The following is a 144,179-nucleotide window of genomic DNA, read 5'->3' as shown; positions in this document are numbered from 1 at the left end:
AGCAGTATACCAGTGGTAAGTTATTTTCTACAAGATTCTTTTCCAGCTTTAATTATAATTTTACGATTACACAATAAGTATAAGATATCATGGTCTTTTGTCTAAAACTGATAGCATCTTTCTCATCTCAAAATAAGTGTTCATTGTTTCAACTTCCTCGAGGGAAATGGCATTTTCTTACCCTGACATGTCATATTAGAAGATGTAACATTACAGCTCATCCAAATTACTACAAGTTATCTAATTTTCCTCATCAACTTCCTCATCAACTTCAGCTCATCAACTGAAGGTAGCCTAAAGATGTGAGTTTAAAAAAAAAAAAAAAAAAAAAAAATGCATATGCATCACGATTTGTTCTCTGCAGGTGGGCAGATCTAGTGAGGTTACATGCCTAACTAAAGAAAAGGAATCCCCTCTGCAGCACAACTGAACTCCTGCCAGTGAGGAGCTGCTGCTGCCATTGCCTTCAGCACGGCAGTGGCTCTGGCACACCAAGAGTGGGGTTGAAAGCATCAGAGTCATCACACCGTGCAGTTACAAAAATTGTCCATAGAGAGCAATTTTATAGAGGACTGGAAAAAAAAAATCTCAAGAAGCTGGAGGAAAGATTTCCTGATATTTGCACCTTTTGTATCAAAGCTAACTTAAAGTTCATATACAGTCAGTGCTGATAGCATGCTTTTAAAAGGATTCTATTCCTTGTTCAACACTGTTAGACTTAATTTATTGTTAATTTCTGCAATATATGTCTATATAAAGCAGAGAATTCTTTCTGACGTGACAGTAAACATATGATGAAACCTTACTTGTCAGTGAATATCGGCTTGTAATTACAGTTTAATATGGGACATTGGATAAGAGAAAAACAATATTTAAACAATCTAAAAATTTGTTGTAGTAAAATAGTATCTAATTAGTGTAAAACTAATAAAAAGTCTAGTAGTTTTGATTTGCTTCAAGGGTATAGATTCAAACTCTGTAACAAATGTTGATTTAAACGTTTGACTGGAATGTTCTCACATCTCCCCACACCATTTCCCATTCATGTCCCGAGGAGTATTTTCAGCTGTTACTAGCTTAACAAGAACACTGTGAATGCATACTACTCTGTAATCGATGCATAAAAAAAAAAAAAATAAAAATACATGTAATATTTCCAAGATAATTTCATTTACCCCTGCAACGACCTTTGCTTTGAAGATTATACTCTCTCTTATTTTTACTTGTCAAGAAATTGTCTTAAGGTATGATGGTGGTACAATACTAATATTGCCTTAAAGTGGACATACTAAAAGAGCAGCAAGAAAGCGCTATGAAAGAATTATTAAACATTGCATCTTGAAACCTATACGGTATATATAAAGTCCTACACATCCTACTCCTTCAAATGTTTTGTCTCCTTTCCCCTCCTTGTGCAATGATCCCCAAGAGGGGTAAGTATAACATAGAGTTGTTAATGTTTTGGAGATCTTACTGTTGCATTATGGCCTATGCTGACAATCACTTTGCTGATTGTTATCTCCTCCAGGAGAAGTGTAACAGTGAAGTTCTCTTTCTCCTTTCTAAGATCTTTGTACATTTCTGATGTATTTTCTAACACAGCTCTCATCACTGGTTTACAATTCCACGTCACTACCAATTTATTGTATATAGTACATTTCAGGTAGCTCTCTGTTATTCTCTTTGCAGTCCCCAGCAGTGGTCTTGCCCAGCTTCCAGGTCTGTTGTGACCATGGGAACACTTTGTAGGACTGGGGCCTCTAGTATAGTTTTTAAGATTACCACTGCTAATCCCTGCCCATTCTCTGCTTCACATTTTATTACAGGGTAAAAGATAGTCCATGCTACATAGAAGAACGTCATGATATTAGTACCAATTATTAAACTACATACACCCATAATGCAACACAGAAGACAAACTCATGTCCAAAATCTGGATCCTAAGTACAAAGAGAATCAAAATCTATTGGCCATGATTTCATTGACCAAAAAATTAAAATTTGACAAATGAAAGCATGCGACGCTCTTCCTAACAAATAAAAGATCAGTAACAGCATCTCAAAATGCTCACAAAGTATTTCAGTATTCAGTAAAATTTCAGAAGTATTTGTGAAACCATAAAAAGCTAACTGCAACAAGTTCTATCTTGACAGTAGGAAAGCACAACAAATGCATATTCAACAATTGCTATTAGGACTACAGCACCACCTAGCGTGTTCTGGTACAGCTCCTTCAAGAATACTTTTAACTTGTGTTTCACCTTAGAAATTGAAATCCAGATTTTCTGGATTTCTTTTTTCTTTTTTTCCACAATTCTTTTGATTTGTATTGTACAATTACAGTTGGAATTTCATTACTTTCATGGATTTTGACTCCATAAGAATGTCATCAGAGGAAGTGTTGCATATTGCTACGCTATTGTGTGCTCAGCTGCAAATTGAGGACTTACCCTGTTACATAATGAAAAGAGCCAATAGAACTTTTTCTCCTCCAAATCTCTTTTAAGTCAGTAAACATAATTTCCTCTACACTCTTTGAAGGAGGAACTGTGTAGGAACACAGCAGTATGACCAGCTGCCCTCATAACCCCTAAATTTGGGCTTTTCTCATTCCCAAATTTTTCATAAAGTAGATTAACACCTACTTTATATTTACCTTGAGCATGCTGAGAAACTATGGAATAAACCCAGTATTTGAGCAATAAAGTATATGTTGGGGTTTTTTTTGTGTTTATCCCAGCTAATCTTAGGCATAGCTTGATAATGATACCTGATATGCTCCCTTTTATATCTCTTTCTCTGATAGCAATGCTTATACAAGAGGGGACAGTGGCTAATTTCAACAGGTAAGTTAGGTTATTTATTTACTTACTTATCAATAAGGAAGAACAGAACTAAAATTTAAGAGGAAGAAGAAACAACGAATTAAACAGGACTGAGTTTTTACTTGTGAAGTCACAGTTCAGTTGTATCATTCAGCTACTTAGAGATCTGAAATGGATGCATTGGTATGTGTTTCTTATTTGTTTTCCATGAGAAAGAATGACCAGGAGGACTGGGAAACTGCAATCTTATGAAGTATTCCACAACATATTTGTAGATTTAAATATAATTAAATATATTTAACAATTTACAAGTTGTAACAATTGAAATCCAGCTTGTAAATTCCAGTTTCAAATTGTGTAAGCTCATCCTTGTCACTGCAAAAGCGGAGTTTGCATAATTACACACAATTTTCTTTTCACTGCATTCCTGTCTCATACAGTGAACTTACTGATGAACATAAATGCTTCTCAGAAATAATTGTTTCTTCTTCTGTTCTTTAGATACAACTTTTCTGTATGTTATTTAAACTCAATGCTGAAGATAAAGATAGTCAGGTTTCTCAGCTATGATTTCAGCCATGGAGAAAGGAGGAGAAAAAAAAAAAAAAAAAAAAAAAAGGCAGTTGTAGCAGCTACCTATCTTTCTACAATCTTAGCACGATCAGCTGGTCCAGGAATTAACAACCCTTCCCAACTGATAAGCTATGAGTGGGCTGTAATGACTGTAAGAGTCTGCTTTCCCTCAGTAGTAAATTGTTCCCTATGATAAAAGGTTTCAAATATTTAACTCACATGAGACAACCTGATTGAGTAGCCCAACAAAGACGACATTTCCCATGGGAAGCAATGCAGTCTTCTTTCAGTTTACTGCATCACTTCTGCACTTATCTTCAATGCCTCTGAACAAATTTCTCCAGGGATAACCTACAAAGGAATCAAAGATTCCATTTCCTCTGTCTACTGTAATTTACTTCATCACAAAAATTCAAAGCTGAAGTTCTACAGCTTTCTCAAGAATGAACACATCATTTACTAAATATTAAACTAATAAAACCCAAGGATAGTCCAAGTATGTAAGAGCAAAACTGCAGACCTGACCATAATTACATTTATCACAATCTGTTCTACCTTACTAATATCTTTATTTGCACTGCTTGTTCATTTTTTTTTTTAATTTTTCATGACCACACGTCATGATTAATTTTTCATAAAAGTCATTCAGGATGATTATTCCACCAGCACTTTTTTTCCCTCTTTTTTTAATACATTGGCAAACTTATGCAAACATCAGACAAACCAGAATATTCTTAACAACAGGAATGCAGAATGAGAACCCCATCTCTGGAAGTGCTTAAAACCAAGCTAAATGGGGCTTTGTGCAACCTGATCTAGTAGGAGGCATCTGTCTTGGGGGGGGGGGAAAAATGTTGAACCTGGATGGTCTTACTACACAAACTTTATATTATTCTATAATAGTTCAAAGAATTCAGATTTTAAAGTGTTCAATGTAGAAGTGATCAATTAACAATCACAGTCTATCTGTACAGAATATGAGAGTCTCCAAAATCTATTTGGACTAATATGTTAAAATACAAGGGAATGCACTTCCAAAGATTTCTGTTTCTTAAATAAATAAATTAAATTGGTGGGGGAGGGGAAGACTGGAATTCACTTGTTATTTTAAGAAAATAAGGGCATCTATGCTGTTATAAAATATAGCAGTACTTTTTCAAAAAAATAGTATCAGAGACATTAATAGTATTAAGTATATAAAAACATATTTTATTTCATTTCTATCAAGATTCTAATCAAATTAAGGGCTTAGAGTAAGGAATTGACTGAAGTGAATACTAAGGTTAAAGAAGGCTCAGAAGCTGATGATCTGTAACTTAGAAATCAAGAGAACATATTTTGTTGGATTATGCAAAGCAGAAGTTGTTGAGGGCTATGGAGGGTGAATGGACAAAAAAAAGCCAGTTACGTTCACTTGTAAATCTTCATTTAAATTATTGTATCTTTAGATATGTGTTGGTATAAAAGAGTTGAACAAGACCTTATCCATATCATACACTAGCACATTTTTATACTGATTACAGAAATATCTGACTTGTGACAAGGCAACAAGTAAAGGAGAGAAATGAATAAGCCAAAGTAAACCAAAGTAAAGGCAGAAAAAATTTACAGTCAGAATTAAAACTAGCACTGTTTTTTATCTTGAATAAATGAGATATATACACACACAATAACCTCTCAGGAACATAATCACCAACAAAAAGACACAAGACAAATACAAACAGACATGAAGTGCAAGATAACATTTAGAGCAATCTGTGATATTGTGAGGATGAAATATTCTCTTCAGATAAAACAAAATCATATCCTCCAAGGAAACAGGCCTTCCTATTTATATGTCTTCATCTGGCATGAAATCAATTTTTTTTTTCCCCATGGAATTGTGAGTACAAAGACTGCTTGACAGCTCAGAAACTTGGCAATACTTAACGGTAGTATGTTACAGTGGCATATTTTAAGAACAGCTAAAGCCCCAATTTTTCTTCAGTTGTATTCAGTAAAGATAAATTAACCATGAAGTGTAAAAATTTTTTGTGAGCCTCTTTTTGTTGAAAGATGTGTCTGGTCTTTGAATTTCAACCTAACAATCCAAGAAAAACAAAGAGAAACTGTATACCATTCTGGTATACTACTGAAAATATTCAAATAAAAATGAATATAAACGAACTTTTCTGCCCTAAAAATTCTTCAGTTCTTCACAATTTTAAGGGTCATCTTCTGGAAAGACGATAAGTCTGTTCTGCACTGCAATACAATTACCACATTGCAGAAATTTACACTCAAAGACTACTATGTTTGTCCAGTAATTATTCAATATAATATTTTCTGTTCATTACTTTTAGTTATTAATATGATTTTCTCATTTTCTATAAGAATTTATGTATATGAATCTCCCAGATAAATTTAACAGACATGCAATAACATGCGTATTTTCCTTCTGCACAAAAATTCCATCAAGACCAATTCACCTATAAGTTCACCAACCCCAAATTTACCACCATCTGAGATGAGAGGAAAGCTTTTTGAGGATGACATAAATAAAAAAAACTCTTAGAATTTCTGTTGTCAGAGAAAAGTTGTCAGAGGAAGTCGCCTGAAGTAAATACCTATTATAAATGCTATGGGCCTTATTTTCTTTTCACATGTGAGATGAAGCAAAGCAAGAAAAGGAAAACTAGAAGTAAAAGGTAGAAGTAAAATTCTGTCATACATTTCCTTATAATAACAAACTGTTCCGTCTAGAGGCCTTAAAATGACACTACACGATTTTTTTTATCCTAAGCATTTTCCTTTTCAGAACCAGGATCTTGTTGATGTCTTCGTTTAATAAAATTTGAGTTTTCACTTATATTACTAGTTGATCTAACACAGATGAATATACGAGACTGTCTCCTATGTACAGGCAAGGAGAACAAGATGGTAGGAGAGGAATGAATAGCTTGTGGGTAGTATTTGAATTCCTTCCTTACAGATGTCTATCCTTCTCGCATATTCATATGCATGTCTTATGATTTTCCTTCTTGGAAGTTGAAAGTGTGCCTAGTTGCCTTAGAGACAAGTTAGCTGCACCATCAACTAAAATATAACTTGCTACAGGGAATTTACAGGAAAAATGCACTTAATAAAAGAGTTCAGAACTACTTGTGCCAAAAGCCCACCAAGTATAAACGTAAGCTGGCAACCAAAAATGTTATTGTTTCTCTGCCCTTACAATACAACTTACGCTCTTCCTCTGAAGATGGTGTTTTTGGTTTTTGTTTTTACCCAAACTGGCTGACTGCATTGGTAAAATCTGGATCATCACTTGTTAAGTACTTGTTTAAAGATTTTTTCCACACTCACATCATGATCGTTATCATGTAAAGAAGCTAAGTATGAATTTGGGAATAAAACAAAATTTATCAGTGGAATGTGTATTTGGCATTCCAGGCATGTAAACAATGTTGTGGAAAGTTTCTCTAGGGCTGATCAGAGTTTCATAGAAAAACAAGTTTTTTAAAAAATGCAATATAAAAAGCAATATGACAATCGTGTACTACATGGATAATGATTAAATCAAGCACACTAAAGCTAATATTAACCAAGGAGCACCACCATAACCACAAGCAACAAAATCAATCAGTGAAAAAAAAAAAAAAATACTACTACAAACAAGAATGAAAACTAAGTTGATTCCTAAGAAATGCCTCAGATTCAGCCTTCTTCCCAAGACCTTGAGTTAATTCCTTAAAGGATGGTATGAAATGAATGACTCATTCTTTATTTATCTTTGACAAAATCCTAGTTTTCTCTCATGGTTCGTTAAGATTCTGATAAAGTCAATATGTCCTCGGGTTGTAAAAGAATTCAAGAGCCGTACCAGGAAAGGTTCAGGCTGGACATCAGGAAAAAATTCTTGATTATGAGTATGGTCAAACACTGGAATAGGATTTGTAGTGAGGTTGTTGATACCTTGTGCCTGCCAGTGTTCGAAGAGGCCTTTGGATAATGCCTTAATAATATGCTTTAATTTTTGGCTAGTCCTGAAGGGGCCATCTTAGACAAGATGGTTTTTGAAGGTTCCTTCTAGCTATCCTATTTATAAATACTTATCTAAATAACTCAGAAATAACTCATTGTTGTGATGTAGAGAAAGATTTACTTGTATAAATGCAAAAAGAGAACAGAAAATTGATTAGTCAAATGCATCATTAGGCATTAAAATTGAGATTGCGCAATGCAGAGAAAAAATGAAGCTTTTGCAGGATTTCACTTTTATACCAACAAAATGTGAATATCTTGTCTACAGTTAATTTTTTCTGCCATAGAATGTGAATATTTTCAGGGGCGTGTTAGTGAAGCCAGTTTTGAGACAGTTATTATCACTGTGTAATAGAATAAAGATTAACATCAGATTAGTAGAGCAGAGCAGTCAACTTGAGGACAGTTATGCTGTAAGTCATTCACAGCCTTGCCACTGCTGATGTAGAACAATGTAATCCTACCTGTGAGTGAAGGTGAGAAGAATGAGGCTTTTATCTTAATTTTTCACATTTTTAAGTCAAGTTTAGGTTAGAACATTACAGACAAATCTAGCTAATCCATCACTTCCCACTCTAAGCAAGAACACGTCAAGCCCTTTCACAAAACCTGCAATTCAAACCTGCTTTTTAGATAAGCAGAAACTGGTGTCGCATTCATAAACAGAAACTAAATGTTTCTTGTTTGCCCTTGAAGTAACAGCAATGTCATTGCACTGAATGCTGAAGCTCAGGATATCTATATAGCTCTCTATTCCCACAAGTAACACCAACTGAAGATTCCAATTGTATTTCACACTACTAATTTGGGTTCTTCATAGATCCCCCAGAAAATCTTTTTCGTACTCTGAACTTGTATCTTATGCCCTAAAGACTCTATCAGCAACTCTTCTATGCCAAAAATAGCTTCATAAACCAGCACAAACTTTCTCGTTGTCTGTATGCTGATGAATAAGATAACTACTTGTTCTCTTCAATGTCATCTTCCTTTGTTCAAAGTAAGATCAGTCTAGTCTCTTTCTAGAGGTACATTACCCACAGAAAGTCATCAGAGAACTGACCTAAGGTTTAAATCTCCCTTTCAGCAACATATTAACGAGGAAGTAAAAGTCCTCACGTATTAAAAAGAAAAATCTCAAGTAAGAGGAAAATGATGACAGCAAAAATGTTTAAACCATTGTAAGCCAGTTTGACAGCTTGCAGGCAGGCATTATTGACTGAGGGAGCAGCTACAGATTTTGACATTTGCTCAGAAGATTCTTCCTTGCCAACCTTATCTAGATTGCAACCAAGCCAGATGGCCTTAGTCCAGGACTTGTAATCAGCCAAATGCAAAGGAAGGCAACTGCTCTAGCTGAAAAGGAAATAAAACAAAACAAAACTTCAGAAATACTAATGACAACCCATGGTAATGGTAATATGCATCCACTCATAGATCTGCTGCAGAAAATCCATTTATTGAAAAATAAAAAGATGCTACGTCTGTTGCTCTTAGTATTTCTGAGGCTGTGGCTTTACACGGAAAGGTAGTTGTCTCTGTACCACATCCTGTGATGTCTCAAATAAGAATGAATGGAACTACGTCATAATCTTTCCTTCTACATCAAAACACTCAAAATCAACAATAGCTCCTGCCAGCTAAGGTTGAAATTCGGTGAATAATAACATGCTTCAGTTCTCAAAATGTTATGTTTATAAGGGGCAGGGAGGAAAGGTCTGTTTTAATCTACCTGAAATATTTTGCTTAACTTTCCTTCAATTTACACTGATTTCTAAATTGGAAATAGTATTTCAAAATGAGAGTTAAGTTTCTCCAAATAACAAGTTAAATATTTACATGTTTATTATTATTATTATTAAAATGAAAAAAATAAAAATAATCAAGAAAAGCAAAGCCTTGAGGAAAAAAAAAAAAAAGAATAATGACTTTGGAAAATGCCATAAGAACACATGATTTTGGCCAATGAAAATAAAATACCATTATTGAATTTAATTCATTTAAATCTGTTCTAAATATGCAGCATTCTTTTTTCCATTATATTTCTCATTAGGTCTTCTTATTCAGTAATATCTGATAGTTATCAACAAGTCAGCTATATTTAAAGGAGTTTTGCTTTTCAGTCTTCCCCCAAGAAACCATACATATCTTGATGGAGTATAGGCCTAGCAGCTACTTTTTCATCATTTGTTAGCAGACAAAGGGATTGGAGCTAATTTATAATTTTTACAGAGATCATCTCAAACATTCAACATTTAAAGAAGTTCTCAGCTGTTTCCTTCTACTCTGACAAACAACCACAGGTTTATTTCCGGATATCCACATGCCTATCTGTCAAGAAGAGTAAGACATGCTACTTACTAAAAATAAAAAAGAAATGAATTTTTACTGCATAGTCTTATTGCTGAAAAAATAGGAAAGATACTAAAAGTCTTGTAGATCACTTTTCATTACTTCTAATCCCATACAAATCAATGAACCAGATGTTTTCCAAAAGTTTCATCCTACTGAATGCTGCTACTTGGTAAGCTCAGACTTGCAGTCACATGTATTTCTGACATTTCAACTACAATGAAAAACAAATGTGAACAGCACAGCAGGCTGTTAATCTCACAAAAACTTTCTTAAGTCAATATACATTTTTTAAATAACTTGAAAGAAAACTAAAAAAAAAAAAAAAAATTATATCAGGTTTTTGTCTTCATAGAATAGGAAAAGAAACGTGAGAAGATTTACCTTAGCACTCATCATCAGATAGATAATTTCAAAATCTTTCGTTTACTAAGAAAATAATCTCACTACCAGATCTGACATCTACTTTGAACCACAGACTTTAATCTTTACCCTTAATGAGCTAAAATATTTACTGAAGTTACACAGACTTTAACCAAGTAAGAAGATCAATCTTTAAAATATTTTACAATTATTTCCAAACAGGCAAATATTTTATGCTGGTCATCACAGAATTACTTTGACAAAGTTGATTCACTTTAATAACATCACTCTACTTTGTATTGATTTTCCCTTTTTGGATATGTAATTATTTGTTGTATTTGGATGCCAAAAGCCTCTCTAATGAGCTGTAGGTATGCATGAAGAATGCTGTCCTCTTCTCTTCTTTAAGAAACAATATTCAGTGGCCTGCCTGTACTCCAGAACTTAAATGCAAGCTCCATATATTTGTCCAGTAACTACTGGAAATAATTATTTAAATAACAAAGATAATAATCCAAAAAAGAAAATAATCATTCTTATCTTTACAGAAAGTTGAAGCACAACCTTCATAATACAAAATTTTTGAGATAGAGTCCTCTTGGTGAAAAATTGAAAAACTCCATAAATTTATAATCACAGTCACCTGTTGGCACTTATGAAGAGCTAGAACTAAACTTGCTAGTGCAGACTTATCCCCTATCACAAGCCATAATCTTTCTCACAACTGTCTCACAAATTACTAGGTTCTGTAACTTCTGTTGGCATATCATGCCAATTTTAATTTCTTCCAGTAAATATGAACTTACTTTTCTTTCTAATCTAGTTCATCAGTTTCCTAGTTCTTCTGCTACAGTTTACCATGATGGTTTTTCTCGGTTTGTAACTGTATTTCTATTATGATCCTGACAATCGGTCTTGTCCTTACCCACCCTTCTTTATCTTCTCGGTCATCATTTGCTTTTTGTCTACTCATGAAATGATTTTCAGTGACAGACTCACCAGCAAAACAATCTGAGTTTCCAGTACAGACTTGCTCTAGTAAGCGTAAACAGAAAGTATCACTGTCTACCAAGCAGTTCTTAAATTTCTTGTTTGTGCACTTTTCCAAAAGGTAAATATCTGGTTGTAGGTGTTCGTTAGAAAGGTTAACTGAAGTTCACCTCTTTCTTTTAATGCTGCATATAGAATTTATCAGGGACTCTTCCAAATGTGCTGGTTGTTCTTACCACTGGTATACATCTTTTTGAGAGGAAGGCAGATTACACCTTGGAAGATCAATATCTTTGGAGAAAATATACAGACAAGCATTATGTATTTAGCATTTCCCCCTACTCTAATCAGCCAGTTGATCCATTATAAAAGCCCATGTCAATAAGTGCATAAAACTCTCATCTTACCAAATAGGCCTTGAAATTGATCAAGCAAGAAAACACGCCCTTTCCTTTCCTTATTATTGAAACACTAAACACTCCACCCTCTAATTAGTGGAATAAGACTTTCAAACAATGTACAAGCTCTACAGATACATAGAGCCAACTGTATTTATTATTACCTATAATTCCTAATTTATTTATGGATTAAGTTAATTAATACCCTACTAGGGATTGAGCTGCTCAATTCAAGAATCACAATAGCTAGAGAGAGCTGCCAAGTTTCAGTAAAATATTTTAGAGCCAGGATTATTTTGAAATGATTTGCTGCTGCAATGCAAGCTTGTTAAAAGGAGAGGTATGCTAACTAGATTCAATTTTGACATCAAAACCGGCACAGCATTTTCTGAATATGAAGCTTTTAAATTGATGACATGAGCTAAGTCAGTGTATTTTTCCTATTATTATCATGTATTTTTCCTATTATCAAGGAAAAATCTGGTAACATAAAATAAGTTGTGCTCAATTGTTTTTTTTTTTTTTTGCTCATTCATGAGGGTGTGCAGGAGAAAAGTAGAAATTTTTAAATAAGATATTGTAAGTCAGCAACTTTTCTTGCTTTTCTTGTATTGCAGCTCTTCATACATTTCATAAACACTACATGAAATCACTAGTCATTTTCATTGTTAAGACAAGGATGATTAAGAAATTCATGATGAAACTACATATTAATACAAGCTTGTATTTTTAGATTCGGGATTTCTGCTTCCACACACCTGATATTGAGATGTGTGTACACGTCTTTAAAATACTGAGAGGGAAAAAGACCAACCCTTCAACCTTAGCTTGACAGCCCCTCAAGCCCTTAGGGACATCCAAGTAACCTTTTTATCAGTACATCTGAAAGTGAACAGGAAGTACCAGCCCAATGGACCTCCACCTATTACTTGTTTGACAGCTATGAGGTAATATATGAGCAAGTGGACAATGGGCAAACATGATGGGGTCATCCTTAATGGTGATAAATGAAATCTGATAAAGCACAGGATTTTACAGGGTTGCTAATGAAGGCACTCCGGAAGCAATGAAAGGAAGACAAGAACTATACAACATTTTTTCCATCTTCAAATGTCTTGCAAGAGGAATCAAAATTTTAGACTGAACAATTTGCAGATGAGCTCCCTTCAAGCACTAATGGACAGGAGTATACGACATCCTGTTTCCTTCTACTCACAGAAGTAAAAACCCACAGCTCGGTTCCTGAGGGTAAAGGTCTACCTGAATACAAAGGAAATGAAATCAGATCTCAGCCCATTTTGTTGTCAAAACTTAGTTTTCCTAATAATGATGTTTAGTAAAGTTAGTTAACAAATGCAGTATTATTGTGAACTGCCTCATTTAGAAACAAAGCCTTAAAGTATAAAATCCTCAAAACCCTAATTATTTTAACTCTTCCAAGTGCCATGAAGTGACCAGAGTAGCTCCAATATTACACTAAGGGGCAAAGATGGCAAAAAATACCCAGAAAAATATTTAGCCTTCAATAAATTATTTATGCTATCCTAGCAAGACAAAGGAAAGACACTGTGTATGTGTTAATCATACATAGATTTGCATAGCAGTTAAACTGCTATGTAACTTGGAAATAGACCATATGCCACTGAAATGCAGTTGATAGGTTCCAATGATACAAAAATATTCTACAGCAATACCAATTATTAAAATTTCTTTTTTCAAGTATGAGAAGATGTACAGAACTTAAGACAAAATAACAGAAGACAAAGTAGTTTAAAATCTAACAGATCACATAAGAGCAGTGCAAATCTTGAGAATGAAAACAAAATGTATAGAAATCTTTTAAATATGACATTACATATATTATTACACATTGTGTACTGTGTATAGATAATTGTGGTTAATTATGCCACAAATACCCAATGAATTTTGATGTTTTTGATAGAATATCAATCTTGTTTTCTACACTTGCGAAATTAAAGAATCCAGGGAAAACAAATTTTACCATCAACTACTTGGTAGCAATTCACACGAAAAATCCTAGTATAACATAGAAAACATCTAGTGAAACTGAATTGAATTTACCTTGCTGTGGTTAACTTCTATTTATTAGATACTGTCTAGCCTACAAAAAGCTACAGGATACAAAAATACTAACAGTAAAGTTAGGAACTTATATAAATATATATATATATATATATATATATGTTGTATCTGTACATATATATATACACACATGATGGTATAGTTTCAGAAAATGTTCATAAATGTAGTAGAGAGAATGTATGCATAAAGGCCCTTAGCTATTTTAAGAAGTGTTAAATTTTTCTTCCTAAAAATCAAGTTAGACTTCAAAACACAACAAAATGCACCCTTCTTATTTATTTGTTCAACAGAAATGAATTTGTAAATCAGATTAATGACCAATTATCTCCATCAATATTTTGGGGGTTCAGTCTTCCTCTGAATGTAGCAGAGCTAATTTAGTTAATTAGATAATTTGCCTTTTTGCTTTGAAAGGCCATGAGACTAAGTAGGCCAATTATATTGTTAGTGTTGACTCATTTTACCATCACCAAAATTGATTTTTCCCTCTGCTCATTCCATGCCAGAGGACAAGCTTTCAAAACTCCTCCTCCTGTCCTCCCTAAAATTTATCATTTCCGGAACTCCTCTATCTGATGTAACCCCATCTTTGTACACAAGCAGTTTTGTGCTCTGCTGTGATCCATCCACAAATATGTCTAAACACAGGCAAAAAACTCCCTTCAAACTAGCTAGTTCTTCGCAGTAAATCCAAAAGTCACTTGTTTAGCTGTAACCACTACAGGATTTTAGAATGCAGAAAGAGTACTATCAACTTTGCCAGGTGTTTGCACATAGGAAAAGAAAAGTGTGCACAAAATGTTGATAGGGGCTCATAATTATATGGGAAAAAACTTTGATGGCTAGGAAATCCTGCCTCCACCCTATCACATAACTTTCACTGCCTACCTAAACAAATAAAGCGTTGTATGACTTATGCTCCTTAATTAGTTTTCTTTTCTTGTTTCCTTTCAAAAATCAAATAAATGTTTTTAGGCATTTAAAAATGTTTGTTTTGTTTTCTTAAGAACTGTAAGGAAAACAACTTGTAAATTAAATTTTGACATTAGAAAAATATGTCAAGGATCTATAATGTTACAGTAGTCAAAATATTGTTAGATATTTAAGAAGTATTTTAAGGATATGGAATAATACTCTGTATAAAGTTTGCAGTAATATCCACTAGTGACATCTTATCTAAAAAACACAATTAAAAAATGTATATAGATGTGTGTGACAAAGAGACTAGAGTTCAATATAAAAAAATGCAGCTCTTAAATTATAAGCTGTTCTGCATGGTCAGCAAGGTGAGGGGGGTGACTCACACCCTCTGCTCTGCCCTGGTGACGCCACATTTAGACTACTGGGTCAGTTCTAGGCTCCCCAGTTCAAGAAAGACAAGGATCTCCTAAAAAAAGTCCAGTGATGAGCCACAAAGTTGATTAGGCATCTGAAGCATCTCCTGTTTGAAGAAAGGCTGAGACACCTGGGATTCTTCAGTTTGGATAAGAGAAGTCGAAGAGGGATCTCATCACAACTATAAATATCTCAAGTGTGGGAATCAAGTCCTTGTTTGTAGACTCTTTTCATCAAGAGAACAAGACACAGAAAGTAGAACACAGGAAGTTCTGAACTAAAATGAGGAAGAATTTCTTCACTGTCAGAGTGACAGAGCACTGGAACAGGTTGCCCAGAGAGGTGGAATAGTTCATCTCTGGAGATGAACAAGATCTGTCTAGATGCTTATCTGTACAACCTATTGTAGGGAACCTGATTTAGCATGAGGTGGACTGTATCTCCCCAGAGGTCCCTTCCAACTCCTGCAACCCTCCAACCCCGTGGTTGGAAACAACGAAACCCTGACTAGAGATTTTCATATTCTCTTCACATTTCTCTTTGTATTTGTTGCATTGGCTGTCAGTGAGTAACGAGAATTTATCAGGTTCAGCTCTCCCCACCATATACTTCAGAGAACCATGGTTCCCCAACGGCAGTTTGGATGTAAAATAAAGGCAATCTTTTTCAGCATCTATTCAAGTATAAGATATTGCACATTCCACTGCTAGGTAGATGAATGTCACAAGATAGTCATTAGGAGTATCCTGACATCCTGCCCAAAAAGATAATCCTTAATTCAGTCCTTCCTAGCCTTATCACGAACAAAAACATTTTCTAATAAACATTTCAAATCAAAACGATAATAGTCCTTTTACATACAGCAGGTAAAGATTTTAAACTTTACAAGTTCCAGAGAAATTTCAAGCTGTAAGAGACCATCCATCTGTAACTTCTGTAAAGATTTCACATTACATTATTCTCAAATGCCAAAAAAAAGTCTAGCTCGCCTACAGATTATTGTTTCAGGAATAGAGAAAGCATCTGAGAACTAAAGCATTTTTGATAAACTATCATACTAGCTTAATTTTTAGACTTGGAGACAGTTGAAGTTGCTGTTGAGAGGCTCTTAAATTTAGATAAAATTTCTGCAAATTGAAGTCCTATATTTTTCACCTAATAGAAACGGTTTGGATCCCCCCCCCCCCCCCCCCGAGGTATTCAGAAATTCCAGGTCTTTATCTCATCTGATAAAAAGAAAAACATACTCTTTGAAATCCACGCAAGTTCCCCATAGAATCATAGAATGGCTTGGGATGGAAGGGACCTCAAGGTTGTCAAGCTCCAACCTTTTTATACCTCCATTTAATACTAGACCAGGCTGCCCAGGGCCCCATCCAACCTGACCTTCAACACCTCCAGGGACCCAGTTCCACCCAGGGGGAATCCAAACAATTTTCCATATGTCAAGAAATAGTTGCTTTAATTGAATTCGGAACAGGACAGCAGTTACTTTCCAAGCATGACATAAGAATCAATCTCCCTACACTTCCATACAGCATCTGCAGAATTACTATCCGCAGTTGTGAAATAAATAATAACCTTTGTAGCACTGTGCAAAATATCTTTTACTTATACTTTTTTGGTTTACTATCCAAACAAAAGAGAGAATAGCTGGACATCAAAACATAGCAAGTACTTCACAGTCTGCAACAATGTCTGATTACAATCATCTTGTACATACAACAAAACTAATTGCTAGACTGAAAATTTAAGGAAGTAACTACTGTATGTTGTTCAAGTAGGAGTAAGATTTAGCTGTTCCTGTGTTTTGATCTTTATTAGTATTCAAGTTGTCATTTAATCAGAACACTGCCAAAGCATTTAATATTGCTAATGCTGCCTAATTACATGCAGAGAGTCAACAGAACATTGAAGGAGATTAAAATAAACTCATCGGTGAAATTAAGCTTTCCAACAAAGGAATATAGTGGTTTAAGGTTTTCATTTTCTTTCCAGCCTCGCTTAAACAATTTATTGTTACTATTTCAGCTGAAATAAATCTGAAAAGGAATTGACATCTGCTTTCACTTTGTTTTGGCATAGCATTCAAAAAAAGACTTTGATATAATTTGATAAAATGGGTTGCAACTACTGCACAGAATATGCCATCATTATCACTCATTAAATCTAGCCAATAATTTTTCTTCATAGAAAATTCACAAAAATTCTTTTCCACCCTTTTGAATTTTCTTCTCAATCATTTATTCACTAATGAAAATACAATTACTACAGAAATCAGTTTCTGTAAGCCTCCAATTTAGAGCACGTTAGGTATTTTATTATTTAAAAAATGGAGAAAAAAAATACTGCACCTCAGATTGATTTTAGAGAATAAAATTAAAAACTGTTACAGAACAATTGCATTTTACCACACTGTAACGCAGGTAGCCAATTAGCACTATGGGGAAAGGAAAAAAAAAGCAAAAACCCACGCAACAAAACAACCTATTTCAGAACAAACACATTTAGTTTAGATATAATCTTGGTGAGCTAATCAGCTAAATATTGTTTTAAGGCCAAGGTGCTAAAGACTACAGTGACACTTAGACCATGTTTAGCACGATCCAATAAAACAAATATTTGACAGCATGGTTTTCTAAAACTTTCCTAATAGAACAGGTGCAAAATGAAGTTAAAGGAAGTCTTACTGTGAAGTACACAAAAAACACCTTCTCACATGCCTATCTGTTGTTGTAAAGGAACAGGATTACTTATTTGGATCGTTCAATTCAAACAATGAATTTTGATCACTTCCCTCTTTGGAAAACAAATTCTTAGCAAATGCAGCTAAGTCTTTTAAAAAATACCAGCCTTTAGAAAAGCTGCCCAGTAGTATTAACTGTATTCATGAAAATTCACATAGAATTATGTTGCTGAATACAATCAATTTGAACCCAGAAGATACTCAAACATTGCTATCTTGCTAAGAAGCATTAATGCCAGTACTCATCAAATTACTATTTTGTTTTACATCCACAATTACTACTGATAACATATTGCATGAATTTGTATTTTCCCTAATATTTCACTTCTGCTGAACAACTTAGAGCAAGAAAAAAAAAAGAACAGCAAAACAGTCACACAATTTATTCAGGGCTGCTGGAGATGCATGCACAGTTGGATCTTAAATACTTTATAGGAGCCACAAATATACAAATATTACTCCTTTGGGAGTAAGAGAATAATCTACACAATCTCCCTCCACTGAAGACAATTTCTACAGCTTTCTATGATTTCTGATTCAGAAAAAATAAAATAAAAATATATATAAAAAAAAAGTGCTTTCAACAAAGTTGCAAGAAAGACATAAGTTGTACAGCCCACCAGAGCACTGAATGAATTTCACTGCTGTGACTGTAACCTGGCTTCACTCCTCTATTTCACAGACAGCTCTTCCTGTTATATATATCATGTCCCTGTGTGCATCATTTCTAACACAGAAGCCCCAAAGAACAAGCCAATTTCCTGAGAGGAGCTCCAAGTTGCTGGCAAAATTAAAAGATACCTTCTTTGTAAAGAGGTGCGAAATATGTATCAATACAAAAACATGTCTACACACATATGTATACAGATTTCCCCTCCTGTAAGTAGTCATACTAAGTTTGAGACTTTTTACCTAATCGAAATGTACCAACAGTCATCTACTTCCATGAATCTCAAATAAATTTGCAGTGACTGAAATTACATAATTTGATTCAAATTATTTATTTTCTTCTATTAGTTCCTGAATAGAAACTTAAACACTATTAAAAATATCTAAGAACATCATTATTTCAGTATTCTAAGGTAGATTTCCTGTGATAATTGCATTGTATTTAACCATGTTTCAGTGTTTTTAAGAGAAAAGAAACTTGAGGAGGATTAATAATTACCTACAAATCAAATGTTTTTCAACAAGAAAATGTAAAGTAAAATTTACACAGAAAAAAAAAAATATCTGAATACATAAAGGAAGCAAATACACAATAAGATGCTCACATAGCTTCTAGATTACCATCATGTAGCTGTTATAAAATGCACTTACGCTACAACATTAATTCATTTCAGCTGTTTTATTGCTGGTTACACGTAACTATTTTCTTATTTTTGTTTTATTTTATTAAATTGATTTGTGATGTATTTTGCTAAATATATGGTATGTTAGGATCTTTCATTTGAACAAAGTCAAAATGAAGCTGAAAATAGTATTTTGATTGCATACAAAACCATATCCAATAGGAGTGTGAATATATTTATCACTATAAAAACATATATTTTTAAAAGAGTAAGTGACTACGTATTATGGAACAGGAGCCAGAGCTGTACAGAAACTGAATGACTTATCTGTGGCAGAACACACAAACTCACTCTCCCTTCAAAATAGAACGTGGCGCTGTTTACATCTAGTTTACTTGCACAGTGGTACCCACCAACTCTGAAAATGACTAACCTCTTTGTTTTATAGGAAGTTTAGCAATGAAGAATCCTTATTATCAGTAAGCCATTAAAATTAATGTAACCCAAAAGAAAATACACTGCAGTGTACTATCTAATTATTTCAGCATGTTTATACAAGATCAGAAAACTCAGATAAGGACATTGTTACACTAGACCAACAAGAGCAGGCTTCTGTGCTGGCTTCTCCTACTTGCTGTATCATTCAATATCATGTTAGATTAAAAAGAAAAATTAACTGAAATAGCACCTTAACTCCGGAGTTTACGAAGCATTACATCTCTCAATTTCCCATAAACTTCTGGTGTTAACAAAGTGAGGTTTGGATGCACTGACTAGAGGCTAAGTTTTCAGTCAGGACTTGTTAAACATAATGGCAAGCGGTTCTTGGATCACTAACACAGATATCAGGATTAGTTTCAAAATCCTTTTCCAAAAATTTTATATGAAGTCTTAAATTTTCTGTCTCTTCAGCTCTTACAGCAGCACAGACAGCTTTAAAGTATTGCCTACAAGATAAAACATGGAATGTCTGTTGAAAACAACCTGGGGACACCAGATTGAAAGAAGTTTCATCATTTTCCTTCTTTTTGGTGTAGAACAGGTTACCCAGAAAAAAAGACCTCAGTGATTTTCATAGGACCAAACTATACATTTTTCCCATGTTCAAGACATGTTTTTTGCATTAAATCTGTTTGGTATTGTAATTTGCCTTTCAGTAGTGCATACAGAGATAACATTAAAAGTTGCCAAGTAACAAATGAAATTTCCTCTTATTGTGAGGAAGAAAACACTCCTCCTTAGTCACGTTTAGTGGAGAAGAAGGGGGAATAAAGTTGCAAGGCTGTTTCGTTATATAGTTATGGATGCCAAATTGGACCATATTCACATCCATCAAGTATTTTAAGCAAGTTCCTTTCTTAAATTGTCTACAGTACCTTATTTTTGTATATAGTTCAATTATAAGAGAGGCAGATTAATGCTAAAATCTAATTGCAGCATTGAATTCAAAACTCTGCTTTGTCAGAATACTTTTTTTTTTTTTAAATGAACACAGCTTTCTGACAAAGAACATTAAAATATCCAATAATTCAAAAATATTTTATATTAACTTTTGAATAAATTCATTAAACTGTAAGCAGTCTTAAAAGTTCACTTAGAAAAGATATCTTTTTTTAAAAAAAGTATACTCTCTATATAGATGTTCCCTACAGTAGCTGGTACTGTAGCTTGTGTTACCAATACTAGAATAGAGTGTTTAATTTGATGAAAGCAACTGCCAAATAATATTGGCTTAATTTACAAATGACAGCAGCTTCAACTTCCTCTCTGATTTCAGCATGGGAATTTGATCTTTCATAAGGATAAGAGAAGAACCTAACGTACACTTAACAACTCTTAACTGCAACTATCCTGTTAAAAATAAAATACTTGACAGAATAGGTCATTCATGCTAACAAGGCCTTGGGAAACACAATTTCTCAGAAGTTACACCTTTGTTATGAGTTTCAGTAATTTCATATAAAGTTCCATCGTAGTTCAAGTGAGAAACATTGATATCTTCATTCTGAATTGTCTCATCATCATATTGAACCACTAAGGACTCCACAAGGAAAATGCTTAGTGTCTAATACAAATACCCTCTCTATTTCCTCCTTTATCTAACCACTAACCTACCTGTGTATGATTTCATGGGTTAATAACTTGTCCCCCCTTCCTCTAAATGAGACTCACACATACTAAACGTTATTTCCATTCTGCTTGGCTGTCATTAAGCTACAAAGGCCCAGAATGTAGCTCATTAAATCTTCCAATAATTTTGAAAGAAATGCAGATAATACTGCATTTATGCAAGTGCAGCAGTTCAAGTTTTAGTTATATTTTGTAATGTGTCTCACTGAAAAAGAATAAGATTGCATCAAATCTAAATCTGTTGCTTTTAAACAAACTAAAGGAAATATTTTTTTTCACAGAATGCTAATAAATTTTGTGAAAGGTGCCAAGAGTAAAAAGCAAAATGTATATTTACAAAAACATCCAGACTGTTAGACATAGTAGTTCTCATTTTCAACTTCTTGTGATGTTTTGCCCTGTTTATTTAATTGGAAGAATTTGATTACTAATTTAGGTAGTTTGCCCTAAATATACAAGTTACATTGCTTTTCCAGCACTTTTCCATGTAAGGTAAATAAACAGCTCTTCTTTAAATGAGCTTGCTTGGCTATCAGAAATACTTATATACTGATACCAGGAACTTTGTGGATTTATGTGAGACCAGACCATTCCTTACTACTCATCCCTTAACATTTCCACAGTCCACCAATACAACCATCTTCTTTAGTTCTTTACTCCGCAAGGTTTTCTTTTTCTCCCCCCCCTCCCCTCCATCTCCCCAAGAACAGGAACAAGTTCAAAAAGACCAAAATAAAGAATTCAGGTTCAAAATATTAATCCCAGAGCTTTCACGTAATTCTCATTAGAAGAAATGTAAATTCTAACCCCCATACATATGACACAAACAAGCTGTGAATGCAACACACAACTCCTTGTATAACAAAGCATTAACAAAAAGAAAGAAAATCTTCCAAATCTACCTCAAGTACCTATGAAGAACGTGGTTGTGCTGTTCATTTGTTTTTCAAAAGAAATTTTAATATCTCTAGAGAACACTTTTCTAACAGAGATCAAGAGATCATATTAAGCACATTCCACAAAATTTGTAAACTACAGAGACAACAACAGCATGCACGTTTTTCTGTGCCTGACTTTCTCACTCATCTATTATTTCTAACAGCTAGAAAGAATCCCCATAAGGCTTTCACTGATTGGAAAGCCAGTTGTTTTCTTTAGAGTCCAGTACAAAAGACATCACTCAGCACATAACCCATGACAAGGATTGGCTTGATAGCTATTCAGTCAACGTGACAACACAAAAGAAACTGAAGCCCTACTGTCCTCACCACTTCAGAATGAAACCTTCAGCTTAGGACCAGACGATGTCCCATTACACCTCCTGTGCATTCAGTTAAACAGAAAATCAAAGAACGTTTCCAAAATTTGAGAAGTAGCATTTATATCACACACAAGAGGATGCACAGGTACACCATAATCAAATTTTATATGGTCAAGTTTTGGATTACTTAGAACAAATCTTCTTCTACTTGGTGTCTGCTTTTCATGAGACTGAATCACCCACAACAAAAACAAACCACCGCAGAACTTTGTCTTAAATTTGTAAAAGTAATTTGTATCATGCCACTTGTAATTATTCTTCATGATATACATTTTTGCATGTTTCTAGACATTCATATAAGGAGATCTCATTAAAAAAAAAGAAAAAATACAACTGTAATTGGGAAAAAAAAAATCAGCTATTATATCTAGAGGCCAAGTCAACCTCTAGTTAAGAAAACAATCCACACACAATGAAAGGAACAAAATGATCAACCAAAAGAAATCAGTGCACAAAACAAGTGTACAAACAGATGAGTTTGTCTTCAGATTTTAGTTAGTTTTGTTCTTCAAGAATTACTTAAATATAGGCATATCATTCCTGTTACTTAGTTTTTCCCCAGCTGAAAACCAAAAAAGGTTTTTTTTCCTAGATAAATTCACTGTGACCAGAGTTCCATAATCTGTTAAAAGCAAAAACAAACAACACACCCTGATTCTGCTATATGGATGGTCTAAACTGAATATAGATACACACATACTAGTGTACACACATACGGGTCTCTAACACGTAATCATTAATTGATCTGGTTAAAAAGACCTACAAGAAAGCAGTACAGGCTGAAGAGCAAGCAGAAAGAAGCATAAACTGAGACAGCAGAAAGCATACACGAACTCATCCTCTGGTGGGACACTCAATTACACCTCACAGTTCTTAAGTACTATGAACTTGATGCTAAATCACATAATATCTATGAAGTGCTTGGACTTAAGTGCTTTCTGTGTTACCAGAAAAAAATAGCCTGATATGCATGAAAACTGTCTTCTGGGGGAAGGTATAAATGTTTGGAGTCAAATATTTTTCTTCCTTATTTATTACACTTAGTAAGGAAATTCTTATATGTATATTAGAATAAATAATTCATATTTATTATTTCTATTTTAATCAAGTGACCAAAACAATGCTGGAAAGAAATAGTAGCAAAGGCACAGCCTGGAACAACTTGACACTGCTCAGATTGGCATAAAAACTACCAGCATCAGAAAGCAGAAGAACAGAAACACTCTATTTATTTGTTTACTAAGACACTGAAACTCCAAAGTTTGTAACCCAGCGCTTAACATTTTTTTCAAACTACAGAGCCCCATGTCTAACACATAAGGAGTTCAGTTTCATAGCCTGAGATCAAGTCAGAAAAGAAACCACTATATTTGACATAGATATCCTGTAGCTCGTTAGGCTTTGAAGAGAGCACTTCACACTTTAACGTAATGAGAAAATAATTAACCAGAAACATCCTCTTTGCAGTCACTGAAAATGAAAGACGTTTTACAGTTTATTCTTTAGGTAATTCAAGTATCGGGTCTGAAAAGCCTGAGTAAAGTCCAATACAAATTTCTCACAGATTAAATTATTCCATAGATTACAAATTTCTCACAGATTAAATTATTCCATAGATTACAAATTTCTCACAGATTAAATTATTCCATAGATTACAACTTTTTTTTTTTTTTTTTTTTTTGGTACACAGCAGCAGAAGGCTGGCAGAAAGTCTCCTATGCCTCTGCTTTTTGGGACTTTATGTTTACAGATATTTTTCTTCTTTCCTTGTTACAAGCTTATTTTTTTTATAAGAGCCTCTGTAAGTTATGGAACCGTAGTCCAAGCCACATGCACTAGTTCTAGGTTTGGAGACCACTGTTGCGTTTTACTTATTTTTAATACTTCTGCCAGACCAATTTGCCATTTAATTTGCCCAGCAACTTATGCTGAAGGGATATTGTAGTTTTGTTTTATTTTTCAAGTCAAGAGTTGGCAAAACTCATCCAGCAGTAGCAGCAAGAGCTACATTTGCAACAACTACCATTACGAGAAGTTAACACCCTTAACTCTGTACCTTGCCCTACACTTCAAGATGATTACATTTAGCTAGGGATACACATGCTGCAGCTTAGAAAGTTCTGCTCTAACATGAATTCCCTGGAGGCTTCCCCAAATTTCCTACTTCTGCTAACTGCTACAACGGCTCTTTTTTCTTACTAAGCTATATTTTCCTCCAAGATCTGAAGCAGAGAGATCAGGAACCAAGAATTAATTTGGATTATTATTTCCAACACCTCTCGTTTATGATTACTTTGATCTAAAGTTTGAAAATATTTGGCTGACTTAATACAGTGTGAAAGCACAGGCTCTGTGAATAGTTTCCATGCCCATGTTTGTTTTACACTAAATCCAAACCAACTGACTAGTGGCTTAATCTTGATTTAGGTGAATGCATGCATATTCATTAATGAAGAGTATATCCTATGGATAGTTCAGATCACAAGCAACAGTTTTCCCCTAAAACTATTGAGGTTTTCTGGGAGAGGTCCCCAGTCTGTTGAAAAGTTTCATTGTTTTATAGCTGACACTATTTCTGTCTATGCATTTAAAGAAACTTCCCACATCAACAGATTTCAGATTTGGCACAAGAAAAGGGGGTTTGCATTAGTTTCTATATTTGGGCTGTCTCACCATCTGTACAAAGCTCATAAACCTAAACATTAAGTTGCAGTATCAAAATTAAAGAGGCCTTAGAAGAGGACTGTCCTGGACAGCAGCTAAGCTCCCTCCCAGGAGGAAAGTAAAACTAACTCGTGGGTCAATACAAAGACAGTTTAGTAAGTGAAGTCAAAGAAAAACATTTTAAAAAAGCAACAACAAAAAAGCAAAACACAGGTGATGCAGAGGTAATAACTCACCACCTCCCACCAGCAGACTGATGCCCACCTCCAACCAACAGCTATCTCTGAAAAGCCTACTCCCACCTTTTATTGCCAGGCATGACTCTACATGGGCTATCCCTTTGGTCAGCTGGGGCCAGCTGTCTCAGCTGCATCCCCTCCTAGCTTCTTGCCCTCTCCACGATCCCAGGGATGGGAGGCCTTCAGGTTGTGCTAGCAGTGCTCAAACAGAGATAAATCATAGCTTTATCAACACCCTTCTGCTCAAAAACCTAAAATGCAAAACATCAGGCTGCTAAGAAGAAAATTAACTTAATCTACCACACCTAGGACAAATACTAAGTGTGAGTGAAACATATTTTAATGGCAAGAAAAAATAACAAAATCCAAACTTAGAAAATAAATTGACAGCATTTGTCTCAATAATGTTCAAAGCCACAACACCCATCAAGAAGTGTCTCTCTATTGATATACCTACAACTCTGGGTTCTGTTGATAGCCAGGTAAGAAATCAAGCCCTTCAAACTGTAACAAGTTCTATGAGCTCAACTCCTACAAACTAGCTATTATCATTTGGGTTTTATTAGCAGGAGAAAGAAAAAAAAAAAAAAAAAAATCAGAGTAGCAGCCATATCTGAGATGCAAATGTGTCTAAATCAGTTATAGAATTAGTTCACTTTGTTTTAAATGGCATTTGTATACTTCATCAAAGGAAGTGCTTATAATGTACAATTATTTTTATTTTAATAGTTAATGCCTATAAAAAGTAAATGACTGGCAGCAGGAAAAGGGGAGACAAAGGACAAACCTCCTGTCCCACCAGTGACCTCTACCATGAGTTACAGCTACTGCATTCTGCAGATGTCAGAGGCGATTTATTGTTTGTGCCCCTTCACTCCAAAGCAGCTCCCAAATACAGAATGAAAGCAACAAACACCTGTGGCAAAGACACAGCATAGAGCTAAAAAGACCCCTGCACCAGCTGAAGCTAGCCACAGTTCTTCTGATGCTGAGATCCTGTTATACTAAGATTTAAACTACTATTCACTTAGACTTAAAAACATTTTGGGGGGCAAACAGTTTGACTTTGCAAAAGGAAGAATAGCATAGCTGCATCACAGTCGGTACAAGAGAAATCTAGATTTTCTCGAAGGAAATGAAAAAAGATAAAAAATTAAATCTGTTATATGTAGATACTGGAGCTCATTCTCTAAACAAATCTGCTACAGTCTTCCATGAGAAGGTTAAAATGGACATACTTAAAGGTGTCAAAGAAAACAACAAATCTGTACAACACAATACAAGCTGCAAAAAATTGCCAGATCTTTCAGAGGCCAGTTGGTTGACATGAGAAGAAAAATAATCTTGAAAGAAAAACTGTACGCAATCCAACAAACCTGCTTTAATATTTTACCCTGAGCAGCAAAGTTCACTACCGAAGCATACACTGGAACAAGCTTACAAAGATTTCCCTTCAATCTCCTATAAATACAGGGATGTAACTCCTAGAACTTCAAGCCAGAGGTGCAAGCAGACCTCTTTTCCTAGCTCAACACAAAGTCTTTAACTATCCTTAACCTCTCTTTGTCCTTAAGCAACTGCAATCTGCTCACATAATTGACAGGCATCAAAAATATTAAGATTTAAAATCCTCCCGATAAATGGCTTCAGGTTGCCTCCTATCACACAGTGCAGCCCAGAGGAAATGGGACTGAGAATCCACTAAGGTCAGCAGCAGAATGCCAATGACCTGAAACAAAATGAGAATTTCATCATTTCATCCTTTTTTGTATCCAAATTTGAGGATGAAAACGATAATTGTCCCTTTGTCAGTTTTTCATGCAAATATCAAAATAAAAATTGAATAAAATATAATTATCTTACACTATTTAAGCATTTCCTGTAATTTTTTCATTGTTTTTATTTGTTTGGGGGATTAGACTGTCCTAGCTCCCTTTTAACATTGGAAACATCAGACTACTTAAAAGATACAAATTCATATTATTTACTGCAATGTGCTCCTGTGAGTAATACCAAAATGAATATTTGTGTTGTAAAAATATAGTCAAAATACAGCAACAAGTTGCTCATCCTATAGAAAACCACTGACCCAATACCAGAAGACTTACACAGAAGTCAGTGTCATAATTCATACTTAAGCTAACGCTAATAATTAAATAAACTAATAAATGAACAACAGAACTACATCCAAACAGAAATCAATAACGTGCTAGGGATAGAATAGGCATACTATATAAACTAAGCATTTTATTTTCTCATTGGATTGTTTATTAAACTTGGATGGGAAAAGCTAAGTTTCAGCTGTTCTTATAGCACATTTTTTATGCAGCCTTCTCGTTTAACTAACTGATCCTGTGGCAGCAAAAATCATTAATTCATCTTCTGCTAGCAGTGGCCAAACCTCTTATTCCTCTCTATTCTCTTCTTGCTGGAAAGGAGGAGATGAACTTCTCAGCCTCCTTTTCCTTTACATTGGCTTTCTTCCACGTCTCTCATATTATGATTTTACTTATCACTCAACCTCTTATCAGAAGCAGCTTAGCCATTCCTAAGACAAGACTGATTATTTTGTGCTGTTCTGCATAGGCTGTTGTTTATGGAACTTCAGCGTAGACATTACATATATATTATTATTGAGTATCTCTGGAAAGGACATTAGAATATAATTACTGTAACATAACTGAGTTTTATTTGATGCTGCTAGCAAGTCAAGTTATGTTGAGTTTGTTTTATCCCTAGTCCATAGTAGTTTGCAGACTACTTCACCACTTTCAAAGGTCAGACAGCCGTACCCAGCACCGTGCCATTCAAACTCCTAATCACACAAATGATAACTTCCTGCAGTCATTGGGATCAGTACGGAGCAACAAATCACAAACATTTGGTCTGAATGGTGTTATCCATTTGAAGTATATCAGATTAGTGAATGATTCCCAGATAGGCAACAACTTTCTGAAAGAAGCTATTAGCAAACAACAGTAACAGCTATGGAACACAATAGCTTACAATTTTCATATAATAATAGTTCTGCCCCCAGCATGGCTTTGCTGGTATCAACGGGAAAAGGAAAGTATTCCTTAATGTCAGGATATCCCAGTGCAACACAGTGATACGCAACACAGTTGTTCTGAATACAACCAGTGCCAAGAGGTGAAAAATAAACTTTTAAGGGGTTGCTATCAAAAAACACAATAGGGATATTTTTTTAGACTGAAGAAAAAAACTATTCTGTTTTTCCATTGAAATAAGGTTTACATTTTGTTTTTAACTATCTACCTCTGCAGCACTGTTTAAGTGGCCCAAAAACACTGTTCCCATCCTCCTGAATAAAAAAGGGCTTTGTTAGGAAAAAAGACTCTTTACTTAAATAAGCTGAGACATATGCTATAATAGCATACATCCAACTATTCTAGTTTGGAACTATGCATCACTCTCAGCACTGATTTATTGGGGTTATATTTGCTGTAAGCACCAATCTGAGACTGTACTATGCTTTCCACTTCACATACTGCCCCAAACGTTTACAAGAACACAGCGCCTGTAACAATGTTTATTCATCCACTTTTTAAAACATGCCATAATAAAAGCGTCCCCTTGCAGTTCCCAGACTCATAATATTTTCTATTAGACTTTCTAAAACAAAGTCAGTCTGTAGCCTTGAAAAACAAAATGTATTAGAATAAAATGAAAACAAAAATTAGCCATCCGACTAGACAGATTTCTCCATTGGTTGTACAATCAGAACAGTTTCTTGTTGACGTACATGATGCTTCTATTTTGGTTCTAGAGACAAAAGGGTGCAGGCTCAGAGTAAAGGATCATCAGGACAAGTATCCTCTCTCTCAAAGATTGGCCAACACGACTGGAAAGAGTAATTGTATAATAATACAATACAAGGGTATAACAATACTTTCCTTGAGCGCTCTTCCAGCATCCAACCGAATAATGATGTAGTGACTTCCTGATGTCATATCAGTCTTTTCTTGAGTGAACTTAGCCAGCCTATCCTTCTGCCTATGAGGATTTTAATCATTAAAAAGGAAGTGTAGCAGCTGCAGATATATCATCATCTTTCAAACTATGTACATAAATAACACAATGCAGGTATGACACTGGTTTTACTCCAGTGCTTCCAACTCTTACTCATCAAGGCCAGCTGTGGTAATGGTTCAGGCACATGCAGCTTTTAAGTATATTGAATGTACAGAAAACCGCAAAAATAAAATACTAAGGTTTGCATTTAAAATATGCCTTATTGCACAAGTGAAAAAGACAGCCTGAGCTGAAGCCTGCAGCAGGCTCGTATAGAGTGCTTTTACTAGTCAGACAACGAAGCACTGCTGTCAGTGAAAATGTGATCCTTCTTGAAAGCCTTCCCTTTTTCAATCCCTCTCTCTCCCCATCAGAGGAGAGGTACAAGAAGATTCTGTTCCACCACTTTCGGAAATGAAAGTGCGGATGGAGGCAGAACTATTGGCGTCATCAAGCCAGGCCTCACAGCTAGTCTTGAGGACAAAAAAGAAACAGGAAAAAACCAACATTCTTATCCTGTAAACTGGACAACATTTATTTTTAAGAACAAAGCTTATCTATTGTGAGTAGGAGAAAGAAAGGGGTTGCTTTCACCATCAAAACTGCACCTGCAAGCTTTCTCCTACAGTGAAAGCATTTCCCAAAGCTTTCTTAAGGAGTGCCTGGAAGCTAAAGGTGCAAAATAAACTGAAATCTTGTCCATGAGAAAACAAAATCCTCTCTTTATTCTTCCATTACAATTTATTTTGCTTTTTTGTAATTGATGTGGAGGAATTTTGGATGAGAATGCAGCTGCCACCTCCAATTATTTTGTTTCAGACAGGCAGAAAAAGAAAAAATAGGACATTTGTAACACGCCTTGAAGCAGCAGAAAAAGATCCACATTAAAGTGAGCTGTTTAGATATTATAATCAAGGAACTATCACAGGGGAGCATGCTGTAGTCCTGCTCCCTCTGCCCTCATATCATATTCATGCCCCCCCCCCAGTCTGTAGCTAAATGCTAAATGCTGTACGCTGTCTAATAGTTTCCTGGCAAACCACTTAAAGTTGTTTTAGCTCTGCAGTCTCTGCAGCCACATGGGTAAAACGATCCAAAGGGCTCAAAACTCTGCCTAAGAAAAGGAAGACTCCGAAAGAGCATCAAACGAGAACTGATACAAATCCTAACTGAAAATGTTAATGTCCAAATATATCGGATTCAGTATTTAAGAAGCAGGTCAATCCAGAAAATACTTTGTAGATCCCCAATAAGTGTTCATGAATATAAGCTGTAAGGTAATGCCATTCCCTGTTGGCAGAATCCTTGAAAGAAAGAAGTAACCCAGCAGGGATATGCAGGTCTGAGCTCTCCTACATCAGGTTAACTGTACAGATTAACTGCGCCCAATAAATGTCATGTAAATCTGAACCCAATAAATGCTATGTGAATGAGATCAACAGATATAAATACAGCTGACAGGATGCATTTTAAGTCTGGACAAGGTGAAGTTTATACCTGCACTGAAGGCTAGTTAACACTTCTTGCTGCAGCTGTTCTGTGGGACCCTGCATTCGGAAGAAGGCAGAATTCCAAGCTAAGGTTAGGATCACTTGTCCTCCCCATGGGTGGTCCTCCTCCTCTCAGCCTGAGACCCACAGCTTACATTCAGTATGTTCTGCAGTTTCATTCTCCCTTCTCTCTCGCTCTATGGACTTTCTTATTTCCTCCCCCTGCCCCAGTCGACTTTCTCCTCCTCCTTTCCCTTCATTCTCTCCTGAGAATTACCCTCGGATTAGCTGTATGTGGCTACAAACATTAATTCTTACCAACAATGTTTGTTGGGCAGTAAGCTCTTTGTGTTCTCACTGGCTGTTATTCCAAATGCTAGCCACATCGCTTAAGTTGAGAATTACAACATCTGCATTTGTATACTGAAGGACTTTCTGAAAAGAAAGCAGGAGACCAAATTCTGATCTCACTTATGTCACTGAATAATTTCACTGACGGTAAAAAGAGTTGCTACAGACTTTCCACCAGGATAGCTGAGGTCAGCATTCGACCATTTGCTTTAATAACGTGCTGATATTTTCTTCAAATAAATAATAAGAAAAGAAAAATTATTGATGCTGGCATTCCAAATATTTGCTCCCTGTTAATATTTCTATGAAAAACTGCATTTTATTGTTTCTCCATTCTCAAATCTACATCTTCAATAGATGGGAAATTGCATGAGTATCTCCCCACGCTGGCCTTTCAATTTAGAAGAATAGTATTTACAATTCAAAAGAATAGCAGGAAATGTTTAATAGACTTAGCACTTGGTCTCTAGGAAACAAGAAATACCACGCTAATCACTGAAGGCTGCACCTTAGCTATATTAAAAGCGTTTAAGAGAGCATGAGAAAGCCTTTACCTTTCCATATTATGAACAGACTGTATAGATATTAAAAGTGAAAGATCCAAAATCTGTTATATGAGAAAATTATATTCTTTCATTGCAGATTTAAAAGGCAATAGAATTAACTGAATAGGCACAAACATTCTGAAAAGTATCTTGGATATCTTAAAGATGTTTATGATCTTAAAAAAAAAAAACACAAACAAACCAAACCAATCCACCAATGTTTTCCATATCATATATGTAGTTTGCAGGTAGAAACAAAACAAAACATGTTAAAAGTTCAACACTGCAAACCATAGTAAAAAGTGGTACTTTAGCAGTTTTACTTAGACAAGTTGTATTCCACTGTTGTTTATTTTTAAGATTAGTAATATTTTTACGTTAACTTGCGGCACAAAGTTGCTGAAAATTCATTTTACTAATCTTAAAAATCTCCAATATATTTTAAAAAGTTTTTAACATTGCACGTATAGTTTACAATGAATGTAGCAAAGAACATTAATATTCAACCCTACAAATCCAAGTAAAATGTAAAATCCAGCTTAGATGCTGTAGTTCTTATGCACATTTAATGTTACTAGCATGTATTAGACAAAATGCAGCCCAGAAATACGGCTGTGCAGTTTTATTTTCCTCTGCTTGCCCAAAACAGCACACAACTTTATGGCAGCATTAGCCTTTCTCAGGTGTAATGATCAGTATAAACAGAAAAAGTAATCCTCAGTCTATGTGAGAAACACCGTTACTTGCCTTGGCAAAACAAAGCAACTTGCACATATCTTATTTTTAACTTCAAGACTAATTCACCGTTTAACACGTGCATGGAGAAAATCCACCTGGCACAAGCACATCAAACTACACCTAGAATACAGTGGAAAATTACACAGATAACATGTTACAAAATCAAAGCAATTAGGCGCTGAAGATAACAAGAGGGACAAGAACTTTTTGTCACTGTCTTTTCTGGAAGTTTTTTAGGAAATAACTTCCCAGTCTCATATGTTCAAGCATGAATGATGCACTTGTTACTCTTATCACAGAGACTATTAACACAAGTGTCAGTAGTATGTTGAATGGTTCTACAGACCAAAACTACCTCTTCCACCCTGTGTGGACTCACGGCTGTATGAAGTTAAACTTACTGGGAAGTTAAAATCCACAGCAGGAAAACGAATCTCCTCGAGTAAATATACATTTCTCAATTTGGTCACAAATCCTGACCCCACTATAAGGGGGGAAGGGGGTTGGTACTCACTATAGCAACACATTAAAGTCTTAGATATCTTTAATTTGGACTGTAATACTTTCAGCCAGTCAGAGATAGGATGTATAGCACATATAATTACAATTTCTGTAATTTTAGCATAAACAGATTTCACCCATAGACTTATATCAGTTTCAAGAAAACCAGCTCAAATACAGGCAAGTCAGAACCACAAATTCTTTTTAAGGTGAAGACTTGGGATTTTGACATCAACTGAACTTGTTTATTAGCTCACAGTATCATGTCAAATAGCATCTTCAGGATAGACAGCTACTGTACTTACAGTTCAGCAATACCTTGCAGCATAAAGACCTGACTATGTAAAGAGACCTTTGAGAAGTATCACCTCTGAAAATAAGCCAGTAGCACAGAGATATAGAGTGCAACCATTGTGGAGTTCCCTTGGATGTACCAGGAAATGGGCAAACTGGGCAAGACCATCACAAAGGCCCTGTGCACCTCACCCTGGCTGCCAACACGGAGTGCACAGCTAAGCACAGCTAAGGCAAAGCTGCAGCTAGCAATCCCTTGGCTTTTGTCAGCCACTCTGGGCCAGGGCCTGCCCAAATGCCTGCTGTCAGCAAACCATGCCAGCCTCTGGCCCTGACCCCATGGCCCAGTGCCACAATTACGGGGCAATGTCTAACACTGGCTCTCCTCAGAGGACTTGATCCTCACCCTTACCTGCAGGCTGACAGGTGTCTCTTCCCAGTAAGGTGACCAATAGCCAGTGCTATCCCTTGTCACCTTGCTCCCTGGCTAGGGGGTGAGATATCCCTGCCCAGACGTGGGACACCATGAATCACCCAACCTAATGCTAAAAATGGTGCTTCTTAGATAGGAAGTTTGGACCACTGTCACCACTGCTGAAATGCACCTCCCACTGCCTTACTGTGTTCATATCCACTGTTCAGATGTTTCCTAGAAACACTCAGCAAGTATCAATGAATGTCAGTGGGTGCCATTTTTTTCTGCATGGAGGAATTCAGTGACACACTTTTTATTCATATGTGCTTCCGTGTCAGATACTGCTGTGTCAGACTGCCCCTCTGCTGCCATCTGTCACACAGCAACAACACATAATGGAATATTGCTGTACCAGCAACATCTGCATCTGACATCTGGTAGGCAAACACCATAAAATAGGAGGCATTACTTTTTGGAGCAGCCCTCACATTATTCCACCAAGTTCCTAAGTTACAGAAATCACAGAATCACAAGATCACTTAGGACCCTCTTGAGGTCATCTTGTCCAGCTGCCAAGGAACTTCTTTCTTTTTTTTTTTTATTTGTAGTTATTTAATGAGCCCAGATATTTGTAGAAATCTTCAATTTATAGAAAGCTTACAAAAGAAATAGCAAAAACACATTTTCTACCCCTTTCATAAACACATGGACTGTTTTTAAAACAAAGTTACTGCATTTCTGGCCTTAATCAGTGTATTTTTGAAATTGTCTTGTGATAGCTGCATTACATCACTTAATCCTCCTAATTAAGACCATCTAAAAGTACTTATTCTATTAGTACATTAGATTCAAGTTTACACTCAGAATGTTAGTCCCAATTAACATAGGTCAAAGCAATTATGCAAGCATATTTACATCTTGAATTAATTGTACAAACAATAATTTCCTAAATAAGTAGACCCTTAGCATGTTGTTATCTGCTGTATTCCTATTCACCTTTAAAGGGAAGAAAACAGTGTCCAGCACAAAACCTTCTCTTCAGAAAATATTGTGTTTCAGCATTACAGCTATGAATTATCACACGTTCTGGATAGAAAGAAACTTGACTCATAGTAGATTACATTTATAATAGCCCTTTAAATGTTGGCATTTACAGCCTTGAATTTTGGTAGAATATTACAGTTAACCCACAGGCTTGTACTTATTTCATTACGAAGGGAACATTCTGAGCAGTTACTTATAAAACAAAAACATCAGATTTTTTGTTATGTCTTGTTTATCTACTGCAATGAGATTTTAAAGCCAATAAAAGTTAAGCAAATTATAATTCTGGATAAGGTTTTAGTAACTTGTAACACTACTATTTTATTCTTATACAATACTTTTCATCAAGATCTCAAAGGTTGTTGTTTTTTTTTAAGGAAGGAAATGTCACTGAACCATTTTACAGGTAGATAAATTTTACAGATTTCAGTTTTTCTCTGCCTATTTCACATCCTCCTATGCAAGGAGAAACAATGGATACTATATTTAGTAATGGTTTCCAAACTGGTCTGAGGCTGTATTCAGCAATCCTCACAGCTGTACACAAAGAGAGTTTTTGGTTGCCCCTTACAAAGTCTGTATTCATCCAGAAATCCTGAAATTCCACGGCTGATAACTGGCCTCCAAAATTTCCAATATTGCTGTCCATCTATAAGCCTTCCCAATACCAGCCCCAGCAGTGAAAACCATCTCAGCCATAGAAGTCTTTAGAAGTATCTTTTGGGGATTAAGAAAAGGAAGTCTTTCAATAGCACATTTGCATTCTCCCCTTCTAAATTTGATACTTTGCATTATTACAGCATACTCCAGGCAAATCATAACCTAATAACGATCTTTTCGTTATTAGTAAGAAAATCTGAAGGTAATTTAAGTCCTATTAAATTTATTCACTTGATAACAAAAAACTAATAAGCAAGAATGCTTTTCTTTTTCTACACACCTAACACTTAAACACAGTTGGTTTTATATCTAATTTCCAGTTCAACTAAATCAGATTGAATCAGAAATAATAAAAAATAAATAAGAAAAATTTGAAAATATTTAACTGCTAAACCATGTGAGACAAATCCCAACAGCAGTAACACCCAAACAGCATTGTATGTGCAAATGCTTGACTTGCAACAGGAGAGTATTTATTTCTAATTGATACTGTAAAACATATTCAGCAACACATATTTTTAACGAATGCCTTCTCTTCGAAGAATTGGAAGAGATGTTTAAGTCAAAAGAATAGTTTTCATATTTTTAATGCAATTGCACTGAAGATTTCATAAAGCAATTGAAATCCATATGAAATATTTTCAATAAGTTGTATATGCATATGTATACACACCTTTACACGTATGAGAAGTGCATAAATTTTAGACAATAAATAGCAGAATACGCACTCACTTGAAAGCCCTATATCTACAGATTTTGCAATAGTTTTATGAATGTTTCTGGTTTCTTCAAGTCATCGTTTAGTCTGGAGAAGGCTCACGGGAGAAACCTTATGGCTCTCTACAACCGCCTGAACGCAGACCGTGGTTAACTTCTGCTCCCATGTGACAGTATTGGACAAGAGGGAATGGCTTCAAGTATCAGCAGGGGAGATTCAGCTTTGATATTAGGACAAACTTCTTCTCATAAAGAGCTGTGAGGCACTGGAACGGGCTGCCCAGGGAGTGGTGGAGTCACTGTCCCTGGAAGTGTTCAAGAACTGTGGGAATGTGGCACCGAAGAACATGGTTAGTGAGCATGGTGGGGATGGTTTGACAGTTGGACTTGATGATCTTAGAGGTTTTTCTCCAACTGAAATGACTTTGTGATTCTATGATTAAATTCTCAATTACACAAGTAAACATAAGTGAAATGTGATAACAAATTCATGTTCTGTAATGTAACAAGCAAAACATAGAAGGAGTACTTGGTGAGACCAAGAGTCCACATAGATAAGTGCCTTAATCTTCCATGGTTGAAAAGAAATGAGAACAAAAGAAATGAGCTTGTTCACAAAAAAGCCCTCTCAATTATTTTAATCTCAAAGTTTACCCCAAGTTTGGTGTATTTTTTTTTGTTTGTTTAACAACGGTATGTACAAATTTTTTTTCAACTACTTATCCGTTACCCCTTGAGCTCAAGCAGATACTTCTTCATGAGCATAGTCCTTGTTCTGCAAATAGTTCTGGAAACAGCTTCCAGCTGAGACTTCTCTAAAGCATCAGGCTATGAAATTACAGAGAATTTATCTCTGTGTAAACAAAGGATTCAGTGTTCTAAAAATAGTAAGGAGTGAGAGAATGACTTCTAAAAGCCATAGTATTAGGTGAGAATAACTCTAAAATATGTCTATGAAAATCCTGAAAGTATAACTTGCATACAAAGGCACGAGGAGGCCAAAATTTGCTCTTAGAGAGAAGAGAAATATCCATGAACAACCGTTGAACCAAATTCACGATTCATGAACCAAACTGATACTGATCACCTTTCAACCTGAAGATTTTTATTATTTCAAATATGCACACTGTTACTAAACTTTCATGCACCGCAAATGGCTGACAAAATCCTAAGCCTATTCCATTCAGAAGTGGCAGTCAAAAACTTGTGGTACTGTAGAAGTTGCTCAAAATATACAAACACACTGCCAGTAGAAACCTCTGTGTCACTGCCAGGAACATAAAATATCGTTTAAATATTTTTTTTACTTGTCTTTCTCTTCCTATTACAGCTGTCAAGGGTATTCAAATATACTCAGAATACTTCAGATCAAGGTCAAGAATGACAAGAGTTGATCCAAAAGCCCAATTCTGTTTGCCTATTTTTGAAGTAATACTAAGAACTTAAAATGCAAATGGATAGAAGAGCAGGGAAGAATAGGGCCTTATGTCAATTTACCTCAGCCAATTTTCTTAAAGAATACAGAAGAAAAAGATAATATTTGTTTTAACCAACACATAAAAAATAATAGAAGAACTTCCAGCTATGAGAATCTGTGGTGCTATCTCACCAGTTTCCCGTATCTGAAAGAATCTGAGGACAACTTTTATGGAACCAGAGTAAATACAAAAATCAATCGCTGCTCCTTTTATACTAATGTTTCAGCAAATTATTTGTAAACCACAGCTATTTCATTAGATAATCTGAAGTGTGGGACAAGCAAACATCTGGTGTATTACATCAGCAAAAAGTAGCAATTTCCTTTTTTGTGTGTGTGTTTTTAATATTTATCTCAAATCAACTTGACTTGGATACCACAGTTTAATCAATACTGCATTTTCACCTTATCTTATGACTTTTAGAGATCATCAATTACTGCCTATTTTTCCATATACAGATTTGTTTAATTCCTTGAGGCAAATTTTCAAAATTGACTATCAAAAGTAAAGCAAATTTGTGGGGAAAAAAATAAAAAGTTTCCTGGCATGGTTGACTTTTTTTTTTTTTTTTTTTTTTAATAATAGGACCAAATAATTTAAAAAATCTTTCATTTGTACCCTGAAGTCCCATTTGTAAAAGGAGAAAAAGAAAACAAACAAATAGCAAATATTAAAAAAATATACAAAGATGTATTTAAGATGTATATCATATTTTTCTGTTTCAGGCTTGCATATTTTAAGATATAATCCATTTCCTCATTTGATAAGCAAAGGTAAATTTGTCAAGCTGACAGATCAGGAGTAGGTTTTTGTGGTACTATTTCTATTCACTCATAACAGAGAATGATGCTACTATTTACATTCTGTTAACTTTACTACTCCAATGATATTCCTGTTTACCTTCCTTCTACTATTACTGACAGCTAGTCCCTCCCTGCAAGCAGATCAAACTGTCACGTTTCTACTACAAAACTTGAATCATAAGCCTTTTGAAAACCCCAGTTCTTTAGTGGCTTTAAAAGTCATTTACACACAACCATTTTCCTATGGCAATCTGTTCAATTCAGTTAGGTTTTTGGGGAACACTCACAGAGGACACCACAGAGCAGGTTCTGTAGGAAAACATAGATATGAAAATCTAACATGTCCATGGGGGAAAGAAAAAAAAAGAAAAAAAAAAGAAATAAAAGGCATCCAGCTCAAAGCCAGCTTTAGCTTTCTTGCAGAAGGGGAGACAGCTGGCTGGGCAAGGATCAGCATAACTGAGCTGCCAGGCCCCAGCCATGGGACATTTCTGTCTATGTGTGCTGGTCAGCCTCAGCTGTCAAGAAGCTCTTGGGAAACAAGCTAATGAACCATCATAACTTCAAATGCGGTAAATAATTATCATCCTTCTTTCACAAATGAGTAAATAAAGATAGTGGATAAATTACTAGTCTGAAGACACAAAGAGACTTCTGCAGTTCCAGAAACAGAATACCAGATTCCATGTTTACGTGTTCCCTTCTAAGGGCTTCTATCTCACTCTGTTTCTTGGTAGAAATTATAGACCAGTCAGTCTCTTACTGCTTCCAGCTAGCACATTTAGCACAGATTCACAGACAATGGGAAATTCGCATTCACAAGGGAACAGAATAATGTATGCATCACAGAATATAATGCAGTGCAGAAATCCCTGAGCTGAGTCCAGGACAGGTACCTTAGAACAAAATAATTTATCAATAACGTGGAGATTTACTGCGGTAAGTTTCTAGGTTGTGACAACACCAGCCTTCACACCTGCAACATATCTTCCGACCACACTCTACTACTTGTTACAGCTAAGAAGTCATTTTGCTAGGAGTTGGACACCTAAATACATAACAAAATTTCAGCCTAAGTGATTTGGACTCTAGTAGTATATTGCCTGGTAGATAACCTTTGATGCTATCAAATTGCATGCAGAAGCACAGCAGAGGCTGCAGATCAACTGTACGTTTAATCTTGTTAAAGACAGTTGCGGTATGTGAGGAGCTAGGAAGAGACACTAACTGAGCTGCTCTAACAGGGTTTACACAGTGTGCTACTATGTAGGAACTGAAACCTTAGTACAACCTCTGCTTCTTTAAGAGTTAAAGCTGAAAGCTTTGTACTTCAGATTATTAAAGACCAGCACCACAAAAGATGGTGGCATAAAACAACACATTTGGGAAAGATATCTCTCAGCAGCAAATTGTGACCAAGCAGAAAACAAACATCAAGTTATTTACTTAAAGTAGTCAGCAGTAAAGAAATGATCAGTTAAAAGAGCGTGATGGAATCACAAGACACTGCACAATACCACGTGTGGCAAATGGAGACGGAAATGAAGCTCTCTCTTCTTCAAACGCAAAAATTGGGCGACACTTAGTCCTGAAAAGCGAAACCTAGATGACACTTGGTTCTCTTACCATTGCTTTTGTTTCTGAATGAAGTGTTAACGTCGTCATTTCAAAGTTGTTTTTTTGTTTTGTTTTGTTTTTGTTTTGTTTTTTGTTTTAAATGGCAGCACACCAGGAATCAGGAGAAGGTAACTGAAAGCTAACTGAAAGTTAGTATTTTGGTAATCATTTTTTTTTCCTTAATTCTGCATTCAGAAAAAAATAATAAATCCTTCATTCCTTCTGTGATCACACACAGCACTTGTACTTTCATGCCTTAAATGATACAAAGCCTCATTTCAAGAGTCACTACAATTTCTGTATTTAACATTGCAGTGCTTTAATGCATTAGAATCTGAATAGTCCTACAGTATCAAGGATGCATTTTAAGACATTTTCTTTCCAAAAACATTTCCTTAAAATTAGCATCTGAAGAGTGCTTTGTGTTTTCTACTTAATTCCTCTATGTTCAGCAGCTTAACTAAGAACGATGAAGCACTTTGACACAGTTATAAGTATCCATTTGAAAGTTCACATAGAGTTTATTTATTAAAAAAATATGTACGATCTGAAGCTGTATTTTTATTGTTATTCATGTCACAGCATATTTAATGATTTTAAATAGACAAGAAATGGAAATATCTGGTAACTTGGTAACATTAATATGCCTATATAAAAGAAAAGGCTCAATTATGGCTTTTATTGTAAAAATAAAAAGAACGCATACACTTTAGGAGTAACTCATCCACATGGCAGTTTCAAGAGTTTGCCAGATACAGTTAAAGAGCACTGATAAATTAACATGAAAATGAGCGTGTGCAACATGGTATGTTTTCTGTTTAGAGGATTAACAGATAACTTTAACCTATTAGCGTTCTCTGTGCTATATACACATCAAGTCACCACTAAAAATACAACTTCTGTAATTCTAACTTCAACTCTCAGATAAACAAACGTCTCCTTTAACATGACAGCTAGAAGCACTCATGAGAAAATACGTCCTCCAAGCAGTCAAGTAACAGGAGCCATATGCAGAGGCACATACCAACAGCAGATAAAAATCTTGCTACAGTGAACTTGATTTCCCCAAGATACGACACCATCTCATTTTCCAAAACAAAGAAGAGCAATTACTCATTTGAGTACATTCGTCACTAGCTTAACAAAATGTGCAACTTACTTTGTTCCCAAATGTGGCCACAGTTATAGGGAAACTCCAGTGGAACTGTGCAGACTAGCTAGGAAAAATACTTTTTACAGAAGAACGTGTAGGAAGAAGGAGTCGGGGGGGGGGGAAATCACCTAAGAAACAAAAATGGAGAATGGTGTATGAATACCTCTCCTTTGTCACAAATGTTCTAGTTGTCATGCACTTTACCCACAGAAATCCATCACCATCTACTGCTTATATTGAGATGCATATTATTTCTTTACTACACTGTGTTCATATTTTAGCCTTTTTGTAATGTTGTGCAGAATGTGACAATTTAAAGATCTCAGCCTTTGAAGTATTAAACATATTCTCCTATACACTTCAAAAGGCAACTGCAAAGAGTGGAGAAATTCAACCTCAGAAAAAGCAGCCTGCTATTTGTAGAACTCAGCTCCTGTAAGTCTTCAAAGGAAGATTGTCTCTGAAGACAATGTAGCAGGCAAACAATTTTTAGCATTCCGTCAACCTAAAAAAAAGTTCAAAAGAAAAGAGGCAAGCAGATTGGTTTGCCTCTTTGAAAACAATGCTTTGCATGCCATAGCATTTCTTCAATATCATTTTGACTTTGCTGGAACACTGCTTTGAGTTTTCCTTAGCAGACCTTCTTTGAAAGGTGGGAATTTCTAAAGCACAGGCTTCAGTTGTGAGTCATTACTATTGTTTCCTCTAAATTTTCTCACCAGCTCATCCTGCATCATTTCCCTTGTTCTCATGAATGAGCAATAGTAATGGAAACAAATCTATTGATAATAAGGACTGAGAAAACTACTGCAGTAGATTTTCAAACGTCCTGTCAAAGCATACGTTTAATGTTAGTTGCTAATGTTGTGGATTGCAAACAGGAATTAAGAACTTTGTTTCCTTGTTTGATACAAGCTTATTTAAAACTGAGAACTGACCTTATAGCAGCAGATAAAATGCACCCATCCCGTGCAACATTGTTTTATGACCCATTACAACAAAAAGGAAAAGGAATACGATTTTATCTTAAAAGAATATGGCATTTACACAAAGTGAATGCACCATCAAGGCTTCATTTCCCCATTGTGTGTCTATGTTTCAGCATTAGAGGAAAAAAAACATCCTTACACACTATGAAAACTTAATTCCCTTCAAGATTAATGGATATTGGTTTGTATGTGCATTTCAGGTCACTCGACCCATCTGTTGTGCAACAGAGTGTAACACTGGGATAAATGAAGGAGACTGCAGCTCAATTTCCTCTCTATTATTCATTACATACAGTCTTTGCCTTGTGGACCCTTCATGTGCTTTGTCTGTGAAGCTCTCTTTGATGCCAGTGGAATTTCTGAGCACGACACTTGTGCTATACCCTCACATCAAGCTCTGCCAAGTGCTGCTTTCTTACTGTTTCAGTGATCCTCTTATAAGTTAGTCTGGAAGTTTGATAAGAAAACCTCAACAAACAAACGAACAGTGGTAACAAAATGGCCTTACGTGCTTTAACATGTCATGAGTGCTGGACTCAGTGTTCTCAGCTACTAGAAGCACCAGTTGCCGATATCTTTCAATTCACCTTTTAATGAAGGAACACTATAATGTCAGCTCTTCTTAGACACCTAGTGTAATTTCCATTTCACACTGACAGTCCTCAAACACAACTGACCACAAACATCACTAACACTTGTCCATTTTCAGGATCTTAAATGCACAGTTTTTAGGGAACGCTGAGATAAGATTAACCCTCCTCTTGTTTGCTGCACTCTATCTGCGAAAACTGTCCTAAAAAGCCAATTTCTCCACAAATTAAAAACTAGCTTTAACTTCCAGGAGCGCTATGTAAGAGTGCCATCTAGCGATGCTCTGCTGAGGGTGTTTTCTGCTGAAAACAAATTCTCAGTCACTTTTAAAAACAAATTTTGCTCAGTATATTAGTAGAGGGCCTTAATAAAAGATTATTCGAATCATTAATGTAACTTAGTAACATAGGAAATTTTATTACTTGATCCATTTTCCACTGTGAGATTGTGTTTTCATGGTTAGTTCTTCTGTAGTCCCATTAGTATGCTGCAGTATTAATAATGAAAAATATCTTTGTATTAGTGGGAAGCAGGAGCTGGTACATTTGGTCTATTTGCGTGGCTGCAGATCATGCTGATAGTGCTCCATACAGCTGCAGGCATTTCTACACACATTCCATTTAAAAGGGAACAATCTGATGCATCTCTCCACATGCCACAACCGCGATCAATACAAGATACTCTTAAAATAATAAACATAAGACCTGAGAGGATGTGGATCAGCACCGCAGCTGAGTCACAGCCTTGCTCCAAGGCAGAAGCCAGCCCCATTCTGCCACCAGGCCCTGTGCGACTCAGGCAGCACTTCTGAACTGCACAGGTGATGGGGCACAGGCTGCCCAGGGAGCCCATGGTGTCTGCTCCTTGGAGGCTCTGCAGGAAAATGGGGGGTGGGACAAGATGTTTTCCAGAGGTCCCATCAACCTTAACTGTGGTCCTGTGATGTACAGTTTTAAGAAGGTGTTAATTGCTTCTCTTTGCATGACTGAAGAGGAGCTATATTCTTAATAGAGAGGGATAGATAAAGGGTTGCTGTACAATGTGACAGATCTGGCTTTTATTCACAATTAGTTAGATTTCAAGGTGTTCACAAGGTAATGGAACCAGTGCCCCTCTCTGTAAAAGACTGTTAGGAAAGCCAGCAACTACTGGGATATTATATCCCAGGGTTTTGGTTGGTTGGTTGTTTTTGCTTTTCCTTCCCTAAACCCCAAGCATGGACTTTAACTGTAGAGATTCTACCATTTAATAACAAATCAAACAGATCACTTTAACTATCATTATTAAACTCTCTCAGCTAACAAGTAAGAAGATGCACACTGCTGTAATGAGCCTAAATTGAAAATGAAATCTTCCTATATCCTTCTGTGAATATGGGCATTTTTCAAGCTAGGTAATTTTGTAAAGAATCCCTGGCATCTGCTAGTAATTACGTAAACTGGATTGCTGAATTAAACCATCTTTAGGTCAGCTTTCAGATTAAGGGACATGCTTCAGAAGACAAATTATTCAAATTAGGAGATGTTTAAATTATAGTCATGATGTAATGTGGTTTCAAAAGTGAACTGCACCAAAACTACTTTTAAGTATTAAACATGAGAATATTTTCAAGAATATTGGGATGACTCATTTTTAAAATATCCAAGCCCCTGTGGATTTCATGAAGCAACTGTATAACACCATGTCTTGGTAAAATGTAATTTATAAACTGATTTTGTGCATGAAGGAGCCCATAGCTAGAAAACAGGAGAAACAGGAAGAATACACACATGAAAAAGCATGGTAGAGTGTTGCTTTGCCAGTGTTTTTGATTTGGCAAGGTTTTTTTACTCATTAGTTACACATTTCTAAATGGTAAATAGGATGAGGTTGTTTAATTACATAGAAGGAAATTCATGAAAAATAAACTTGACGGAGAAAATATTAAAATCTAAGGTACAGAAAATGTTTGTAACTATGTTATTTTCCGTTCTAAATCTAAGAGGCACCGTGTTCTTAAAGCAGCACAGACTTCTGATTTTAGACTTTTCAACCAAGTATAAAAAACATCCTTTTCTTTCATGCAAAATTGGCATTACCCTGTCATACACTAAGTATAGGATGATTATAGACTTTTCATAGTGTCGTAGGTCCAAGTTAGTTTCTAGATCTGAGATACTCACATTTATATTTTAACAGAAAAGGAGGCAGTTCTCGATGCCAGAGCCACTGACTACTATGTCCCTTTTCCAAGAGACGGAGCTGTTTCTCTTGAAGCTGCTCAGAACCATTCTCCCAGCTGCCTTTGTGGACTCCTATCATAAGCAGTACGCTTCTTAGATCCAACCCCAATATTGAAATACCGCAATCATGAAAGGTGTGAAATATTCAATGGACTTATTTATGTGAATTCCTGCCTGTAGTGAACAAACTGTTTTGGTGACATGCTATAAATCATACAGAACAAACTCTCCCAACACTTTCAGCTTGAGAGCAGAAAGTTCCCTTTGAAAATATTTATTGGCAACAAGCATTTGAACACTTTTCAAAAGCAGTATTTGTAGCACTTCCTACTCAGTCCAGGCCAACTACCTCACCAAGTTATTCAATAGAAATCCAGTTTCTGATCTGTACTTTAGATTACGCAGATACAATTCTTCATGTACTTAATTGCATGAGCTCATGCAACAAGATACCTACAGGCAACTAAAATAAATACAATAAAAGAACATTGAAGTAACTTCAATAAATAAATATCAAAATCCTACTGCACAATAAATTATCAATTTATCATAAAGCATCAGAAAGGCTATAAAAACAGCCAGAGCCATCTTTAACTCACTCAAGATATTAGTGCTTAGATTAATAATAAAGATTAATTGGATAGGATGGGGGAAATTAAGGATCAATTCTCAATCACAAGTACTTCATAAAATGTACTTTTATTATCTGATATTACATTCTGTTTTCAAAAGCGTATGCAATTTTTGAATCTAGAAAGCAATAAAAAAAATAATACTAAAAGTGTTCCCTTGGCAATAATCCCTCCACCTATCCTTCTCCCCTCGCTATCCCAAAACTAAAAAAAAAAAAAACAACAATGCTTTGGTTAGAAATGTTTTTCTCAGATTATTTTCTCAGAGTCTAGAGCTGTTGCTACCAGTACTATATTCTTAACATTTTAGGTAAAGTACAGCTATGTTCCTGAAGCATCTTACAAAGTCATACCAGCTATAGGTATCTGAAGAATTTGTAGCATCGCTAAAGTTGGAAAGACCACTGAGATCATTTAGTCCAACCACCAGCCCATGCCTGTGACAATTCTAGACCAGTGCCATATCTACACTTTCCTTGAACACATCCAGGGATGGTGAACTGCTTTCTTACCTTTCATGATGGCCTGCCATTTTGAAACAGAGACACCTGGAATCCCTACTGTGTGAACATGAATTCACGAGCTGGTGGATTGATTCTGGTCAAGAGGGATAGCTTCATTTACAATAGTAAGATCGCATAAACACCAACTTGTAACCACAAAGTCTTTTCCACCTCATCCCCTAGCTGCATAAACCAGTCGTCCCCCCTCCTTCACAACAAGGAAAACACAGCTTCATCTGACCTTCCATCTCTGCACACCCGTGTTTTTCACTATGCTGATTCCAAAAACAAACAAAACAAAACACTGAAGTACTGAAGGAGAGATGGGAGGTGAGAGACAATGACACTAAGTCTCCCGTCCTTCCCAATTAGGAGCGTCCTTCCCAATTAGGAGAGCCAAAGAGATTAAAAAAAAAAAGGAAGGAAATTACCTCTTAGAGATAAAGGTAGAATAGAAAAGAAATACAAGAGAGACTTAAGCAGTGTACAGGAACTGTCGAGTCACTGCCTGAACCACTGATTGATCGGTCAGCCCTGTAGCACAGATGAAGGCCAACTCTTAGACCCCATTTTAGGACTGACTGCCACTGGGAAAGGATCTTTTTCTGGAGAATCCCTCCTTTGTGGAGTTTTTCCCCATGAGCCCAGATCTTTGGATACAGATGAGCATTGTTTTCCTGTTTGTCTCTTTTGCCATCCCACCACAGTAATCTTTTCAACTGTAACAAGCAGCCACAATCAATCTCATCACTGCCAGTTCCCACTGTTAGCCTAGTTTCATTTTAACCTTTCATTACCACCTTAGACAAAAGAAGCTTCTTACAAAGAGGATTAAGAATTTTATTACTAGATAATTAGATATCAGAAATGCAACAGTGTTGGAGTTTGAAGTAAACAACAACAAAAAGAGATTCTAATTACCCTTCAGGTAAATAAAAGCAAATTAAGAATAATTATTACAGGATACTAATTTTGTATAAGAGGAAAATGTCTTCCAAAATAAAGAAGCCAAATAAACTACAGTAACATCCCTTAAATTCACGATTTTCGAAGGTTTTTTTTTTTTTTAAATGTATTTTTGACACAAATCTGGAGTAATTTTTCCTTCAACTCTTGAGCTTTCAATTTAAATTGATTTCATTTTGTAGAAATGCCAGACATATTTTCAAATTCTTTGCAGAAAAAAAAAACCAACATTTTTAATCTACAATCCAAAAAGAACACAGGAATCTTCCACAATATAACCACCAACTTTAGCTTAATTGTTCAGAAAGAGCTTATAATAAAAAATACACAAGAAACAATAATACGTATTCTACATGACCTTCTGTGTTCAGTATCTCTTGTACTAATGCATAGAGTAAGGCTGAATATGCAGGGGGAGCAGAAGTTTAAATAGAAATTTTAAATAGTTACTTTTCTTTCCTGCCCATACTTTCAATTTTGTGCTGCATGCTCTGATCAGAAAGTGGAAAACTGAGCTGCTTTAAGGGTGCATTTCTTTTCCTTTTGTCCTCTGACAAGAACTCCCACCTCCAGCACCTCAGTGAGCTGCTATCTGAAATGTATCAGAAGCGTTTTTGGCTCAGATGTCCTATGCAATTTTTTTTAAGCCCCTTCCCATGAAGTGAATCAGTTGCCAAGGAATACATCTTCTGTACACATCATAACACAAAACAGCATTAGCTAGTGATACGTCTAAGAGAACAACCAGCTGCCAGCAACACTGATTTTTATAAGATGCACCAGAAGAGACAAGATGAGCTACATAACTGAAAGAGTGGTATTGGTTTTCTGTTTTTTTTTTTTTTTTCCCCCCCCCACAAGAAAATATAGCAGTAATTTTACTTTTTGAAAGATTTTCAAGGGATCAGCCAACAAATTTACCTCCCTGGATCAAGAGAACAGAGATCCTGTTCCTCTTTGTAGCTGAGAAGTAATTACAGTACTATTTAAGTACTCATCTAGGGTGACCTTTCCCTCAGGATAAACCCAATTTCCTCCAAGAACTTGAGCATAAACTCAGGAATGGCAATTTGTCCTTCATTCCCCTACAGCACTTACTTTGATTTCTTATCAAGGCATGGAGAAAAAAAAAAAAAAAAAAAAATAGGGTGCATTACAGAGTGCTGATTACGTAAACCTGTGGGAAACAGCACAGACTCAGAGAAGTGAAACTCATATGAGCATGCAGGGGACTAAAAATGTGATACTTTCAGTACAAAAACAACTTTCTCAGAAAGGTGTAATAGAACACATTACAGATCACTTTTCCTTATATGAAGGATTATCTGTAGCTCCTCTAAGAAGGAAGGCATGAGACCATGCTTCTGGCTCCACTCTAGTTAGGAATTACCCAGGACATGATGCTTGTACTGCATTATACCCAACTCTAACCTTCTCTCCTTTGTACGTCACATTGATACTCAAAACACCATTTTCTGCAGGAATTACCCTTGTAGTAATCACACGCCAAGTGTCTTAATGCCAGCAGGTGCAAGCAGCTGGCTTGTAATTGCAACAATATAGCTCTCACAGTGTTACCTTGAAGGCATAGTCACAGAAGCACACATCCAACCCCTCTGCTAGATTTTAAAGTTTACACTAGATACGATGCAAGCTCATCCAGCCACAAACTGAAGCCACTCCAAACTGACAGTGCCACAGCCATCCTAGGGTCCCCCTTTCACAGCACTACTACTAAGCAACAGCATTTGTACCCCAAATCAACAATACCACATGATCTCCATATGCCAGAGGGACACAGCTCCTCTTAGTTTCTTTTGGTATTACTCCCCCTTGGGGGTAAAGCATTACACATGGAAAAGAGGAAAGAGGCCTTATTAGTACACTTTAATGGTTAAAGATGAACCATATCTTCCTACTCTGTTACCTTCTTGAGGATGGAAATTGTATCTTTCAGAATAAAATCAAAGCAATAGAACAGCGGATTATGAACAATTAACTCTCCCATGGAATGTTTCTCATTACTTGCAGCTGTCCCATCACAGATCAGTCTATCATTAAAAGCCAGCCTACATGCAGTTTTAAACCTACACAGCTCATACATAAATTGCAAAAGCTACAACTGTGTTTTGAATTAAGTCTTTCAACTTCAGTGTTTAAAACAAAAGCAAATCAAAGTCAACATTAAGTTTTCTACCTATTTACATTCACCTTTTTCATTATCTACTGGTTTTCCTTTCTTTTGCTTCCTTTGCTTCCAACGTTTTGCACTTTCTCCTTTCAGAAGTTTGTCATACTACCACCCTCAACATTTTCTCCTGTTATTTCTCATGATTTAAAAAAAGAAATAATAAAGAAGTCCTGCACTTCATTCTCTGCTTGCTCTTTTTGAAAACTCCCAGCACACTCAAAAGATTCAGTGTTTCACAATGCATTCATTTCCACCATACTTTCAATACATACATTAATAACTACATCAGAAAAGCAATAACAGCACACGCTCCTCCTACACACAATAAGCAAGAAATACCCTTTGATTAGCATTCTGGACAAAAAAGCAAAATCATTTCTGACAGATCCTCGGCGACACCAAGCAAAGTATTCACAAATAGGCTAATAGCTTTACACAAAAAGAAGAGTTAAACTCACCCAACTGGTGAAGGGGCTCTCCAGCTATGCAGCACTTCTCCTCAGCAAACAGCCCAGGTCCAAGTAATGCTCTCCTTTCTGTTGCTAGCCCTTATATGAGGGTGGTTCCACACTGGGTCCACCCCTTCTGATCACCTGTGCAACACAGGTGCAAATAATTTGCCTGTTCTCCCTCAGCCAGCTACACCCCTTCACCAGCTGTTCAATCACCAGCTCAAGCCACGACCTAACCGCTCCCCTACAACTGGCATAAATCACTCTTGTTGCGGAGAGATAATCCCAACACAGTTTTTTTCTTTCATTTTTTACAGTTAGAATCATTTGTGCCTGTAGCCGAGAAAGGGAAAAGCAGAACACGTAACCACAACAGTTCTGGCAGAGGTGTCAAAACTGCTACTTTTCCCTGGTTGGTGTAACATCAGGAAAACTTTCAGACATGCTTACGTTAATACCAGCTGGTACATCTGCTCTGAATTCCTCTGCTCCTACTGGAGATCGTATTTCTTAGATGTAATCACAGGTGTTTTGCAGAGCACCTGCCTCATTCCTTGTGATGAAGGGCACCTCAATACCCTGCTTGTTGCCCCTCTGAAACCAGCATGTTTTTCTTGTTGAGCAGGTAGCAAAAGAAAATAAATGATCTTTCTAAAATGAAAGCTTCTACTTTCCTCACAGACCTAAATTTAACACACTGAATTCTTTTTAGTGATCTAATTAGCAATTACTAAAATGTTTTATAATACAGAAACATGGACATGCCATACATCAGTGACACGCAAAGGGAGATCTATGGGATGACTGCAGCAGATTATGAATGGCTGTTGGCAGTATTAGAAAGGGTCAGTTACCTTACTGCAACACAAATTTTTGCAGTCAGCAAAAAACACTATTACACAGAGTACACCCTTCTTTCAGGTACTCACAGAAATTTCATTTAGATCTGAGAGTTATGTGCATAGAATGCAAATGCAGAACTCAGAGTACCTTAAAAAAAACACAACAGTAAGACCAGTTTCTGGTGTAAAAATGTTTATTTCAAAGAAAGGTAGATCTATACCCAGATGGCCAAGAAAAGAAAATAAACAAAAAAAAAAAAAATACCCCACAACAAACAACTGTTTCCCACCCCAACACCAAAAGACAGTACTCCACAATTTACCTTTACTTTAGGTTTCAGTTTCAACATTTTATTTAAAAAAATTCAATTTTTTTCCTTTTTCCATGATGCTGAACCTGAGGAAATTAAGTACCTTTCATAGGAGGGTTGTGTGGGATGTGTGAAGAAACCGCAATAAAATTTATTCACAATATACAAGTATAAAAATATGTTGCTTCAGTATTATAATTTAATAACTTTTTGTCGTTTCATAGGTATCTGGGAAAGGTACAGACATATGTCCTGATCCTGTCACAAGAGGTAGAAGGCCGGCATTTGGTACAACATTCCAGGAGAGCGTCAAAGTGACATTCCTGTTTCCCCTGCAAAAAAAAAAAAAAAAAAAAAAAAAGAAAGAAAAATCAGCATAAGTACCAAGATTTACCAATTTACCTAATCAATACTAACATTATCTAATGTAGGATAAGAATAATTTTCATGATCCAGGAAAGAAAAAAAAAAAAGAAAGATTTCAAGTTTTACGTAGTCACTTCATGAAACATTCCCTGTTTTACAGTTAAGAATTTATTTATTTTTTAATTATTCTACTCTTTTGGAGTTGAGTACAGCACAAAACCAATTCTGTAGAACAAGGATGTTAGAAGCATGACCTTGGGATACAAGTACAAAGACAACAGACTGATGGAATACACATACCTTATCATAGCAATACAAATACTTGTAAAATGAGAAGCATGCAAGTAAATGATGATGTCAGGATTAAAAAAAAAACAACACAAAAGCTACAAAGTGATTTACTTACTTGAGACCATTTCCATCATCAAAGAAAAAGTACTTCGACTTCATGTCTTTTAAGAACAGCCTTGGATTATCTCCTCTCAAAATGATCTTGTCCCAAAGGACCACTTGGTTCAGAGCCTAAAAACATAATTACAATTAAATTAGCAAGATCATGTCTCAGAGCATGTCTGGTCACTGAAATTAGAAAGCATATCCACTAAAAATCTGAAGTACGTGTTTGTAACACACATAAGCAGTTTAACAAAAATAATGCTGTACACAGGAAAACTGATACTACTATACACTGAAGTGTGGCACGATACATGGGACAACAGAACAGCTCAGTGCAACACCACAAACACGATTTTAACAAGTCAGATGATTGTCAGACTTAAAAAGTATGATAGGTGTTCCTTTAGAATTGCAAAAGTTAGTTTTTAAGAGAAGAATTTAGACTTTCTTTCAAAAGACAAATTCAGCTGCATTGCTCAGGTATTTAATTTTTTTTTTTCCAACTCCAATGGGGGAAAAAACATCTCTACTTCAATTGCAAGTATAATTCCAAGAGTTGTATGAGCACATCAAAAAGATGGATCCCAAAATCTTAAGTAACTGTACACTGATCTAAGTAGAGATATAGTAAGAATGGCACGCAGTTAAAGTCTCATACAGTATGGTACAGCACAAATTGCCCAGAGTAGTTGGCTAAAGTAAGAACTGGAGATATATGAAGAAACAAACCGATAAGGTGAAATAAGACAACGAATTCCCAGTTTCTAACAAAGAAATCTAAAAACTGTTCTTATGCAAATGCAGCATCCATAGCATTTGTAAAATAACTTTAAAAAAAAAATCTAGAAAGTTTTATGTAGCAAATGGAAAAAAAAAAAAAAAAAAAAAAAAGCCTTCACTACATCCTTGCTGATATCAGCAATTAATGAACCGAAAACCCACAACACGTGGCCAAGCCAAAGTCTGCTACATCCATCTGTAACAGTAATCAACTGGAAAAAGTTGGGGAAAAGTACATCAGACAGCACAAACAGGTGAAAATAGTTCAATTTTAAGGTACGCATTACTTTTCTTTCTGTCTACAAGGCACATATCAAGTTCAAAGCCTTCCCACCTCGCAGTTAAACTGCCAAGAAAATAACCATAAAAGCCAGTGAAAATGGTCCAAGGCAGTAGGAAACTCTAGCACCTTAACCCTTCCCATCAGAATTTCAAAGTGTTAAAAATCAATGCGGTACAAAATGGGCAATCACTTCAACTTTCTCTTTTGTACTTACATTGTTTTTTGTTGAGTATTCTGCAGACAAATATAGAAACAATTGTTTAACATTCCAGTCAAATATACTCTGCAAATGTATGCACATTAAGGAAAAGGTTATCATATTGTAAACTTTATATTTTCACTAGATCTGTCCAGACCATGATGATTACAGCAAGTTCTTACATTTCAATATACCTTATTTTATTTATAAATCAGAGCTTTTCCAAGACCTCCAGCACATTCTTCAATCACTTTCAAGCCACAGATTTCATAAATCAGATTAAAAAAATGAATAGCTATTTCATGTAATGATTTAGGAGTTCTATATTTGACATTACAAGTCAGTAACTTTGATCCATTGCTAGTCAATCTATTAGAAAATCTTAAATGTAAAGCAAGACAGAGTTTTTCAGCAACTCTTTAAAGCTATCATTTATACTATCAAGGAACGCTAGCATCCAAATGAGGATGAAGATATAATAGCAATAATCAATATATAATACAAAACTTACAGAATGCAGAGAGCTCAAAGAGCCTATAATATCTGCATTAGAAAAGTCAGTAGACTAGAAGTCTATCACACTGGAAGGGACACCTGAAATTATCACATATAATAATCTACTTTCTACAAGAACATTAGCTTAGTTAACTGACAGATCTCTGCCTAAAATTTCTGATCAATGGTAAAATACTGATAACTTCCATTTGAGACAATCAGTGTAATAAAGGTGATATTTTAAATGTCTGCTGTTCATTTAGCAATGAAATGCAATGTGATCGCTAAGGAAAATACCTCTTTAATAATAATAAAGATTAAAGATGATGTTCTACTCCTCCAGCCTACAAGAATGTCATCCCTTTTTATTCTATTCTTCTCTATCTTGGAACAAAAATGAAATAGAACAGATTTTGATGCTGGTTGGAGAATCTATCTTGTCCCACTCATCCCAAGTCTGAATCAGATTTTGAAGACCCGAGTTCAAAAGCAAAGGAAGGAAAGAATTAAATAATCATAGCTGCTATTACAAGAATAGGTGACTAAAATATTCAGGTAAAGCAGCTCCAGCTAACTCAAAACAACAAAGTTAAGAAATCCCACAAAAACACACTTCCAAAATGATTTCTAAAGGCAGTCATTAAGTACAGACAAGAGAGCTTTTGAATCTAAAGGAAGGAGAGGGGAGTTATCTTCTAACAGTCAGTGTATTTAATTCTCATTGGGACTAACAAATCACGTCCATTAGTTGAGAGCCATATCTTTTTACAGATTTTATCAAAAAAACCACCAACTATCAGAAAGTTATATATTACAACCCTACATACTGCGAGATTTGTTTATGCCAAGCATCAAAGATTAAGCCAAAATTTTCTTAAGCAAGTTTACAACTACTGCTAGTATAAAAAACCTCAATAGAACATGGAGTCTTTTACACCCACACACTGCAGATATTGTATGAGAACATCTACAGGGGTTCTGTCCTGCGCCCTCCCCATATGCAATTCAATTAATCAACTTCAGAAGCATTTTAGTTTCTAGTTTGAATAAATACCAGCATTTCAGAGATACAAAATAGTCTCAGGAGCTTACTTCTGCTTTCAGCTGATTGATAAAACAAAACCTTCTCACTACCATGCAAGAAACACAAGCAAAAATTCAGTTCAAGGGTTCATCCAGCTTTTACATCCACTCAAGAACCGTATTTGATTTGCTCACTCCATGTATCAATCTCCTCTGAAGCAAAGAGGAAATCTGTGCCTTGTCTAACACAGTGACAAAAAACAGCTAACGGGGAAAAATTACAGGAATTTGAACCCAGCTGCAAAGCAGAGCTTTGTGTAGTCACTTCAGCTAAAACATGCTACCTTATATTTGGTACTGATTTCTTCTGAAAAATAGGATTTTTGTATCTTAATCCCAAGAATGATTTCCTTTCATCAACAAAACTAACAATACCCACAACCCACCCCCTTTCTCAAAAAAAAAAAAAAACCAAAAAACCAAAAACCAGACTAACAAGAATGGCACACAAAAAGAGAAGCACACAAAAAAGCTGAATGAAGTTATCAGCAGGGCAAAAATAAATACAGCAGATTTTGCAGTACCATGTATGCTTACGAATGAACTGAATGGTACTAAGTCTTAGAGATTTGATAGTTCAGCATCTAAGAAAGTAAACAAACACCATTTCTTTTTCAAAGAGGACAGATACCTGTATACAAATATTATGCAGCTGGAACTTTAAAAACCTCATTGCAGAAAAGCTTCAAAGTTGCATCAGAGTTCCTAGATTCATTATGACAGTCTGAACACTGGTTATATAAACACTGCAACTAGTTCATACTTCAAAACACAAATACCATCTTCACTTAACACTCACACTGCCCTGGCAGTGTTAAAATGCACTTCTCTTAGATTAGTTGCACTGCACTTCTCTACAGAGAACAGAGCTTTATTTTAAGAGCAGGCATAGAAAAAGCAAAGGAAACAGCTCACCCAGCGCCATTTACAGATCAACTACTCCAGGTTCTATTTTCATGCCCTAGATATGCAAAATACCATTTTTGTCACTGCTTTAAACTTAGATTTTAAGACAAATTTCTGCCTTTTTTCCAATTCCCAAGTATCAAGATTATAAGTTAACAAAAATAAAAGTCAAGATCTTATTTCAAAGTGTTTTCAAACCATTTTTTTTCCATTAAGGATATCTGCAGTAATGTCAAACGTGACGAACGCCAGATCACTTCTTTCTCTAGGTCCAGTGAAATCTTCTACATTTCTTCTAAGATAAAACAAAACACAAGATTATCTTCTCCTTATTTCTCTCTCACACTTCAAGCAAATTATTATTATTACTGCATACTTTCCCCATGCATTCCCTGTACTTTCTTGCAAAAGCATTTGGCTAAAATATTACCACATTATACAATAAAGCCTGCCTTCCAGAAGGCTTAGAGCCTGAGTTTTAAATGATGGGTTTTACCCCCACAGAAGTCTATGTAAATTATATAGAAACCCTGAAATTATTTTCCAGTTAACAAACATTTGCTGTTTCTTTTGTACCTAAACTGCATTTCATTTCACCTTTAGCAAAGTGTGTGTTAACTATCCCCATCTTCAAATTTGTAAGCTGATTGGAAGGCTGGCTCAACAGCTGGCAATCATTTTAAATAATATTTATTTAGAAAACCTTTAGTGCTTAGTCTCGTACAAGACACTCCAACCATTCTGATTAACTGTCATTCATTTTGTAGTTTAAACAACTTAGAGAATTTCTCCTTGGCATGTTCAGTCATTAAGGAGAAGAAAACACTTAAATCCTTCTACACAGTAGAAATCATAGACAAGTTTTGGAAGACTGCTACAAATCCACTTTTTGAGAAATTAATTATCTGACATCGCCATAAAACACTGTTAAAAAAAACAGAAAGTGGAAAATAACACAGGTATTTACATACGTATGTAGTTAAAACTTAGCCTACCAAACTTACTGCTACAAGCTTACGCTGCAACAGAAAGCAAACTGGCAATGAACCATGAGCCCTAATTCCTCACGTAACAAAGACCTTGGGAATTATGAACTTACCAGTTACATTTATTCTGCTGTTAAAATTAGTCTGTGAAAATGTAATTTCATATAAACTAGATTCAGTAATCTCAGAGGAAAAAAGTATTAACCAGTGAAAAACACACTCTTGGATACAGTAATTAAGAAAAACACCACCCAAACTCACCAATGTAAGACTCGTTAAGAACTTCCATTCCTACGCAAACACCTTTTTAAGTAATAATTCTTGTCAAGCACTTGACATAATTTCCAAATAACTGCCTGTCAATCTACTGGGGTAAAGGGCCTGAAGCTGGGGGCCTGTGGAACTTATTAGAAGTTCAACAGAAATATCTCAGGTATAATGCCTCTTCTTTCATTACTAGCAGATCCATGCATCACTGAAGGGACAGGTTGCATACATTTCATCTACGTCAGGCATTAGCATGAAATTAATGCTGTGAAGTTCAGCAAAACACTCTATATTTCTCCTTGTGCCAGTTCTAAGCTTTTCTTTTTTTTTTTTCTTTTGCAATCCTCCACACAGTATACACACAGGGCTAATGAAGGTGTTAAAGCAATCAAAAAGGTGACTGCAGATCCCACTCTATTTGGGACCATTTCACCTTCCAAAGGCTGCTGCCAGCCACCCACATGCCTTGGGGTAGCTGAGCAGCTCCAAGAGCTGCTTTAACTCACTGACCAGGCCCAAAACAAGCCCAGCAAGGAGAATAAATAAATAAAGATAAAAGACACATTTCAGGTAAGCTAAAGCAGATCAGAACTGTCCCATTCTCAGATGTAACTCCGGTAAAGAGCCACGCCACCAGAAACAGGAGTCAGGGCCTCGGGCTCTTTGTGGCAGGAACCTGGCTGCTGGCAGAACCGCAGCCATCTGCGTTGGCCATCGTGAACTTGATGCAAGCTTCCTGTGACAAACTCTCAAGGAAAAAAAACAAAAGCCAAAATGCTGAAAAAAGAGGTTACATCAGCCCGCTGTGTCCTGTGGGCATGGGGCTTTCCGCAGGGTCCAACGGAAAACAAAACCTCCAAGCTGGTCTAAGGAGAACGCATTACCAGCTCGCTCGGATCTAGTTCGGTCACAGCACGGCTCGAGTCGGAAAAGGCCCGTGACGCCCACCCAGCCGCAGCCCCCGGCGGCGGGCCGGCCGCCACCCACCCGACCACGCCGCCGGGGTCCCATCCAACCTGCCCTCGGACAGCCCCAAAGCACGGAGCCTCCGAGCTCGCACCGACCGCCCGGCACAAGCCGCCGCTGCGCGGCACAGCCGCCCGCCCCTGCGGGGCACAGCCCGGCCCCCGGCCCTCCCGGAACCCCGCCCGGCCGGGCGGGAGGCGGCGAAGCGCCGTCGTGGGGCTCCCTCATTGGCCCCGCCGGGGGAAGCGGAGCGCCCCGTGGCCGCGGCCGCTTCAGCCGCCGGGCGGAAAAAGGGGATTAACGGGGAGGAGCGGAGCGGAAGGGCCCGCCCGCGGGGGTCCCGGTGCCGGACGTTACCCGGCCCGGCCCGGCCCGGCCCGGCCCGCCCCGCCGCCCGACCCCCACTCACAGCGTGACCCGGGACACGGCGATGCTGACGGGCACGCTGCGCTCCTTGAAGGCGGTGGTGATGAAGCAGCCGAAGGTGAGCGCCGCCATCACGCTCAGCGAGAAGGCGAAGAGCGAGTTGGCCCGGGACAGCACCGTGTTCATCTCCCCCCCCGCTCTGCCCGCCGTGCGGGCTCCCGGGCTGCAGCCGCTGCTCGGGGCGGGGTCGGGGAGCCGCTCCGCCGGTCCTGAGCCGCGGCAGACACGGGCGGCGGCGGCGCCGTCGCTTGGGCCGCGGAGGAAGGGGCGCGCGGCCGGCAGGGAGAGGCGCGGCCCCGCCGAGAGCACGCCCTGCGCCTGCACTGCGCCTGCGCGCGAGGCCGCCGCGCTTCCCTCGGGCGCCGGCAGCGAGTTGGCGTAGCGCCTGTCTCCGCCTCTCGGTCAGTGCCGTGTGTCGGAGGGAAGGATGCCGAAAGAAAAGCCCCTCCCGCTCGGTGTGGCTGTGGGTGAGGCTTTTTGTGTGTGTTTGCTTTCTGTGTCGAGCAGACATCCTGACAGCTTGTCTGCCTGGCTCGAGAGGGCCGGCAGAGCTCAGGCACGTCGCCCGCGTCTTGAGCTGCGTGTGATGGAGGCGTTCCCCCAGGAGGGCTTCGTTGGCATTCCCGTTTTGTTGTCCGTACCCTTAGCGTACATCATCTTGTCATTACAATGCTTTTCTTTACTAAAGGACTCTGTGATCCCACGCCATTTGCAGCACAAGGCAGTCCTTCGCCCCAGTGAGTAGGTCGGAATTTCACTGCGGGTGGGTGCCAGCACGATGCGGTTTATGCAGTGCGATGGTTCATTCGCCATCATTGCAGACCCCTCCTCAGGGCTTGTTCCTGCCCCATGGAGCTGAAGCGTTATGAGTTGCAGGAGAGGGACAGTTTATATCGTTTTCTTTCCATTTCCTTCTAAATCACTAAGCCTGAGTGATAAAAGTGCTTTTGTTTTTATAGAGTCTGTACAATGGTATTTGCATGTTTAACTGTATTTATGCTAGGCCTGATTAATACCAATTCCTCAGGGTGGACAACAGGTGTCAGCAGTGGTTCGCTTATATTTAACTTCCCAACACTACTATTCCAGCATAATGAATGCTAGGAGTTGGCACAGGAGTTAACACAGAGGGGTCTGAAAAGATAGAAGGCCTTATAGAATCATAGAATCTCTCAGCTTGGAAAAGACCTTAAAGATCACTGAGTCCAACCACAACCTAACCATACTACCCTAACTCTAACAACCCTCCGCTAAATCACGTCCCTGTGCACCACGTCCAAATGGTTTTTAAACACATTCAGGGATGGTGACTCAACCACCTCCCTGAGGAGCCCTATTCCAGTGCTTCACAACCCTTTCTATAAAGAAGATTTTCCTGATATCCAACCTAAACTTACCCCGGCACAACTTAGGGCCATTTCCCCTTGTGACAACCTGTCACCAGTGAGAAGAGACCAACCCTGCTCTCGCTGTAAGCACCTTTCAGATATTGGAAGAGAGCAATAAGGTCTCCCCTCAACTTCCTTTTCCCCACTCTGAACAGCCCCAGTTCCTTCAGTCTAGTACTAATTCTCTCTCCATACAGAGCTTAAATACAGTGATAAACAGATTTGTGCTACAGATTGTTAACTTTAGGGTGTGAAGGTATCCATGGGGATGTGCTGTTGTTTTCCGTGTGTCTGTGCATCTCCCATACTGAAATAAGTTGCAGACCCAAACAGGATTGTCTCTTTATCAGTGTGTTGTTGTTAAATTCTTTGCCAGTTTGCATGTGATAATTCTGTGTTTTCTTCATGTTCCAAAATAATTCCAGAAATATGGAGCTCAGACCTTCTTTTGTAAAGGTGGCCATCAACTTGTTGTTTGATGTTTTGATTTGCTATTCAAAACATCAGTTGCTGGGAGGTAGAGGTTTTATGATTTATGGTTTAGAACTGAATGCTACTGAAACCTTGGATAACTGTTACTGCAAAGTGGATATATTCCACCAAAATATTTGAAGATTTAGCAGCAAAAAGGAAACTTGCTGCAAACCAGGGAAATTAAACATTTCAGAAGTAATAAAATCTCTGCTAGAATGGAAAAGATAGTTCCAAATAATAACAGTATTATTTTCTTGTATCTGTAGTTGCTGTTTGGAGTTCTTGTCATTAGATATTAGAGAACTCCACTGCTGGGAAAACAGAAATTTTAGGAATAAAGTAGTAAAATTTACAAAGCAGCAGTCGAGTACATGCAGAAAGTTGAAATCAAAAGGTCTAGGCAGGCTTCATGTTAGATCTGTGTTCTTAACAGAAATGAGTAATTATGGCTGTTACTTATGTAGTTGTGAATTTATTTTAAGAGAATCTTTAATTAAATGTCACTTAAAAGAGACAGTATTTGCTCTCTGATGTTCTAATCATGTGCTCTTTTTGTGTAGTATCAGCACTTCAGCAGGATTGATCCCACTGAGCAGCTCATGCCGATGGTGGTCTTCTGAGAGAAAACTGCTTTGAACTTTGGATGAGGTGTTCTACTTCGATGCTCAGCTTTGTGAGTTGTTCCTTTAAGTATCTGTATAAAGAATGTGGCAAGTATTGACACTGAACATCAACAAGGATTGCTCAGAGTACTTTTTCTGCTGAAGTCTGGATGGTTCTAATGCACTGTGCTTGGGGTATGCTGAGATAGATCTCTCACAGTGACTGGCAATTTTGGATGTATTCTTTGTGAACTCCAGGTGAAGAGGGAGAGCTCGCTTTGCTTCAACTCAGGTAGTAGAACCTTCAGATTTTTCAGTCCTTAAGGTTTCTAATTGGTCATACAGATGAAAGCTTAAGGGCCTATGGCATCTTTGGCATCTAGATAGTTAAATGAAGGCTTTATAGGTAACTTATTTTGGTTTAAGGCCATGCATATACTTCCTAAATTTTACCATAAATGTCTAAATCCTTTATTGAATTTATCTCCTACTGATTCTTGAAATGTTAGCTCTTCAATGGGCAACAGGAACACACAGAAGCAATTGGATATGCAGATGAAAATTAAAATGGATTTTGTCAAATATTACAGCAAATGTGGCCGCGAGCTGCTTGGGCAATTTTTGTCACTGATGCAACAACCCCCTTTCAGTTAGCACTTCTTCTGACTTGGCCAGTTTTACAACTGGTGTGGACAGACCATTGCCATAAGTAGTCATGTTTCTGGACTTCTTCAAAGAGTTTTTGTTTCTAACCTTCTTTTCACATCCATTTTTTCATTATGGACCTACAAATTACAGAGAATACTACGGTAGCTGAACATAAACTTTCACTTGCATCTATATTCCTGTTTCTAATGCTTCAGCAAGAAAATGTCAGGGAACTTAAAATGAGTGAACTTGATTTATTAAACAGTGTTTCATTGAACCGCATAAGTATGTTGTATTGGAGATGGGACCAGATAGACTTAGCTCCAAAACCAGCTGTTTGTTTCAGCACTCAGTGTAGTTCATTTATGGTTCTTAGCAGACCTGCTATCACCCATTCTATGACATAAAAAGCCATGTAAGGTAAAGTCCTCTGATGTATCGCTGGTTTAGCTGAAGCTTTCCCTGTGCCGTGTGCTTTGCATTCTGTGGTGTGAAGCATGTGTGCTACTGATCCACCTCACCCTACTTTTACTTCATTCTCTAAGTCATTCACAAGTTCTTCATCACAAAGTATTTTTACATCTCTTGTAAAAGCATCAAGCAGAGACTGTCATGCCTCAGCTTGAGGAAAAGAATGTTTTGCCAGCTCTGTCATGATATCATTTAACTGATACCAATTTTAGTGGATGGAAAAACCTTTCTGATGTTATCACTAGCCATGAGAGTCAGGATATAGTGACTCCTGGATATCTGCTTGCTGTATAATCTTTTTACTCTCAGCGCTTCCAAGTCATGAAATTGTCTTAGCAGTTTCGTTATATTAAGACCATTTATAGGCACCAGAAATATGCTTTACACAAAAAGGAGACAAATTAAGCCACTTCTACTTGGTCTAGAATAAACTGTGGCCAAAAAACAAAAATAAGAACATTTTAAAAAATGAGGAAAGAGAGTATAAAGACAAAGGAAAGAGATGATGTCACCCCTTTTAGAAGAAATTTATGATAAAGAATTAGTTAAAAGGTTAAAGCAAAATTAAAAGATAGGCCATAATGTAGAATATAAACTAGTAATTATGAAAGGATTTCAAATTGGTGACAAGAAACATTCACCACTCAGATAGATTATTTCAGTCAAGTTTTTGACTTTTGAATAATCAATGCTCGTTATCTTGACAACATAATTTGAAGCCCTTGTAGATAAATAAATAATGATTTTCTGTAGATCTGAGATAGTTTATTAACTCCAAGGAATATTAATTCAAACAGCTAAGGACTATATAGGTTACAAAATGGCAGAGAGGCATTAGTTACAGCTGCAAACATGGTAATTTGAAAACTGTCCTCTGAACCAAAATTTCCATTGGTCCTACTTTTCAGATACATACTAACTCTTATTTGTGATGAAAAACAAATCTTCACATCAGGGGTTTTCTGGAATTTCAATGTTGCTGACTTGTTTATTTATTTTTAAGTAGAGATAGCTATTTAATAAGAATATGTCATTGTGCTGTTATTACAGAAAAGATTGACTGTAAAAACTGCAGAATGCCAGAATAAATTGTATGAATTCAGATTACTGAGCTGTCTGCTAGAGAAACAGCAAAGTTAGTTCTGTCAAGGCAGTTCAAATATCAAGTATCTTTTTGGGGACCCAAAAAAGGTACTATGGAAAAGGGAATGATGTACAAAATGAGGAGACTCTTCAAAGATTAATTAATACAGCTATATCACTAAGTTCAGCTGTCAAAAATTACAGCCAAACTTCTTTATTAATAGGCAGTTTGTACATGAGCAAGTGGAGGTTGCTATCTCTGTAGCAGAATGGATGATAAGGTGTGCAAATGCTTTTTAGTGTAATGTCCAGCAAGCTAGTTTATTAAGAAGTTAAAATTAAATTGCCAGATTCTGAACTAAAGTGGCTAAATGCCAATATACATTCCTCTCTGCTAATTTCCAGGAAGGGAGAGAGAGGGGCAAGAACTCAGAGTAGAGGAATGGAATGAGCAGCTGGATGTGCTAACTTTTAAAATTTCTATGGGGCAAGACTTTTATCTGTCAACAGTCTGTGTGTGTCTGCTGTCTGACATGTTTCTGGTTTTAGTAATGTCTCCAAGTAGATACGTGACTTCTATTGGAATCTTCTGCTGTAGTACTCTTAATAACTCAGTTGTCCAAATGGACTGAAATAAATATTGTAGGACAAATGTAAAGCACTTCTTAGCAGAATACAGATTGAATTTATTTGTAAGCAGGTCAGTTATACATGCTTCGCTTCTGTAGTGTAGGTATCAGCTTTACTGTCAGTGAGTAGATGGAGTGATTAAGCACATCAAACATGCTCATAGGATAATTATAGAATTACAGAATATCTTGAGTTGGAATGGACCCAGAGGGATAATGGAGTCCAACCCCTGGCTGCACACAGCACCATCCAGAATTCAAACCCTACGTCTGAGTGCGTTGTCCAAATGCTCCTGAATCTCTGGCTGCTCAGGGCTGTGCCCACTGCCCTCAGGAGCCTGTTCCATGCCATCACCACGTAGAAGAACATTTTTCTGACACCCAACCTGATCCTTCAGAGTTCCTTTCCATTCCCTTGGGTCCTGTCACTGTCATCAGAGAGCAGAGATCAGCAACTGCCCCTTTGCTCGCCTCATGAAGAAGCCATAGGCTACCATGATGCCTCCTCTCTGTCTCCTCTTTGGATTGATCAAGCCAAGTGACCTCGGCTATCCCTTATGTGTCTTGCCCTACAGGTCCCACAGCATCTTTGTAGCTGTCCTTTCCTCTAATAGTTTCATGTTCTTCTTGTATTGTGGTGCTCAAAATAATGTTGCTGATAGCAGAGATTGTTTGATATTAGACTCATAGTTGAAGTGGAATCTATCACCATTGTGACAAGCAGCTGTACACTGGGTGTGTAACAAAGTGATATGGCCTTAAAATTTATGTATGTTCTTTTAAAGGATTGAGAGAGTTAGAAAACTGGAATTTCATAGTCATTTTAATATCTGAAATACTTTTTATGGTTTTAAATATATGTTATGCAAAGAGTGTCTGGAGTGTCAAAAGGTATCGATTGATATTTAAATCCTGGGACAGTAATTCCATCCTCTGTAAATCCAGATTTGCATGTCTGTATGTTGGAACTATTTTCCAAAGACCAAACACTAGAATAGAATCAATTTAAATTTGTTAAAATTTAGCAATTGATTAAATAAAATTTTCATGATGTTACAAATGCAAAGTTGTATCATTCCTGTGGTTCAGTAATGGAAGAGCTAGATTTATATTGAATTTAAGTTCCATTGGAGTACTGATTTTTTTTATACAGTGGGAGGAGTAAAAATATGTACCTGAATGCATGGATTTGGAGTTTCTTGAGCAATTCAAGAACTGGTCAAAATAAGGTACAATAGCAAAATATAGAGAGAAACTGGATATCTAACAAAACTGTGCATTAAAGGTTTTTAAATAAACTGATGTCTTTCAAAGTCTTACAAGAAAGGAGGAATGGTGTCTAAATACAAAGCCCTAGAGTGGAATGAATGTCAGAAATCAGAGCATGTCTACTGAGAGGAGGAAGATAACATGTTTTATGGTGTTTATTTTGATTTCCTCTTGTGCATGAAATATCATTGCATTGCACTGTTTGGACAAGAAAGATAGTAACAGAAACTATTGTAACTGTAAAATTCTTAGAGAAGTGTAACTTTGGATACCAGTTACATCGTAGCACTGCATTGTTTGTGTAGATTCTTGATAGACTTGACCTTAAGGCATTTGAGGATGAAAACTAGATGTGAAAAAAGAGGTGGGCCTTTAATTCGTTTATTTTAACAATGTTGCATTTGCCTCCATTTGCAACACAACTCTTAGATTTCTATTTAGAGAATCAAGCTTTGGCATAAGTTGAATAAATTGTAGAATTTTTAAGAATAGCCAACAGGTAGCAGCCAAAAAGCAGTAGATCTGAGACAGTTTGTTGCACTTCTCTGGACCAAAGTTTGTGCTCTCCCACTTTTTTTTTTTTTCATTCCTCCAAAACAGCATCACCACATCTGTACCATCTCTTCCTATTTTACAAAGAAGAGTGATGTCTGGGTTGCTCTACTGGGCTTGAGTTCCCGTTTGGACCCAGCAGCTGTTTCATGCCCCCCAATTTCAGAACTCCTAGGTATCAGAGAAACATGGTTTGCTTGTTTTTCTGTGCTTACACTGGGAGGTGTAACTTGTTAAGGATACAGCTCAAAAGAGCATTTGGTATTTTTAAAGGTTTTATTGACTGTGTTTATTGTATGTTGTGGTGTGGTAAGCCCTTTAAATCTTAGAATAATTTTTTTTTGAACCATTAAATGAATTATCATTCAGTATTTCATTTTATTAACGTTATCCAAATTTTGCATTAGAAGAAAAATTATGTACCTGGTTAGTTTTCACTACTCACTTACTGAATATTTCAATATTCACCTATTTTCACTATGCACCTATTGTTTTCACTCTGAGTATTTCGTTTACAGCAGTGAGGTCATCTGCAGAATACTGCTACTGAGTGGTGTTATTAAGCTCCTTTTTGAAGTGACAAAGTGAGGCATGGAGGAATTTCTTTCTCAGATGTCAAAATTATTGAAGAAATCAGAATGTCCAGATTGAGTCCATGCTGTTTTAAGGGCTTTCATATTTTTATAATGTTGCACATTGATTTCTGTTTGGAAGCCATCACTGTTCTGCACTGCTGCGGATCAGCCTCCAGTTGCTTCACATTGCCATGCATTACAAGATTTGGAACATTTACTATTGCCATTTTTTTATGTTCAGACACATTGACAGTCACAGCAATTGTCAATTCCTTGTTTTATTTACTCAGACCTACACTTTCTGATTTCATTTCCAACGTCTGTAGCTTTTGTTTTCTATTTTCCCAGTCTTGCTCTCAGTTATTTTGTGTTCAAGTCTCGTTCTTTATATTGTTGATTCTTCCAAAATACCACATGAACATTAACATTTAAACAATTATATCTGTTTTCACGTGAGAGAGTTATGGGGCTAGAAAGAAATAACAGAAATATTACTAGGACAGTAATTTTGCTAAATTTGCTAAAATAGCTTCTTCCTATGTGTGAACCAAAACTCTCAAAGCTTATAATTCATTTCTTTAGCATACTGTTTATAGCCATGGAGAGAAAATTAAGAGAGCGTGGAAGACAAGCTTTGATAGAGGAATAATTCTGCTCTTTCTTTTCCTTTTCGCTATTTCTAAATGCAAAAGATTCACAGGTCAGTGAGATTTTTTATTTTTTTTTTTTTTGAGAAATCACTTACAAAAATTACATGCATCTATGACCTTATTTTTGTAAAGGCACTCATTATTTTTTTGCTCTTTACTGAAAAATTCAACCTGAAGAAGGCACCTAAGGACTGAGAAATTTCTCTGTTCAGTGATTTATCTACTGCAGTTAAAAGAAGCATGAAAACAGTATTGTAAGTGGATGATTAACTCTGAATGCTGCTGTTAACTCTGTTATTTATAGTAATTGCTATTTGGATTTTTGCCTCTACAAAGAAAGGCTTTTCTCTTTTGTTATTTAACAAAACATGGGAGAAGTCCAGATGAGAAAGAACACCCATTAGATTAAACAATATGCAGTCAGGTTGAAAAAAAAAAGGGGAGCAGGGAGTTGTTCCCATTAGATAATTGATTCTTCTTTATTCTGCATGGCTAATTTGTAAGAACAGGTACTTCAGGTGGTTTGGGAATTGTGAGAAATATGGAAGAAGTAGAAATATGGAAGACAAATGTAATTCATATGCTGAATATGTTATTAAGGGAAATAGCATTTCTGCTAATGCTTAGAACGGAAATTGGCAGTGCTTGCTCAGAACATAATGCCTATTTATCCTTATGGAAAACATGACACCTCAATTCAGTGTCAGATAACAATGTGCCAAATATAAAAAAGGATTTTCATTTGGCATTTTAAGTACTCACTTCTACTTCTAACTATGGTACAAGGAGAGCAGTTCCTATTCTAGCTGGATGAGAAAATGTCTATAAACAAAATTTAGGAGAAAATTGATACTTTTTTTTTTTTTTTTTTTTTTTCACAGATCAATACAGTTTACACTGTAAACTACTTTGTTATTGCCTCTTGTAGTTACTGTTTTCTATGCAGTTTGTTCTTTTTTCCCAAGAATAACAACTGAATGTCTGCTTCTTTCAAGATAAGCACAATTTAGATCTTGTTTGTTAATAAATCATTATTTTTTTTCTAAGCATATTTTATTTTTTTTTATCATTGTCTTTTCTTCATTTATAAATGTTTATTGAGTGTAGTTTTTAGAAAATATTAGTTCTTACTATAATAAATCACTCCTGGAGCCAGGTGATAAGAGGATTTTTATTTTGCCACTTTTTCTTTAGAAATATGTTTTTGTACTGTATCTGCTATGCTGTTCATTAAAGTCAGGGGATCTTTGGATGCAGTGACATTTGGATGATACCCATGGACAGTTGCCAACATTCTAAAATGTTTTGTTTGGACAATCAAACATGAGAATCCAAAGAAGAAGAGAAAGGGTGTTTTAGTTTAGGATTACTATGTGTAGAATATTTAAAATTATAAGTAAATATACTATTTCTTTTTTAATTAAAAGGAAGCGCAATGGAATTAGAACAGGACCCTGACTTATGCTGCCACAATCCTTTATTTTAGGGATGTGGCTTACTGAGGAATCTGGTTCTGTCCTGCAGCTCCTCCATTTGAGTCACGTTGTGACACCAGCATTTACTCATTACTCACTAGTGGAACAATTTGTGTGTAACTTCTGATAACTGTGAGTAATAAGCTTCTGGTATATAAGCTAATTAATTCATAAAGAATCTGAGGAACTTTGATTCCCTTCTCTAAAACTGGTCAAGAAATAAAGCCTGTTACGTCATTGGTTTAAAATAATATAAAACTGCACAATGCAATGTGTATCACAACCATTAAAAACATTCCATGCTATATATTTAATGGTGCCTTTATGGGTTAATTTTGTATGTTTTTTTTTGATTTTGTATAATTATGGATAGTGATCATATTTATAAAAATATATCAGTGTTGGATTCCAGTCATCTGCTCCGAATGCCATTTTTGTATAATGCTAAAAGCCATGTATACTAGCTATTTTCACTCAGCCTGAACAAAGTAACAGGAGGTGGTCTATTTTAAATCTATTTTTCTTTATTAGAGTATATTTCAAATATTTAGTGATGTGGTCTGTTTTTGTAAGAAAGATATTGTTCTGCCAAAAAATGGATACACATAAAAGAGCAGTTGTACTTAAGCAGGATAACTTATTTTAGTAAGAACTGATTTATTTACCTGAATTACTGTTTCAGAATATGAAACTGTAGTTTAAAATAATATTTTTGGCAGAATCTTTTAAAGCATCTATAAATAGGATAAATAAATGGATTAGAAATGCATGATTTGGAACAAAACACACCTTATAAGAGGAAAAAGTACAATCCAGGGTCTTGGAACCTCTCTCTGTTATATTCTGCCCTACTTGCAATCGCTGGGCTAGCTGGAGTGTTAGTGAACTCAATACTATGTACAGTATAAATAATCCTCATATTTTGAGCAGCAAGCATCATGACCAGCTGATATTTTCTTTCCTACGGAACAGTTGTTCCCAAGAGTGCGTGGCTGAAGCCATATGATCTTATCAACACATTTGAGAGCCCTACCCAAACACTGAGAGAGATTTTCGTGCAGCAATGACTGTCATAGAGGAAAGTCGCCCTTTTGCCCAGCAGCTATCCAATGTCTATTTTACTATACTTTCTCTTTTTTGTTTTAAACTCTTTGTGAAGATCAGCCTTGCTATACTTAGTCATTTCTACATTGTAAAAGGGAACCGTAAGGAAGCAGCAAGGATAGCTGCTGAATTTTATGGAGTTCCTCAAGGACAAGGTATGTTTATATTTACAGTCTAATCACTACTGTTTGGGCTTTTTGTTGCTGTGTATTTTTTGTTTTTTTTCAGGCACTTGCTTGTCTGCAGGAGATTTTTCTGTAGTTCTCTGTTCTTTTTAACAAAAATCTGAAGCAACATTGTTAGATGTTTTTAAGCAAATTATTATTAGTAGTATTTTTTGCAGGAAAACATTATGTTCAGAATGTATTATAGTCAGTATCTTGTTAAGAGAAAGGCCTATACTTAAGAAGGCTGTACTTAAGATTGACATATATTACCACTCTAGTACACTTTTTTTATTCCTAATTGCTTTAAAAATTGATCCCACTTTAGCCATATGTGGGTGAAATTTTCCACATTTGTATGTTATTATTTTGCAGTACTCCAGTGAAACTAATCCATATATTAATGAGAATTATTTCTTGATTAGGGGTTTCCTGTGATTTATTTGAGATTATTTGAGAAGTCCTTCTGCTTCCTCTGAATTTACATGTTGGCAGGTATCAGGAAGCTACATACTTGTCAACTTGAGCTTTTGGGTGTCTGTGTGACCCACTACATTTTATTGAGTTGAAAGGTCTTTCAAAATTCTTTTTTCTGTTTGCTCAAGCAGAATTTTGGCAGAGCTGTGTACTGCTGTTTCCACAAGCTCACCTCTGCTGAGACAATGCCATTTTCATTTAATTCTTCTTCTGGGTCACAGAACACACAAACTCTTTTCTTGATTATGCTATCCTATTGCACAACTGAGCCATGCTTTTTCTCAATATGGGGTCCTTGCTGCCTTGCTTGTGTCTTGTGGTTCCTTATGTTCTGAGATGACAGAAACTTTAAGTTAGACAGCATAACAGGAAGGGTTGTCTCATCTCTCAACACATTCACCACTCATCTTTAGGCACCATAAAAAAAACAAGAAATAACCTGAGTTAAATGCAAAGTGGGAAACAGTAGAAATATGCCAGAAACAGCTACAGATCTGAAGATCTTTTCATTCTTCTATACTGGGACAAAGCAGAGATTAGTTTGTGTTACACGTTTACTTGAGGTGGATTTATATTGTGTCTTCTCTGCATGATTTAGAAAATTCTGGCTTGTGGCTTCTCCATCTGAGTATGTTAATGAGAACATTTGAACTATTGCATTACTGTGCGTGTGTGTTTTTGTGTTAATAATTGTATAGATGTATGTGTGGGTGTATGCATGTACATGTATTCACTAGAGTGGGATGGCAAGGAATGACCATCTGTCCCACTGGCAGAAACACTCAGAGGGAACATGTTAGTCTTTGATTGAAATTGGGACGAACTTTTTGTTAGAAACTTCAGGCTCACTGTGAGGCAGATCAGTCTGGGAAGACTGACAGAAAATCTGAGTAAGGAAGGAGAAGGACAGGGAGAAAAGTAGAGGGAAAAGAATAAAATGCATCAAGTTGGAAGGCATTTGGTCTTCCCTTATCTTGCAGTCTGCACCTTTGCTTGTGTTTATAGAAGGGGTCATATACTGCCTCAGTTCACAGCATACTGTGGCATCAGGTTTGTTTATGTTTTTGAAGTACAGTTTGGGGATGCCTCAGTAGAGACTGTACAGTACCATGTAACTTTGGTTCTCAACTTCTCAAATGTCTAGAAGATGTTCAGTAAGTTATGTGAAGCCACAACTTCTATTAAATGATAAAATTAAATATTGAATATCCACCTAATGAGTGATCTTGAATATGCGTTTTTATTAAGCACACAAAAGCCTCAGCAGGAAACCTCCCCACAAAACAAAAAAAAAATAGCCTATTATTGCCTAATTGAAATTTATAGAATCTTAAAAGTAACTCCTATTAGAGGAAATATTAGTTTTCATTTTCTAGTTTAAACTTGATTATATACTCCTAAAATCCTGTTCATGCTGGTATTTTCAGTTTCCTTGCAATACTACAGAATTACTTTTTGCTATTAAAATGATTTGGCCACAATAGAGTGCTATAGTGTTGAAGAAGGAAAGATCTTTTGAAAATGAAACAGGCATTATTGCAGTTTTACCAACCTGAGTTCTTGAATGAAAATAAACCTTTCTTTTTGCAAAGCCTGTGTAACCGAGGACATTTTATGTAGTTGTACTTGATGGAACTTACTTTATCATACTGAAGGTGTACAGGATAGGTCAGTACAGGATTTGAGGCCTGTGTAGTCCTGTTGCTAGGCAGAAGTAGTGAAACAGATGATATTTTCTTCCTTAATAATTCAGAAATATTTTCTCTCTGGTTTGGATAGTCACCAGACTATTGTGTTAAATTTATTCTTTCAATCTCAGTGCCCATAGTTAATCAGTAATGCATATGTGGCATTGAAATATATGAATTAGATCAGTGTTCAGCAATAGGTAAGTCCAGAAATGTGCATATAAAATCTCTACTAATTATAAGTCATAAAATTTGTTGAAGATGAAGTCTGAGTAACACTTTCTAAAGCTGAAAGGCACCTTGAGAGGTAATTTGGACTCTCTAGTACCAAATATACATGGATTGTCAAATATTTGTCTAACCTGTTTCTAAAATGCTCTGTAATAGTGATTTCTGTGATTTCTGTATTTTGATGCAACCAGTGCTGTTTTTTACTGTTCTTATCAGTAGAATGCTTCCCACTTATCCCAAGATCTACTTAGTTTTTTATTTACATGAACCAAACATATACAATATAATTAAAGTACTTAGGAATTTTTCTCCGAATAGGAAAAGTGATCAGTTTAAAGACTATTAGCATGCATCTCCTCTCCTCACCTCTATGCTTTTCTGGAGTAAAGAGGACAGGATTTAACTTGGTCTGTGCTCCTAAGCTTTGTTTTCTAGACCTGGAATTGCTGTTGCCATTTTTGGACTTGTGCTAGTTCAAATAAAGTTCACAGACATTTTTACTGATGTATGGTTTCCCATGTTCAATAGAGTGCTCCAGCTGAGACTTTATTAGTGGAACCGGTGAAAATATCAATTGTATAAAAGTGGGGCAGTTAGGTCGTGTGCCATGTATGTGATATGCATCACCTATGCATCACCTTCTGGAGTGAGGCTTCTTTTTTTTCTTTTTCCTCAACAGTCTAGTGTTATGGATTCAGTCTGTAGCCAACTATAAACCTGATGTTATAACAGTGTCATCTGCATTTGCCTTTTTCCTTATACTTGCCTTTAGCTAACTTCATGCAGACAATTTCTCCATTGCACTGAAATCTATTTTGAACTGTTTCCTTCTGAGCAGTTGGAACACCTGCAGTTCAGTGTCATATACTGACTTCAGAAAAAAACAAATGCAGTAGTCTATCATCTACAGTATTAGAACACTAAATAGCACCAAATGCAGGAGATAACTCCGCAGTCTTTTGTATTTTTTTAAAGTGCATTAAAGACTATGTCTTAATAAGCTATTAGAATTTATTTTTTTCAGTGAAATTGTAGTATTACTACTAGAAAATAATCAAATGAAAAAGGAAAATCCATTCTATTGTAAAGGTTTCATTTACTGGATCACTTTTAACTTTGGCACTCATCTTGTAAGCACTTACTCATATACACATTCTTGCCCCATTGAATTGAAAGGGACTGATTTGTTATTCAGAACTAAGTGCTTTGTAGTCAGGGTCTTACAGCCAAGTTATAAATAATTATGATATCTAGCTTTTCTTTTTTATTGTGCTGAAGTGAAGACATATTTATTTATTATTCTATGAAAATCATGACAGTTGACACATTATTTATTTATTTTATGGAAGAAGTCACAGCACATACATATTTATTCACTTCTATAGTTTTGTACCCTATAAACTGACCTACACAAATGAACTTGCTTGCAGATTAATTTGGGGTATAATTAGCTTCTTAATAGGCTATCTGCAGTGACAGTGACCTGCACAGTAAGATTAATTCTCTTCCTGTATTTCCAGACCTGTGGAGAGTTAATAACTCAGGCTTTTGTGCAGCTGCTGCTTGATAGAAACTGAAAGATGAAAAGCAACCTTCAGCCTATTCCTACTATTCCAACCAGCTGGCCATAGCATTAAAGTAGTCTACAAGAGCTGAATTGAAGGTTCAGCTGATATTTGTATTTTCTTTGCATTAAGATGAGGTAGGTGGATGACAGTAGAGATAATTTAATAGAAGCTGGAGTTACAGTTCCCATAAATGCATACTGGGCAAAATATTTTATCAGAATTAAAACTGACACTCAGTAACTATCAGAATGTTTGTAGCTACAAGCACATAGTGTTGCAGGGGAACTTTCTTCTGAAGGAATCATTTGGTAGAAGTTATTATATGCAGCAAACAACTGGTCATGCACTGATACAGGCACGTGGTGTCTGTACAGAAGCTAAGCACTTTTGGCAGTGTGAAATGTTTCATTTTTAATATCCTAATTTTAATTATGTGAAACTCTGCAAAAATCTTCATAGAATATCACCTTATGCATAACTAAAAATTAAGTACACTAGGTGAATGAGGTAATCTTTTAAGGTCTTTGCCATCCTAAGCCATTCTCTAATTCTATGGTGTTTTTTTTTTCCAGAAATGGAGATTGTAGAATCATAGAATAGTTTGTGGAAGGTCATTTAAGATCATTTAGTTCCACCCCCCCTGCTTATTTTTTAGGGCATCTTTATATTTGAGTGAACACAGCAACCTTTTTTTGCTTTATCTGCCTTAGCCATGCATGGTAGAAATGACCAGTACTTCAGTTATTCCTGGTTACCCTAAATGAAGCCATTCATGGCTCATGAACGCATGCTGCTTAAGACTGGAGTCTCTCATCTTTTGGTATTATGAGACTGGCAAACAGTCTAGGTCTACTGTTCCCCCTTTTTTCCTCTACACCGATTACTGCTTGGGCAGACTCAAGAAACCAGGTTCACTGAATGCAACTCAAAAATTGGAAGTAATGCTATGTTACACTGCTGAAGAAAGCTTGACTACATTTTTAAGTGCAGTGAGTGATTACAGAGACTTTTCCTATTATTCTGTTGTAACAAGTTGCAATTGATAATGTCACTCAGCAACAGTTGTTAGGTAGGGAAGAAAGGCATGAGGCATTTTCTCAACTTGCATTCCACAGAGATCACAGTTCTATTAATAAAAGCCATATAAGACCTCTACTTGCTTCCTGGATACGATAGAGATTCATTTAGTAATGATAGGAATATTGTATGGCATACCTATTCTCCATACCACTCAGTGTAAGGCGCCACATTTAGCATTTGTTTTTCATACGCAGCACGTAAGCTAATGGTGTAAAAATGCTTAAGATAGTGTGAATGTTCTTTTTGAAAAGTTCAAGGGAGTTTTTTATGATGGAGGTTGTCACTCTCTCTGATATGCTGAATAACTGCTTCATGTGAAAAATACTAAGGGAGAGCCAGATTTAAAAATCCATCTCAAGATTTTAGGTATTTGCATAGAATGGAGCAAATCACACTGAGTATCAACAGGATACCAGAACTGTTCTCCCCTGAAGAATATAAGATACCTTAAGGGCATTTTGGTGAAGGCTACATGATAGAATTAGACTGGCATGGAAATTCGTGAAGCCAGAGTCCTGACCTATCTGCAGCAGCAAAAACCAAGCACATCTCTTGGAGAGCACTGACTCTTCCTTCACCTTAAAGACAATCTCTGAGGCTTACAGAAACTGCCAGTGTAGATGTCTGCTGGGGACTGTGCATGCTTGCTTTCCTGACAGGAACTGAGTTACCCTGTCGTGTAGATTCCTTTTTATTACTGTACACTGAAACTTCCTTGAGAGGACTACAGGTTCTATATTACGATCAATATCATTCATCTGTGTCATCTTAATATGTATCTTTTCTGAAGCTGGACATTAAGTTGTCACAAACACTAATCCTATTGGCATGCTTGATTTGTGTACTCTGATTTAACTCTTGGAAATTCCCTTCATCAGTCTATTTTTTAGAGTGGAATGAATAACAAGCTTTCAAACCACAAACGAAATATTGTGAACATTGATGTAGCTTGCTTGAAACCTGAGTCTTAAAAGTGCATAACAGTAAGACTGAAAGATAATGCTGGAGTAAAGAAAGCATAGAGCAGCCTACCTTACAGACAACTGTTAAAAAAAAAATAAATAAAAATTAATTAAAAATAAAAAGTCATCAGGAAGCCCCAGTAATGGATTGAGATAGACCCAAATGTACCATTTGCAGTGGTCATTTATGCAGCTGTGTGGCATAAGGCACCAGGGGAATATCAAAATAGCATAGCTCCCTAAAGGTGATGTTCCTTCCCTTGCCAATAGACTTGCTATAGCCAGTGTTCTGCTATTCACACTCTTCTCTTGTAGGAGATGTTCTCAAACATTTGCAATGCAAGCAAACAGCGAGTGAACTTCTGCCAGGGTTTGATGATGATGATGGCTTTAGGGGAATGCATTACGTGCCTAAGTGCTGAGCTTTATTTGTGATTGCAGCAATGCTGCCTGGCTGGCCATAAATCCATTATGGCATGCTCCATCTGTTGCACTGGTGGTTGTTACTTTTTCCTATGTCTGGAGCCTTTCTGGCAATAGATCTGATCTCTTTCTTTATGGCTGTGTTCTCTCATTGTACTTGGCTGAAGATTAACTCTGTGGTACTCTGTACCATTCCCATGTAGACTGTTGGTCTTCTGGCCACGTCTCTGTCAATATCTGAAGCCCAGCCTTGTTTGGTATCTGATTTGGCTAGCTTAATCAGCACTGTTACTTTGATTTGCTTTAACTTGACCCATGTTAGAAAATATTCTGAGCTATGACTGCCTGTCTGCATGAAGAGATCTGGCAGGTGCACAGGAAATCCACAAGGCAAGAAATGTAATAAATGGATCAGTGTTCCATGCTGAAATTCTATGATGACGGAGCATTTACGACATCACAATTGTAATCCTTTTCTAAACCTTCTGCTATGCTTCCTAGCATCCAGGCATGTAAGGCCTAACAAATGGTAACAACTTCAGCAGAAGAGGTAGAACAAAGAGCTATCTATACGCTGTTGATATTTTAATAATAATAGCTTGAATTTCCAATTAAGAGATATGAAGATGTGTGTAATGAACAAGAGTCTGGAGTAGGATTTTTTGGTGTTAGCTTTTTTTTTTTTTTTTAATAATCTCATAGACAAACAGCATTTCCTGCTTAAATAATTAATGACCATTTAAATATTATCTACGTATGTGTGGGCATTTGTCGAGATGTGGGGTGGGCAGAAGACTGATGATGCCTGGGTAATGCCTGCATTTCTACTTGACCGCTATTTATATTATTGAATTGGACACAGATATGCAAGTACATGCAAATAAAAAGAGCTTCAGTACAAAACAGTTTGGGAGGCTAGGTGGTACATCAGTTGGCTACTTTGCTGAGGGTTGCATACACACACAAAGAATACTGATCTAGGCTGTTTGAAAGTAGTGCAGTTTTGTTCTATTCTTCTTAAGATAAATTAGTGTTATTGGAGTTCAGATTGTATTGCATTGAGCTTCATCATATCTTGATTGTTTTTTTTTTTCTTCTTTTTGTCGTTATTTCCATTAAAGACTTTTTGTCAGTGCAGTTGCATCTCTGTGGCCTGAAAAACAGCCTCAAAATTAGAACGGGTTCCCCATGGAAAGAGAGGAATAAAAATGTCTTTCATTTTCATTCCCAGTTATTAGAACAGTTGCCCCTATAGAGTAAACTTGGAGCTATTTGCTGGCATAGAAATACTGAAATTGTACTTCTTGTTGTTTTGTTTTTAAATAAAGATCTGGATAAAATCCAGGTCCTCTTGTCGGCTGGTTGTTTTTTTTTGTTTGTTTGTTTGGTTGGTTGGTTGGTTTTAGGCTGATTATCTGCAATGCTTCCAAGGGTATCTGAATATATGTCTATAGTACATATATATATATATCTATAGTGTGAATATTGTCTGTAATTGCTTGCAACCAGGACAGCAAAATATTGGTCTACCATATTTACCATGTTCTTAAGTATCTACTTAGATTTCTGTGACGGGTTTTTTGTGGGATTTTGGAAGTGATTGTCTTCTATTAAAAAAAAGTAAATCTGAAGCACAGAATCTGAGTACCAAGACTGAGCAGTTTCAAATGCTAAAACTGTTATTACCTAACGAGATAGAGAAGTACTGGTTTTTATTTTGAAGTTCATGTTACACCATGCATGGATGACTGACTTGAGCAAGACCAGATGGCAACTCAATGTCATAGATGGAAATGGAAATAATGCATTCTTCACTCTTACTACACCTTTTTAACTGTATGTCCATTAGCATCTCAGTTATATTTTAATACATTTTAGTTAATTTATGGTGATAGTCTAGCTCTCACTTTAAATAGAAAAAGATTAATGGCTCAGCATTGTGGACTGGGGACCATTTTTATGTGGTTGATTGATTTGAATGGTGAATTCTAAGTCTAACCTATGTGAGTGGAAGAGGAAGAAAAGTTCCTTTAAATGCAAGATTTCTGTCTAGAATATGAAGAGTTGTATCTAGCAGAATTTAGTGCAAAGCTGAGTCTAGAGTCCTGAATGGGAGAAGCTTTGCCTGCTTTAAAGCATAAAGAAATAAACATTTTTAAACATTGTGTTTTGATGTCCTCCAGAGTATTCAAAATAAGTTAATGAGCATCTGTGGACTAGAGATACTTTTCCCAGTACTCTTGCCTAGGAGGTGTCAGATTTTTGCTGTAGTCTACCTTCACTGATTTCTGATTGCTGCTTTTGGAAGCAGAATGAGCAGGTGTTGCGACTCTCCTGGGAGTCTTCCTCTCCCAAGCCAGGGCAGCTGTCATTGTATCTGCTGTCTTCCTTGCTGCTGCATGGTCACACCTGTGTGGATGGTGAGAATAATAATAATGTGGGGGCTGGAGTCTGTGGGAAGCAGTAGCATGAACTACTTTTATGTTGTTGGTGCCACTCCACTGGATGGACCCAGCTTCATTCTCAGCTGACAGCCTCACCCACAGAAGTCCTACAAAAACATGCAGGTCTTCTCAGGCCCCTGTCAATACCCGCCCTGCAGACCAAGATGCTTTGCTTGATCTTAATCCTCACCACCTTCTCCTGAAAGTCCTGGGATTCCATTCCAAGTAGAAAGGAAAAGTAAAACTTGAGTTGAGCCCCCACACCCTGGCAAGCAGAGAAATTGTCATCAGTTATTTCATACCTGGAAAATAGTGCTGATAGTTTCCTGACACAGTCATGTGCATACATGTGCTTAATAAGGTTTTTTGTTGATTCATCATATCTTTCATGTATTTGTTTTCTTGATGAAGATGCTATGAGTTCACAAGTAATCCCAGTATTAAACTTATGCTTATGATGTGCATGGCCTTTTGCAAAATCTCTCTTCCAGCTTTTACTTGCAGAGTCTGATTGCTTGATATATAGAAGTGCTGTACGTGTGAGTTATTGTGGCTGATTCAGCTAGATAAAATCTGAAGAAAACCTCCGGGAGAGTGCAGTTTCCTTCTCTCCTGTTAGAACAGAGGTAGCCCACCTACTTTTGTTCTATAAGCAGACAGTTCCAGTAGGGCAGTTCCCATGTCCTGTAATTTCAAGGTGAAAAGCTGTGGTAGCTCTTCCTTCATTCTCTTAACACCCCTAACTATAAACTTGCCTCTGATTTTCTCTTGAAGAGATATGGGGAAATCTAAAAAGATTCATCTAAAAAGATGAAATAAATATGTATTATTCCAGTTAATTGTTAAGAATAAATGAAGAATAGTATTAATAAAACCCAGTAATATGAATTTCCTTTAAAAATTTTACAGATGGCTAATTTTTATATCAGTAAAAGAGGATAGTTAAGAAATACTATACGGAAAGAAGGCAGGGGGTAAAGGCAGCATGTTAACGAAGAAATCACTGTTCTTTTTATCCCTGCAGGAATTTTTTTGTGCTTTGCTTCTCCATGCAGATTTTCATGGTTTTGTCATTCAGTACCCAAATGATACATAAAAACAAACAGAAAATTCTACTAGCAGATAATTGCACTTGCTTACTGACTTAGGCTTCATATAATAAGTCTGCAGCCTGACTTTTGTAATGGAATCAGACTTTCAAATTAACCAGTGAAGCAGTCAAGCCAAGTTATTTTTATTATTATTCATGACGTAGTTTCTAGATGATATCCATAGGATACCATCTCCTCTGTTTAAGAAAAACAAAACAAAGCAAAAAAAACCAGAAGTGTTTCATAATTTCATGGATTCTTCTGGATTCCATAATCTCTCTCTTAACTGAAAATTATATATGCAGTAAGAATTATTGTTTTTATCTTTTATTATGAAAATTGCCAGTCTGATGAAAACACATTTATTTTCCTGTTTTAGGTTGCTTGTTACTCATGCCACAAAATCTATGCTTTAATACTTACAATTTAAGAATCTGTTCCTTTTTTTGATTTAATTATTGAAGAAATAGCACATTCTTTCCATTTAAATTGTGTAAATAGTTAAGACTCATGCTGTAGCTAAGCTGATTCTTTCTCTGCTTTAAAAATAGAAAATGCTAGAGCAATCCTTCCCTTCCCCCACTATGTTCTCACTAGTGCAAGCTAGTAAATGTTACTGAATGGATTTCAGTGTTGTAGCCATTCTACAGTAAGTACAAGAAGAGCCTTTGTGAAAAACTGCGAGGAGAAAAAAAGGTAGTAGAAATCCATCTGTGACTGATCGTCAGACCAGAGCACCTGCACCAATGATAGACAGGCTTTCCTCGAGAAACAAATAATGACAACAAACACTGCTGTTCAGAGGAGCCAGAATCTCCCCAAAAGACGCCTAGAAAGTATAGGGGAGTGTCCTGCAAAACGAAAATCTAGCTGGGGTATTCTGACCAGCCAAGGTTAGTACAGCAGCCATTGCAGAAATGGTACGGAAATATGCTAAAATCTTGCTCTGAACTGTTCTGTGCTTTTTCTTTCCAGCTGTAATATAAATGCATGTTTATGTGAACAGCACTCTGTTGTCTTGCTGGGGTTAACACAAGGGTGTTGAAGCTATTTTTGTTCTTTCTGCACTCATATCAGCTGATCTAAAATACCTTTTCATGTTTATCTGCCCTATTTGTTTTATGTGTTTAAGGCTTGACTTACCCTGACTTTTCCTCTCCTGCCACAAGGTAACTGGATACTGAAAGCTAATTGTTTACGAGGGAGAAACAGAGAATGAAAGGGGAACGAGTAACTTTATATATAAAGAACAATTTATAGGTAAATGAAACAGGAGACAATATAATAACTACAGGTGACAGAATTATTGTGTTCTGTACTGAGGTACTAAGGACAAAGTTATAAATGTAAGGGTTTGCACAGTGAACTACTTATGACGAAATTAAATTACGGAGCACTGACATTTGGAGCAATGGAAAATGAACTGTGCTATAAAAGACTTGCTTTGGACTGCTATTATCAGAGCAGTATTTTTTTTTTTTTCTTTTTTTTTTTTTCATATACAAGTGTGCAAAGGGGATCTTTGAATAATTGTGGCAGTCTAAAGCCTAATAGGAATTTTTTTTTAAAATAATCATAGTCCTATACTGACCATAACCTGAAGCTGAGTGAGGCAAAAAAAAAAAAAAAAAAAAAAAAAAAAAAAAAAGAGTGGGGGGAGTGATTTTGTTGATATTATGATATCAAATTACAGTGTTTCAAAAGTGGAGATGTTAAAATAGTCAAGTAAAAAAGAGAATTAAAGGCACAGGAGAGAGGAAAGAGAAACTTGATTATAGTACACATAAAAATAATTATGAATTTACCATTGAAAACATTAGGTATATGTTATAAGAATACCTTTTCAGGACTGTCAGTTCTAAACTAAGCAGTATTCAAGAATTAAAGAAACAATTACCATAGCTTTCCAAGTAGCTGTTTGAGTTCAATGATCCTGTTACAGTTACTGATTGGTTAATATGCAGTGTACCATTTACTTTCTTATTGTTCACCATGTGGGTGAAGGTCTCCCAGTCTATTGTATCTGATACATGTGAATGATTCATCTAGTTACCAGTTTCCAGAACAACAAGGACATTCTTCACAAGACTGAAACGAAATTTTATAAATGTTCTGTCTAAAACATTGGCTCTAGATGTTCCTTGCTCAGGGTTGGGCTCTTTCCCATTCTTACAAAGAATTATCCCCAGTTAGCCAAGTTTTCAAAAATTCAGAAGCGCTGCAAAATACAGAAAGCAAAAATTTCTGAAGATACCATCTTAATGTGGTCCAACTATTTGAAGCCTCTTTGTGACTGACAAAACACACCTGTGTATGTATTGGTTGACAACTTGAAATACCAAGAGACTACTGTTGCAATCAGTGCTTCTGGTTGAATAACAAATGTATCTAATACCAAATCTGAAGGATGCACTTTTCTTTCCTCTCTGTCTATGGGGCTATCCAAATCAGATTCTGTTCTCCCCAGAACAAAGTCGTGTATCAGTTCACAAAATACACAAGTTGGAAAATGGTCTAGAAGTGATGGGGTAGCAGGGGGAATATGTCACAATAAGATCTGGCAGAAGTGGAAGAAAAGGTGGAGCCAAGCTATTAAAAGGTTTTCAGCACGAGGGTCCATAAACAGACTATTTTAGCAAAATCTCCTGGATGCCAGAAAACCTATTCATGGTCTGGTACCCCAGCTTTGTTAGACAGCAGGATTCTGCCTTTATGGCTAGGAATTATACCACATACTGCATTTCGTCTGGCACACTGGGGAAATATAGAGAAATCTGAGCACACCTTGGGGAAAATGGTTTTCAGTCTGGACTGAGGCTAAGACTGTGTTTGAGGAGCAAAATTACTTCAGGCAGAAATCCTCCAAAACCTCAGGTCAGCTCAGACTGTCAGAATTCCTCCCCTCTCAGCTTCTAGTCTACTGCAAAACTCTTGGTTTTAGTCTAAGGAAACAATAGCAGTCTTAGCATGCTGCCAGCTGCTCCACACATTTAAATCAAGCTTGATGTGGTTTCAACAGCTTCCAAAGATTACCCTATTAAAGGTTAATGTGGTTTTAGATGGTGGTGCTGTAGATATGGCACACAGAGTTTGCAAGCTACTTAAGACTAGAAAAATATCCAGCCAGCTGCTGATCCTCCAGGAAACCAGAAAATATGAACTGTGCATGAGTAACAGACAGGGGAGTTGTTGCTGTGCTCTCATGTGACAGGAGAAGGGGCTTGACATGCTTCTTCCTCTGTGTTCAAGGTCTGGCACACAGCCTGCAGCAACAACTGCTGCTGCCATCGTCACTACCACTGCCTTCACGTAGTATAACATTGCTTCTGTTGGCACTTTTTTCTTTTTTTTTTTTCCAATAGGATTTAAAAACAGTTTAGTGGCTGATGTTTCTGTGCATAAAGTTTGTTGAACTGCAATGCCAAGCACTCAATTAGGAACTGTTAAAAGCAGTCTTGGTTGGGCCACGCTGATTTGATCTTCTAATGCATTATAATGTAGTGCTTGATGACATGGTCACCTGCTGTACTTTTCCACAGAGCTCCTTCTGTGATGTGCAAGATGGATGGTGTTGTGAGAGCGTGTTAGTTTTATATATATGGAGATATATTCTTGTAGGTTCCAAAGGTTGGAAAGCACGTAGTTGAATGGTAGGAATCCACAAGAAAAAAGGTTTAACTTCTTTGTGCCCTGTCTCTAAAAGAAAATTCTATTTATTTCTTTGCCATGGCCACTATATGTTTCAAGACCGGTCATCAAAACTGGAACTTTCTTGGTGGATCATGATTATTATTACCTAAGCCAGTTCAGTGCTCTTATAAGCATAATTAAGCCAAAATTTCAATGCATACTCCAGTACCTAAGCGCTCTGGAAAAAATATGCTATCAGATTAGTTTTACAAAATGAGCCTTAAGATTCTGTGTTTTGGTTCCTTAGTTATAAAATCACATGAATGGATGACGCTATGAAGATTGATTACATAAGGGTTTCAAAATATTTTTATGATACTGGGAGAATACTATGAAAAAGGAAATACAAAATTACCAAATACTGTAACGTAACCAATACGGGGGTGGGTATCCTGTTAAGACATGGAGATATAACTTATTCATTGAGTATAGCACCAGAATGGTGAAAATAATGTACATTCTTGAACTGTGGAAAGAAATTTTGTTTTGCATGGTTTTCAAGAGTGGGGTACTGCTGGCATTGGCTCTGGAATTAAATCTGCACAAAGAATATTGGTTTGGATCAGTCAGGACTTCTTCTTTCTTCCCTTCTCTTCCCTTCTCTTCCATTCTTTTGTTGTTGTTGTTGTTGTTGTTGTGTATGTGTATATTTACATGCTTATGTATGTATACTTATATATTATTGTAACATATAATGTCAAATTAAAGCAAAGGCAGTTCAAAATATTGAAGTGAAAAACTTAAATGGTGTTTGAGCTTTATATTCTTTCTCAAATATATTTTATCTCTAACCTAATTTCTGATCCTTTTGGAATATTTCAGTGTTGATTGTTGGAATTTCATTTATTAAAAAGAGGTGGCTACCATTCAGCTGGTCAGATCTATTCATATTAGTTAAGCATCACTGATGGAATTCCTAGCTTTTAAAGGCTCGGCTTAGAATACTAATTTTCTTTTCAATAGGTTTTTAGTATCAAAAATCAATTAATTAGTTGGCACAGTTCTATTTTACTGGACAGTTTTAATGTAGGTAGTGCTTCAGTAAAAATCTGGTACAACTTAATTACATGTATGAAATGCCAGGATGTCTTATCAACTGGAGCAAAGTGAGTCCTTTGATCTTTGTACTGTACTGCTACAGGGTATTTTGAATGTAGTAGGTATTGATCATATCTGTAGCTGTTGCCACAAACAGAAAGGTAACAGGAATGAGCACAATAAATAGTTAATCTTTGTTAGTTTTGCAGAAATAAATATTATCAGCAAGAGTTTCCAAAGAGTCTGTGGTTTTCATCTCAGTGATGAACTGTGAGAAAGCTCCTGTTTTCATTTCTTTTTTTTTTCTTTTTTTTTTCTTTTTTTTTTTTCCTACTCTTTTTCCAAAGACTGCACAAATCTTTAGAAATAAAGGGATGGAATGACTGCAACTAATGACTTTAATGACTTTTTCTAAAATATAGTAGATATTTAATACTGTCATCATATATACAGGCTAACAGGGTAAATGTGAAGGCTATAGGAAAATGAAGAAAATAACACTGATGGCTTAGAAATGGATCAAAGTCAGAACTTTCCCATTTTTGGGAGTGAACTGAGTCTTTCACTGCTTAGAGTAGTTACCAAAAACCCAGTTTAACAACACGAGAATTATTAAGAACATAACAGACCACAGTGAACTGCTGAAATAAAAACCCAGTCAAGTGAGTAGATCAAGTATCATTTAAATCATATTCAGAAGATCTCTGCTTCTTTCCTTTCTATAGCTAAGGAAATAGTAAAATATCTTATGGAATATTTGGCAGCATTTCCCCTAGATTTTTGACACTTTGCAAAGTTAATTAAAAAAAGAAATGTGGGGGAAAAAAAAAAAAAAAAAAAAAAAAAAGAGGTCACTGTCCTTTGGTATAAGAAAAGAAACTGGCAACTCCATATGCTCATATCTTCAGAGCTGTGTTGATGGCAGGGTGAAAGTTCGTATTACAGTCAGCCGCCGATCTCCTTCCAAACACAGTAGGAATGTATTAAGAACAGGCCAAGCTAGCAAGAATGGGTTTATTTAAATTTATTGTTTTTTTTTTCCAGATTGAAAGAAATGAGTAGGATTTATAATTGCAATTGTTTGGAAGTACCATGGGGAGATGGAGATTTAGGTATTGTATGATAATTTGTAATTAATTTATTTTTAACTTTGCCCATTAATACAATGAGTCTATTTATTCTATTTAGTCTATTTATTCTTTCCTTATTAGAGTTTACAAAGTAATATAGGCTACCCTTCCTGAATGAGCGCCAGAGAACTTGGGACCAGTGTGGCTAGTGGTAAATAAAGTTAGAGATGCCTTGTATTCAGCATACTCAGCATCTGTCAGAAACTGCATCACTAGGTACTTAATAAATGAACAGTTTTGGAATAGACTATATTACTAATTCTGCTGTCACAGACAATGCTGAATTAAAACAGTTCTTCATTTATATTCTTGTTGATGCTTTTTAAATAAGAGGCTTAGCAAGGTTGTAGAATAGCAGAAGGCAGCAATCTCGATACAAAATTTATTTTAAAACAAATCTGATGTTTATTAATGCTGCATGTTTATTTTGAACATATTTTCATCTCTGTGGTATTTCATGGTTAATTATTATGTTTACCAATAAATCAGTAGGAATGTGGAAGCTTTTCCCAAGCCCGATTTGCACAATTTTTTTCTGCAGTACTTTGCTTAAAGATTTTTATTCTAATAGAGATGGTGCAAGCATTTAGATTTGAAAGGTTTTAGCAGCCAGCTGCTGATGTCTCTGTGTGAGGGCAGGGAGATGAGATGGGTGTAGATGCAATACAGACTTCAGAGTGGGATCTGGCATCACTGAATTTCAGATGTCACTTTGATAATTATATTAACAGATGTTCTTCGGAGCATTCTATGGGGGAAGGAGAAGATGGAATGAAAGGTGGAAACAAAGTTGATTTCACATTCTGTCTGCATCTTTGTTCTGATAGTTATACATGGACACACACACACAAAAATGTCCAAAGTATAATTATATTTAATGGATGAAAAGAATTAATGATGTTTACAATCTTACTAGGTGTTTTTCTATACAATAGTTAAGTGTCAGGGTTTTTTGTTGTTGTTGTTTTCTTCCTGTTAATTTATGAATAGGCTAAACCACTGAGAAAAAAATCTCATGTATGGAGATAAGGAAGAAAGTTCAAAGGGAACCATTAATGCAGTCTTCACCATTTTTTTAGGAATTTTGCAACTGCCAGCAGGAGAACTTAATGAATCTTATTTTATTTGAATTAGAGCAACATGAGTGCTGGTTCTATGGTAGATAGCAGTGAAAAACTATTGTTATTTTGTAAAAATCGGGTCAGTATGATTTCTGAACTCAGTTGTTGTTGTATAAAATCCCTTACAATTCCAAACAATTTGTATATGTTTTTTTAACTTTTTCTACTAGAAATAAAAACCATAGGGAACAATGTTTGTGAGAATGCACAGAGTGAGCACACACACAGAGATTATCAGAGCTTAGTGCACATCATTCTGAAAAAAATATTAGAACAGAGAAAAAAATGGTGTAGGAAAATGAACTGAGTGGGAATTACACTATTTAACATATTTTGTATGATTTCAACATAACAGAAATAGCAAAATAAGTCCTAGACCAAGCTCTAGCATTCATTCCAGACAGCTAGACAAGAATAAAGTCTCTGTCAGTGTCAGAAAGATTCAGAGAGCTACAGGTTTCACGTGAGTAATTGAATTAGCCTCTTTACATTCCCAGTAATTTCTTCTTATAAGTATCAGTAATTCACAATATACTTTGAAGATGATTCTTTCCTACATGGTCTCAGAACTTAATTTGCAAAATTAATACAAAAAATGGGTATCAGCTTTGCCTGTGATCCTATCAGCTGCAAGCCTTCTATAGCAAAGGACAGGCTCTTCAACAGGAACCACTGGTTGACTCTGGGGTTGGGTTGGAGGTAAGGGTTGGGATAGCATGAGGTAGAGAGATACTGTGAGTTTTATTTTTGTTTTTGTCCTTTCTTGAGGGTGGTGACTCCTGGCAATAAATACAAGCTTTTGCGCTACAGATAACTTCTTATTCTTAGTGCTAACAGCCTATCAAGATGAGAACATAATATCCTGTTCCTTCTATAGCAACCTTTTGTACTATGATTCTCACTGTATTTCTCTTGTACATGTGTAGTAGCTTGAAATGAATCTTGTTGTACAGGGAGATTTCCAAATTGGATTTCATATACTTCAGTTTTATCAGCACTTTTTCAGGCAGGTTTATATCTGTTTTTGGTTTAAATATCAATTTGTTGAAGCCTGTAAACTTACTTGCCAGCTGCTAAAATAAATTGTAAGATAATTAAAAATAAATAATGAAAAATAGAGTTAAAAATATGGTGAAATGCATCTGTTGCATCATATTATTAAAATCAATATATCAATATTTTGTTCTATGTAATCATTTATTATAGATGTTTACAGTTAATATGACAGCTTTATCTATAAACAAATCAATTGAAATACAGTCTCTACAAGGGAAGAATTATATTCACAGGACATTTCACTTCATTCTGTGCATTATGTTTCTTGTTTTGCTCTCTGCATTCCAAAAGCATTCTTATTCACATGGTTTACTCAATAAATGTTGTTATTACATAGGTTCTTGGGCAGATCGCTCACCTCTGCATGAGGCAGCCAGTCAAGGACGTCTTCTTTCTCTAAAGACTTTATTGTCACAGGTGAAGGCTGTGTTCTTAAAATTGCTTAACTTTTTAATGCTACTTAATCTCTCAGCATAATTATTAATGCAGATTTAGTATGTTTTGCTTTCTTTTTTTTCACCAGAATTTTTGAGAACAACACAAATTTACTAATTTTTGTTACAATAAGATATAAATTGATATTTAAAGTATTTTATCTGTACGTTTTAAGCTTCATAAAATCAATCTTTATCAAAGCTGTAACTATATCAGTGTTCTCCTCCTGTGAATCAATATACATAAAATCATGGAACATCCCGAGTCAGAAGGGACCCACAGAGATCATTTAGTCCAAAAGCTCTGCTTCACTCAGAAAAGATAGCTAGCCAGGAAGATACTTGTTTAGAGGGAAGGCACTGAAAAATTCCGGTTCTTTGCACAGTTGTGAATAAAAAAAGATTGTTTTGTTAACAGCAAAGGGAGAGACTATAAACCATTGTGTGTTAATATTAGTCATATTAGCTCCTACAGTAAAGAATAAAATTGATGAATACAATTTTTAGTTTCTAAGAGTTGAACAATGCCCACTGCAGAAAAATCCAGTGTTTGATGTTTTTATCAATCCAAGAAGTATTCTCCTTGCTAATATTAAGCTGATGTCTCTAGATATTTCAGCCCTTAAGTCAGAGAACTCTAACTCTTAGAATCACAGTGCCATTTAAACCCAGAAGCCTCGTTGGGTTTTAAAGATTACCAACCATAAAGATTCCCGAACCTCTCTGCAGACCTGTTCCAGGGTTCCACCATCCCCATACCAAATTATTATATTTTCCCATACAACTAATCGGATTTCACCACTTGTTTCTGTTGCCTTTTGTCTGATTATTGTGCATCTCAAGAGTCAGGCTCCACTGTCTTTATACCCCCTTATGCCCCATCCAGGATCTAATATTTCTGATTTTTAAAAAAGAAGAGCTGACAACTTTGATTCTGCTATCTATGTTGACTGATGAAAGATTTTTTTTATATGCTCACTAAAGATTTACTTATTGCAAGTAGAGTGTTATGAATTATTCCTTTGAATAGTAAGTAGTGTGACCTAACAGCTTTCATACGATCTTCATATGTCATTCATATCTTGTTTAGGGTTACAATGTAGACACACTAACTATTGACCAAGTAACTCCACTTCATGAAGCCTGCCTGGGAGATCATGTAGGATGTGCAAGGATCCTTCTTGAAGCAGGAGCAAATGTAAGGGTGTTTTTGTATATGAAGTCCAATGCTAACTTTGGTTTAACTAAGAAGGATATATTCCTTGATTTATTTTTTTACATTGGTATTTCTCTGTACTCTGTTGATGACATTGACTTAATTACAATATGCTGTCATCTGAAAGCTAGCAAAGGAAAGTTTTGGCTCAAAGAAGCATCAGTATAGAGATGTTAGGTTAAATGAAAAAATGAAACAAAGACTACTTAAGCGATTATGTAAGAGTAGATCTCAAACAGAAGAACAGGGAAAACAGATGGGAGTTGGGAAGGAACTGAGATAGCGTAGTCAACTGGACAGAATCTGCTAGTAGTGTTACCAGAATTTCATTGCATTATTTAATCTTTTAAACTTCTGAATGCATCTCTCCTTTGCTGATTTCCATTGAGTGGCTTCCAAGAGTCTGTTCTTTTAATCTCTGGAATAACTTTTGTCACATTGTGCTAAATGCTCTTAAGATTCTTTGGTCTGAGTACACTGAGTCAGTACACTGACTCTTTTCTGTATTCATGACACAGACTCTCTACCTGTTATCCCAAACAGAAAGTGAGAATTCACAGTCCATTTTTACTACAATTTGCTCTGAGATCAGATTCACCAACAGTTACAGTTTCTCAGTTGTAATTGGTGATATTCCATCTTGGTGATGGAATATTTATTGTCCTAACAATTTACTTTTGGGAAACATCTGGAATATGTGTAAGTAACAGATAAGAAAAACACAGATGCATTCCAAAAAGCAGTCTCTGTCCACTTCAGCTGGTGCAGGGATTCTACATATGTAGAATATATATAGATACTGCTTAGAAATCTATAAGAACAAATTTTATTTTCGTATCTCAATTTTTGTAGTGCTTTTCATGGTTGGAGTGGGTTTAGAGGATGCACGTAAGAGGATTGGCGAGATTCCCCTCTCCAAATACCTGTGTTCCTTCCTTTAGCATCATCAAAATTTTTCTTTCTCGTCATTCTCCCTATTAGCCTTGTCTCATTCCATGAAATACCACTCCAACAGAGAGATTAAAAATACAGAAAGGCAAATAATTCCCGCATTTAATATGAAGTTTGCAGTCTGCTAAAGCTACAGAGAGAAGGTTCCCATTACTACAAGAGGTATGGATTTTTTGTATCAGTGAAAAGAGCCAAGAGCAATTACTTCTGAAAATTAAGTCAGTTACTGCCCAAATGATAATATGTGGTCTTCAGCATACAAAGTGTATTTTCTTTCATTCAACATAATTTAACAAGAGCAACAGTAAACTGAGGAGTGTGGTGATGGGAGAGCAACAGAGCAAGGACTGAACAGCTAAGCTATTTTATTCTAACCAGTAAGTTTGTCACTATTTTCACGCAGTTTCTAGCTATATTCTGATTAAAACTACTTTTCTTTCAATGTTTTTGTTACCTCGATTTTATATATTTTAGGTAAATGCTACAACAATTGATGGAGTGACACCTTTATTTAACGCATGTTCGAGAGGCAGCGCAGCATGTGCTGAGCTCCTGTTAGAGTATGGTGCCAAAGCTCAGTGGGAGTCCTGTCTTCCATCACCAACTCACGAAGCAGCCAGCAGAGGTAAGAAATTACATGCTCAACAGACAAGCAGTTGACAAATATCTCAATAATGTAGTGTGAGGAAATGAGTCCAATTTTGTCTGAGCCAACTTACTGAACCAATTATTATGCTTTGTACTGACAGGACACAGTGAATGTCTGGAGGTATTGATATCCTGGGGTATAGATGTTGACCAAGACCTTCCTCATTTAGGAACACCTCTATATGTAGCATGTGTGTCACAGCAGATCCATTGTATTCGAAAGCTTCTTTATGCAGGTATGTCATTATTTAAATAAAAGTATTGCTAATTTGTCTAATTAAGCATAATGAGTTTTGAAATAATCTGTGCTCAGTCAACAAAACTAGAACCCTTGCTTGCAGGACACTTGTAACTTTGCTGTGATGCATTTTTTCTTACATCAACTTACTGCATCTTTTTTTTTTAATTATTATTATTTTTTTTGGCATAACAAACATGAGTGGAAAAGGGATCAGGACTAAAAGAAATGGGCCTTCAAAATATTCAGCACTTACCTCAGCTTAGTAGATACTCATTTTCTGTAGAAAAAAAAAAGAAGTTAAAATTAGCTTTGAGAAAGGTGTTGCTTTTAAAAGTTTTTTATACAGTATGCTTTCAACAGATTTTTTTTTTTTGGCAATGTAGTCCCATTCTTTTTAATCTTCAGTGTACTCTGAATTCAATCTTTTTACAAAGCATAGAGGCTGAACTGCAAAGAGAAGCAGTAAGGTAAAAGGTACTTCATCCTAAACCTTGTTTTATTTAGTTAATCAACAAAAATAGAAGTTGGATATTCAGTCTGTGTCAGCATGAGTCCAGTGTCAGTATCTGCACAAAGGATTGTTTGCTGTGTTTCAGGTAATGAGATATAGGACTTCGGTGTCCTGCAGAAAAATAAATGAAAAATTATATTTGAATAATTACCGTTTTGTTATCATTGCACTTCAGTTGTTTTTCTAGTTAATTGCAGGTTATCAAGAATATAAATGAGCAATTAAAATATTTCTCTTGAAGTCAGTTCTCTAGTTCATAATTTCTATGTTTAAGGAAACTAGAAATATAACTGGCATGTTTTGAGATTCATATGCTGGCATAGATTAAAGGCAGTAACAGGATATTCTACATTTGTTGTGATAAAGCAGAGAAGTGTATGTAAATTGAGAACAGAGGTAGCTACTTATGTCAATCTGAATTTTTAATTGATCAGCTATTTAGAGTGTATTGGGAGGTATAATGCTAACAGACAATGAAATAGGCAAGAGAATGACACTGTGGAAGCATTTTTAAAATGTTCATGCTGGTAAAAGTGACCTATTTAGAGTCTGAATCAGATTGCTAAGCCTCTGATATTAAAAAGTTCTTTAACTCAAGTGGGAATTTAAAAGGCAAATAACATTTATTCAGTGCCAAAATTTGGTACAGAAACCAATTTTTGGTCTCAAAAGATCAGTACAGTTCTTTTAATAAGTTTCTTTTTTTAATAGGGTGACTGTTGGAGAAATCCTGTTTGAGGGGAAAGGTTAACAGCTTGCTTATAAAAGTTTTCCCATACTAGCTATTTTTGTTTAACTCTTGTATGAACTTCATTTTATGAATATAAATGCAGCACTGCAAATTAGTTTCGTCCATTTTAATTTACAAACTCTATTTTAGCAATTGTTTTTAAAGACTTCAGTAATGAAAGAGTAGTTTACCTGTAGCAATTTTTTTAAATGTATTTTTTTTTATAATTAGGGCAACTACATTGCTCACATTACTTATTTTTTTTCTTTTTCTTCTTTCTATACAGTATTTTCCTTTAAAATCTTGTGCTTTGTAAGAACATCTAGGATAACTATATGATCAAAAGGTTCAGTGATAGGATTAGCTATATTGGTATGTAATAAAATCAATAAAGCGGCTAAATTCACTGTTGCATTCCCAGACAGCACGGATTTTTACTCAATGACAATTGTCATTAATCTCTTCTTCACATCTCTTTGCCTGCACACCAGGTGCCAATGTGCAGAAGGGAAAGCATTTGGAAACTCCACTGCATGCTGCTGCCCAGCATTCAAGTACAGAGATTGTAAACTTACTCCTTGAATTTGGGGCAGACATAAATGCCAAAAACACAGATTTTGAGAGGCCTGTTGATTTAGCTGCTCCTCGCAGTTTAGTAGAGAGGCTGCTGCTCCTCCACGAAGGTAAGCTTTACATATGTTTTTGCAAGTGTATTTTTGTAAATAAACATGTAACAAAAAAAACCCCAACAACTGAATATGTTTACTTTCAGCCAAGTTCCTTTTTTAACTATAAAAGTAACTAGTAATATTTACTTTCAGGCCACAGCCAGCACACAGCCATGCAGCATCAGAATTTATTCAAGCTGAAAAAACATCTTTTTATGTTTATTAGGTGTTAAACTACAATAAAACTGCATTTTTATTGGCTACATCAGATCTTGCAATAAAGAAACAGGATACTTCAATTTCAGATTAAAAATGTATTTAGTTTTTGCCAACCATCCCAAAATTAAAAAATACACGTGTTCCTAATATACGTGTAAAGCCCTTTATTTTGAGTGTAGACAAAAAATATGTAAATATTGGAAATATATTTTTTTGTTTGAAAGTCTTGTCATACTTCACAAGGTAACGTTATAAACTGTTTCAGTCTATTCCCAGTTATGCATATGAATGTACAAACAAGGAATTTTTAAAATAATAATAATAATAATGAGTTATCCGATATGAAATGCTTTATAATAATATACGATGAAAGACCATAGAGGTTTTTAATTTAAATGAAATTTAGAAAACACTGCTTACTTTGTAATTACCTGAGAAATAGCAATTGATACAAATAGTCTCTTATGACTAGTCTGAGAGAGGGAGGAAATGAATATATCCCAAAGGGATCTGGATTTGTTCAGGCTGTCTTATGTAAGGGTAAGACAAGACACAAAGGCCACAAGATGCAGGTGAAGACAAAGAAAAGCAAAGAAGTGATTGTCTCAGCTAATTGTCATCTCTTTAGAGGTGAACTGGCACTGTTTCAATGCTTCCCTCAAAACAGCCTACTGTTAAGAACAACAACAAAAACAACAACAACAACAAAAAAAAAACAACAACAAAAACCAATCCACACTAAAACCAACTGGTTTTGTGAATTGGCTATCTAGAGGCCATCAAAGACTAGAGGATTTTTAGAAGCATATAGCAAATATGTCAAAAATTTTTTTTTTTTTTGGCATGAAACTCACCATTATGTAATTAAACTCCTGTTTTGTTTTGTTTTGTTTTTGGCAGCCACACCATCTTCTCTTTGTCAGCTTTGTCGACTACGTATCCGAAATTACATAGGAAGAGCTAGACTGCATCTTGTCCCACAACTCCAATTGCCAACAATACTGAAGAATTTCTTACAGTATAGATAACATAATAATTAACCTTTAGAAAGCTGAATAACAAGTCTTCTGTTTATTGTAAATTTTACCTAAAGAACTGCTGGGCGGAAAATAAAGCCTTTTGCATATTACTTTAAAAAGACACAAATCTTTGACACCTGGTGTTGGCGTGTAATCACAATTGGGAGCCATTCAGCAACTGGTACCAAGGTGCTAACAAGGCTGAATTGAATAAGTGTGCTGATACTCTGGGAAATTATTGTATAGGTTTAGCTTAACACTTACTAATTAGCTTTAGTGCTGTTAATTTTATTTGTATTTATACTTTAAAATCTGTTTGGCACATGGGAACTGCAGCGTTTCTTCATTTATATTTGTTAACTTTGTCCATTTGGAGTCATTATTTTATGTGTTTTTAAATATCTGTTGTTTGTGTACTGAAAAATACTTGGTGGTAGGTGCACTACAAACGTTGAATAAAAAAAAAATAAATAAATGAATAAATAGCCATTTTTTCTTCCTTTTCTTTATATAGACAATTAATGACAGTGAGAAACTTCCTTTACCCTTCCTCACTGCCTGTGCTCTGAACTGGAGTTTTGTGTTTTGAGCTTTTCTTTTTTTAGCCATATCTAGTTTATAAGTTATTTGTTAACTTTTTAAAACAGAAAATCTGTAAAGATATAAGTTTACAAATTATAGGGAAGCCATAATGCTGAAATACTTTCAGATCCCCTTTTGTAACAGAGCATTCTTGGAATCTTTCCTTAACAGTGCTATATCATAACTTAGGGACATATACATAATCTGCCTCAGAGAAAAACATAATTTATTGCATGGTTTTTGAAGGCTACTGCATCGTGTCATAGAACAGCTTGGGTTAGAAGGGACCACAAAGATCCAAACCTCTGCTGTGGGCATGGCTGCCAACCACAGGATAAAGTTGCCCAGAGCCCATCCAACCTGGCCTTGAATGTCTCCAGAGACAGGACAGTCACTGCCTCTCTGGGCAGTCTGTGCCAGAGCCTCACCATTCCCTGAGTAAATAATTTCTGCCTAACATCTAACTTAAATCTATCATCTTTTAGTTTAAAGCCATTTCCCCTTGTCCTATCACTATCTACTCATGTAAAAAGTTGGTCCGCCTTCTACTTACAAGCCTAATACTCAGTTGCTAATTTATGTCCACCTAATAAAATCCAGCTTTCTGACTTTTATCCTTGTTTAAAGGAATCTTACTTTATTCTGCTCCTTGCAAAAACTCTAGTGAGAGCCTCTTCTGGAGTCCCTCTAAAGGAAGATCGGCTGCAGGTAGGAGAGACTGCTTAGGATTCCATACTGTGCATAGTCTAAGGATTTAGAGCATGCACTGAGCAAGTTAGGTAGAGTAGCGTCTAGATTTTTTGTTTGTTTTGTTGGTTTTTTTTCCCCACTCAGAAACTTAGAATGTTTTGTTTTCTGTATAATGCCATTACCATTATTATTTCAAGAAACACAATAGTGCCGAGACAACTACTGCACTACTCCACCTGTATACACAGAGCAAGATCACTTGGACGCTTACCTTCAGGTGTGCAGAGTGCTTTTCAAACTTGACTTGGGAAAAGCTGCATGAGAAAAAAAGAGCATGTTGGTTTGGCTTTAGGCATTAGAGTCCCTGCTGTCTTACGTCATCTAGGTGGATTTGCACTGTCATGCCATTTGCACTATCTATTGCCACTAATTCCGGCAGTCATCCAAAGAGCAAACAAGATCCTCTTAAGTGGTGCGAGCTACAGGGTACTACTTTCTCCTTAATTCTATGGAGCAGTAGACAAGCAGATTAACCCAGATCCAGCTTGCAGGGGTATTTTTGTGACTTGAATCTTGGGTAACACTCACTTTTAAATCTTTAATCTTTTGCTAACAGATAATAATATGAAAATAGGATCCCTTCAGCAAACTGAGATAGGTTGGATGGGAACAAACAAAACTGGGAACTCAGGCAGCTGCTGTGGCAGGACTGTGTTGTGGAACAGGCTTTCAGATCAGCCCATTCTCATGCCATGTACCAGAAATACATACTAACCAAATAGACAACATCAGCGTTTGGTAAAGCAATTCCAAAAAACATGATTAGTCAGAAATTAAAGAACGGATGCTCTTAAAGCAATGCCTCCTATTTACGATGTTCGCACACGAGATCAGAGACGGATGTTGGTAGTATGGCAGCAGAGGTTGAACCTTCCCACCAATATTCCATGATACGTTGTTGCTGCGTGGCAGCAGAGGGGCAGCCTGACACCAGGTGCGACACAGACAGGCCTCAGAAGCGTGCCACCAAATTCCTTCATGCCGAAAAGATGGCATCCACTGACGTTCATCAGCAGAAGGCGTTACTTTTGGAGCAACCTACAATTTCTCAAAGACATATATATCGCGTAACATCTCCATTCCGCGCTGGAACCCAACTGTGACATCACGCGGGCTTGCCGTAAGGCACTGCGGACAAACACAGCCGGTACCACGCGGCGACTCACACAACCCGCACGCCACACGCGCTCCGCCTCCTGCGTGGGCCGCCTCGTGACGGCAGCGCCACGAGGCGGCGAGTGCAGCCCCGCTAGCTATGGCCCTCCGGCAACCGGAGCTGCCTCGCCCCGTGCTCCGCTGGCTGCTGAGCCTCGGCCTCTCCGTCAGCCCACGGAACTACCGCAGGTCCGCCATGCCGGGCCGGGGAAAGGGAGGGCGCCGTGAGCGGGAGGCGGTGCGAGCGCTTTTCGCGTTGTCTCGACAGGGATTTCTCCAACGGGTACCTGGTGGCGGAGATCCTGTCTCGCCGCTTCCCCGCCCACGTCCGGCCCGACGCCTACACGAACGGCTGCTCGCTGGCCACCAAGCTGAGCAACTGGTCCCAGCTGCGGCGGGTGAGGGCGCCTCGGCGCGCGGGAGCGTTGGGGCGGCTCTGGGGCGGCTGCTGCCCCCTGCCCCTCACAGCGGCCCCTCTCAGCCACAGACCGTGCTCCTTCCTTGATCTTCTAATTTGTAATTGCTTTTTTTTTCTTTTTTTCCTTCCTGACGCGTCAAGTTTTTGGCAAAGCAAGAGTTCGACATCACACAGGAGCTGATAGACGGAACGATTCACTGTAAGCCCGGAGCGGCGGAGAGCCTGCTGCGAGAACTCTGCTCCGCGCTGACCAGCAGCCGGTGAGTGGGCAATGCCCGCAGGTGGCCTCTCCTGCCCGGCCCCGGCTTGGCAAGCAAAAAGGTGTTTTGAAGTGAGTTTTGAATATTAGCCAAACTTTTGCTAACAGCTGCTTCTTTCTGCCATCAGCTCGTCCATTATCTCTCTGTGCATCACTTTGCCTGAGCTATTTGAGTGCATATGGGCTTCTCTGTTGTCAATGTGAAAATAACTATAAAACCATAAAAATGAACTGGTACTTAGCTATTTTTTACTGTAATTAATTCCCAAACACTTTTTTTTTTTTTTTTTTTTTTTTTTTAAAGAATTGGAAGTCTGCAAGAGAGGCAGATTGACTTTACAGACTGCTGTTACCAGACACAGCTACCAGTAGCTGCCAGAGCAACAGCTTCCACAGCCATCAAGAGTAACATCAGGTTGACAGAGATGCTGGTAGAACCCAGCATCTGCACCAATAGACAGAAGGCCATTACCATCATTAACATGCACATAGGAATGAGGATGCAAGAGAGGGCAGAGAATCCACGTGAGTGTATTAAATAACTTTCACCATTAACGTTATCAATAAACATCCCCTTCTATTACTCCTTATCACTGAAAGAAGCCACGCTGTTCCTTAGCTCTTCTTGGCTGAGGCACACAGCAGAGATGCTGTAGCTTGCCCCTGAATGCTCTTGGAAGAAATGCTCATGGCACAAAGGCCCACAGTATTCTTGAACTATCAAGATAGAGAGGGAGTAGCTAAGCAGTTGATGAACCAGAGGGAAGATGGTCTGGACCATTTGATTAAAGGGACGCTGATCAAAGGGCTGTTCCATACAGTTCAGCTATGGCCAGTTACAAATGACCTTCCTTAGCTATCAGTTCTTAGGGCTGCTTAACATATTCATTAATGATGTGGACATGGAGAGAGAGGACACAGCAAATGGGGGAGCAACTGGCACAGTGGAGGCTCCTTCAAGTTCAGAGAGATCCCAGCAGGCTGGAGAAATGAGAGGATACAATGTGGAACAAAGACAAGTCCTGTCCTGGCAACTGAGTAACCTACACACTGCTACCAACTGCAGGCAGCTGGCTGAGAAAGAGCTTTGAATTCCCCGGTACAAATGCACATTCTATGATTAAAATCATGTAGGGAGGGCCACCAAAGTAGCTAGAGGGCTAGTGCATATGACATATGAAGAGTGAAGAACTGAGTTGCTTCAGCTTTAAGAAAAGGTGAAAAGACAAAAGCTGATTATTTCGTCTTTCTGCTTATTAGGATAATTTAACTTACTGAATGCTACGAGTTGGATCAGTTATCCTCTGTCACCAATACTATCAAAGAATCCTCAACAGTGAAAGACATTTTAAAAATCAATTAGTGATAACTCTGTTCATTTTAATGTTTGTTACTCTTCTCCAAGACACAATATATGACTTTTAGAAGTCCCTCAGTCTTGCAGGCACATGCTTTTACATGCATCAGTTCCAATGCAACCAGTTTGCAGGTTTTTGAGTCCAAAGAGATCATGAGCCTGTCTACTTTGATCTCAGTCTTGCAAGCCACAGCATTTCAGTTGAATTTCTTTATATTCAGCTTTATAACCAACATTACCTAAAGCACGCCCTGTCATGGAGGATGCTCCATCTCCAGTAAAAACATGATGTGGTTTCCAAAATTAAACTGAGTTCTCTAGTTTGTTTCCATTTTGGAGCCTTTTGCTGCACTCCTGCGAGTTTTCTGTATCCTTCTGAAAATTCTGACACCAAATTTAAACCTAACATTCTAGTGTCAATCTCTTCTATACCACAGACCAAGTCAAATTATCTTAAATTGTTTACACATTACAAATTATACATACTAGGAGTGTATCAAAGGTAGCTGCAGGAGTAAATAAGGCGTAAGCAAAGAAATTAGATATTAGATTTCAAGAAGTATGTCTTTAACTTGATCATGTCAAATGAAAGATTTGCTCTGGATCACCATGAAGACATAAATTTGTGGGCTTTTTTTTTTTTTTTTTTGTTTTCTCCAGTTGAAGACTTTCTTTGCCAAGTAGTACGTTTAACTGCAGTGACTTGATGATTACAGTCTTGAAATATTTTGAAGTTGTTCAAATTGAGCATATGTAGTTAAGACATACTGTGCAATCTCAAACATTCTGTTTAATGCTTATTTACAATCTCAGGCATTTTAAATAATAAAACACTGAAACTATTTAATGTAATTAAACATACAAAAAATATCCTGTTTGAAAAGAAGATACAGAGTACTTCTACCTTACAATATGTTTAACGTTTCCCCTTCTGAGTGTGTTATTTTTATAGAGCTGCCAGATCATCTGAGCATTTAAGTAAAATGGGGGGCAGGGTAGTTACAGCGTACAGATAAACTGGAGAAGTAAACAACTAACTGATGAGATGCTCAACATACTGCTGAAATGAGCAGTGTGGTATTTTTGTCTTAAAGGACGGTTTAACATTAAACCAAGTTTTGGACAGCGTGTGGTTCACCATTTGGATTGCATCATACCCTCTACGAATACAGCTGGTATCCCAAAGCACCATTTGTTACCTCATGTAAGTTTGTTTTTCTGGATCATGCAGGGGTTAAACTTTTTTTTTTTTTTTTTTTTTTTTTTACTTTTACTATATAGACAGCCAATAGATGTGTTTAAAAACTTTGAAGCTACATCTTCTTACAAAATAGGAGACTTGGAGAGGGTTAGCAGTGTTAAACTGATTTCTTTCTTTATTTTTTTTAAGATCAATTGCTTTGAGATTTTCCCTAATACGGCAGCAGTAGCAATTATTCTAATACTTAAAAATGCCTTCCTTACTTTTCTCAGTGTTTTGATTTAGTTTGGGTACATTCACTATGCTGAAATCCTGTTTGGCACTGATGCCAATAGTCACAAATTGATCTGATTAATTAGCTTTCAGCCTGTTTGTATGTATTCTTCCTCTTTGCCATCAAGGATTGTCTGTGTTGGTTTAAATAGTAACACCCTTAAAAAGTGGTACTGCATTGTCTTTATACATAGGACTACAATAATTTCTTCAGAAGGGAAAATGAGACTATAAGAGTTTAAACTCAGTCTAGATTTTTATGGTTAAATCTGATTAAAACAACTTCTTTAATGCTGTCATGATTTTTTCCCCACCTGTTTGCATACAGATTCATCAAAAACCGGAGACAAAATATGTTCATTCTAAAGAACTTCAGGGGAAACAGCTGACAACTCCCCCCTCACGATAGATATTTAGAACCATCTGGATACTGCTGAAAGGATTAACCAGAGAGATATGGAACTTTTAAATACAAACAATCTCTCAATAACAATTGTGTTGAGTGCATAATCAATAAAGAGAAATCTAAGTTGGCTATTAGTTAGGCACAAATTCATTTAAAGCCAAATTAATTAAAAAAACTAGATTATATCATGTTCTACAATACAGATTTTATTTATTTCTACAGTACTGTAACTTACTTGTTCATATAATATTGCCTAGCATCCATTTCAGCTTCATTTCTTACTAAAGTTGATATGTATCAGTGAAGGTTTCTGACACAGATGGTACTGATAGAACATCAGAGTCTACAAAGTTAAACATTGTACATGAAGTAGATTAAGATATAAAGACAGTCTCCACAAGTGCTTTTTTTGGTTCCTTTGTTTTCAGTCATCATAAGAGCAAAGATTCTCGATTTTCATTCCTATATAACCATGAAAGCTTCAAATTAAAAAAAAAAAATAGTAAAATATATTCTGAAAGAGGTATCTAAGCTTGGTAGTTTAACTTCATTCTTTAGAGAAGTACTTCCTTGCATTAGTGTAATGTTAAATTCCTGTAATTCTGGATTTAATATTTTTCACTTATGAAAACTCCATATTATTAAACTTCAAGGTGTCATATCTCATTTTAAAGGCATAGTTCATACCATTGCTTTTTTTTTTTTTTCTTCTCAATATTGTCTTTTAAGCCATGTAGGAAAGTGTGTTTTGAGGATCTCACATTTGGCTACAGTCTGTGAAGCTTAAAGATGTCTTTAATGGTCAGATTTTTTTCAACAGAAAAAGTTTGATTTTGTATGGATAAAATGACATTAACATCTCAGATATGCTGAGATTTATAGTTATTAGAAAACACTATTATAGAGCTTGCTAAATTTCTTCATTAAAACAGAAATACTCATTATTAGAGAAAAAGACTCTTAAAAAGATTCTTAAATATTAAGGGAAAATACCTCTATTTGACTAGCTGTGCTGGATAATGAAGAACATTTCTTTCTTTCACCACATGGGGTTAAAACTGCAGTAGACAAAAAACACAACCATTTTACTCACAGTGACTTATTTTATTTCATCAATGAAACAAAAATTAACCCTCCCTCTCTAGTTTGAAGAGGGAGTAAAATCTGCCTAAGATTATGTGTTAAGGCACAACTTACTTGCAACAAATTGATGCAGTTAGACTATATATATTTTTAAGATACTTAAGTTATGAAGTACTGGTAAAAATCCTTACATTGCAGCAAAAACTTGGAAATAGAGCAGAGTGCCAGTTGAGCCAGTCCTTCAGATCCTGTCATCAGACATGAGACTGTAAATTCAATTCTTAGTTTCTCTCACCAATTTTGTATGAACAGATATCACACACTAAATTGTAAGATTTATGTGGTAAAAGGAAATAATCTTTCATCTTTGAAGCAACCCATCAGATAATGCTGGAAAATTCTGTCACCAAATATAAATTTTTAGTTCTGAAATCTAACTTTAATTCTCCAAACTCCACAAGGTTGAACAAGGGAAAACATTTTTCAAACAATACCTGCAAGAAGTAAAATATTACCAACTCTTAAGTATGAACAGAAATTTTTGTACACATAACAAAGCAGCTAATTTTCTTTCCAATAAATTCCTATAACAGAAATTCTGTAATACCATTCTAGAACAGGCAATGAAAAATTTAATTATTTTAAAAGAGAAATGAAGAGAACGAGAATTGTTGATTTTTAACCTCCATAGTACATTTCTGGCATGTTGACATTGTTATCCTTAGCTAGATGAGGGCAGTGCTTATAGAGCTATTGAGAACTAAGATGTACTAAATACCACTTTGTATTACTGCTGTTTTTAAAAGGATTGCTCTAGACATAGTTCTGCCAGTTTCTAATGATAACTTCTTTGTATTTTAAGTAACTAGCAGGATTTTTATATTTATTTTAAAGCAGCTGTCACAACTGTAATGAAGGTCAGATAGATTTCTGCTTGTATGCCATCAAGCTGAAAATAATATAACCAAAGCAAGCTTTCTACAGATTAGCAATTCCAATCATAAGACTTCTACGGTTAAATTGCTTACAGTACACAACTTTAAATTATCTTGGTATTGTACTGCCATAACTTTCTTCCTGTTTGAGCACAGAAATAGCACCATGATTCCAGCCCTGGTCTGGCCTAATTCTGTGACTAATGGGGTGAAGGTTCCCAATGTGACGCTGTCTGAAACCCATGGACCATGCCCTGGAAAAAAGGGAAAAAGTATGGAGATGGGCCTAGTTGGGGAAAAAACTCCAAAACAGTAACAGTGCTAACAATCTAAGGGAGAAAACTAATTTACTAAATATGATAATGGAATGCAAGACAATACAATATAATTGGAATCAAAGCTAATAAAATAAATGAGGGAGTATCTAAAAACTGAAAGCCTTACTGTGATCCTGTAGATGAGACAGCCAGTAAACACATGGAGCCAAGGCAGGCAAAAAGAAAGACATTCTCATGACTTACAGTAAGTTTCAGCTTTCCCTCTTAATGGAAAACAGAAATGAAAAAAGAAGTCTTATGCAAATTGTGGTCTATTCTTCTTTTCTGAAACCGGATCTGCAGCATTTACTCTTTAATTCCCAGTGCACTGCATGATCTTATGATGCAGACTACCAATAACAAATCACAAAACCATGACAATCAGTAAATAAAAATCTATGCAAAGTGTTTGTTTCTGGTCCATCACACTACACTTATAACTAACATAAAATGTAAAAAGAAAGCATTTTAATGTACATAAAGAACTTTAATAACATCACTACATTTTCTGTTCCTTACAAAGGCTTTGTTAAAAAAAAAAAAAAGGTTTTATAAATACATCTTAGCTGTCATTGAGAGTATACAGGGGGACAAAGTGCCAAAGATGAACTTCTTAGAAAATATACTATTATAATCTAGACATTCAAACCTATCTTAACAAAACATTAATAAACAACTTTGTACTACTGTTCATGTAACTAATGAATGCAAAAGTCACCTGTGCACTTTTGAAATTTTACTTTTGCTCCAGAATCCTGTGTAAAAACTAATTAAAATTAAAAAAGTAGTCACTGTGTTATTACAGTCATTCTAAAACAAGTTGCAGTGGCTATTCATGAGGTCATTAATCCTTTGAAAGCATATTTGGGTTTCACAGTTTATCTGTATTTTGATGATGTGTAGGGTTGCCTCCGTGCTTTAAAGGGATTTTAGTCAATTTCAGCTGAAATATGTCTGTGCTGTCTAACAATTTGTATTAAAAAAAGACATGGCTGTCAATTAAGTTAGGATTTTTTTCTTTGGATTCTCAATAACTACTTCTTTGGATAATCAACAAACATTTCTATAGAAATCTTTTTTCGTTGTTCTCATTTTACAATTTTAAAAGTCCAAATATTCGTCTCCCAAGAGAGCTTGACTAGCATCTTTCTGTCCTTTCACAATCAGTGTTATGTTAAGAGGAAAATACTGCATCAAAATGGGTTAAGCCGTATTCCAGTTCCTAGTGGTGAAAATGGATTCACTTTGGCCCACATCAAAGCATCATTCAGTGAAATTGCAGATTTTCCATCTTCAAGGAAGAATGCTGGACCCTGGAACAGCAGAAATATTTGGAGAGAAAGAAAAAGACAGTCCATGTGTATTGTGTAAAGACTACCACATTTTTATCTGAGAAGAACGTGAAGAACAACTTTTAGTCTATCACCTAAATTCATATGAAAATACTACCTGGTCAGCTCAAAGCTTTAGTAATATGCAACTGTTAAGTGAATAGTCTCTAAAATCTAGGAACTGAAAATTTTGTATTCATCACTTTTTTTTTTTTTTAATCTTAACAATTGCTGTATTCTGCACATTTGTCAGTTAAATTTTGCCTGATGTCGTATCTTTTGGATTTCTCCATCTTAAAAACAAAATGAAACCAAAAAGGCTCCATGAATAGTTTTAAAAACATGGAGTCTACTAAGCAACATCCAGTACTCACTATGAGAAACATGAAGGACAAAGCATTGATTTATATGATGAGAGAGAAGGTATCTGCCAGTTTTTTAATCTGATGAAACAAGGTCTCAAAGCTGTAACTCAATTTTAAGTGCATTTTTACAGTGGTTTGCTCTCTGAACTTGCCACTTAAACTGTAAAACCAAGTAATTAGGTTACTGTACCTTAGTACTTACTCAATGATTTCTGAGCCAATCTGCATGCCTAAAGCAAAGACTCCTAATATTCACTAATCATGGAATTAGGACATTATTCACTAATCCAGAGATTAAAATACTGTAGATGTCAAATTGGTGACACCACATTTGCCATTCTTGTCAAATGGAGTATAATAGCAGCAGCTTTCTGTGGCTATTAGCAACCACTAACATGTGCATGCATTTTTCACTGAGCCACAGCAGAGATCACTGGTCTCATGCAGAAGTACTGGCAGCAAATCCTTTAGACTTGAGGTTGTTGTTAATTCTGTTTACCTTAAAGATCTTACTAGTGTTTTGTGACCTCCCATTGCCAATGCAAAACCATCCCTCTCAATCCCTGAACAACCCCATTACTCTTTGGCCTGGCATCTGGCACTGCACAGAGAAAACAGATAGCCTCATATAAAAGAACAATTTCACACTGAGGCAGCACTTGGAGGAAGTAGCCATGCAGAGTAGTGTTTTCAGGACCCATCTAGTTTTCCCAGAAATACCAAAAAAAGGCATTATAAGGGCAAGCATGTTTTGATCTTTAAGTCCTATGGAAGTGAAACAAAAATATTTGAATATTCAATTTTTAATATCTGACTTCAATTAATGAATTTTAACTATTCTGTTGTTATTATTAATCACAATGGAAACACAATGTCAGTATGTGGTTGAACATGACATTTTTTAATCAAGCTGCAATGAGATAATGATATATATGAGATAATTTACAATAAATGAGTACAATAAATTCAAATAAATTTGAATACAAACAAAATTTGGCAAAATGAATGCAGCTTTTTTTTTTTTCCATGAAAACTAAGAAGTTTCAGATTGGTAAAATGGGCAATCATTTGGCTGGACAACTCTTTACATAACCTTATCTATATAGCAGATCTCAGCATTTGTCCTTATCTTTAACTTCTGCTACTGTGACAATAAGGAAAATATTAGTCTTCGTACATGATGGTATGTACTTTAGATTTATGGTAATCTCATCAATACTCACTGCTAACACCATGATGAGTTACCTTGGCTCTCTGAAACTGACCTGTATCCTTAGCCCTGTCAAACAAGAGATGTGAACATCTGAATGGCTGGGAAGATTTGATCCAGTGACATAGTCAGGCCCAATCATTCCTTTCAGAGGCTCCTCTTGTATCCGTGATACCAGTATTGAATAGACCTTTTTCTGTGACTCAGATGGTGGGGTGCATGGCAATTCATTGGTAGGTCTGTGAAAAAAGCAGCTTTTTTTTTCCAGCTACACATCATAATTTGTTTTGGAAACTAACATCCATCAAATATTTTTTTTAAACATTAATATAAAGATTTTATGAAGGAGATAATATTGTATTCATAACAAAACATTTAAATGCTAGTAGAATCATCATACTAATTTTTTATTTTCCACATACTTGGTTGATTGAGTGAAGGCTCTCCACGCATCTAATTCCTCAGAGAGCTGCTCAATTTTCAACGGTACGGATACTTTCCGTCTTTTTAAAAGCTGACTGAAAAGGAATGAAAATAAAGCCCAAATTAACAATGCATATTTTCTTGAAAGAAATAATATTCAACTATTTTTGATACAAGTTCATCATTTCATCCTTCATGATGGTCACCAGTATGAAGCCACAGAAATATTAAATTACTAGATATAAGATATACCTTTCCTTTTAAACTTGTCTTTAGGTATCTCAATTCATATATTTATATATTTATTTAAGCTTATCTTTAATTATCTTAATTTCCTCCTCCCCTCCTCCCCCCCCTTTTTAAGAGGCCCTTCAATACTTTAAGACTTTTATTTCCTAATAATGACAAGCTGACTGCAACTAAGTATATATAACTGATGTGAAGCAATATCATATCTAGCAAAGGCAAAACAAGCTGCATTGTGAAATCAGTGACATCTCGGACATGGCTTTGTTACCCAACAGGAATAAAACCAAAAAGATTTGAGTGCGTCAAACTGTGAGGGAGATGTTATTGCTAGAAATGGCAATTAGTCAGATGGACAGCAGAGAGGAAGACTAAATAATAGTGGTTACATTTTTGAAGGAGTACTGAAGTACTGCATATAAACATTTTATTTAGCAGCAGATTAACAGAGATTATTGATCTGAATTCAAGTCAAGTGGATTGATTTAATTCAGTCAAGTCCAAGAGAGTCAAGTGAAGACAACTTAGGCTGGGTTAAGTGGTTCAGGCCAAGCGGGATCTGACCAGGTAAGCAAGCCAAGTGGTGTCAAGTGGGTGAAGTCAAATGGGCCACGTCAGGTAGGGTCAGGTAGGTGGGGCCACATCAGTGAGGTTAAGCTAAGTCACATCAGATCAAATGCACCAAGTCAAGTCAACCCAGGTCAACTTGATGAGGACAAGACAAGCAGGCAAGGCTAAGTCAGGTCAAGTCGTGACTGGGTTGGGCAGGACCAAGTGGAGTCAAGCGTGCTAGACCAAGCAAAAAGCTTGCAGATAGGGAATATTAGCTCACTGAGTACCAGAAGGTTTCATGATGGGAAAGGAAGCAAGTGCACAGATACAAGCTCTGAAGTCACAGCTTGCCCTTGATGCTACTGAGCAAGTCTTCACAAGAGGTCTACACAGCATACAATCATACACAGAAGTAATGCTGAATGCTCATCTAAAAAACTAGTTTTTCCTTACACAACAAAGTGTTTTACTGAAATCATTAATTCAGAAGTTGATCTACCCAGAAACATGATCTGCCTACAGCATATACCATAAAAGGAACTGAGATTTTGAAGTGTTACTAAAAGCATAATATTACCTTGTATATTCATAAAGTGCAGGTACAATGCTATTGTACTGTCTTCTGATAGCAAGTAAAGCACCGATATAACCACACAAAATTAGCAACTCATTCCGAAATCTATAAATGAACAAGTATTAATTATGAACAATAATGATTTCAAGCATTTTAAAAAAAACACTCACATTCAGATATATAATTTTAAAGCCTATCTCATCAGTCCATGCTTTGTGAGGAATAAATCTGCTAATTATGTTTAGTTTCTGTGTGATGTAACTTATTACATTTCACCTGCTTGATACTGATATAAAAATTACAGAATTGTGGAATCACCAAGGTTGGAAAACACGTCTAAGATCACCCAGTCCAACCATCCACCTATTACCAGTATTTCTCACTAAACCAAACCATTACATTTTAGCACATATGCATTAATAAGTCCAGTCACATAACATTACAAAAATGGTGGTGCTCAGACCTTTTAATACAACAAAACTTTAAATTGCACAATATTTGTATGATCTTCAGTACTGTCAATTTTCCCCACAGACACGAGTTAAGCTTTCTGCTCATTTTAGTTCTTCATATACATCTTTGCAACCATCCAAGCCTAATTTAAACGATCTTTTAATGAATGGTGAAACACAGCAATCTAATTATTTTAGAGTTAATTTTAAGATTAACTTAAATTGCTTGATTGCTTGAATTTCCTTAACACTTTGACATAAAAACGCATTGTGTGAGATATCACTGCTCTTCTTCAAAAAACTGAAACAAAAAACTAATCAAAGTGAGCTTCTCCAAATAAGACCAATATTGACACACCCACTGTAAATGCTTGCAAAAGTAGCAGGCAAATCTCTTATTCTTTTTGCTAAACCTTGAAAATTTAGGAGAATTCCACATTCAGTTCACCAGGCTGAGAATTAACCCATTGACAGCAATCTGTTTGTACTACTGTTCTTGTCAAACAAAAGTGATACTTAAGTTTGTACCTATAGAATTAAAAAAACATCTGTAAGTTTCTTTAAGTGAAACTTCCACTTTTATAAATATGGAAAACATACTCACTCTGTACAGTTAGTCAGCATTAGTTGTTCAGTGCGAATGTAACTTAGAAGGTCAAGGTAGGGACATATGGAATCTAAAGTCCAATGTGAGTCACGGAGTTGTTCTGTTCAAAAATAGAAAAAATAATTGAAGAGACAAGCTATACAAATTAATTATGCTTTAAAAAGTTTCTTTATTCAAGTACCTTTCACATACTGAATGCCAATAGGGAGAGCTTTTTCTGGTTCATTGCTTAGCAGATAGTACTTTATAGTTTCAAATATATCACCGAGTGCCTCAGTTGTTTCTGCCAATCGCATACACTCTTCTACATCAGGAAGATTACACTAGAAAACAATGATTTTGCTAAAGAATTATTATAATATTTAAATAATTATCTAAGATGCACAGGAATACATAACATTAAGATCAATCTCTCTCTGAAAAGATGTTTGAAAGATGCCTCCATACACCAGGCATAAAGAAAGCCATTTAGACCAGAGAACAGAAGAGGTAGTTCTCTAACTTGAATTGAACACAATTAACATCTGTTTCCGTTGTTAATGATTGCAAACTTGCTACTATTGCTTAATAGATGTTGAACATTAAGGAAGTTAGTGGAGCAGATTCCTTCACTACCGAAAAGAGGGGAGGGAGGATTTAAGGAAGCTACAGATCTAAGGAGTAAAACAAACTCGGGGTAGTAGATAAAGGTGTCCTACCAAGATCTGGTTAGGCTACACAAGTAAGGAGGCGGCTATGAACCCTACAGACAAGTAATTCTGATGATCATAAGCTACTTGTGGAAGTAACTTGTGCCATGGAAGCAGTGCACAAAATAGCAAGATTAAGTATACAAAAGACTGTTAGTGACAAAAATCTCACAATTTTTATTTGGCCGTGGTCTTAAATATTCTGAAATTAAGAAAGAAATCAACACACAAGATCTGCTAGCATTCAGATGAATTCTTTTTCAACGTACCTTTTCATGTAGGTCATTTCTTTCAGCTGTGCATCCAGGATAAAAAGCACAAAGTTTTATCAACTGCAGCTTATTATCAGGAATCATCATAAGAAGATCGGCTGCTAAGTCCCTGGATAAGCAAGACAACATACAGTTACTCTTAATTGTTTGTAGAAAGAATGTGAAAGAGTTTTCCACTGACTACTTTACAGAAGAAAACAAACAATACAGCTACTTTCAGATAAGATAGAAGCAACAAAGCAACTACATATGAGTCTATTGTCTATTTTTGGTGCAATAAACAATGCAATAAACAATAAACAAAATTACACACTTCTCTCTTTCTAGAAACAAGCAATATACCTGTATCCAAGTGATGGAAAGCTAAAAGGAAGACATTGAAACAATAATGAACAAATCTTGAACAAATTTTTGTTTTATATTCTCACTTTGAATACAGAAGAAATTTTGAATAGGAAATAACTAAATAACAACAGCATATCCCAGAATCAGGTAAGCCTACTTGAATAACAGAAGAAATCTTTGCAGTGCCTTTTGACAACCTAAAAAACCTAATGCCAAAAGATCTTTGGAAGATGTGTTATACAATTACTATGAAATAGCCATTTTTCCAAGATACAAAAAGACTTTGAGAATATAGCATATTTCACAAATTTTCAAGATCTCAGAGGGCAGTGAGGTACTGGAAATGTTGCTGGGAGAAGCTGTGGATGCCCCATCCCTGGTGGCATTCAAGGCTGGGTTCAATGGGTCCCTGGGCAGTTAGACCTACTGGGTGGCAAACCTGCTTTTGGCAGGGTGACTGGAAAAAATAATCACTTTAATAAGCAATAACTATTCTATTTTTAAAATTGACTAGAAACTGCTCAGCTGAAAACTAAAATCAAATGTTCATTAAAAAAATTAAAGAAAAACTCATAAAATGGCCTCAAATTGTGTTATGTAGAATATTTTTCAAGAATCAAATTGAAAAGAAATATTTAGTATGAAGAAAAAATAAGGTGGCTCTATCAGGTTACATAGAATTCAGTATTTCAAGTAACTTATTACTTGCCTTCTGAAGAAAGTTCATTTTAACTGTACTTAGATGCTAAACAAATAAAATTAAAATGGTGTTCATAAACTCTCACTCATTTACTCTGAACAGCTGCAGGTTTTTCCTGTGGCCGCAGATTGGGAGGGGGCATTCATATTTAGTTTTGACTTTTTTTGTTTGGATTTCATATTTTCAAGCATTTCTAGAAAAAACATTCCATCAGAAATTGATTTCATTAGTTATCAACCTTTTGATATTCCTTGAGGTCTCTACAATGTTTCTCTGAAACAAAATGTTTCCAGCTGGTGGATATTCTTAAAAACAAGAACTGGAGCAAAGAAGTGAGCCTTTCAAATAAGCTCAGAGGCTCTCAAGCTCCATCTTACCCATGCATGATCACATGAACACAGAAAACCAAAGGATACTACTCTATGCTGTCAGTATCTGTACTACAAAATATGAAGAGACTCAAGAATTTCTATCTTTTTATTTGCCTGAGCAAATTTTAATTTTAGAAGCAAAACTGAGGCCCAATCACATCTGTTTAAATACGTGGTCTATCGAATGTAAATTCTGCAATAACTGTACAGCTGCCAGATATATCTTAGCAACGTTTTATTGGTAAAGAACAAACAGACCAAAAACATATCTTTCCAAGTAAAGCCACTACAAGTAAGAAAAAAAAAATCTAGCAGAGAAATGAAATTTCCCTGTATGTAACAAATAACCGACTCCTCCAGCTTAAACATTAATCTCATTTTCAAATCTTGTCAGCTGCCCTGGATATCCAGTATCAGTATAAAGTAATTCCTCAATCTCTTGTGATTTTAAGTTGTCAAACAAGAACTTAGAATCACTTTGCAGATCCTGCTTAAATTTCAGTGTCTTTTGACTCTGTCATTCAATACTAGCCTCACTCTATCCAAAGCAATCATTTTTACTCAGTACAGACTAGGACTTATTATGCTAATTAGTGCCCAAATAGATATCTAGCTTTTTCAGTGTTATTTATACTGTAAATGACAATGACTCTTCTCTCACTTGAAGTCCACACAATCTATTTTGAGGTTAAAGTAGAATGTTTGCATTCTCTGCGCTTCATAGGCGCAATTTCGATTCAAGCAGAAATTTATCTACTCACAGTGGCCTGGTGAATGTAAGCCTCAGTATGAGACAGACCATTATTTTTTCAGGGGAGGGGAATAAACAAATCTTCTTTGGAGAAAAAAATTCTTACCATGTTGTTATTGTCATACATTTTCTTGCTAGTAATTCTAGGGCATAATGTGTTGCTTGTGCCGCTCTTTCTCCTAAGACAGTACCCACACTGACTGCCAACTCCAGTTCATTTCCACGAATCAGGTTTGCCATTGCAAGCTTGCTCAATGAAAAAATTGTATAATTAAAGGACACAATCATTTTTGAGGATTCACCATGTTCAGTACATGATATTCATTTACAAGACTGCTTTTTTACAAAAAGGAATTTTAAAAAATGCATTAAATAAACTTTTCACATAAAATTTAGGCCTCTTGAATGCGTAGTAATTACATATCATGTTTTAATCAGTTTTCAAATAATCTAATAGATTTCCTTTTGCAGATACTTCCTTCATTTGATCAAAGAGATTAAACTTCATACATAAAGGAATCACTATCATGATAGCTAAGTTCTAGGTAAGGACAGTAGTATTTGGAATAAATATTTCACCACCTTTCTTGCTGAAATGGATCTCCACAAAACAAACAAACAAACAAACAAAAAAAACAGTAATGTCTCTCCTGTACATATCCTCTGGGTAACTGGAGTTGCTGATAGGAATAGTAGAACATTAAACAGCAAGACTATACAAAACTTCAAGCCTATAATTTGAAATACAGACATTAACTGACAACTTGGTCTTCAGAGAAAGAAAGTAGGATTTTACTCATTTGAAGGAACAGCAAAGTTAGAACTGTTGGATCAGAAGCAAAAAAGACTAAAGAGCAAGGAAAGCAGGTAATTTAAAAAATTTTAAGAAAACGAAAATCTTACAAGTTGCCATTTTTTTGGCCAAGGTTTTTTTTTTTTCCTATTGACTTTGTTTATATCAAATTTGGTGGAGATCACATTCTTCATAGTACAATGAAGTTCCAATTCTGAATAGGTATTTTGGGTCACAAAAACAGTAAACAATAATGCTGTGAATATGTATATATGCAAGATATCTAGGTACAGTGTATTACAGAATCACAGAACAGCCAGGGTTGGAAGGGATCTCAAGGATCATATATACTGCCTTTACTAAAATTCAATTAAACAATATATTATGAGGGCTGCTTTGAAAGCAATGTCATTTATTTTATTACATTGTCCCATGATGTCAGAGGCAGATGTCGGTGATACAGCAGTATAAGTTTAACATTCCCGCCAATATCCCATGAAACATTTTTGTTGTGTATCAGATGGCAGCAGAGGTAATCTGACAAAATGGCATTTGACATGGAATTGCACGTGAAGCAAAGATTGCAATTTAATTCCTCTATGTGGAAAAAAAAAAAAAAAAGCACCTACTGACTTTCTTTGATGCTTGCTACATGTTTATGGAAACCAAGCAGCAGATATTAGCACAGCGAAGAGCTGCGTGGGGCTTATCAGCAGTGGCAACAACAGGTCACCTCCACTAGTTCAGACTGTTACAAGCACGGCATGCCGGCTCTTGTTCATCACTGGAGAAAATGCATAACTAATGGTAACAACAAATAGTGTTCTGTAGCTGACAATTTGTTCTACCAAACAGTGTTATTGTGCTCTCTGTATCTGTTGTTGTTTCCATGGAAATAAACAGGAAGCACTACTTTAGAGGAAACCTTTGTGTTCATGAGAGAAATCCAGAATTTTAAAAAAAATCAGGATTTTGCCACTACCTTCAACATTGTAAAGATCAAGCCTGCATGTAAAGAAATACAAAGGCAAAACCAAGTTTAACTAGTAGCATTTAGAATGCAGCACGCACATTTGGAAAAACAAAATACAAACCAGATCATTAATAAGTGGTGATATAAAAAGTCAGTGTTGGCCTTTCTGCAAATAAAGAGTTAAAAAGAAAAAATGGAAAGGAGAAACGAGAAGTTACCTCAATGTTTTCAACAGCCAGATGGCAACACGCGGCAAGCACTGCATGGCCATCTTGGAAATACCATTCTGCCAGTTCCTCACTGACCTTCTGAAGAAGCCTGCAGTTAACAACATATGAATTCAGCAAAATAACTTTAAGGTTAGAGTTGTTTAGCTTTAAATTTAAATACAAGTTTGCTTATGTATCCTGAAATTTCTATATCTAAATTACAAATAATGACACTCTAGTCAAAAAAGCTACTGGTTTGAACTGAATCCATCTATGCTAATGCACATTCAAGTGGATTGGTTTCACAAAATCAACACCAGTACAGCATTGCCTCAGACTGAGGAAAGAAAAATACAGTACACCGATATTACTCCTGTACTTGTGAACACTGCATAAGTTTCTCTCCAATTGCTCAAAACCTATGAAGGTACATGAAGTAACCACACAGTCTCCAAGCTCCTTTTGTTAGCAAACACACAGCTTGATAATGTCACAGAGACTTTTGAGCATTGTTCTGAACAAGGAAGGAAAAGTGGCTTCTGAGGAAAAACACCAAAGCTTTCAGGAGAAGATGTATAAAATATGTGGTCTCCCAGATACTATTTAATAATAAAACTTACTCTACATTTTCCAAAAACTCTAATGAAATAAAGCTAAATGTTTAAGGACATATTTAAGTGTATAAGAATGTTCCTTGCAATAGCAGTACATGTATAATAAAAAAATAGCCAGAAAGGGGCAATACAGGGGAGATTACACAGTACAGCATCCGTTGGAGGACAATTGGCTCCATGAAATAAACACTAGAAGATGTAGTATTTTGTTGTCAAATTTTGCATTGCCAGTTCCAAATTAAACTACTAAGATTTATTCCACTTGATGATTTTAATTATAAACTACAACAACTTACGCATTATAATCATCTGTATTGTTTAAATCAGAATTGGAAGATCCACTCACTGTGGAGAACGGTGTATTTCCTTCACAGGCTGCCTGCAAGACCATAAAGTGACAGATTCATGAAAACGTGAATTATAACCAATCACGTGATTTTCAATAAGAATAAATCTGAGCTCTCTAAAAATTCTTCTAAAGTCCAGCTATAGCAAAAGAAGTGTTTAAATCAACAAGCCTATTCATAGTAAAGTTTTAGCCTGGTTTTATTCAGCTACACAAGGAAGTCTACAGAAGCAAGAGATCTCTTTTCTATGAGTTTGTAGACAATTTTTTCAGGTTTTGAATCAGCTTCAAATGGATAGTGAGGGCTGCTAGCTTGGCCACTAGGAACAAATGGCTGTGACTGGAAGATGAAATCCAAGGACATACTTTAGTAGGCATACCAGCAAATCCAGAAAAGCCAAAGCAGCATAAGCAAAGCCTTTTTTGTTTCTTTAAAACCTGACAGTTCAAGAAGCTGTATTAAGCAGGCAAAAATTACTCAGAAAATAAAGGAACAAGGATAAATGGAAATGAATTACCAGTCTTGCATGTTTTGCATACCCTTTAACTTGCATTTACAAGGTAATTGTACTGTTTTATTGTATTAATTTAAAAGGTTACCTGAATACAAGTGCTGATTTCCTACGTTTATTACTACTACAGCTGAAAAATTTCACCCTAAGATTCTGGAGGAAGAAGTATAACTAAGGCTTTGATGGAAAAATATGAGAAACTCTAAGAAATTTGAAATAACAGATTGATAAAAGTCAGGTTATATATATATTTTTTACTTTAACCTAGCACTAATCATCAGTTTTTATTATAGCTGCCCCTTTGCAATTTAGAAGAATCGGGCTTAAAATCAGTGAGATGCATTTTTTATGATCTTAGTAAAAAAGAGGCCAATAGAGCACGAAAGTAAAAAAAGCAGGGTTTCGTTAGTTAACAATTTTATAATTTGAACAGAGCTAGTCTTTTAAATATGCCTGTCATCTTCAGAGTCAGAAATGAATAGCTAAATGCTATTACATACACTGGTATATGTAGTAATACCTGTGCAACAAGTAGAGCCTCTTTCAGCTGCCCTCTTGAAGTAAAGAAAGCAACTAGTTTCTTCACGTCTCCAGTAGCTATACAGTATGGGATGGCATCATCACTTTCTTCCTGAATTAACTGATCAGCTCTCCTAATTAAAGAAATGAATAAATAAACAAGAAAGATCTAGGTATAAAATTGACCACTACACTTCACGGTATAGGTGTTAGATGAAGTTACAGAAAGTTCACCAAAACCCATCTGCATTTACAAATCTCAGAAGATGCAAGCTTTAAGGATACTGCATTCTACCAGACAAATATTTGAGTTGAACTTGTAGTTTATGCTTAGCTTTTTAACTCGATATCCACAATCACATTTGTGTTGAAGTTTCTGACAGTTTCAGGCCAAAGCTTACTGAAAGAAATGTAACATTGGTAGAGTGCTGTAACAGAAGCAATTAATACTAATACAAGTATTTCATCTTAGTACTTGTTGTTTGTGTTACTTTAAATACAGAAGCTACAACACAGCACTTCATTTTCATCACTTTACCTTTGCATTAACTTCTTCCAATATTGCATCGATACACCAGGTGCAACTGAGAGAGCTTTATCCCACTAGAAGAAAGCAGCAATATGTTTTTCCTGATGATTGTATGTCGGGAAAGTGCTGTATCTTTAATTATTTTTTATATTTCTTCCATTACAATAAATTTGTCAAAATGTTAAAAGTGTAATGAGCTACAGATTGGTCTCTGTATGTTAAAAACAATTTAACTGGAGCAAGATCACTTTTCCAGATTTATTTTGCCTTTTGTTGCTATACCAGATGGTTTTCATAATCTTCCGTATTTAATTCTTTTCAGTAATTTTCTGATATTTTACCTCTCCGAGCTCTACCATCAGTTCACAATACCGCTGAACTTGTCCTAATCTTAAATGTATTTCTGCAGCTTCCTTAAGCGTTTCCTTTTTACTTGGTGCACCAATACCGCCTCCAAACTTGGACATTTTTACTGCTGTCAGTTCATGCGCTTCAGACTGATGAAAAAAAATGAAGGAAAAAAAGAAATAATTCAGTTAGTTTGCAATGATGAAAACAAGTTTTGTTAAGAATGCATTATAGTCAAACATTGTAATGGAATACAAAAGCGGTAATTTAGGAAAAACTTCTCAGAATAGCATAGACTTTCCTTGCTATGTCCTTCAATCTTTTACATATTTTGGTTCATTCTCAACCATTCTCTCATATCTAACATCACCTCACCTAAATGTCCATTACAAGCATCTCTCCATTTTGAATCTAAAATGTTCCTGGAGGTCATAGTTATTGTTCTTCTACTGATTTCCAAATAAAGAAAGAATAAAGACAGTGGGTTTAATGTTCTGTCACCCATACGACCAATAAATAACTGATATTTCTAACAACTGCAATTTCTATTCTGGTTTAAGAGGTAAGAGCAAATTTCCCCATCTGGCAGAGTCTGAGAAATAAGCTACGAAAGGATCACAACAAACATTAAAAAGCAAAAATAAACTTCACGTTTTATATATCCTCAATTCTTGAGCTCTACCGTAAATGCACATGAAAGCACCTTTAGCTCTTTATATGTTTATATTTCAACAGTACTGAATAAACTGTGGCCATTCTTTGCAGTTTCAGTTTTTTGTCTACATTACAGTTTACTATGGCAATGTCAGCTGCTGAGAAAGGCAAACTGTTTTTTGTTTTATTTTCAAACCAAACTATCTTACTTTGTTACGATGTAGTTGCTATAATCACAGTTAACATCTGCAATAAAAATTTTTTATCACCACAGCCTTAAGATACATAAGGCTACTCCTTAATAAGAGTCTTCTGACTTGCACAAAAAAGACAGCATGCAATAGCAAACATCACATAATACCCAGTAGGTATTTAGTCCTTTAAGGTGGCAGTTAAGCATGACTTAATTCACACAATTAAATCACTTCCCTCTATTTCCAACTCAGTTGTTAGAACATGGGATTGTTTAGTTTCCCTGAGAAGTCCCTGAAACAGCCACATATCTTCATATTCTGTACAAATTGTACATTTGATTGCATATTCATATATAAATAATTCCCGGTACTGGAATTTTGCATTCGTATCTGAATCAGTCTAAAGCTATGCATTTCCATTAATGACAGGTTCTTGCTTTTCCACTCCTTCCAGACAGCCTATTTCTGCTGCCTCTTCCCTATTTTTCACACATAAATATCCCAGTCCCTCATATGGACACATATAAACTTTGGGTCTATATTACAACATAACTTTACTGAGTATAGAATGTAACTTAGAATTTTAATATAGTATTTATCAAATCTCTACAGACTTACCTAGAAGCCCCTGTTCTAACAGATCAGTATTGCATAGAGAACTAACGTTGCACAATAATTTTCACACATGAAGTTGTGATCCCTTTATAAAACATCTCACGCTATTTTAAGAGTGAAATAATAAACAGATTATTAACAATTTTCACATAACATTTATGTTTCACTTACCATTCTAAATCTAACAAGATGTTTGACATGCATAATTCCTTTGCAGTAATTTTGTGGAAGCAGACTATCATCCTGTCCTTTTATTACAGCAACTAAATTCCACAAATTTTTGCTGCCTCCTGGAGGCTAAAATTGTTATGGATGAAAAAGAAAGTTGTATTACAATAATATTCAAGAGAAACGAAACTTGCTGAGACCTGGAAAAATGCTTGCCGATCAATTCCAAGGAATAAAATTCCAGACTGTTTTAAAATTAAAAAGTTTACTATGAAAACAACATTCAAGATAATAAAACCCCTTCATTTCTGAAGACCGTAAGATTCATGAATTTAAGTATTTGCTTATGCATAGTCACAGCTGAAGGCTCATCATCTTCCTCTTTTCTTTCCTAGTTGATACTAGCTATGGATACTAGCTATGTTGTAATTAGTGCAGGCATAAAACAGTATCTGCTGGGTTGCAACAGATATCCAAGAAGTTGTTTACTATCTTTTGTGGAAGAAATGCGTGAGCCAGGTCAACAAAAAACAAGCCCAGGTTCAATGCAAAATCCAGTTGTCTGCATTAAGAAAGTCTGGTGCATCAGTACACAAGTTCTTACAGGTTACAGTGATATTTTTTGAGTTTTTTTTCCTAAAATTTTAAGCATTTACACTGGTCTAGTATTTCAATATTTGCCTCTGTAAAAGGAGGATGATGGCTTTATACTGAATTAATACTTGAAGGAAATAAGTAATTAGAAAAGCTTACAAAAAAAAAATCATTAAGCCTTTGACCTGAAGGAACTTTTATAAGAATAAAAAAAAATGACATGTTTAGAAGCCTTGTTATTTTTGAGCTGGTAAAAACCAGAAGAATCTACTCACAGTAGTTTAAGCAGGTGCTGGACTTAAAAACCACTGAACAGCTGATGAGAAAAAGCTATTCTCTGAAAACTTTAGTATTCTGTAGTTTAAAATTCTAGTATCCTAGAATTAACGTAAGACATCAAAATATAGCATTTTCATCAAACAAGGAATTGTATAAGAACATTTTAAAGGAACAGTCAGGAAATTTCAGGATTTGCAATTGAAGAAGAGTGTTTCAGCATCATATCCTAAAATTTAGCCAGAAATCAAAGCATACACATATTTTGCATGAAGTTGGTCTTTGTAGATCAGCATAATCATTTAAAGAACATCAGTGTCTCATACAAACTGTAATCCTAAGACATTTTTGGCCTTTTTCTACCTCAATTTCAGCTCCCATGCAGGTTAAGTGCTCACAGAGATTCAAGAGTGGGTAATTTTAACTCAACTGCACCAAAAAGCTACAGTTATTTATAGGAAATTCTACTCTGCAACAAAGCAAAGTCAACAGATGGACACTGAAGCAAAAGTGGCTCGCATCTACAGCTGCCAGAAGATTATACAGCAGTCTGGTATCACACAGACTCTGGTAGTTTAAATCTTATCCAGCAACCCTTTGGCAAATTAAAATTCAGTGTAGTTTGATATAAAATGTATTTTCATTTGCTTCAACAGAGAAGTCTAATTCATATTCTTATGAAAAATTAAGCTGTTCCATCTATTTCCCTTTAAGAAAGCTTGGTCTTCACAAATTCAGTCACACATTCTCGCATGCAGAATTATTAAGAGAAAGATTTGATTTCTGCATGTTTTTTGAGTTCCGTTCAAGAAAGAAAGAAAAGAACAGTAGAAGAAAAAAGCTTTTGTTTTGGAGGTTGACTTTAGAGGAGAAAGCAGGACAAACTGCCAACAGTATGTTGTCTAACATCCTTAAGGTGCCGCAATGATCCTTAAGTTTACAGAATACTTACAGAAAAACATTCTGAAAACCACCTTAGTTTTTCTTCTCGAGGATTTCCTACCATCTTTTCCACTTCTTGCTTAATATCTCTGGAAACTTTACCACACAGCAAAGGAGGAGCACCAGATTCTACAGCACGATCTAATACACATAAAGATTCATAAATTATATATGCATACGTAATTTTAAGTACAGTAACGTGTATAACATTCAAAACAATTACACATGCATTTTACTTACCTATATTACCAATAACCTCATCCCAACATCTATCTGCTAAGATGTTTATCGGTAGAGGATTTATAAGCGGTGTCAGTGACCAAAGTCTCACAGTAGAGTCACGAGAGCAAGATGCCATAGTAAATGGTCGACTAGGATGACATGTTAATCCTAGCAGAGATAGAATTTAAAAGCGTGGTCAAGTACTTAAAATTCATTTTAATACAGAAAGAAAATATATTTTAAGTAATACCATATACATCTGCTCCATGATCATAAACAGTGTCCAAGCATGTTCCATCTCTTGTGTCCCAGATCTGAATTGAATAGTCCCAACTGCCAGATATCAGAAGGTATGGAATTTCAGGATTCCACATCAGTCCTCGTACCGGAGCTCTATGTCCACTAAGAATATTTATACAAGCATCCTGTGTATAATCCCATATTCGAACAGTACTGAAACAGGATACAAAAGACGTATGGTCATTAAATCATCTACTGAAATGACTCTTACTTCAGCAACATTCTAAGCTTCAGAATATTTACTTATAATTACTTTTGTGAAGATTTTACAAAAGAGGCTGGAGTTAATGCCCAGCATTCTGAATCTGACCTACAGAGAGGTCTGACTGACTGTATTATTCCCAGAGCTTCTTAAAGTGCCAGTGGCAGCAAGAGCACAGAGCTCAAGTCATTTTGACAGCCCTTTGTGATCTTCTAATAGTTCAGAAATACACACCCATCATCAGAGCCACTGCAGAGGATTCCTTCTCTCAAAGGAGACCACCGTACATGAAACACCTTTGCAGTATGTCCAGTAAAAACTTTCAGTGGCTGATCAGAGCTAGTTGCCAAGTAATAAACACGAACATTTTTATCCTCACAACCAGTAGCTATCATGTCTCTACAAAATAAAAATTGTAAATCATTAGTCACTGGAATCATAAGTATTTATGATTTTGGAGTTTAAAAATAAATATGATGCATATTTTGCAATTCACTTTTAAAAATAATTTTTTTGTTTGCCTTTTGTTGTTTTATAATGCCATTACTAATAACCTCATGAAATAGATGAAATCAGAAAAAAAGGGTGAAGAATAGTGTTTGTACAGGAGTCTAAATCAAACACTTCTGAATATAGTGAGTATATCGTATTCAGAACTCAAAATAGAATTATTACTAGATTGAATTACTGCTGCTTTATGATTTAATGAAATAGAAAAAAGAATGTGAAAGAAATCTATAGATTGTGAGAGTTCATATCTATCTCAAAACCCAAGTTTCAAAATTAAAAACATAAAAAGTAGGGGAGAGTGGAACAAGTATTCAAGGAGGATAAGGCCTACAACAGAGCCCTTTCTTGTGCGTTCTTGCAGATTTCTTACATGCTATTAGAACAAACTGCACATTGGGAAACTCACCAAGAAACAATCTGATAAAATTCAGGGGAGAAGCAAAGAACAGCCTTACTACAGCATTATTTTAAAAACCACTCATGAGAACTCCAACATTAATTAGAACTCGAGTATTTGCAAAGAATTCTTTAGTTATTTTAAAGGTCTTACACCAATATATTCTGTTTTTCAAATATTACTTTGTTTGTCACTGGGGTAAATGCTGCCATACTTTTTTTAAAATCAATGCTTATTATCAGTTTATAATATTGCACGATGTACAAACATTTAAAATTTTAATGGAAGAGTTTCTTCATGTTCTGCTTTGATTCATCTTTGCTTTCAAATTGAATATGTAAATCATTAATTTAAGACCTCTAATTGATACAAGGCTCTTATTCAGCTATATTATTTATAGTCATAGAATAATTATCAGCTACTCTTCAAAGCGTAGACACATTGGGCTCCTTCTAATGACACTTCATAGAATGGGCACAATTCTCTAGATGCAAATTCATTTATAGCTGTTTATGGATATTTATGTCTATCAAAGTAGCATAAAGTATTCTCAGAACTGGACAGTTGGCAAGAATTAGACATGTGTCAGAAATGCATCAGGAATTTGTTAAATATTAAGGTTTTTGTGAGAAGGATCTAATAGCATGATTCTATTATATAATGCAGTACCATAGAAGCTGCCAGAACTGAAAGGCATTTTGCACTGTAATGGTTTTCCTAGAAATAATTACCATCTGAGAGACAGGAACTTATTGGCTCAGGCATAATATGATGCCCTAGTGGATGTCTAGGGTGTTCAACAGTAGTTTAAGAGATCCTCATGCCCTGTCTAATTGCAGTACATACATTTCCAAAACAGGTTACATAATGCCTTGTCATACAGGTCTGCCATTAAATGGCATGATACTCAATTTGTTTTTCCTTCTTCTAGTTTAAAGATAGCTTTTTTAGGAATCTATTAAGGAGTCTTTGTAAAAAAAATTAGCTTTCTGGGCATTGCTGGTAATCCATTTCAATAGTAAATAATATTAATTATCAAGGTTATTTTCCACTCACTTGTTGTTTTGACTCCAGTCACAGCCAAACACTGCAGCTGGATGTTTGTACTTGTGAAGAACATTGCCATCAATGGTTCGAATAATACTGAAACCAATTACAATAGAATATTATGAGTAGGCTATTCAAAAGTCAGCTTTGATTCTATGCAAAATAAACACACAGCAACAAAAGCATACAGAAAGAAGCTTTTACTCCTACCCCTCAGCTACAGTTCCATATATTTCCCAGCAAAACGTTTAATTGGACTCCATCATCTATGAAACATTCCTCCGGAGGAGCTATAAAGTTTTCACACTGTGGTACCTCCATCCCTAAAGAATTCTTACAGCCCAGAATCTAAGTCATGGTGATAAAACAGGTATGAACAGATCTTTTTAAAAAAATTGATTTATTTCTGTATAGAATATGGAGTTTCTCCTCTTCTTGTTAGACTAGGGTTGAAAGAAAAACATTAGAAAGAGCTGAAAGGAAGATTTATAGAAGTACTGAAACACATTACACAAAAATTCTTCCCTTGCATTTGATAGTTTTTGCAAATAAACTATTACCCTTCTATAATAATAAAATTGGAAATACTTTTCTGTTCTGTAATTGTGATTCTTAAAATTAAAAAAAAAAAAGCACAAAAAAAATGAAGACAAAGAAATAGCTTTTGAGCAGTGTCTGCTCTACTTACAGATAAAAGACAAAGATACACTTTGCTAAATAAAATTCATGAAACAGGTTTCAGTACCAAAACGTCAGACACCATTCCTTTTGGAAACACTTCCTTTGTTATAATTTTTTATATCATAAAAAAATATATCCTAGCAAATACAGGAGATTAGTATATCCCAAATTTTGTCCAGTGAGTAGGGTTTTAAAATTTATCACTGACGATGTTGTCAAAATCTACTGGCTTGAGATGTGCAATTTTTTTTTTCTTCCAGTAACACTCACCAAAATCCATCATCGCTGCAGGTTGCTATTCTTTTGGAATCTTTATGACTCCAGGCAATGCAGAAGATCCCATTCCTTCCATGCTTCAAAAAATGCAAAATACCTATCAATAAGAAATAACTCACCCTTTTCTCTTATCTACTGACTTGTGCTTTTTTCCCTCTCCTATGGGCTCCAGCCGTTTTCTCCCACTAAAGTGTAATGTACAAAACCATGAGGTCCCAAGTGTGTAAAGCCATAGTGGGAGACACAGACAGTAGTAAAACTGTCCTAGTTTCCAGGAAACGAAACAAAATTGGATTAAGAATAAGCAGCTCATGAACCTGAAGCTTGAATAAATGCTAGCTACTTTATCAAATATCAAAATTAGTGAGAATAAGTCTGAAAACTTAAGTGAGATGTCCACCAGAACCAGAGGTCAAAAACAGTTGTTTAATAGTAGCAATGTGTCAATCTTCTGATGTGTTAGAACTCTTGAATGGTTGTTTGCTTTATTTTATTAAAGATGTTCTTTTCTACATTTGTCTTCTTAAACAGCAGCCTTTTCCTCTGACACAGATGTAGCCACAGGTAACTATGTCTAACACAAAGACTAGAGCTACATATTGAGAATACAAAAAACAGTAGAGAAAACTACAAAACACTGCATGCTGCTTGCATGCTCTTTCAGCTACTGCCCCAGGACACACACAAACCTGTACAGATTACTGGTAACGTAAGGCAAGATTCTAAATAAGCCACATGTTTTAGCATGTTTCAAAAGGCAGTTTTATTAGTCCAGACTTCAGCAACTGAAATTCTTTTCTAGGTCTAATGTTTCAAAATCTGGAACACCATCTCACTATTTTATGTTTTGATCCTCAGTTTTGAAGTCTATGTCCATATATATTTCCACTTTTAAGAAAGAAGCCACATTGCTTTTGCTGTATATCACTATAGAACCACTTTTAAGATACTGGAGACTATCTGGTTCTTCACTATTCTCAGGTTGCAAACATTATCAGAGGAAGTAAAAAAGACTTCACCTGTTTCACAAACAAACTAGCACTCACATCTTTCTTTCTATTGGTTTTTGTTATAGTCTATTGTTCACATGTTTTTTTTTTTTAACTGCTACATTTATTCGGTACTAGAGGGAACAGCTAGTTTACATTCAATAGACAAAAAGGAAATAATCTTACCTCACTGAATCGTGTTATTATTTTGCATCTTGGGATGTCCCAGATGAAGCCACCATTTCTGGATGTTGCACCTGCTATGCAGTTCAGATCTCCTTTAGAGAAAGACATTTTTAAGCTATCACAATTAATGTGAAATCAACAATGGCACAAAACCAGTAGTTTTTCCACACTTTAAGGCCAGTATTTGATATTAAGTAGTAAATACCTGTTTCACACTTTTTCCTACATTCCTGTTTTGAACAAAGAGTAAACTAAAAATTGTATAGTTGAGAAAAGTAGTCTCAATGCCTGCTGAAAGCTTTGCTGTTAAAGTAACAAGAAAATAACGTTTGATAAAAGCATAAAACCTTGATAAAATCTTGATAAAACACTCAAACTGAGAAACACATACAACTTCAATGCTTCAAGCTTGAAGTAGATCATTTGCTGTTGAAGTACCCTGTGTACAAATACAAACCATGCAAAATGCTGCACTTCTTTTGTTCTCCTAAATCTTGCACCAGGCAGCACCTGATGTATCAAGTCTGTACTTGATTCTGTACTCATACTCTATGAAGTGGGAAATAACAGAAGACTCCCATGTGAGAATCAGGAAATCAAGCTTCTCCTCACCACAGTGAACAACTATGCTTGATGTAGCAAAAAAAAAAAAAAAAAAGGCAATTTGTACAAGGGGAGTCTAGATAAAAGGTGCATATACAGAATGGAAAGAAATTCTGGTGGGACAAAGATAGAAAAAGTTCTTTTGAGACTAAAGTCAAGTAATGACAAATACTAGAGTATATTTTAATACTAGAGTATACTTTATGAATGAAGCTTAAACAATTGTACAAAGGTTGGGAGGAACTTGCTAGGAGTAAGGGATGTGAAAGATGTTCTGTTGGAGATGGATAACAATGAAGTGTAAGGAACTAAAGAGTACACAAGCTAAAGGACATGCTTTCAATTAGCCTAAATTTACTAATTTGTATTTTTAATCATTCAGAATTCAAATCTTGAAAGGCACCAATTCTACTCCTCCCCCTCACAAACAAGTTATTCTCTTTATGTGAGGTGCTAGTACAAACTGAAATTTTAAAAACAAAGATTTTAAAACAAAGCAACTGAAAAAATGGAACATCCTTTTCCACACTGTCATAATTTACACAGAGCAATTCAAATCATCTGTGAAGAACAAGGTGCAAGAGATGCTCTGATATGAAGTGCCAATTCATTTCATTTATAAAGGCTACATTCAGCTTCCCATAACAATATTTCTTGTTAAGAGTTTGAATTCATAGGAAAGTCTGTTGAATTTAAACTTGAGGAAAAAAAAAAAAAAAGAATAAAATTTTATCTGCTATTTATCTGCTATCTGCTATTCAGTCACATGAACCCTAGTTAACAACTACTGACATCAGTACTTGTTATCATAAATGTTCTCTTTAATTCAGCTAAATACGTTGCAGAACAGTTCCAACATCAAAATTCCCCACCAACTTCAGTGTCATCTAAAAAACAGTATTTAACCAAAAAGCAGTCTTTAATATACAGCTCAGTGATTAGAATACCACTGAAGGACGAGCCAGAACTAAACACACATATTCAACTTCTTCAGCATAAAATACAATTGGAACACTTCTAAACAATTGCCTCCCAGGCAAAGGAAGCCTTTTCATCATCTCTGTAACGTAACATTAGAAAAACTGGAGCGTTTCCTTCCTACAGACTTAATATGAGATGCAGAGATCATTCCTCACACGGGTAAATCTGAACAGGTGCTGAAGAACTGGATTATACAAGGCTTAAATATGTTACTTTGATTACATTTCAGAACTTTTAAGATACCCTTCTGTCTAAAATGAATATTTTTGTGACGCAAATTGCTGCAAATCAATGCTGACTCAAGATCTTATATACCTTAAGCAAAATATTCTTACCTGGAGCCCACGAAATGGAATAAATAACTCCCTCGTTACCAGGAGACGTGTAAACTGCTGTTAAAGTATTTATGTCCCAAACTTTTATTGTACCATCAAATGAAGCTGTAGCAAGAAGATCAGGGTTATCAGGTTTGAATTCACAATCAAAGATGGTCTCAGTATGTCCCTTTAAGGAAAAAAAAAAGTTGAATCCATTTTTATTACACTTAATGTTTTTTCCCCAGAAGTCCATCTCTAGGTAAACTCTAAAATCAGCTCTATTAAAAAGCAATTAGACCAATTATGAGTTCAAAAACCTCCGCACATTTTGACTATTCAGTTAAAAAAGGATTAAAATAGCTAAGACTATAACACTTTATCCTTTGAAGAACATTTTTAAAAACAGAGAAATGTTACCCTAAAACAATAGGATGATGCAATGCCAGGGATGCATTGTCCATTGGAATTGAATTGATAATAATAATAATTAAAAAATCTAAACCTAAACAAAAGCAAACAAGAAAAAACTGTAAAACAGAAATTAATGTTACCTTTCAGGTAAAGAGTATCTGACTAAAATAGTCCAGTTCTGTAGATTATATTCTAAAATTTTTTTTAGAATTCCAGTGATTTCCATGTTCTAAAACCGGACATTTCTATTTGCAGTTTATACTTCAACCCTTCAGAACTTTCCCATCTTAATTGATTAAAACACTCTTGTGGAATTTAATTTGACAGGAACATGAGAAGCAAATAATAAACACAAATTTTTTAAGCCTCATTTGATTTACAGAAAAAAAAAATCAATTAAAAATGAAAACAACATAAGCCTCTATTCAAACACATACTGGAGTACACCTGCAAGCTATTTAAGGTTTTCAAAGAAAACTGAGTGGAGAAAAAAATCCTTTTGAATAACGGACCAATCAGGGAAAAAGAGGTTCACTTAATATGCGATGAACCCAATCACAAACTTCTCCCTCAAAACAAGCTGATATGAGGGCAGCTCCAAAGGTAATATTTCTTAGAAGTTCATGAAGTATCAATAATATTTCAATTAGAACAAGCAAACAAACTTCATCACCACCAACCAGAAAACTCTTAAATCTTCATTTCTGAATGACAACGGATTTACTGTTATAAGAACATGCTAGGTAAGCCAAAACATCATTTCAAAACAGAAAAAAAGTGACCTACCAAATCTCTAAGGAAATTCCACTTTCTGGCTCCCAAGTCATAAAGGCCAACACCACCATCCATGAAACAACAGACAACATGGCCAGGAGGAAGAGAAAATGCTTGCTTTCGTGATGAAGTCGGAGGAGGAACAGCCTCACTTGTTGAGGATGTATGAGGATATTTAGTAGGAGATGGACACGAGAATGCTTAACAAAAGAAAAATAGACAAGTGTTTCTATTTTTTATGTAATAATAGTTATATAGAGAAAATTTGTATTCCAGACACTTTATTTATACATATATGCATATGTGTGTACACACACACACATATATATATATATATATATATATAAAGGGGAGTACAAAGCCTGGTCTGCTAAAGGACAGCATAAAGGGCTTTATCCCTTACACATCCAGTCACTGGCATGAGAGGATGCTCTGTTTAACTAAGAACCACAGAACAACCACAAGATTTCAGAAAGTGACTTGACTATGCCAAGATTCACAAAAAATACTCTCTTAACTTGCTTGCATCATAATGAATAACAATCAAAAGTACACTTACACTTCTTCTTTGGAGGAGAACTTAGCACATGCAAACTATGGAAACCAGAATTCTTCAATTTTAAATTATCGATAGGTGCCGCACGTGAAACATTCCAAATACGTAACACACCAACGTGATAATCTGAAGTTACAAATATAAAAACATGTTTTTACTTACTCTGTTTTACTGCATGTACATTATTTTCATATGCCCTGTGCAGAGGGACTTGGAGGTCCTGGTGGATGAGAAGCTAGACATAAGCCAGCAGTGTATGCTTGGAGCCTAGAAGGTGAACTGTGTTCTGGGCTGCATTAAGAGAGGAGCGGCCAGCAGGGAGAGGGAGGTGATTGTCTGCCTCTACTCAGCTCTTGCGAGGCCCCATCTGCTGTACTGTGTCTGTGGCCCCCAGCACAAAAAGGACATGGAGCTCTTGGAACAGGTCCAGGTCTAAGGTAATGAGAGGGCTGAAGCACCTCTCCTACGAAGAATGTTGAGGGAACTGGGCTTGTTTAACTTGGAAAAGAGATGGCTCCAGGGAGATCCTCATTGTGGCCTTCTAATACTTTAAAGGAACATATAAATAGGAAGGGAAACAACTGTTTACAAGGGTGGATAGTGATAAGACAAGGGGGAATGGTTTTAAACTAAGACAGGAAAGGTATAGGTTAGATATTGGGAGGAAGTTTTTCATTCAGGGGGTGGTGACACACTGGAACAGGTTGCCCAGGAAGGTTATGGATGCCCCATCCCTGGAGGCATTCGACGCCAGGCTGGATGTGGCTCTGGGCCTGGTCTAGCAGTTGGCAACATAACACATAACAATAGGCACATAACAAGGGCATTGAAATTAAATGATCACTGGTCCTTTTCAACCCAGGTCAGTCTGTGATTCTATTTAAGAACAAAGAGAAGCAAAGAAAACCAAAACCAATGAATTAGAACTTAGGATCCTAAAAAACCTTGTAGGCAAGTACAGACACCTCTACCATAATTTCACTATTAAAAACAGTAATTAGTCATATTAATTATTTAAAATACAGCAAACATACTCTACAGAATTCCTGTTATAAAGCGTTCTCAAAGTTTAACTTTCCTTACTCACTGGTTCTTCTACCTTGACACTAATTTTTAAGGTATAAGAAAGAGGCAGGAAATAGTTTAAAAAAATGATAAACTCCCCAAAAAACAGAGAAAGCAGAGGAGTAAGTGATGCACACTAGCACAACACTTCTTATTCCCAAGTAACTTCAATATTATTGCTGAAGTCTGCATAAGGAAAATATTTAGCAACAGTAGTTAGAAGTCACTTCCATGTAAATACGTACACTGTTCAGCGCAGTTTTCTATTCTTTTCCACACAGATACTTGAGGGGGCTTTTTTGTATAATATATACTCTTCTGTTTGTAGAGATGTTAAGCAGCAGAGATCAAACCTTTGATATCAGTTTTGAAAACTAAATGCTACATTTATCACTTTTCCATAAATTGGGAAATAAAAGGCTTACCTCCAGTTATAAACATTCCAGGTGCACTAGGAACCCAGGCTAAACACCGAACAGATGCTGCTGCATTGGGAAAATTAAATTTTATGAGACAGAATGCAGATTCCGAATCAACCAGTTGAATGCCATTATGTAAATTAGCAACAAGAAGATAGTTATTTGACAAAGGGTCCCACTCCAGTGCTGTAACTGGATCTTCTTCATCTGCTCCTTTAAGAGGCTCTGGTTTTAAGACATGCTTCTGGTTTCGAAACCCTTTAAGAGCACAAGAATACAGATTATTTCAACGTGATAACAAATACGTCCTTTGAATACTTTGCTAATTTCACTTTTGCCTCCCCCTGAAATTGTTTGTAGTCTGCTCTTCTGTTTGCTGCACTCAACTCAAGAAAGCTGACTTAGCAGTATCTAACCTAAAGTAGTCCTGCAGATGACTATTTTGTTAATAAGCGAAAAACGGAAACAGCTGTTACTTTGATTAATCAATTTATATTGAAAGAATATACATTGTCCCAATAACTACCATGAGTAAAAGAGGTACTCAAGATCAGGCTTATAGGAAGCCTGACAAAAAAGATAGAACTCTAAAACAACAGAAGCGAAGTAAGAGACTATTGAAAAATTCAAACTGGTCTACGCAGAATAAAAAAATTACTGGGAAAGAGTTCAGCAGAATTTTGTGTCTGCTCTCATTCAGTAACTGGTCAAAAATCTCAGTGTTATCACAAAACGAAGAAGAACAAAGAAAATGCTGTGTGCTTTTCATTTAAGTAATTTTTGTGATATACAAGAAGTAGATATAGTATAAGTTTTGAATGTGTGCAAGCATTCATAAAAATCTGAATGAAAAAAGAGCAGAATTACATGCATACAAAAACATACATACACAACAAAAACATATACATGTTTTACCATATCAGTTTTTACCTGGCTGAAAAATAGACAGACTTCCATCAGAATGTCCAAAGACTACTTTCCCTTTTCTTTTTGGATGCCACCTAAACAGACAGATATCTGACAAGAAACTATGTGCTCCTTCATGTGCCGTTACCACGCTGAAAGGTCCTGAGATAGTCCAGATGTATAAGGGACCTCTGTGGGACGCAAACGCAACTGCGTCATCTTCATTACAGCACCAGTTAAGTGACACAGGAATTCCTGAAACATACAGAATAAGGATTTGAAATACACTGCCTTACTGTCAGGCCCAGTATCAGCAATTATCCTGAACACCTGTACAATTGTTCTTATACACAAATTATTATATATTTTATATAATATTTTATATAATATATATATATATAAAATATAATAATATATATATTATATATATTATAACTGAAATTTAAAAAGCCATAGGAACACCTTATGGTGTGAAAATAAACTACATATATCCAGAAAGTAGAAATATTTCTCAAATTATCTTAATGCTACTTTGATGGGCTGTAATTTATGATCGCTGTACTTGATTTCATTAGTGCCAAGAACAATCACACACACGAAGAAGGAGAATACGCTTGATCCTATAAAGCATTCCTTTCATTCACAATTCTATTCTCTATGTTTTTTTTTTTTTTGTAAGATATTTGCGAAAGTGAATAGCAACATAGTAAATGCTAGCTTACAATTTCTATTTTTGCAAAACACAATGAAATTTAAAGATAAAAGACATTATTGTGACTAAACTGGAAATTAAGGCAGTTTCTTAATATTTACCTTTGGACATCTGGCAGTTTTAATTCAGTCACATAACACCTACCAATAGGGTCAGCAGGTTAAAGATTTCAAACTTAGCAACTCCAACACTAATTATCCTTGTAATTTAATGAGTGTCTGAAGGGGTAAACAACAAGACAAACTCTCCTCAAGCTGAAAATTCATAACTCTTCCAATTTGGACATATTTAAATGATACTTTTGCTGTCTTTGTTACTACCACATTATCAGGAGGTTTAAACAGATTATCCTAAAAATAAAATGATTTTTAGAAAATTTAAAATTAGAAAAAATGTTACTTGGTTGAATTAGGATCAGTTTTTACATTGCTGCATAACTGGAGCCAATATTCTGTTTTGATTAGATCAAATCATTGTGTGCTTCCCTATTTATTCCTTCTGCAGCGTTTGCAAGACATAGAAGATACTCAAAGGTATCCTAAATACTCTCTTCAGTAGAGAGTAGCAAGTCCAAAAGTATCCTGGAAGAACTTGAGATACTGACTGTTCACAGACAGCAACTATTTTCCAAGAACGTAAATGCAGGAGTCAAACACGGCCAACAAACTGTTTGGTAACGAAAACATAACCAGTTGGTTTTGACTGAATGACTCAGAACTGAGCAAGAAAAGTTGACAGGTCTAGACATTTAACGCTCTAGATGTCTACTACACTCTCCTAATCAGTAGTTTTAAGTGCTGAGATATTATGCACTTGGACAAGCATTAGAATATTTCAATAAAAACAGTCTTTCAAATTCATGGATATTTTCTATTTGGATCTGTTGACTGCTACATTATTTGCTTTCATTTTCGTAAGGTTACCATGAAAATACATGATCTAAGGTTTAAATCTTAACTATTAATCCGTTTTATAAGGATAAAAGTGTTTCTGCTCAACTAGAAATCAATGGCAACAAATTCCTGAATTGGTCAAGTACTTTATTCTTTCTTTTTGAACTGTTTTGAACTTTCTGTTCACTTTTTTTTTCATTTTAATTTTTTTGAGAAAAGCTGTATGGAACAAGCATCTCCACATCTGAAATACCTTTTGTATCATCCAGTTTGGCCACGACTTTCTGTTCAGACACATTCCAAATAATTACTAAACTATCTGCGCTGGCACTCGCAAACATGTCAGGATTGTGTGGACACCAAGATATGGCTGTGATTGTCCTCTTATGCTCAGACATAATTGCTCGGAGCTTGAATTCATTGTATTGGTGATCCAGCTAAACGAAAAGTCAAAATCCATTTTAGAAATAAATAAATATTTTGAAAATTCACCTTAAATATTATTGGGCGGGAGAACAGTTCAGGCTTATAGATGGAACTATGATGGATTTAACTATTGACTACTTGATATCTCAATAAATTAAATTACGTATTTAACTTACACTGAAAAGTTATCAAATATTCAATCAGCTCGAACAGTATTAACATAAGTTACTATTTTCACTTACAATTATATTCCTTTAATGAATGCACTCAATTTTCACATAACGATTCTAAAGTACATTCTTTATAGGTAATCTACAAATGACAGAATAGAAAAATGAGTATGAAACCGCTCTGCAGTTCAGAAACAGTGGAAGTAATAGCTTGTACCGAACAAAAGAAAGGCGGGCCAAGAAATTCACAACTCCACAGACCCATGTCCAAAGTTCCCAAGAACAGATTAAAGCTACCTTAAAAGATTACTTTTACATTTCAAATGAAATCATGTAATTTCTTCATTTCTCCCTCAAAACCTGTTCTATTAGCGCACTTCATTCATCTCAGGCATTTGCTGTATTGAGTTTGGTTTTTTACGCAAATAATTCTGGACACATACAACTTCAAGTACAACATTTAAATAAATTTTTTGCACCTACTCTAACTAGCAGAAAAAATAATTTGGAAAAGGTATCTTGAATAGGAGGTTGAGTACTACATAGGTACCTTCTCAGCAGCAATCATGCTTCCAAACAAAAATATACTGGAAGGGCTCAAAGCGATATAGACAGCAATGTTAAAAAAGCAAACAAACAACTGGTCTGTTAAGTAGGAAGTCTTACCTGATATACATAAATAGCAAGTGTAGCACAGTAGGCAAATCTATCCCCACTAGCAGCACAAACATCCTTGTTCCATGGCTGACATCCAGCAGCTAGAAGACCCACTTGTCTAACATGTGACATTTTTGCCTTTAAGACAGAAAACAAGACATGAAAACATGTTACAGAACAGATCAACACCTTTCTGTTTCCATAAATAATTTATTCATTTTGTTCACAACCTCTCACAGCATTACAAAAGGAGGCAATTTCAATGCCCCTAAGAATCTTAGAGCTGTGGGATGTGGGGAAGTTGGAAACAGTGAATGAAAATATGAATTGTTCTCGAGTTGCACAAACTGAAGCTGTTCTTCACTTTCCTCTGTAGTCAGATTTTAACACTTTCTAAATCAAAGTACAACGTCTTCTCTGCTGTTCTCTTTTTTTCATTACCCACAGAGGCATCTGGACAAAATAAACCATGTGCAATACTTGTGTGTTAGTTATGTCAAACAACAAACGAAGGATCTGGGGATGTTGGCAGCCAGCTGAACACAAGCAAGCAGTGTATCCATGTGGCTAAGGTGACCAATGGCACCCTGGCTTGTATCAGAAACAGCACTGCCAGCAGGAGCAGGGAAGTAATCATTCTCCTGTACGCAGCACTGGTGAAGCTGCACCTCGAACTGAACACCTACTGTGTTTGGGTGCCTCATTGCAAGAAAGACATCGAAACCTGTACCAGAATGACCAGAGAAGGGCAGTGGAGCCATGAGGTGTTTGGAGCACAAGTCTTACAGGGAGCGGCTGGGGGAGCTGGGACTGTTTACTCTGGAGAAAGGAGGCCCAGGGAATACCTTATTACAGTCTACAACTGCCTGAAAGGAGGTTGTGCTGGGCCTCTTCTCTCACAAAACTACAGATCAGACAAGAGGTAATTGCCATAAATTGTTCTTCCAGGGAAGGTTCAGGTTGGATACAAAGAAAATGCTCAGAAAGCACAGTAATACATTGAAACAGACTGCTCAGCTCAAGGAGGTGTTCAAGAAGTGTGTAGACGTGGCACTGAGGGACATGGTTTAGTGGGCATGGGTTGGACTGGATGATCCTAGGTGTCTTTTCCAACCTATGCGATTCTATACCACTAGCTTAGTACAAATATGAATTACTTAACATCACCATGCTTCCAAGAGAAGCTAAGTTTCCTTAACTACTATGAGTTGAGGAAAATAAAAAGTTCACTACAGCACTACTGTATTACTGTTTAGCAATCTATGATTTGAATGAATGAATCCACTGTCTGAAACAAGATTTTCCTCTAGATCACCTCTGCTAACTAGCATTAAATGTCTGCACAAAGTCAGTCACTCTAACTACACATTTCCTCTACTGTGTATGAGGAAAATAATCATTTGCACAGAATTTAAAAGCTGTAGCAGAAAAGGTCCTTGGAAAACAAATGCCAGAGGAAAATATATGCATATATATGAGAAACAATATTACAAAAGCAATCTCAAACTACTTTCTCCACTCAGATTGAGAGGATAGCTGACTTTAACATAAGAACAGAAGTGCTCTGCTGAGCCAGATCAATTACACATCTAGTTCAATATTTGATAAATGATTATATATCAAAAGGCTGCCTAGATATAGCAAGAGCCTGGTCATTTTTCTATGATCTATTTACATACCAAGAATGCAAACATCTGCAAAGGTATTGCTTGCTAAAATTTACTCCTCCCTGCAAATTAACAAACATACTTTATTCTCAATTTTATGTTATAATGAACTTCATTCTCACTTGTAAGAGTGACAGATTGTTAAAGTGCAGCACTACCCTTAAAACACTTTTTCATCAGTGCAAACATTCAACATATTAAGTACTTCTAAGACAAAATATAACAAGTTGTATGATACAAACACTTTCAACAAAAACAAGCAACATATTAGGATGGGTTTCCTATTGATAGTCACTTCACATTAAGACTCAGTTATTTGGATTAAAAAATAGGGCTTGCAGATTTTTTTTTTTATTTCTCTTGTAGAAAACAAAGCCTGGTCAGTCATTTAGAAGCTTATTTATGGGTAGTTGGGCTATAGTTATCAACAGAAAAACTACAAGGTACTCCATGCACATATCCTAATAGCAGAAGAGGCACTAGCCTCACACTTCTGAGGAAGTTACTAGTAATCTAAGGTTAGTTCACCTTCAGATTTTTATTTATACATATGATTCAGAAATGCAACTGTGTCACTGTGGATGAACTATTTTCTGGCATAATTTCTACACAATTACCTTTACGGACCAAAGCAAATTTGAAACAGTCATTATGAAACAAAAATTCCAAAGTTGTCTTTTACTAGATATGAAGGCAACAGAAAATAATTTAGGGAAAATTTTTTTTTATGTATTAAGCACAACCACTTGCTTACAAGAATAAAATTTAAAAATTCCAAATAGGAAGATCAAGACATATCACTAAGGAGACATTCACTTGAAGTATAAATACTTACTTAACATATCAACAGAATTTTAGAACTCTCCTTGTACATACATCAATGAAATGAATTAATACTAAGACCATGCCCTTGTGGCAGAGGAGGCTAAAAGATCTAGACTGCATCACACGCACAAATATGCGCAATCACTGCTCACAAATGTGCGCAAGAACTTCTTTACAGTGAGGGTGACGGAGCACTGGAACAGGCTGCCCAAGGAGGTGGTGGAGTCTCCTTCTCTGGAGATGTTCAAGACCTTCTTGGATGCCTACCTGTGCGACCTGCTGTAGGGAACCTGCTTTGGCAGGGGGGTTGGGCTCGATGATTTCTGGAGGTCCCTCCCAACCCCTACAATTCTGTGATTCTGTGATCACAAGTGCTACCAGCAGCTCAAAGGAAGCAATCCTTCCTCTCCACCCAGCATTGGTGAGGCCACACACCTTGACAACTGCATTCTGTTCTGGGCTCCCCATTTCAAGAGAGACCTGGACATAAGGCTATTAAGATGACTAAGTGACCGGAGCATCTCACGTATGAGTCATCCTGTACTTTTCTTCTTAAGGTCTGATACCCAAATAAAAGCATCCTTTAAATAAGATTACCATGTGAATGACAAGCGTTGTGTTGTGATATTCTATCATTTCACAGTTTATGCCTAAGAAGCACTATAAACTTCAATTTCTGGTACAGTTTTTTTCCTAGTGTAAAAACACCAACCCACAGAAAAACAAACTACATTACTTATGTAAGATATCTTAAGCTGCATTGTAGAAAGCACTCTAAACTTCCTGTAAGCAATTCCATAATCCTTTACAATTATGCTTCTTTTCAAAGCATACGTATCTTGTTAATTCTATTGTTTTTGTACTTGGGAGAAGAAATTGCAATTGTGACATTGACTGCTATGTCTCTCACAAGCATCATGTACCAAAGATGATTTACTACAGATTGTTTTTCAGACATTACAGATTTCTGCTGAACATGCTTGTAATATGAGGGGAAAAAAAAAAAGCAGTATTCACCTTAGCAATCTGGTGAAAACTACTGAATGCAACATAAATTAGTATTACGTATTACTTCACATGATACAAATTTTTACACTGTTAAAAAAATGCGTCCTTTGTTAAAAAATATATATTTTGTATCAAAATAAATGATATCCGAGTAGTTATATTGGACCCTGAAGTGTACACACTGAAAAAAACTGCGCATGTAAAAATATATACTGCCCACAGAAATCTAATAAAGGATGCCCACAGTTTCCAAGGAGATGAGGGAAAGAGGGAGGACAACAACAAAAACCCAATTGGTATGAGCAGCAACAACATTTCAAGTTGCTAAATATAGGGGGGAAAACACTAAACTGCAATTCTGGTCATCATAGAATTAATATTACTTAAAAATAACATTTGGATGGACTAGATACATAGACATGGCTATATAAGGTAATTCCTACCTTAGCCTAAAAACCATATTTTGCAAACCACTTAAGAGTTTCCACAATCATTCCAAGATTTTGCTGCTGTCAAAATGCACAATCTTGTTCTGATTGTAGAATAAAATGACTTCACTTGACAGTGAAGGAACTAAACCTTGACGTTCTGGTAACAATGCAGTTACTAAGGAATGCAGGAAAGAAGACCGAGCATTGTGTTGCACAACACTCACACATTGGCAGTGTCAGTAGCCTAGCAACTGCAGGTCTTTAACAGGCACGAAATCAATTTCAGCATTACCCCTCTTTTTCTGCTTCAGCTACTCAATTTACTTCATTGTTGTTTTTTTTTCTGACTGTACAACAATATTCATTTAATAACAGCTGTTTAGATCAAACATTTAGCACCCTTTAATTATTATATGTGCTTGCATGTTTTTTTTCCATAAATGCATAACCATCAAGCACCAACCTCCATTGTATACTAATACCATTAGCAAATGTATATTCACAATGTGGCACGCACACAGAAGTGAGTATACAACATTTTATTAATCAGTATGCTTCTGTATAAAACAAAAGCCTGTTTTCTGAACCCTTATTTATACTAAGGTCTTAGTGTCCCCTGCTCCTATTCTTACTGTCTTCCAGTTAAGTTTGTACATTTTCTTATGAGAAAAGCTTGCTGTCACAGCTGCAGGTTTGATATACAGATACTGTCTTTCATCCATACTATTGCTCCAAGGTCAATGACAATATAGTAATTAAAGACCTACTTTAAGATGACTTACTTCAAGGAGACCAAGTTTCCTTAAGGACACGCCAGATTTGGGGAAAAACTATTGGAGATGAAATGTGAACTCCAAGCCTTAGAGTTTCACTTCTACTCCCCTATCTAATCAGACCAGTTTGAAACATCAGAGAACAGACAAAATTCTTCTGGTTAAAAACATGGAGATTTTCAAAACAAGTAGCCTCCACGCCTGCAGAAACCAAACTACCTCCTCTCTGTGTTTGCCTTAATATTAAGCAGCACTCTTCCAAAGTGGCTACAAAACACCAAGCACATTATAGTCACGTTAAGAAATTAAGTTACAGCTAGTAATCTGCCCAGTCCCATCAAATAAAGCATAACTGGAAATATTCTATTACACGTGCAACTTAAAAGTAAACAGACAAGTTAAACTTAAGACTAAACAGAGCAATAAAATCTCCCCAAAACTTAAATAAATTATCCTTTCTGAAGCATTTAAGAAGCTGGTACATTTCCTAAATTTTATACTGTGTTCATAAAGTAGGGAAATGCTTGTGAATGCTTACTGGCATGAATCAGTATTTTGCACAATTTTATATCCCTAAGATTAAAATGTAATTGGTGTTTGTTAATTTATACATTTGGAGAACTTCAAAAGTAAAAGAAAGCACACTGAAGAAATCTTACACTATGAAAATGACAAATTGATGAATATTATCAAAGATCACTTGCCATGGATTTAGGCAGATTCATAAAAAAGAAGTTAGAAACAAAGAATAGAGGGCCATGTTATTGGTCAGAGCTAAGTGCTTAAAACTCGAACTGATATTGATGTCATTTGAGCTGTTACCTTCAAATAAAAATCCTTCCTGCTTTGCAGGGAGTACCACAAAATCCTGAAGAACTTAATTCTTGATACAATCAAACTGCAGTTGCTAACGTAGGTCTTTAAACAGTCTTACTGAGGATGTATGTGCACTTCTTCAAAGTGAATGCTTCTCAGCAAAAGATGAGCTAAAACTGCCTACATAAAATCACAACAGTGACAAAGCAGGATAATTATCCGTTGTTTCTTAATCTCACACCAGTATACAGATATTAAAAGAACCTCATCTCCCTCCTATAAATTGGAGCGAGACATGCTGTTAAAAGAAGTTAGCACTTCACACTTCTCAGCAGGATTTAACCTAGCTAGTTGACTACTCCTTAAAATGCCAGGTTGATTGCTAGCTTACCACTGACCAGCACAGACAGCTTGCATGCTTCTCTTAAAAAAAAAAAAAAAAAAAAAAAAAAAAAAGCAGATATTTCTTTCTACTTCTGTACACAATTCATAGAACACGCATTGCCTGCTGTTCCTGGGGTACCAGAAGAATACCCAGAGGTAGAGTTCCACTTTCAGTGTACTGCAGTTGAAAAAGGCTTCGAATTTCAGCACCACTCTTGAAGAACAGCAGAAGCCCTGACCAGACGCATCAGCTGCAAACACCGACTGCAAGTTCTCTAACTTTGCACTCATTTTAAACTTGTTAATCATTCGATTATCTGGACACTGACTTTGAAAAGAACACTTACAGAAAAAAATATTTTAAAAGAAACGTGTTCTCCTAGTTTTCACAGTTATTTTAAACCTCCACAATACACCCAGAGCTGAAATAGTAGCAGAACTGATTTAACTACAGCACATCTGAACTTCACATGGGAAGAAGTCCTAGAAACGCTCTGCATCAGGCTGATGTTTGGTTAAGTCTGGATTTAAATCAGACTGAAAGTGCATTCTGCCCCATAACGTTGGATTTTATGGTACAAGCAGTGACTTTAGGATACAGGGCAAAGGAATCAGAAGCCCCACTTAAATACAGAAACATCAACCAAGCCTCCTCACAAAGCTCATTTTCACTTCCTGGAAAACATTAAGATAGAAAGCAGGGAGAAAAGGGAAAAAAATATTACCATCCTTAATGGTGCCAGCTCAGCAAATACAGAGATTGTTCCATTCACTTGTTCCCCTAATCCCTCACTTACAGGCTATTACATAATAACATGTGTAATTTTTGTTAAAATTATTCTCCTGCAAGCTGGTATTTTTGCCCATCTCTAATGACACGATTCTAAGGATATGCAGTAATACAAAAGAATCTTTGAAACAATTTTAATCAAATGCTTTTCTTTATAAGTATATAAATGATATTCAAGGTAACCTACAGTAACAGAACACTAGTTTCAAGGCAAGGCATTCAGAAATTAGATAGGAGTTGTTATATTTTTAATTCAGACACCTTGATTATTATGAAAACATCTTTGAGGATAACATTTTTATAAATAATATTAGAAATTATAATTGCAATCTTCCATAATACAGAAAAACTTCTTAGGAACACAATAATAAGAATATTAAAGCAGAAACAAACTCTTACTTGAAACTGAAAACAAAAACATTAAGATGTTGAAAACGTAACAGTAATAATTAACATTACAAAAATCTAAGCTGGAGGGAAGTCTTGCAAAGAAGCATTCTTGACTTCCTTAATACACTACTAGTACAACTTCACTAAAATATATATCTTTGAAAGTGTGATTTCAACAAGGCAATCTAAATAGAAATACTACAGTTTGAAACAGACTAAATCTGGTACTTCTAACAATACATCATCAAGAACCTTGAAGTACATACAATCAACTTGAGAGATCATACATAACTGGTAGCAAAACTAGAGGTATTGACCGTCCATCTAGTACCAGAACTTGAACTTTCAGATACATTATATAATACGTGGTTTTATGTACTTCTCATTACCTCAGCATAAAACATCTAACATTCTCCATAAGAATCTCATCTTGCAATCCAAAGATCCCCAAAATCACTAGACAGCTTTTGTGCTGGCTAAGTGCCAAGGTGTTACCTCTAGTACATCTCAGTGAGTCTCTGATGAGCAACTATTAAAAGATTATTCCACTTCTGAGACAGTCTAAGGCAGAATTCACATGTAATGTTAGAATAGTGCAAGAAGTATTAGGATCCACCTTTTTTTAATATTCATGAGCATATAAATGATATTAGCAGGCAATACATGAGAAGGTTTTAAAAGCTGCAGCTGTTTGTGTTTCAGTAGCATCACCTACATTCTGATTCAATAGCTGAGAATACACCATTAAAATGAGAAATAGAAATTACACATAATTATGTAAAACAACTTGATATAGTTGAAGAAAGCTGATATTCATTTCTCACCCTAAATCTATGAAAGATGTAGATCAATCTTGCCCAAGGCATGCAGTTATGAAAAAAGTCCGGGCTACCCAGCAGATGTTGCTATAGTAACCACACCTTCTCTTCAGAAAAATGTCAGGAAAAAAAACACAACACCAATATCCAAAGTAAAACTTGGAGATGACCGTAGGTGAATTTCTTATCTCCCAATTTTTTTGCTGTTTTATTCAATTAACACCTCTAATTAGTTTTTCCATGCACAGTATTGTATCACAAGGAATTAATGTAAGTTTGAATACTCGATTTCTATCTTATTAAATATTAAAGAATTCTATCAATTAAATTATGCAAAATAAAACGCAAACAGCTCTTAACTTCTAATATCATTTATCCATCTAGAAACATTAATTTTCAAATAAAAAACAGTTTAGATGTTATATACTATATAGAACCCCATTCAAACTTGCACTACCATAGAAACATTGATAGTAGTTACATAATAAACAGAAGCTTAAAGAGAAACAAAACCAAAAGAAGAAAAATATTAATTTAAGCAATTCTTACTCGTTGCTGTCCTGCATACCAATCATCTTCATCAAACCAGTGGGAAATGTAAGTCATCCAAGCCATGATTGAATGTGGAAGTTAAAAATACAGAATCTGAACACCTGCAAGTACAACGAGTTCCATGCTAAAATTGACTGAAAACTACAAGCTAACAAAAGATCAGATCAGAACTCTGTCACATGATTCCCTAATAAAGCTTTAAACTCAAATACATTGTCTGAAATACTTTTAGCAGCAATATAAATGTTATCCATATATTGGATTCTGAACTGAAAAAGAAATCAGCACTATCAGTAGATTGTATCCTCCAGTATGTTAAACTAAAGCAGGTTAGTGCTTCAAGCTTGATTTTAGGGTGCTTCCAAGCTCTGAAAATGAGGTACTGTTTGAATCATTCTTATTAGTCTCCCATAACAATTTGTCTTTTTCCCCTAAATATACTGTCTGTAAGAAGAGTGGTTCAGTGCACAAGAGCTAGCATTAAAATATAAATTAAGTCACGTGGTGTGACGTGCTTTGGTTACACAGAGAGAGTGCTTTCAGCTGGCAGAGGGAGGAGCAGCCACAATGACTGTAAATGCTGAACATCTTTTGCTTAACAACATTAGAACAAAAAAACAAACACTGCATCTTCACTGCAGTGTACAGAGCCTGAAGGGCTCAGCTACAGTCACCAGCAGTGGCCGGGAAATTTAGGAAGCCCAATTTTCACTAATTCATCAGAATGCATCTGCTGCTTTCCTCTCCCTCAGGGTAGCTTCATGTTTCTGACTATTCCTTCTACAGTAAATTTCATGTCAGACTTCACAATGAAGAAAAGTTGTGTTATTCACATCATAATGAGAGATCCTTGAGAACCACACAATCCCAATTTATTAATCCAGCACCCAGACCACCTGCATCTTTCTAGTCTCAATTGTTTCTCCAAAGCTATCAATAGAATAATTACAAGAGCCTGAACTGTTCTATCAAGAAAAAAAGAAAATAAGTCTGAAATACCAAATATTAACTCCCAGTTTGTGGTCAACATTACCTATTGTCTCAAAAAAGCTGAATTCCCTCCTAACACCAGTATGCAACTCAGTGTCAGTACCAGTTCTACTGATGCATGCAGTTTTCATGAAGACAATCAGGTAAGCATGTTAAATCCTCAGATACACAGCAGGGAAGAGAAACAGCAACGTCTCTACTTTCCAACCCCTTACTGGGGAACTATCATACTCAAGGGCAAAGCACCAAACCACAGAAAAATTAAAATCAAGACACCCAAAGCATTTATGGAAAATAGCACTCCCAGATTAATAAAAGGTTGCCTGGAGTTATATAGCCCTCCAGTTCAACAGGGACATACATAAGAACAAAAAGAAGCTTCCCACCATACTGCTGAAATTATCCCAGACTTCAAAGACTTCACGTCAATCATAAACAATATAAAGTGTGCAATTCTATGCAATATCAAATTACATCAGGTTTACATAAGGTCTACATAAGATACATCAATTCAAACAACTGAAATGTTCAACAACATCCTTGTTTAATGAATCATATGCACTTCTTTGTCATTTAGTCACAGACCATTATTACTGTTTTTCACAACCTAAAAACCACAGCTTTGAGTATATTAATACCAGCATATTTAGGAAAGCTGGTTTCAGACTGCTCTGCCTCTTGATAAGGGCACATTATTCAAGATTTCATACGGTATATAGCTTTATTAGTTCAGCAGTAACTGAGGTATGTTGGTGTTCCAAGCATACATCAGTTATTTATGTTTCATAAATAGCATAGCATGCAGTCAACCAAAAATCCACTTGGCACATTGTAACGCCACAGCGCAATGGAAAGCACAGTAATGGTAGTAGAGAAGCAAAATCCCAGGCTGCAGCAAGCAAGGATATATGCAAACGTGGCAGCCATGCACACAGAAACAAAGGAAAGAACCTGCTTACCCTTGGAAGGTACACAAGGATCTCCAACAAGATCCCCTTGCCTCCCCTGCCAACCCTTAAATGAAGTCTGGGAAGGGGTGGATTCTGGCCCCATCCCTTCTGGTCACTCAGACACATTGCACACAGCTGAGCCCCCGCGATTGGCCCTGCCTTCCCACCAGGCACTCAATCACTGCTTCAAGCCATGACTTAGCTACCATGATATCAAAGTAGTAATAAAGCATATTGAATTTTTGTTCAAGCATTGGATGTTAATAAGGCATTTGAGTAGATCAGACCAAAAGAGATATCTTTAAGGCATATATAAAATGTTTTATTTGCATTACTGGAGATGAATTACTGGCCCCTGTGTTTAACTGACTAGACATAAATACAAAAAGTAAAACCAGCTAAGAGATAAATGAAGTGA

At 36.0% G+C, this 144,179-nt stretch overlaps 4 protein-coding genes across 5 annotated transcripts; 2 read left to right on the top strand and 2 right to left on the bottom strand.

Annotated features, from left to right (window-relative positions):
- Positions 1-50,943: 50,943 nt before the first annotated feature.
- SPCS3 (signal peptidase complex subunit 3) lies at positions 50,944-58,163 on the bottom strand (the record flags this gene model as incomplete). The annotated part of the gene is made up of 5 exons (XM_079534942.1): positions 50,944-51,216; positions 51,657-51,772; positions 52,924-52,992; positions 55,591-55,687; positions 58,021-58,163. The coding sequence occupies 5 exons, from the start codon at positions 58,161-58,163 to the stop codon at positions 51,084-51,086; spliced, it is 558 nt and encodes a 185-aa protein (XP_079391068.1). The 3' UTR covers positions 50,944-51,083.
- Positions 58,164-68,916: 10,753 nt separating this feature from the next.
- On the top strand, positions 68,917-93,766 carry ASB5 (ankyrin repeat and SOCS box containing 5; the record flags this gene model as incomplete). 2 transcript variants are annotated; one of them, XM_079534746.1, is made up of 7 exons in its annotated part: positions 68,917-69,112; positions 87,458-87,537; positions 88,645-88,752; positions 90,196-90,346; positions 90,471-90,605; positions 92,343-92,534; positions 93,639-93,766. In XM_079534746.1, 7 exons carry the CDS (start codon positions 68,917-68,919, stop codon positions 93,764-93,766), a joined length of 990 nt encoding a protein of 329 aa, XP_079390872.1. The 2 variants fall into 2 exon arrangements, with proteins under 2 accessions (XP_079390872.1, XP_079390873.1); XM_079534747.1 differs by lacking the exon at positions 68,917-69,112 and adding an exon at positions 84,868-84,925.
- Positions 93,767-96,344: 2,578 nt separating this feature from the next.
- Positions 96,345-100,161, top strand: SPATA4 (spermatogenesis associated 4; the record flags this gene model as incomplete). The annotated part of the gene is made up of 6 exons (XM_079534085.1): positions 96,345-96,433; positions 96,513-96,642; positions 96,804-96,922; positions 97,226-97,446; positions 99,373-99,482; positions 100,081-100,161. The coding sequence occupies 6 exons, from the start codon at positions 96,345-96,347 to the stop codon at positions 100,159-100,161; spliced, it is 750 nt and encodes a 249-aa protein (XP_079390211.1).
- Positions 100,162-103,686: 3,525 nt separating this feature from the next.
- Positions 103,687-141,884, bottom strand: WDR17 (WD repeat domain 17; the record flags this gene model as incomplete). Its single annotated transcript, XM_079535106.1, has 30 exons — positions 103,687-103,806; positions 105,455-105,638; positions 105,822-105,917; positions 107,198-107,299; positions 108,251-108,353; positions 108,435-108,576; positions 109,212-109,323; positions 109,557-109,577; positions 111,488-111,627; positions 113,366-113,465; positions 114,267-114,349; positions 115,349-115,481; positions 115,886-115,950; positions 116,218-116,373; positions 117,859-117,984; positions 119,678-119,808; positions 119,908-120,057; positions 120,140-120,342; positions 120,626-120,790; positions 122,355-122,441; positions 123,297-123,379; positions 124,478-124,569; positions 126,397-126,565; positions 127,576-127,763; positions 128,123-128,245; positions 129,610-129,861; positions 130,534-130,764; positions 132,368-132,551; positions 133,377-133,505; positions 141,819-141,884. 30 exons carry the CDS (start codon positions 141,882-141,884, stop codon positions 103,687-103,689), a joined length of 3,936 nt encoding a protein of 1,311 aa, XP_079391232.1.
- Between the last annotated feature and the right edge of the window lie 2,295 nt (positions 141,885-144,179).

Source organism: Tetrao urogallus (genome assembly GCF_951394365.1).
Source record: "Tetrao urogallus genome assembly, chromosome: 4".
Lineage (NCBI taxonomy): Eukaryota > Metazoa > Chordata > Aves > Galliformes > Phasianidae > Tetrao > Tetrao urogallus.
This window is presented reverse-complemented; position numbering and strand designations above follow the sequence as displayed.